Here is a 120,564-nt window from a genome sequence, read left to right on the forward strand (position 1 = left end):
ACGGCTCTGGTGTCTAGAATATCTTGGGGTTTCCAAGGCAACTTCAATGTTACAGCTTCTTGTTTTAATGTCTGGGATTCACACATGATCTTTTGGGATCCTCCAAAGGGCTTGAGTCACTTCTCCCTCTGCCCTCTGTAGCACTCTAAGCTCAGATTGATCCACTCCACAGCTTCTGCTGTTCTTGGTGATCATCCCATGGTACTGGCATTTTCAATACACTGTGGTATTCCTCTGCAACTAGGCTTCACCAATAGCCTCTCATAGGCTCTCTTCATGGTGCCAAGCCTCAAATTCTTTGCATGACCCCTTCAGTCCTGGGTCATCAACTGCAACTGAGGTTGCACCTTCACCAATGGCCTTCCATGGCCTCTCAAAACACCAAGCCTCAGCTGCTCTTTATGACCCCTTCATGTCTTCAAAATCAGTACCACCTGGGTGACTCTTACACATTACCAAGTATAGCTGATGCCAGAGGTACAACCTTGGGTATCTCTAGAACACGGCTTCTTTGTACTCAGAAAACACTTTCCAGAAGATTTTACCTCAGTGATCCTGGTCTTTTCTTAGTCACTACTAATTTCTTAGGTCAAGTTAACCAGCATCAATTGTCCCAGTAATCCCGTCTACTCTTGAATCTAAAGCCACATGGCCGAAGCTGCTGAGTTCTGCTGCTTACTGGGGCTAGAACATGGCCCCCTTGTTCAATTACATAATCACCAGCTTTCTGTTTTCCAACTCCTTCACTGCCTGGCTGTCCTGGAACTTGCTCTGTAGATTGACCTTGAACTCAGAGATCTGGATGACTCTATCTCCTGAATGCTGGGATTAAAGGTGTGATCCACCAAGTCTGAATTTAAGTTTTCCTTCACCTAGAATTTGCTCTGTTCTAGGCTGGCCTTGAACTCAGAGATCTGTTTGCCTTTGCCTCCTGGGATTAAAGGATTGTACTACAATGCCTGGGCCTAAATTTAGCTGGGTGGGATCTTGCCCCAAGGTCACTACTCCCTTGATTCTTTTTTTGTTTTTGTTTTTTTGTTTGTTTCTTTTTGTTTTTTGTTTTTGTTTTTCGAGACAGGGTTTCTCTGTGTAGCCCTGGCTGTCCTGGAACTCACTCTGTAGACCAGGCTGGCCTGTGTACGGCTCCTTTACCTGTACGCTGGGGATTTAACCTCTATCTCCACTCTCATTAATATGGGTGGCCTATTGCTCTTATTAAAAGGAAAGGGGGATATGTAGGGAGCCGCCCTCACATTCGCCGTTGCAAGATGGCGCTGACATCCTGTGTTCTAAGTGGTAAACAAATAATCTGCGCATGTGCCAAGGGTAGTTCTCCACCCCATGTGCTCTGCCTTCCCCGTGACGACAACTCGGCCGATGGGCTGCAGCCAATCAGGGAGTGACACGTCCTAGGCGGAGGATAATTCTCCTTAAAAGGGACGGGGTTTCGCCATTCTCTTTCTTGCTCATACTTTCTCTTGAGCTTGATTTAAAGACTCATCAAAACTCAACACGTTAGAAATCCACCTGCCTCTGCCTCCCAAGTGCTGGGATTACAGGCATGCGCCACCACGCCCGGCTGCCCTTAATTCTATTTAATATCCTGGAACACAGGATTCAGCTCCATTTCACTTCCTGGTGCCCCTTTAATATTTGAACCATACATTTTATATTTTTCTTTTCTCAGCTTGCTATGCTTGTTTAAAATGCTCTTCATGAGACTTAACCAGAGAACAAAGTTTATGGAGGGGTGTTTCTGAGACTTCCTCTGTCAATGCAATTAATCTGAGTTCTTCACCTTAGCTTCAAGCAGACTTTTCAGAAAAGGGCAAAAAGTAGCCACATTCCTCACCAAAATACAAAACAGTCTCTAGGCCACATAGTGCTTTACAAATCCAAAGTCCCACTCTTCCAAGCAAAAGCAGGGTCAGGCCTATCACAGCAACTTCTGTCTTAGTTAGGGTTTTACTGCTGTGAACAGACACCATGACCGAGGCAACTCTTATAAGGACAACATTTAACTGGCTTACAGGTTCAGAGGTTCAGTCCATTATCATCAATCAAGGCAAGAAGATGGCAGTGTCCAGGAAGAGCTGAGAGTTTTACATCTTTATCTGAAGACTGTTAGCAGAATACTGGCTTCCAGGCAGCTTGGATGAGGGTCTTAAAGCCTGCACCCACAGTGACACACCTACTCTACTCTAACAAGGCCACACCTTCTAATTGTCACACTCCCTAGGCCAAGCATATATCAACCATCACAGGGGGCTAAGAGAGATGGCTCAGCAGTTAAGACCACTTCCAGAGCATCTGGGTTCAGATGGTGGAGTTTATATGGTAGTTATCAACCATGTTTAACTCTAGTCCCAGGAGATCTAATATACTCTTCTGGCTTCTGTGGGCATCAAACATGCATATGGTGGACATATATACATGGAGGCAAAATACATACATATAAAATAAATCAGCCGGGTAGTGGTGGCACACGTCTTTAATCCCACCCAGCACTTGGGAGGCAGAGGCAGGTGGATTTCTGAGTTCGAGGCCAGCCTGGTCTACAGAGTGAGTGCCAGGACAGCCAGGGCTATACAGAGAAACCCTGTCTCAAAAAACCAAAAAAAAAAAAAAAAAAAAAAAAAAAAAAAAAAAAATCAATCTAAAATAAGAATAACATTTGGGCTAGGGATGTTCTTGTATACCATGTGTAGGCCCTAAGTACCATTTCTAGTAATAAACACACACACACACACACACACACACACACACACACACACACACACGGAAGAGACAGAGATACACAGTGACAGACTGAGACTACGATGATTTAATCTTATTTTTTGGATGGGGTTAACCTCAAACTCTATATAGGCCATATAGGCCAATATGATGATGGGGTGTGTGTGTGTGTGTGTGCGTGTGTGTGTGTGTGTGTGTGTGTGTGTGTGTGTGTGTGATAACTTGAGGGTGGAGAACTGGAACATGGTTTAGCAGGTAAAGGCCCCTGCCACCAAGCCTGTTGATCTGAGCTTGATCCAGGGACCATACAATTCTCACAGCTTGTCCTCTGAGTTCCACACGTGAACAGTGCTTTGAGAACCCTTGGGCACACACATAACTAAACAACTAAATGCAGTTAACAATATCAAAAAATAATTTGGAGGTAGGGCTAGTTGTGGCACATGCCCTTCATTACAGCGTATAGAGAGGTGGATCTCTGTGAGATCAAGGTCACATTTGTGCTTCTAAGCTACATCACAGTCACCAAAACACAGCGAGAAAGCAGTCAGTTCTGGTGTTCTGCAGCAGTGACCATAGCTTACAATAATCTATTTTTCCTCTGTTTTGTCTTTTTCAGATGTTTTAAAATTTATTTATTCATTTGGACTGTGTGTGTGTATGTGTGTGTGTGTGTGTGTGTGTGTGTGTGTGTGTGTGTGTATTTGGCAGTCAGAGGACAATTTTTAGGAGTCAGTACTCACCTTCAACCATGTGGCAACTCAGGTTGTCAGACTTGGTGGCAAGTCCCTTTACCTGCTGAGCCATTTTTGTTTTGTTTTGTTTTGTTTTGTTTTGTTTTGTTTTGTTTTGAGAGAGGGTTTCTCTGTGTAGTCCTGGCTGTCCTCGAACTGGCTTTGTAGACCAGGCTGGCCTTGACTCACAGATATCCCCCTGCCTCTGCCTCTTCAGTTCTGGGATTAAAGGTATGTGCTAGCACTGCTCAGTTCTGCTAAGCCATTTTACAGGCTCTTGTGTTTATAAAAAGATAAAGAGAGGGAATATGTTTTGATGGATGTGTGATAAGGTGTGGAGAAAGGGGGCACCTCTGTGGGCCCATTCTGAGGCATCCCTTCCCCCTGAGGGACCAGCCACATGACGGTATTGTTTAGAATAGAGTTTATTCAGGATATGGAGAGGGGAGTTAAGAGGGTTGTAGTGGCAGAGAAAGGGAGGGGGTTGGAGTAGAGGCCATGGAGAGAGAGGGGGAGGGGAATAGGGAGAGGGGGGTAAGGGGAGAGAGGACAGAGTAAGAAGACAGAGAGCAGAGGGGGCAAGCAGCCCCTTTTATAGTGAGTCAGACACATCTGGCTGTTTCCAGGTAGCTGGGGGGGGGGGGGGCGGAGCTTAGACAAGATGCTAACACCTAGTTTACTTGTTTTTGGGACAAGGTCTTATACAGTCCAGGCTATCCTTGAATTCACTCTGTAGCTGAGGATAACTTGAACTCCTGATTCTCCTGCTTTCACTTCCCTAGTGCTGGGATTACAAATTATACCACCATGCCCTGCTTATCTAACACATATTTTATGAAAATTTAGAAGAGCTTTAAGACCCTAAACATAAGGAAATGATAAGAGTAACTTGCTAACTACTATGATATCATCACTCTACACTATATGCATGTATTGAAATATTACACTGAACCCCATTAGTATTCATCATTCATATGGTTTTTTAAAAACTGTTTTACATTTTGTGTGTCTGTGTGTACATGGGTGTGGCACAGTGCATGTGTACATGTATGGAGTTCAGAGAACAACTCACTGAAGTCCTACATTAGACTTCTAACTAAGTGCTGAGAGGCCCCTGGACATTTAATATGTGAATACATGTTAATATGGTTTGTTTAAGATTTATATTATGTCTACTAGTGCTCTATCTGCATGTATATCTGCATGCCAAAAGAAGACATCAGATCCCAGTTCAGCTGGTTGTGAGCCAATGTATAGTTGCTAGGAATTGAACTTGGGATCTCTAGGAGTCAGTGCTCTTAACTGCTGAGCCATCCCTCCAGTCCTGTTAATAAGATTTTTTTTTCAGAGTCTTTGAGCAATTTGTTGGGGAGATGAGGGGTGGCTTAGGACTTGCTCAGTTAATCACATGTATCTTGGCTACATTCCTCAGGGATCTGACTGCCAGCTCAACTACTGCATATTAGCTCTCTTGTGCCTCCTCTCTATACAGCCTGGAAGAAACACCCCTTCTAGGTAGGCCTCAAGGTTTAGAGAGACTACCCAAAGTATTGAGAATATAATCCATAGATGAAATTGGATCTGGCTTCCACAGGTCAGTGAGTCACATACTTTGTGTATGGGCAGGGGATGGTGCTCATAGATTGTCTGCAAGGAAACTGTATTTTCACAATGCATCTTTATGTTTTTTAAAGATTTATTTAGTTTATGTACATGAGTACACTGTAGCTGTCTTCAGACACACCAGAAGAGGGCATCGACTCCCATTACAGATGGTAGTGAGCCACCATGTGGTTGCTGGGAATTGAACTCAGGACCTCTGGAAGAGCAGTCAGTGCTCTAAACCACTGAGCCATCTCTCCAGCCCCTTCTTTATGTTTTAATTCATAACACCTTGATGGCCAACAGGGAGGGAGAAATTGTGGAACATATACCTGTGCACACAGTTTGTATTTCTTTCTTTCCACGTAACTTAGCCTGGTCTCAAACTTTTGATTTCCTAGCCTCAGGCTCCTGGCCTGCTGAGATCCAGGCACGGGACCTGATGCCCAGCTAAGTCCTGTATTTCTTAAGTGAGATTAATGATTTAGAGAAGCTGTCAAAGACTTGAAAGTTAAAACATGGGATACATTTTTTAAAAAAAATTAAAAATGATTGCACCCCATTAGCCATCAAGGTTTGTAGACCAGCAATCTTCGCTAAGGGGGAAAGTGTAGTAGTTTTTATCAAAGGACAGACTATGTAATTCCAACCTAAGACTGGTAGTCTAGGCACAGCCAGTTTTCAAGTTCTACAATACCCATGAAGAGCTGCTAAACAAAGGCCCCATGAGTTAATGAGCACCGTGGTGTCCTAAGGCAGGTGAATCCCTGGGCTACACCTCCCAGGCTCACAGGCTACCCTTTGCTTCCAGTTCAGAGCTGCCTGCTGCCCACGGCTTCTCTACTGTAAGGGAAGGGAGAAGTCACTGGGTTAGTCTGTCTGAAAATATTTTTAGCAGTTTAAATGGCAGAGAAGATACCCTTTAATCTAATTTTGTTTTGGCCTTCCCAAGTTTGCAGAAGGAAGGCAGCTTTCAGGTCAGTATTTCAGGAACTGCGTACAACAATCCTGGTTCTATATTTACCATCCCTTACCCTTGAATAAGAAGGAAGAAGGGCTAGCCTATACTGCAGTTTAGCTTCTTCCCCCTAAATAATAATAATAGTAATAACAATAATAGTAATATAATATAGAAAATACTTATATAATATTTATTATTATCACTATTATTATTAATTGTGTATGATAGGATGGGGCAAGAGTGCCATGGACTGCATATGGAGGTCAGAGGGCAGTTTTGTGGAGGTGATTTGCTTCTGTTCCTTCTATCTTGGGTTCCATGGATTAAACTGAGGCTGACAGGTTTCAGTAGCAAGAGCTTTACTGGTTGAGACCTTCCCACCACATCAGTTTCATTATGTATGCCAGACTGTCCCCAAACTCAGGATCCTTTTTCTTTAGCCTTCCCAGGGCCAGGATTAGAAGACTGGACCATAATTGCTGGCCCTACCATCTACTTTCCTCTTTAGAACTGTTACCAGCCTCTGAAGTCACATTCTCCTAAGTATTCTAACTCAGCATTGGAAACAAATCTGTTTTTCTTGAAGCTCAAACAAAAACCCAAAAGGTGATTACAATTTTAAAATACAAGAAGAGGGTTGGGCGTGTTGGTGCATGCCTTTAATCCCAGCATTTGAAAGGCAGAGGTAAGTAGATCTCTGTGAATTCGAGGCCAGCAAGGTCTACATGAGATCCTGTCTTTTTTCTGCTTGTTGTTTTTGTTTGTTTATGGACTGGAGAGATGGCTTACCCATTAAAGTCTAGGCTCATAATAAAAAATGAAATATGAAATAAAATCCCCAAACAACTGAACAATAACAAAAACCAAGAAGAGACTCAGCAGGTGGGTGTGGTGGTGTGTACGGGAATCCTAGCACTTGGAAGGCAGAGGCAGGTCCATTGGAGTTCAAGACAAGCCTCGGCTACAGAAGACCTTGTTACAAAAACTACATAAAAGGATACTGACGTGGGCAACTACTTTTACCTTCATACTTCTAATTATCTTTCTGAGCCAGGAGTGCTAGCCCAGGCCTATAATCTGCACTTGAGAGACTAAGAGAGCTGCCTCAAGTTTGAGGCTACATAATGAGAGCCTATCTCCAAACAAACAAGCAAAAAAAAAAAAAAAACCAACCCAACCCAACCCAAAAAAAAGGGGGGAGGGGGAGGCTAGGGAAGTAACTCAGTAGCATGTACAAGACTCTGGGGCTGATTTCCCCCAGCCACACACATGCTTACTCTTTCAATAGTAGGGATGTAGCACTCTCCCTGAACTTTGTCCCAATCCAAGATAAAGCGCAGTGTGACCACTCCAGAAAGACCCTGAGGTATCTGGGTCTGGAAATCCCTTGATTACTGCTTAACTTCAGCTGTGCAAAGTCCAGTTAGTTCTGTCCTTGGTTTTAGGTCACGTGGCCTCAGAGAATGGCAAGAAAGTTTGTTTAAGGCCACCCGTGGAAGCAAAACAATGGATGTGTATCCCTCTCACGCCCTGTATTATGCCTGGCCCAGGTCCACCTAGGATTTAACATCTGTTGCGCATCTGTGTGTTGCACCTTTCACAGGGAAATGTAACAAATTCCAACCTCTGTGTCTGTGTGTGTTAGTTTGTTTCTTGAGTGTGGCCATTCACAAAGAATGGTCATGCCATGCAGTTTTATTACGGTGGAGGTTTTAGCAGTGAGGTCGTGTGTGCTGCCCACATCAACCCATCCTGCTGCAGAAGTCGAGGTGATGGGAAGCCAGTCACAGAGATGTTTTCATAGAGCAACCCTGGACCAAGATGTGACTCCTTTTCTAGACCCAACGCTTATGAGAACAGCGGAAAGGGAAGCTACTTGAGGGACAGTGCAGAGAGAGAAGGAGGCAGTTTTACCAGGACAGCTATAGAGAAACAGGCTGCAGAGAGAGAACAAACTAGACACAGCTGAATCCAGAGACTGAGAAGGAGCCAGAAGATCAGAACAGATTGCCAAAGTTGGTATGAGGCCAAGCAGAGCAATCAGGAGAAGCTGAGAGAAGCCAGACAGAATTGGTCAGCTTAGAGAGGCATTTAGAGGCAGAATAGCTGAATTGAACCAGCCAGATAGAGTTCAAAAAGAACAAGAAAGGGCACGTTTATTCAGCAGCAAGTCTCAGAGGCTGAAAACATTCTAGGCCTAGATTAGATTGTACTGAGGCTAGAAGCTTTCAGGAGTAGGTTGAAGTTAGCAGACTGAGGCAGTAAGCCCTGGAGATGACAATTACATCAGGCAAATAAAAGATATTGTAGTAACTGCTTTTCAAAAAATATTTATTTCTAGCTGGGCAGTGGTGATGCTCGCCTTTAATCCCAGTACTTGGGAGGCAGAGGCAGGCAGATTTCTGAGTTTGAGGTCAGCCTGGTCTACAAAGTGAGTTCCAGGACAGCCAGGGCTATACAGAGAAATTCTGTCTTGAAAAACAAAACAAAAAAAAAATTTTTTTTTCTATTTCTGTGTATGTATTTCTGTGTGATTGTATGCTGTGTGTGCCCATGCCTGCAGAGTACATTTGATCCCCTGTAGCAAGAGTTACATACAGGTGACGGTATGAATCTAGCTGAGTGCTGGGAACCGAACTTGGCTCCTTGGGAAGAATAGTTAGTACCCTTGACTGCTGAGCTATCATTTTAGCTGCTATCAACTGCTTTTATTCCAACTCTGTAGGTATTTCCAAAGCCCTGAGAGGTCAAATGAGTTGCCTCCACTCACATAGCTTAGAAGTCCTAGAGCAGGGAGCTAATTGCTAGTTTTAGGAACTGCAGCTCCCAGGCTTTCTCCTCATCCATCTCAGGACACCTTTAGGTCCAGGTTTCTGGGCCTTGATGCAGATAGTATATTTGCTTTAATACAGGCTGTTAACTTAAAATGCCTGTGAAGGTAGGAACGTGAGTAGGAAAAAAGTCTGGTTTCAGTAATTTCTGACCATTTTTAGCCTATTACTCTTATTTGAATGACCCCATATATTTCATTATATTCAAATATAAGCATATATTTGAATGCTTAGCCATCAGGGAGTAGAAGTCTTTGATAGGATTAGAAGGATAAGGAGGTGTGGCCTTGTTGAAGGAAGTGTGTAACTCTGTGTCCATTTGAGGTTTCAAAAGTCAAGCCCAGGGCTGGAGAGATGGCTCAGTGGTTAAGAGCAGTGACTATTCTTCCAAAGGTCCTGAGTTCAAATCCCAGCAACCACATGGTAGCTCACAATCTTCCATAACAAGATCTGACTCCCTCTTCTGAAGTGTCTGAAGACAGCTACAGTGTATTTAAATATAATAAATAAAGAAATAATAAAAAAAGTCAACCCCAGTTCTTTCCCTGCTGCCTTCAGATCATAACATCATAACGCAGAGCTCTCAGCTTCTCCAGCACCATGCCTGCCTCTGCGCCGCCATGCTGCCTACCATGATGATAATGGATTAAGCCTCTGAAACTTTAAGCCAGCCCCAATTAAATGCATTCTTTTATAAAAGTTGCCGTGGTCATAGTGTTTCTTCACAGCAATAGAACACTAAGAAAGCTACTTACAGTAAAAGATGTAAATTGCTCCTTAATAGACCAGTCATTGGGGGGGGGGGGAGGTTTAGCTGCTCTAAGCCTGCACACTATTCCTTTTCAGAGTGAATACGTTGGAAGACGAATCTTTTTTGTTTTTCCATTTTTTTGTACATTTAAAAAAGATTTTTTAAAATTTATTTATGTGTGTACGTATGTTTATGTCTACAGGTGCCTATGGAGGCCAAAACGGTATCAGATCCCCTGGCGCCAGTTACAGGAGGTTGTAAACAGCCTGAGGTGGGTGCTGGAAATGTAACTTGGGTCCTTTGAAAGAACAGTGCATGGCTTTTAACCACTAAGCCATTTTTCCAACACTGAATTTCCTGTACGTTTGGTATTTCAACAATAACTTATTAACAAAACACCCTAGTCATTTGAATTAAGTATACGAAGCAGGGCTAATTGAAAATAGGAACCTGCTGCATATTTGATGGGGGCAGGGATTCCCCCTGACAGTGCCCTGTGGATATAGTCTACATAAGTAAAACAGCCCAGAAGCAGGTTGTCAGTTAACCTCCCCGTGGCAAGCAATTGGAGTGATGCTCAGAATCTCCAGCTCTTGAACAACAGACTCCTATTTGTCTAGATTTATGTGAAAAGGAATCTAAAACAAAACTAAAAACATATCTCACTACTGTGCTTTGTGAATCCTCAAATCTCATAGCAGAAAGGAACCCATCTTAGTTTCTTTGGATTTGCTGCGACAAAACACCATGGTCAAAGCAACGTATAAAATAAAGCATTCAGTTGGGTTTATGCTTTCAGAGGCTTAGAATATATGATGGCAGGACAGCTGAGAGCTCACATCTTGAACCACTAGCAGAAGGTGGGGACACACACACACACACACACAAAGAGGACTGGGATCCAGGAGTCTTTTGAGACTTCAAAACTCACTTCCAGTGACACACCTCCTTCAACAAGGCCATACGTCCTAATTCTCCCTAGACAGTTCTAGCAACTCAGGACCAAGTATTCAAACCTGAATGGGGGAGTGGGAGGGTGTGTGTCTGTGTGCGCGCGCTCGCGCGGGCGCACGCGCCTGCTTGTGCGCAAGCGCGCATGCATACGTGCGCTGGCTCATTCTTCAAACCACCACAGGACGATAGGAATCCTTGGGTCTAATGGTTTTCAAAGGGGCACTATGGAAATATGTGCATCTGAGGGTGCTAATACTGCTGAGGACTACTGGTATGTGGTCAACAGAGCCAGGCGTGCTAGATCAATTCCATATATGAGAGAATTGGTCCACTGGATACCCATGTAGACACAAAACCACATCATCATCTAGGTTGGCTTCAAATGTAGCTGCCATCATTAACTGAAAAGCAACATTCAATTGTTACACAAAATGAATAGTAAAAACAACAGGGGTTTGAAGTCTAGTGGTCTCTTTTATAGAGGAGGAAAATTGAGAACAAAAGCCGAAAAGCAACTTGCCTAGGGATTGTTTTATTGTTTCCGTATCTCTTTAAAAGTTCAGTTTCAATTTTACAAACTGGAAAAGTAGAAGAGTTTGTACAGTAAACTATGTGATGAGAAGTAATTGTTTGAATTCTGGCAGCAGAAGGCCCCTGGTGGGGGGGTTGGGTTTGGGGTTGAGGTGGGGGGGGTGCTGAGTCCTGTGTTTTATTTGTGAAACTGAGGGTCAGAAAGGAGTATCTTTTAGGTAACTTGTGTGCTGCCATTGCCTAAAAGCTGAGGGCTCAATATATTCTTTTGGTTTTGTTGTTTAAGGGTATGTGTTTTTGAAGCTGAGTCTTGGGGGGTGGTCCGCCTAGAAGCGGGGTCCACCAGAATCGGCCCGTTTGATGACAGACCCCTTTTTCCTCCATATTCTGTCTAGTGGAGAGAGAGGCCTGAGGCAAGTTATCTCGGTCAGGGAGACACAGGTTGTGTCCAGTCACACATTCTCGCCTCCCTGGGGTCCCTTACTGTGCCAACAGCCACAGGCTGGTGCCAGGAATGCCACGCGGAAGGACACAGGGGCCTACAATAAGTGACTCTTTCACAAACGAGAGAGGCTCCGGGTCCCGGGAGGGTCCTGGATTGCCGGCTCTAGATTCGCGTGAGATAGTTTTATTGTTCCTTCAGAGTGGGGCTGTGGGAGTGATGCTATCTATAGGCAACGGCGATCTGAAGCCTACAGCAACCCGCACATCCCCTACAGTCCCTGCTCAGATGGACTCGGGTCACCATGCAGCCTTCCACCTTTCTGCTTCTCATTTCTAGTTCCCTTCCCCCTTTCTCCTCCCCGCCCTCCCGCAGTTTTCCCGTCCCTCCCTCCCATTCCCAGCACTAGTCAAGCGAGTTTCCCTTCTTCACAAGATGGCCACCTTGCTGGACACCCACGGTCACGTGATCCCACTGCCCTCCACGCAGAGCCAGGGCTCATTAGTTAGGCCAGACAAAGCCCACTGCATCATCTCCACGCCCGGGGACGGAGAGGAAGGGACGAGTGCTAGAAAGAAGGACGAAAACTGGGTACACAGGGGAGGAGCAGCCAATCAACCTAGTTTAAAGCTTAGGGCCTTAAGGCTAGAGGACGGTCAGCAATCATTTCTCGCGAGATCTCGAGAAAACAGTAAGATTAGGGGACCGGTGGAGACCAGGGGATAGCAAACCCAGGAGAACCAGAACCACATATACCCAAGGCTTCTTTATGAGCCGACGAGGACGCGGGTAACTGGACTGATTAGGAAATCTCACGGGACTCAGCCGAGCAACGCACCGTAAGCAGGCAGAGCTCCTAACGGCAGTGGCCGGCCGCCCGGGAGAGGAGGGCACACGTCTTACGTGCTGACGTAGCAGTCCTCCGAGTCGGTATATAAGGTCGGTGGCCGCGCGGTGCGCTTCAAAGCCGCAGTTCTCCCGTGAGAGGGCCTTTGCGGTAGAGGCAGCCTTTGCTCAGCAGCGGAAGACTCCGATTTCTCGGTACTCTTCAGGGATGAGTCATGTGGCAGTGGAAAATGCGCTCGGGCTGGACCAGCAGGTGAGCCTGAGCCGCGGGGGTCGCTGCATCACTTTGCCCCCTGCCCTAGCCTGCCTTGTGGCGCAGCTCTTTAAGTTCTGCTTTTTGCCTTCCCGTCTCCCTGGACGGCTCGGGCCGGCGGGTGGCCAGTGGCTAGGGGCTCTGGAGGGACTGGATGCTTGCGGGGGGAGTGCTAGAGCCGGTGATTCCTCCGGCTCGGCTCGGTGCGCGGTATTGTCCCTGGCCCGAGCACAATGGCGGCTTTTGTGTCTGTGCGCAGGCGAGCGGAGGGGGAGGGGGCGCGCGCATTCGGGCGCACGCGCGTCCCCTGGTTGATTAGTGACCCGCAGGTGGGGATCGGGGCGGTCGGGGGGGGGAGATTGCCCCGCGTGGCGTGGCGGGGCCCGGGTGGATGGTTTTGGCCCCGGATTTCCGGGGCTTTGGGCTTCCATGGCCCCAGTGGCTGTGGTTTGGAAATTAGGGAGCTGGCGGCGGCGCGCGGGCTGGCCGAGTGGCCCCGCGGCGCTGGAATGTGGGAGGGGGCGCCGCGGGAGGGGGGCTGGCCTCTGCGCGGGCTAATGGCGGCGGCCTCCTTTGTGTGGCGCAGGCCGGCGGTGCTGCGCGGTCGCCCCCCCACCCCCATCCCCATCCCCCCGGGTCTGCCCGCCAGCGGGTTCGCCTGCAAGCCAGCTGGGTTGCTTCGGCCCCGCCGGCCCGGTGCGTCGCGGCAGGGGAGGCCGCGGTTCCCGAGTGGAAAGTTTTGTGACGCAGAAATTTCAGGGCGGATTGGGCGGGGGGAGGAGGGGGAGGGAGGCCAGGGCCGCTGCGTGCGCACTTGCGCCGGGCTTGGCGGTGACGCGAGCCACCCGGCGCGGCCCTTGCTCAGCCTTAGGCTCCAGGAAACGACCGCGCGGCCCGAGCCGGGCACGCCCGCCCTTTACCTGGGCGCAAGGGAGGACCACGCGCCTTGCGAGTGATGGCCCACTCTGGGATCCTCTAGAGGCAAAATGCCCAGAATATGGCAACAGATAACTTGTTGCTGCCATCGAAGTAAAATTGGGAGATTGGTCAGGCCTGGTTTCTGATTACTTAATCGAGACTCCATTTCTAGATTTAGAGGCCAAGGAGATGAGGGTCTGGTGCCTTCTGCCTGACCTATGACCTGCTACAGTAAATCTTCCATGTTGTGACACATTGTAACTTAAGGGACACTGGTAACATTTTCCATTCTAAATGATACTTATACTAAAATGATACTATTGTTGAACTATATTGGAAATTATATTTCCAAGAGCCTTTCATAAGTTGGTAGTGGATTTAACTTCGAAAGCTTAGGAATTCGGAGTGGTTCAAGTTTGTAATGAGTACCAACAGTGCATTTGGCAACTTTGTTGCTTCGATTAATGTCAAATGATTAAAAAAAAAAACCTACGTAGACTAGAGAGATGGCTCATCCGTTAAGAGGACTGGGTTCAATTCCCAGCACCCACGTGGCAGGTCATGCCTGTGTAACTCCAGTTCCAGGAGATCAGACACCCTCACACTGCAGGCAAACCAGAGCACATTTAAAAAACTCGTAAAAAAAAACCAAAACTCAGATTTTAATAAACGCGGCTTTAAACGGTAGTTACAGTATCAAGGCATGGCAACATTTTTTCTAATGACAAAGAGGTTACATCTGCTTTCTGTTTTCAGGGAGCTTAGCGATACTAGTAGTTTGCAAGTATCGGCACAGATTTATCGAGTAACATTTCCTTAAAACGTAACAGTTCCAACTTTCCTGTTTTTTTTTTTTTCTTCCTGTTTTTCAATTGTGGTTTATACTCCTAAATAGATAGTAGTTATATATCGACAATATGTCTCAGTGGGTAAAGGCATCTGCCACCAAGCGTGATGACCACAGCGACCTGAATTTAATCAGCCTGGTCTTTAGTGAGTTTGAGGCTAGCTAGCCAAGGCTACATAGTGAGGGACCCCCCCTCCCACAACACACACACACACCCTCGAGCAGTGTGTAGCATTTTTGTAAAATCTTGTTAACCAGTATAAGGAGATGGGCAGACTTTGGAGGCTAAAGCCAGTAAAATGCCCTTTAGTAAGAACATCAAAGGATATTCATGACTAGTTCTGTGAGTTTACAGTAAATGTGGGAGAACAGGAATTATTCCAGTTTTATTCTGTAGTGCTAAGTGGTGAGTGTATTGATAAAATTGTCTTAGGCAGTATTATCCCAATTTAATACATTTGTGCTGTATTTGAGAGTAAAGGAACTAAATAATACCAAGTATAAAGTTGGTGCTGTTTAGAAAATTTTTAAAAATGGTTAAAATGAATCCTACACTCATAACGTGTGGCTTTTATTTTCAGACAGGGTCTGATTTAGTGCAGGCTACCTATATTGCTGAGAATCTGATCCACCTGCCTCCATTTCTCCAATCCTGGGACTACAGCCATGAATCGTTACACTTTGTACTATACTGGGGATCAAAAATCAGGGCTTGATCCTTCACTATGGGCTAGCACTCTACTAACTGAACTAAGCCTGAGCACCTAGTTAGTGTTTTAAAACCATTTGTTTGGCTGCCCTGACTTCAAACCTCTTAGAAGTTTTTATTTAAAGTATGTGTCTGCCTGTCTGTACCATCTAATGCTTTGCCAGAAGAAAGCAGTGGATCTCTCTCACACACACACATACACACACACCATGCCTGGCTAAAATTCTAAGATTCATCAAAACAAAGTTTTAGTTTCTCAAATAAGGAGCTTTACTATGGAAAATGTTTACAGAACAAATATTGTGAAAGATGGAATTGAATTTGGATCCAGTTTCTGATTTTGTAACTTGCTTTCTGTGGTATTTATAGTGGCACTATTTTGTGTTAGACTCTATACTTTAGTGTGTTCTTGGTCACATTCTAAATTTTATTAATAACTGTGTGGGCTCCAAGAGGCAACTATTTGAACGTGGGGCCAGGAAACAGGAGTATTTTTCTTTGATTTCATTCAACGTTGAAACTAAAAACAGTTTGATTTCCTTATAGTTTGCTGGCCTAGACCTGAACTCTTCAGATAATCAGAGTGGAGGAAGTACAGCAAGCAGTAAGTAAAGCATTTTATGGATGTATCGACAATCAGAACTAGATAGCTTTTCCTTGAATGTTAAGAATTTTTTAACGAATACTGGTAGAATGCACTTTCACTGGCTAGAAGTTAGAAGTGCTGGGCATATATAGGTCCGTGATCATGTCCTTGAATGGCATATTCAAAGCCGTACCATCCCTATCACTGCTAAAAAAGAATAGTTGGTTCAGGATGTTGTATGCATCTGTACAGAGGTGTCCTGTGATTGACACACACACACACACACACAATCTTTTTAACCTATCATCCTAACAAACCTTTCAAATATTTAATTCAGAAGTGCAAAGAGAATTAGAATTAGGATAAATACCCACTAGTAGCCAGTTAACTGGTGTGCAGGTATTACTAACTGGCTGACAAAGCTAGCTTCATACTCAATCTCACCTGCCTCTGCTGGGATTAAAGGCAAGTACCACCACACCCAGCCTTAACTTACTAGGCTTAAAGTTGCCTTTTTTTTTTTTTCTCTTTTAAATGTAGCCTAGGGAATACAGGCATAATACCTATCTTAAACTTCTATCTTGCTCACCAACCCTTTGAAGTTGTTGGGACTATTTGATTTTTTAATAGGTAATTTGATGAAAAGCTTTACTATGAAGGTATTTGGCATTTTTTGATTAATTTTGTGTTCTTTTAGAAGGGCGTTATATCCCACCTCATTTAAGGAACAGAGAAGCTACTAAAGGTGAGTCCTTAATACCAGTTTGGTAAATGTAATTCTTGATTCATTTAGAAATTAGTCAAAGCCTAGGGAAGGTGAGACAGTTTGGGAAGCCTAAACATTTCTACCATAATTGATTTTAAAGTACTGGAACTTAGTAACTTTGAAAACCTTAACTGATGTCACACCATGGAAAGTTGCCTTCAGTGTCACAGTTTTTGTATGATTTATTAGTCTCTTATTACATCTTGCTTTTAATGTGAGAAAATAGGTGTGTGCCATCGTGTGTAGTACAAACTACATGAAAATAGGTTGTTGTCTTAACATGACAAGAAGATGGACTTAGCACAGATAAGTTAAACTATCAGGCACATTCTAGTGAATCGTTAGTGATTCACCAGAATTCTTTGTCAAGAGATTAGAAGAGGCAGGACCTTAAACTTTACATACAGCTGGAAGAAATACCTGGAGAAGGAATTAAGTTCTTGATTGCTAGGGAAAACCCATGGCTGGGTAATAGTAGAGACAAAGGCAAAAGGAAAGGAGCTTATAAATGTCCCTGACTAATCAGAGGTCTTTGAAGCTACTTCAACCTTAATTGTCTTAAATGTAACTGTCATTGCTGATCCCTACTTAGGCAAATATTTTTATTTGACTTTGTATTGGGAGCATATAGGGGAGAGAGTTTTTTTTTTAATATTTTTGATATTGTTAAGCTTGTAAATAAAGTACTAAAGTGATACCATTTGGACTATGATTCATGTGTACAAGGCATTATAGTTTTGCTATTGGAACTGAAAAAATACTAAACCAAATAATCTGAGATGCTAATTGACTGTTTCCTTGTAAATTCATTCACATCAATAAAGTGAATGGCAGAACGCAGCTATGTGATAGTACCATAGTCATCTTGCTAAAGGCAAAGTTCCAAATATTCATACGCTGTCAGATTGCATGTCTTAGTTATCTTTTGCTGCCACCTTTAGAATATTTACATTGGCATTTGATACCAGAGGGATAAAAGAGCCAGTAGGCTTAAAGTTCAGAAAGATTAAGACCATGTGTTAATAGGATTTTACTGTTTTTTATTTTTAGGATTCTATGACAAAGACAGTTCAGGGTGGAGTTCTAGTAAAGATAAGGATGCATACAGCAGTTTTGGATCACGGGGTGATTCAAGAGGGAAGTCTAGCTTCTTTGGAGATCGTGGAAGTGGATCAAGGGGAAGGTAAGTGAAACCGTTACATATATTCAATGGTACTTTTATTATATATATTGAATAGTACTTTAAATGTTTTTACCCTATCAGGATAAAGGCATTCTAGGCATTCTATCTACCTAAGTCACTGCAGTTTCTTAGCTGCAGGCTTGAACCTATTACATAGAAATCAGATGAAATTACAGTGTTGCTACACTTTAATCCCAGCGCTTGGGAGACAGGCAGATGATCTCTGAGTTCTAGGACAGCCAACACTTGTTTTAAAAAACAAAAGGCTGGCGAGATGGCTCAGCGGTTAAGTGCACTCACTGACTGCTCTTCCAAAGGTCCTGAGTTCAAATCCCAGCAACCACATGGTGGCTCACAACCATCTGTAATGGGCTCTGATACCTTCTTCTGGTGTTTGAAGATAGCTACAGTGTACTCACATACATAGAATAAATAAATCTTTTAAAAAATGCAAATATGAAGTCAGTTTCTGTATTTCTCTAATTCTAATATTAATCTGTTTTAGAAGTAATTTCATATAGTGAATAGCCTAATTTGCTTGAGCTCTTTGTAGACTCTTATGGAAAAATAAACACTTATACAAGTGTGACAAACTGACCTCATGTGCCTAATAGCTATGGTTAGTCTCCCATCTCCAGATTTTTGGCAAACAGACATAAAACAAACATCTTTATTCAGGTAAGGATTTTTTTTAAAAAAAAACTTTCTTATTTAAAAAGTTATCATGTGAATTTTTTTCCTCAAATGTCTATAATCTGAACAATTGATGTTTGGGGGTGCTATTTTTTTTAAATTTTTACTGCTAAATATATTTTAACAAACACTTTGAAGGCCTGGGCTACATGCCCATTTAAATTTTTTTTTAAAGCTTTAATTTTAAATGATAGAATGTATGTGACAAGATTGTTATATGACTTTAGAAATTATATTGATTTTTAGATGATATAATCTGGTGGTTTGAACTGTTCACAATTTGTAGTTGATCAATTCCTCTGAGGTAGTTCTTAGAGTGATCTGATGATGGTTAAGATTCTAATTTTAGTCCTTGTGATACTCAGGTTTGATGATCGTGGACGGGGAGACTATGATGGCATTGGTGGCCGTGGAGATAGAAGTGGCTTTGGCAAATTTGAAAGAGGTGGAAATAGTCGCTGGTGTGACAAATCAGATGAAGATGACTGGTCAAAGCCACTCCCACCAAGTGAACGATTGGAACAGTAAGTTTAAGTTTTTAAAGTATGTGATGAAATCTTTCTCATTGGTATTATATGTGAATTTACCAATCTATTTATTCCAGGGAACTCTTTTCTGGAGGCAATACTGGGATTAACTTTGAGAAATATGATGACATTCCAGTCGAAGCAACAGGCAACAACTGTCCTCCACACATTGAAAGTGTAAGTACTTGCTCTCTTCTTAAATTCTGTATAATCATACATTAGAGTTTGTGGAAAGGGAGACATTGGTTGTGTTATAAGTAATTTGCTTTTTGAAATAGGTCCAATGTAAAAACCCAACTTAGTAATCATATGCTAAAATTTTGCTGTTTGTTGTCATTCACAAATTAATATAAAACAGCTTCAGATAACATTTCTACTTATGCCATTGAATTTGATAGTTCAGTGATGTCGAGATGGGAGAAATTATTATGGGAAACATTGAGCTTACTCGTTATACTCGCCCAACTCCAGTGCAGAAGCATGCTATTCCTATTATCAAAGAGAAAAGAGACTTGATGGCTTGTGCTCAAACAGGTAAGCTCATTGATTAAATGTCACTCTTTTCTAGTAAAAAATCACATACTAGATATTTATGGGTTTATGTACAATGAATACTAGATATTTAGGGGTTTATGTACAGTGAACATTTGGCAATACTGAATTTCATTGTTTGTAGTCAAAGAAGCCATAGATGATACATAAATAATGGCTGTATTCTATTAACCCTTATTTAAAAATAGTACCTTGTTCCTAAATTTGCTGACTCTTGTTTTAGTCAGCTAAAGAGAAATTTCTAGGAAGTTTGGCCATAAAGTAAAAGTACTAAATATGTTGATTTAGAAGTAATGAGGGTTTTATTGTGGTCTACTGATGAACATATTTCTCTTAACAGGCTCTGGAAAAACTGCAGCATTTCTCTTGCCCATCTTGAGTCAGATCTATGCTGATGGTCCAGGAGAAGCTCTGAGGGCTATGAAGGTAATATTCCTTGGTGTTGGGAATGAGGCCTGGGGGGCTTTTGCAAGTTAAGCAAGTGCTCTGTCATTGAGCTGTATGACCACTGTAGTCTTTATAAAAGAAGAGTTATTGTGAAGATTAAGACTATTTTTTAATATGGTATAATATATAAATTGCAAAGGGAAATGAAATTCTTATAATAAGTGATAATTAACAAATTTCTATTTAGGAAAATGGAAGATATGGCCGTCGTAAACAGTATCCAATCTCTTTGGTACTGGCACCAACGAGAGAATTGGCAGTGCAGATCTATGAGGAAGCCAGAAAAGTAAGTGCATTTCAGTGATGCATAGCTTGCCCATTGATTCTAATAAAATATTTAATATCCATGTAAAGAATCTTGACATTGAATTTGATGGAGGTTCTTTGTTTATAGTTCTCATACCGATCTAGAGTCCGTCCTTGCGTGGTTTATGGTGGTGCTGAAATTGGCCAGCAGATTCGAGACTTAGAACGTGGATGCCACTTGTTAGTAGCCACTCCAGGACGTCTAGTGGATATGATGGAGAGAGGGAAGATCGGGTTAGACTTCTGCAAGTATGTGTTTGTTACCTTGTAAATACTGAGAATATGCAAATAATCATAGTTCAATCAATGTTGAAAAGTCAGCTAATGCTTTAGTAAAGGGTAGTAACTAGATCCGAGGACAAAGGGAGTGCTCCGCAAGATGGCTAAGTAATGGTGCTTGCTGCCAAGCCTGGTGGCATGACACATTCTATTGCCCCAGCCATCATCATGGTGGAAAACATACTCTTGCAGATTGTATTGTGCCTTGTACTTGTGCATATACACAAAGATTGAAAACAGTTTAAAAAGTAAGCTAGTTGGCTCTGATCTTGGATGATTTTATCTTGGCAAGAGTCCTTTTTTCCCCAATGTAACTAACTGTATTAAATATTGTTAAGTACATTGATCATATTTAAATTAGCAGATAAAACTAAATTGCCTTGATTTCTTCTCAAAATCTTAACTAAATGTTTTTTCATGGCAGATACCTGGTGTTAGATGAAGCTGACCGGATGTTAGATATGGGGTTTGAACCTCAGATACGAAGAATAGTTGAACAAGACACTATGCCTCCAAAAGGTGTCCGCCACACTATGATGTTTAGTGCTACTTTTCCTAAGGAAATACAGGTACTATTCTGTAATTTTCACTAATTTAAAGATTTCAGTAGATGTTTTCAGAGTTTTGTTATGTAGGTCAGGCTGCCCTCTGACCCTCCTGCTGCTATGCTTAAAGGAATGTGCTACCACACTTGACCAGAAATAGTGGGGCTGGCAAAATGGTCCAGTGAGTAAAATTGCTTGCTACCTGAACCTACATGATGATGAGAAAGAACCAACTTCAAGTTGTATTCCTTTTGATATCTACACTTAAACATATACACAAGTAATAAAACTGTAAAATTAAAGAATGGCTTTCTTCTTCAGATGCTGGCCCGTGATTTCTTAGATGAGTACATATTTCTGGCTGTAGGAAGAGTTGGGTCTACTTCAGAGAACATCACACAAAAAGTGGTTTGGGTGGAGGAGATAGACAAAAGGTCATTTCTGCTTGACCTTCTAAATGCAACAGGTAAAACTAGCTCTCTGACTACTTATGTAATGAGTATTTATGTAATGAATAGTCATTAGCTCTCTGTAGTGAGAAATGTTTGTATCACCATCATTTTCCATCCTATTTAAAATGCCATTATGTCCATTTTATTTGTCTATATACATACTTGAAAAGTATTGTTTACTAATAGTGATAAACTTTATTTTCAAATTCAGGCAAGGATTCCCTGACTCTAGTGTTTGTGGAGACCAAAAAGGGGGCAGATTCGCTGGAGGATTTCTTATACCATGAAGGATATGCTTGTACCAGTATCCATGGAGACCGTTCTCAGAGAGATAGGGAAGAGGCCCTTCACCAGTTCCGCTCAGGAAAAAGCCCAATTCTAGTGGCTACAGCAGTATGTATATTTTTTTACTTTCAAAGTTGATTATGTCCAAATACTTGAATTTAGTGGGCCATCTCTAACAAAAGTTACATTTCAGGTAGCAGCAAGAGGACTGGATATTTCAAATGTGAAGCATGTTATTAATTTTGACCTGCCTAGTGATATCGAAGAATATGTGCATCGCATAGGCCGTACAGGCCGTGTGGGAAACCTTGGTAAGTGTTTAGTTACCGGATATCCTGATTGTTTTATTGTGATAGCACAGGAAAGAACTTTATAGCTTTTTGCTTAAGACCATGTTGGCCTTGACCTCAAAAGAATCTAGCTATCTCTGCCTCTAGACTTCTGGATTGAAGCTGTTTAATCCATGCACACCCGCCTACGATTTATAGTATCTTGAATATTAGGATTCCTACAATGCAGACAGGATTTATTAGTTGAATAGCTAATAGTAATATTTTTTATTACCTAGTAAGGAAAGAATGCTAAGCTACTTTTCTGTAGTACTTTTTATTTATGTGTGGTTTTGTGTATGTGTGTGAACTGTTTCAGGTCTTGCCACCTCATTCTTTAATGAAAGGAATATAAATATCACAAAGGATTTACTGGATCTTCTTGTTGAAGCAAAACAAGAAGTGCCTTCTTGGTTAGAGAACATGGCTTTTGAACACCACTACAAGGGTAGCAGTCGTGGACGTTCTAAGAGGTAAGGTATACACGTGATGCATAGTTAGGGGCATGAGAACGTATTTCTCAGTATTGTTTAAGGTAACTATCAGTGCTTATACCAACATGACTTTTCCACCCCTTGCAGCAGTCGATTTAGTGGAGGGTTTGGTGCCAGAGACTACCGACAGAGTAGCGGTGCCAGCAGTTCCAGCTTCAGCAGCAGCCGTGCAAGCAGCAGTCGAAGTGGTGGAGGTGGCCATGGCGGCAGTCGAGGATTTGGTGGAGGTAGTTTGTTTTAAACATAAGACCATTTGTGGAAGTTCAATACATAACTTTTGAAAGAAAAAGCAGCAATCTTGATGACTTAATAATTTGTTTTTTTAATCTTTCCCTAGGTGGCTACGGAGGCTTTTACAACAGTGATGGATATGGAGGGAATTATAACTCCCAGGGGGTTGACTGGTGGGGTAACTGAGCCTGCTCTGTAGTAGGTCACCCTGCCAAACAAGCTAATATGGAAACCACATGTAACTTAGCCAGACTATACCTTGTGTAGCTTCAAGAACTCGCAGTACATTACCAGCTGTGATTCTCCACTGAAATTTTTTTTTTAAGGGAGCTCAAGGTCACAAGTAAAGATGAAAGGAACAATCAGCAGCCCTGTCTGAAGGTGGTTTGAAGACTTCATTGCTGTAGTTTGGATTAACGCCCCTCCCGCCTACCCCTATCCCAAACTGCATTTATAATTTTGTGACTGAGGATCATTTGTTTGTTAATGTACTGTGCCTTTAACTTTAGACAACTTTTTATTTTGATGTCCTGTTGGCTCAGTAATGCTCAAGATTCCAATTGTTTTTGACAAAATAAATTTACTGAACTTGGGCTAAAATCAAACCTTGGCACACAGGTGTGATACAACTTAACAGGAATCATCGATTCATCCATAAATAATATAAGGAAAAACTCAAGTGGTAGCCTGTCTTAAGGCTTTTGATACTTGCAGATTGGGGAAAAACAAACAACAAACGTCTTGAAGCATATTAATGGAATTAGTTTCTAATGTGGCAAACTGTATTAAGTTAAAAGTTCTGATTTGCTCACTCTATCCTGGATAGGTATTTAGAACCTGATAATAGTCTTTAAACAAGCCATTCCAGTCATGATGAGGTGATGTATGGATACATGCATACATTCAAAGCACTGTTCTCAAAGTTAATGCAAGTAAATACAGCAATTCCTCTTTCAATGTTTAGGCAGATCGTTAACTATGAGCTAGCCAAATGTGGGCATGTTATTACAGGGAAAGTTTAAAGGTCTGATAACTTGAAATAGGTTTAGGAGAATTCATCTACTTAGACTTTTTAAATGCCTGCCATAAAAAATTGAAATGGTAGAATGGCTGACCACAGCAATGACCAGCCCTCACCTAGGGCTCTGGATGATTTTTGGTCTAATAACGCATGCTAGTGTTGATGTTTTTTGGTCAAGATGGGAATGAACAGGAAGAATTATGCAGCAGGCTTTATTTTAAATGCCGATTCACATTACTCTGTTCAAGCTGCGTTGAGATGTTAAACTGGCTTACTATAGACTTTGTAAAAAAAAAAAAAACAAAACAAATGGCTCCAGAAGAGTAACAAACTGAAATCTGAGATCACACAGGTTGGAAATATGTACATAACTGCACAAGGTGTCAATTCTGCTCTACAGTGCAGTTTAGTCAGTTTTAGTTGCATAGGTTTCCATTGTATTTATAGTCTGTTTATGCTAAATCTGGCCAAAGATGAGCATTGTCCACCACTAAAATGCCTATGCCACTGGGAATTCTGGGTTAATTTTGTGACCAGAATGCAGTGATCAAAATGTTCAATCTTTTTACAGTGGCATAGGAAGATGGCAAAAATTTCCTAAAGTGCAATAGATTTTCAAGTGTATTGTGCCTTGTTCTAAAACTTTTATTAAGTAGGTGCACTTGACAGTATTGAGGTCATTTGTTATGGTGCTATTTCAATTAGTCTAGGTTTAGGCCCTTGTACATTTTGCCCATAACTTTTTACAAAGTACTTCTTTTATTGCACATTCAGAGAATTTTATATATATGTCTTGTGTGCGTGTCCTTAAACTTCCAATCTTATTTTGTCTCTTGGAGATTGTTGAACGCAGCTTGTCTAGGAAAGGGATGGGACTAGATTCTAAAATTTATTTGGGACCATGGGAATGATAGTTGGGAAGAAAACTTTGCACACGACAGATTTCTAGATACTTTTTGCTGCTAGTTTTATGTAATATTTATTGAACATTTTGACAAATATTTATTTTTGTAAGCCTAAAAGTGATTCTTTGAAAGTTTAAAGAAACTTGACCAAAAGACAGTACAAAAACACTGGCACTTGAATGTTGAATGTCACCGTATGCGTGAAATTATATATTTCGGGGTAGTGTGAGCTTTTAATGTTAAGTCATAATAAACTCTTAAGTCAAATTAAGCAGACCCGGCATTGGCGGTGTAGCCATAACTTTCTGATGTTAGTAAAAACAAAATTGGCGACTTGAAACTAAATCATGCCAAGGTTTTGATACACTTGTCTTGAGATATTAACGAAACACTTCAAAACACTGATACAAAGTGTCCAGATTCTCAGATGTTTGTTGTGTGAGTTTTGTTTAGTTGTATTTTTTTTTCAGTGAATGTCTGGCACATTGCAATCCTCAAACATGTGGTTATCTTTGTTGTATTGGCATATTCAGTGACTTGTACATTCAGCAATAGCATTTGAGCAAGTTTTATCAGCAAGCAATATTTTCAGTTATGTTTCAAAATTAAGAATGGGTTTAAACTTGCTGAATGTAAAGATTGACCCTCAAGTCACTGTAGCTTTAGTAGTTGCTTATTGTATTAGTTTAGATGCTAGCACTGCATGTGCTGTGCATATTCTGGTTTTATTAAAATAAAAAGTTGAACTGCACAGTCTCCTTTGTTGTTGTCAATTGTGGTTTACTTTTAGAGGTGAAAATAAAGTTGTGCTCTTGCCTGAGTTGTCGTTTGATTGTCCATTTTTTAAAATGCCTCTTGTAGGCAGAATGAGTGCCCCGTGTAAAGCAGTGTTGGGATACAGTGCAATTACATTTTTCTGCTAGATGGGTGTTGAAAGATACACATTAGTATATAACGTGTATTTGTAGTTTTTCTTTTGAAAAGGTTTCTGTAGTCCTGGGATTTGCTGTCTCAAACTTGCAGAGAACCCCTTGCATCTGCCTCCCCAAGTGTTGGGATTAAAGGTACGCTCCAGTGGAGCTAGAGAAAGTACCCAAGGAGCTAAAGGGATCTGCAACCCTATAGGTGGAACAACATTATGAACTAACCAGTACCCCGGAGCTCTTGACTCTAGCTGCATATGTATCAAAAGATGGCCTAGTTGGCCATCACTGGAAAGAGAGGCCCATTGGACACGCAAACTTTATATGCCCCAGTACAGGGGAATGCCAGGGCCAAAAAGGGGGAGTGGGTGGGTAGGGGAGTGGGGGTGGGTGGATATGGGGGACTTTTGGTATAGCATTGGAAATGTAAATGAGCTAAATACCTAATAAAAAATGGAAAAAAAAAAGAATCTTAATGAGGGGCTGGTGAGATGACTTCATGGTTAAGACTGCTCCATGAGTTCAAATCCCAGCAACCACATGGGCCTGGACGAGCAGGGCAGAACAAGAGGGAGAAAGGGAAGGGGGCAAGAAAAAAAAAAATGTGGAATATTTGGTAAGGAAGGTAGTTGAACAATGCAAGAAGTTTGGTAAAAGGTGTATTAGTAATCCAAAAGGCAATGGTAAGTATCTACTTGGGGAGTGGTGGTTAACAGTCTCTGTATAGCCCTGGCTGTCTTGGAACTCACTTTGTAGACCAGGCTAGCCTCTAACTTAGAAATCGCCTGCCTCCCAGAGTGCTGGGATTAAAGGCGTGCATGGGCTTCAGTCCAATTCTTACAAATCCAGTACTTAGTGATTTCAAAGCTAGTTTCTGATTTGTACAAAAAGGGGATGTGAAATTGTAGTTTGAAATGTTGCATGAGGTGAGGAGAGTTAAGCTGTTCACGTGACTCTGAGGATTAGGTACAAAGCTTTGGTATAGCAGGCTCCTTGAGAAAATAGTATGTGTTCTATTGCTATGGTTTGTAAGTGTCCTAGAACTCTAGGCCGAGTAGTCTGGGCGGGAAAAGCTGAGCTGCCACCATCTTTACATTTTAGCCTCAAGTTTTCTGAGTTGTAGGTGTACAACACCATGTTCCTGTTTGTTTAAGCTGTAGCAAATTAACTTTTCTGGTTTACTTTATACCAGTCTATTCTGGCATGTTTCTAATATCAAGATCACCTGGGTCAAGGATGGCCAGACTAGTTTTTTTTTTTTTTTTTTTTTGTATACTGTGCTCAATTCAACTCAAGAGACTCATCTTTTCAGCCACTATTTTTCTCTGCCATAGCATAGCCTCCCAAGATTGTCAGGCAGAGAGGCTCAAAGGTGTATTAAAAGCTGTGTCCTTATGTGTTGAAAATAGCTGCACAAACGGTAATGATTTCGTGTTTCCATTTGCCTTGAAACTACCTTGCAAGCCACTTCACCTGTGAAGTGCTGGCCACATGGGTTGGATTTGTTCCATTTCTGACAACACTCATTGGTTAAGTACATTTGTTTCATGCCCATATTTCAGTTTGTCATTGGCATATTGCGTATTGTACAAAAGGGTATTTGTGACCTGGAAAGATGTTTACTATAGAAAAAAAGGATCAAAATGTGAGCCCAAAATGTTACCTGCCATGTAACAATAACTCCCAGTGCCGCAGACCCTCTGGGTCCTTTTGTCTGCGTGGAACGAGTCTCTGGGGCAGGTGGGCAAGGCGTCCCGGGTTACAGACAGACCAACACGCGAGATTGTGTAGAATCTGAATGTATTTTGTCAGGTTGAGCATCAAACTTTATAACAAGAAACCAGGCAAAATACAATCCACCAAGTTACAGTGACGGAATACAAAAGGAATGTATACATCAAAAGAAGGTGGGGACCCGGGCTGCTGCCACAAGGAAGGGATCCAGGTGTAAACTAGTCTATTGTTAAACCCACCACCAGGGTTTCTGCACTAGCAGACCTTTTCATAAATACTGCAATACCCCAACCCCCCTATTTCCTGGGTCTACAGAAGAATTTATCAACTTGCTTCTAATATGAAGCTTGCTATACCTAGCTGTAGAGAAGATCTCTGTCTCAGTGGGATTCCCTAGCTCTATTATGGTATTCCCTTATTTGGGTGCGATTTGCTACTGTCCTTAGTAAATACTTTGCAGACCTGCTCTGAGCTACTGGCTCCGTCTTTTGTAATGCTTAATTAGTTACTGAATAGGTAACTTCCTTACTGCATTTCTGCCAGATTCCAATCTCAAAGGCTTCTGGAACCTTGGAACAATGGGGAAGGCTCTGGCTATGTCAGAATTCAGTCTTAAAAGGCACTTATAATAATATAATACTAAAAGAGAGCACGTGGATCCATACACCAGACTAATTCTGGGATAGGGTATGAGTATATGGGTTAATGAGAAGGCCAAAGCTCCAGCAGGTGAGTTTCCGTGAAACTCTTCCTCGTGAGCACTTCCAGGCTTCTCAGCCTGTCAAGCAGACTTGACTGGAGTGTGTGGCATCCCAGTTCTGAGATTCTCTCCAGGTGAGGAAAATGCATAGAAAGTTTGTGTGATAGCACTATTGATTGAATGTCCCAGGGCTGAAACAAGTAGATGAGTACTGTCCTGAGGGACCAAGCCATGTCCCCAATCCCTTTCGCTGGACTTTATGTGGACATGTGACATGACTACTGACACCTACCCTGCTTAGTGTTCTGTGGATCAACTTCACTCTCATCCCAAGTACCTAAGGGCCATTTAGGGCAGTGCTTCTCAACCTACCTAATGTTTCCACCCTTTAAATACAGTTCCTCATGCTGTGCTGACCCTCAGCCTTAGATTACTTTTGTTGCTACTTCATAACTAATTTTTGCTACTGCTATGAATTGTAAATATATGCAGGATAGTTGACATGAGTCACCTGTGAAAGGGTCGTTTAACCCTCAAAGTGGTCAAGACCCATAGTTTGAAAACCTCTAGTTTAAGGGATCTAGTCTATTGATTTCATCTGACTTCTTGTCTGGCCCATTGGAGAACGTGTGAATTCAGATTAGTCCATCAGTTCCAAGAGCTTCATTTTGCTTTTCTGGTTATCAACTTCATGGTGTAAAATATTCCAGGGCAGCCTGTCCTAACAACCCATTGGCTTCATTTTTGTGTATGTTACCTGTGCCCTTCCCCCAGCCTTGAGCAGGCTGCTCAGACCTGGCTTGCCACTGTTTTTAGCCCACCTAGGGTGGGAGTCTTCCGACCTAGGTAAAGTCTATTGTCCTGCCACATCTGCAGCTTTCCCCCAAGACACCACTACCTGCTGAGAGGCTGAACCTGTTCTCCTGACACTATCCTGACAAAGCAAGGAGATCCTGGGGGATGGGTTCCCCCCCTTTATAAGCTCAACTCATAAGTAAACATTGGCCTTGATCAGAGAACCGTCTTGGCTCCTTATTTCTGTCACAGCCTTTCTCATCCAAAACCCCATCTTGTGGCACCCGACAGGTGGCCTGAAAGCAGAAAGAAGGACTGGGGTTACACTGTCTTGGTGGGGCCCCACAGAAAACAGAAGATGTATCTCTGCATGGTAAGCAACATACAGCATTAATGTTAGCACTACAAATGTCATCTTTTGAAGGCTGTTTGATTGCAAGGGTGCAAAAAGGATACAGGCTCTCCCAGGGACAGAGGGAAATCAGGAGACATCCTGCTTTCTCTCTGGCCCCTACAGGAGACATCCTTAGTTCTGGAAACATCAAGTTCTCTACCATCTCTGTATTGTCTGTGTTTGGTGCACCAATCTGTCCACGTGTCAATTTGTGTCTGGTTTTGTTTCGTTGTCTGAATGACTGTTGTTCTATGTTTCATGTTGAGAAGAAAAAAATGGTTAAAACTTTATCTGCTGGCTATCCATCTCTTGATTCAGTCTCAGTTTGCACAGTGGAGGCTGATTAAAGTTGCCCCTCACCTTAGCTAGGAGTCAAGCACAGCAGGATAGGTCCTGCCGAAAATCCTGAAAATCGGTTTTTAAAAAGGAGCCTGCAGCTTCTTAGTTCTAAGGCAAATAAGGTGATAGTTGTTTTTTCCTAGAAAATTCTCTCCAATTGTGATTATTGGGTTCAGCAAATGATAAAGTGTTTTTCCTCTTGAAATTATAGCTAGAAAAAGTAAAAATTCTTTGATTGGTCTAAATTTATAAGATTTGTGTAGCCACTTCATTTGGTTTCTGACTGTTTTGTTTGTTTGTTTTTTGAGACAGGGTTTCTCTGTGTAGCTCTGGCTATCCTGGAACTCACTCTGTAGACCAGGCTGGCCTCGAACTCAGAAATCCACCCACCTCTGCCTCCCAAGTGCTGGGATTAAAGGCATGTGCCACCACCGCCTGGTGGTTTCTGACTGGACTTAAAGGTATAAATATGCTCTGCATGTCTTGGTCATAGAATATTGGCTTATAAGTTATGGGTATGATTAAAAAGGTGTAACATCTGTAAACAGAAAGTTAGCTTAAAATTGGTAACTCAGGGCTGGAGTCATTTTAAACAACAGCACGTGGCATGAATCATCCCAGAATACTAGGCCTCTAAGGATACTTCTAAATTGGGATAATATTTTATGTAATTCTTATCCTAGAAATTAGACTTATAAGAGATAAGATTTAAAACAATGTCTCTTTAGTGAAGCATTAAAAGTTGCACTGTTATGTATTCATATGTCCGAATTGGCAGCCAAACTTTGTAACATGAGAGTGATGTTTCTGGTATTGATTTTAAAGAGAATAAATTGTTTAAAATTGGGTTTTGCTTTCTAAAAGATATGGATATATTCTAATATTGCAAAAGAAACTTAAAAGTTATGATTAAAATTGCCAGTATTTCATTGACTGCAGTTTGCAGTTTGATCTTAAGATTTTTTTTTCTTTCTTTTTTTTCCCCCCTTTGGTTTTTCGAGACAGGGTTTCTCTGTATAGCCCTGGCTATCCTGGAACTCACTTTGTAGACCAGGCTGGCCTCGAACTCAGAAATCTGCCTGCCTCTGCCTCCCAAGTTCTGGGATTAAAGGCATGTGCCACCACACCCAGCTAAGCTTAAGATTTTTAACTCACCCATATATTGTTAATTAGGATGATTACAAGAGTAATCATCTTATGAGGGTGCTAATGCAGCTCACTGTGGCCAACTGGCCATAGAAAACAAAGACAGACTTATCTGGATATATTCATCTTTGTGTAGAGATTGGACCCTCATACAATCAGTTTGGCTATGGTTGTTGCCTTGCAGGGGACCATAGTACAAGCAATGCTTTCACAGCACTAAGGTTATAAGGAATGTTTTAAGTATAAATCATCTTAGGAAGTACTGTCCAAAAATTAGAGGCATAAGACAGACAGTCGAATTGTTCCCCTGGAATTGGTCCTCACTGCAGGAGGGATAATCTTTGGATCAGGACTCAGGCAGTAGGCTCAGATTTAGAAATATTTACATTTGAGTTAATACAAAGCTCAGAGCAGCCTCAGCAAGGCTTGTGTGGCTTTTCTTTTGTTTTGCAAACCCTGCCTATGGAAGTTTTTGGGACCTCACCTCTCCTTGCCTTCAGGAAATTATTTTTTAAGCCAAAACAACATTATTACAGATCTACCCAGGTGTTGTTCAAAATAAGGTTTAAACTTAATATTTATAGAGGTTCAATGAGGCTGTAGAACTTCTAAAGACATTACAATCTGGCTTGCCTACTCCATATAGAATTATTATAGATTTGGAAGGTTTTTACCTTTGCATCCTGATAATTGTAAAGGGTTTGCTTCTAGTGAGCTTGTGATCGTTGGAAAGTTTTGCCTCTAGGTATGGCTAATAGCCTTACATTATGTAAGAAAAAAAATTTTTGTCTCTGTTTCAATACAAGAAGCTAGGATTTTGAATCTTTCAATGTATATTGTTTCTTATATGGAAAATATTTTATTAGCTAATGCCTCTGAAGGGAAGTTTGCTTCAAATCTTTGCTGTTATACAATGAACTTTACAGTTTTGGGGAATAGCTGTTGCTCCTGAAAAGATTCAGAGGCAATATCTTTTTAATATTTAGGGTCATAGTTCTATCCTAGAAAATTTGTGGTACAGAAAATTTAAGAAAGAAAAGATGGTTTGCTTACTTCAAATTATTTTCAAAAGCTTCCAGGAGATGTACATTGGCTAAGACCTCAGCTTAAGCTCACCACAGGAGGACTTAAGCCTTTGTTGGATGTTATCAAGGGAGATGCAAATTAACTGGTGAAAAACAGAAAGCTTTTCAGAAAGTAGAGGAAGCTTCTATAATCAATTGTTATCAATTGTAATCAATGGTAATCAAAACATTAGCTGCTTATTTTAGTTATTGTTACTCAATGTGCCCAAAGCAATTCTTTGGCAAAAGAGAACATTAATGTAGAATCATCGTTCTTCATCTCCAAGTAAAGTTTTAACATCCTATTATGAAGCTGTTTTGGTGTTAATAAAGGATTGTAATATAAAAGGTGTTTTTTTTTTTTTTAAAGGTCTTAAAAACCTGACGAGGCATCTGTTCCTTGTTTCGAACAGCAATTAAATTGGTTATTGCAGAACACTGATATTTGGCTTATTGCATAGCAAACTTTTTAGGTAAAATTGATAATCATTATCCAAAAATAAGTTGTTAAAAATTGCTTCTATGCATGCTTTTGTATTTCCTGTAAATTTATGCATGCATGCTACCCATAAAGAATACATCTACTGTATTTAAAAACAGTGCTTCTATAGGAGAAAAGTATATGTGATTGAATCACATGTTTATTCTTTTGAGTTTCTTCCTGCTGCAGCACAGATAATTGAATTGTGTGCTGTAGCCAGTGTTTTGAAATGTTGAAAAATCAAGCTTTAATTTGTATACTAATAGCCTATGTGTGTGTGTGTGTGTGTGTATATACACTGTATATATATATACTCCATATATATATACTCAAATTTGCAATTGTTTATGCATATACAACTCAAGTTAAGAAAAAAATATCACCGAGCGTTAGTGGTGCATGCCTTTAATCCCAGCACTTGGGAGGCAGAGGCAAGCAGATTTCTGAGTTCGAGGCCAGCCTGGTCTACAAAGTGAGTCCAGGACAGCCAGGGCTATACAGAGAAACCCTGTCTCGAAAAACAAACAAACAAACAAACAAACAAAACAAAAGAAAGAAAAGAAAAAATATCGTAGTTGGGAGTGGTGGTGCACGCCTTTAATCCCAGCATTTGGGAGGCAGAGGCAGGCGAATTTCTGAGTTCAAGGCCAGCCTGGTCTACAGAGTGAGTTCCAGGACAGCCAGGGCTATACAGAGAAACCCTGTCTCAAAAAATGAAAAAAAAGGAAAAAAAGAAAAGAAAAGAAAAGAAAAAAAAAGAAAGGAAAGGAAAGGAAAGGAAAGAAAGAAAGAAAGAAAAAAGAAAAGAAAAAATATTGTTCCTTTAAAGGACTCTCTTTGGACATTTAAGAACTCATCCTAGATTGCCTGGACAAGACCTCTTAAGGCCCCAGATTTATATCCCAGGCAGATTATAGGTGTTACACAAGAACCATTGGCCATATAATCTCATTCTTTACATCATCAAAATAGTAATGGCGTAAGATAATGATTTGGTGTTTTTAGAGAATGTGCAGGTCAAGTTGTAAAGACTTGTTCTCAATGTCCTCAATTTCTACCTGTTCCACATAATGGTGTTAATTCTCGAGGACTTATAATTAATCAATTATTGCAAATGGATACTCTTATTTCTGACTTTAGAAAAATAAAACGTGCACATGTGACTATTGATACCTTTTCAGGCTTTCTAGTTGCAACTGCTCTAACAAGAGAAGCAACTAAAAGTGTAATTAGTCATTACCCATGTTAATTTTTTTTTATGCTTGGTGTTCCAAATCATTAAAACAGATAATGGAACTGGCTATTACAGTCAAACATTTGAGATGTTTTGTCAACAATTATTATCCATGTTACTGGGATTTTTTTTTTTTATAATTCTCAAGGACAAGGTATTGTGGAACTTTAAAACTATATCTTCTTAAAAAACAAAGAAAGGGGATAACTGACGAGTTGCGGGTACCTGAAGCTGCTTCCAAGATGATGCCCACACCAGTTATCCTGTTGAAAGAGGGTACTGATAGCTTCCAGGGCATCCCTCAGCTCGTGAGTAACATCAGTGCCTGCCAAGTGGTTGCTGAGGCTGTAAGAACCACCCTGGGTCACTGTGGCATGGACAAACTTATTATGGATGGCCGAGGCAAAGCAACAATTTCTAATGATGGGGCCACAATTCTGAAACTCCTCGAGATTGGTGATCTGAGTCTGAAATCCTCTTTTAGTTTGAAGTAATTGCTGAACGGATGAAGAAGCCAGCGATATGGGATGAGTGGTAGGGGGGATGGGGGGCAAGTAAGGAGGGGGGTGGTGTTTAAAGGGCTCGATGGTAAGATAGGCACCGGGCCCGGGATCATAGTGGTCTTGTTCATATTTAAAGGCTTCCTCATCCAATTCTCCCTCCGAGGCAGGATCGAGGGGTTCATCTGACAACTCCTTATACAAAATGGGGTAAATCCTTTTTGGTCTAACGGGGGTCGAGCAGTAGCCCCTTTTCTAGAATCTAATGTAATTTGGGGAGAAAGAGGGGAAGGCAGGGAGTCCTTAGGGACCGGGGCATCGATAATCGATGATGGCCGAGACTGATGATTCGCCGGTGGCTTAGTTTCGCTTTTGCGAGACGGGGATCGGGAGTTTTCTAAAAAATCTTCAGTAAGGGCTAGGAGGCGAGCGCCTTCTCTGCCCTCTTCTGCCTGTTTAAGGAGATCTCTGACGATTCCCCAATAGCTTAAAAAGGACTCAGGGACATCTTCTCCTTGTTTTATTAAAGCATTGATATCTTTGCCTACTTTATTCCAAGTTAAAGGGTGTATTTCAGGACCATTCAATACCAGACATGGACATCTCTCATCCACAAAACAAAAAAAAATTTATTAAATCTTTTTTCTTAACTCTTATTCCGCTCTCCTAAAGAGACCCCTTCATCTCTTGACTAAAAACTGTCTCTTTGGACAGAACATTCCCCATGGTGAACGGGACAACAATTTTATGCCCAGGCTTACCTCTCGACGTCTGCGACACTCGAGCAAAGTGGCAGGGAACTGTGTCACTGTCTGCGCGGTACCTCTTGAATCAGTTGTCCGGAGGGTGGTTGTACCTCGTGCCCCACGTCTGGTGCCACTTGACCCGTCCAGCAGGTCTAGTTATTCGAGGGTCTCGAGGGGACCTTCTCCTAAGAACCAAATGGGGGGGGGGGAGGGAGAGACGGACACCAAGTGGGAGGAACAACACAGAGACCAGTCTGATTAGCATCAAGGTGTCACTGTATTAGCAAGGTTCAAGGCTTAAATGCACAAGCAAAGGAGGAAGCACTTCTCAGCAGGAGGGATGGGGCAGCGGAAATTTTTCTTTTGGCGACTACACGGGGAAGCAGGAACTTGGTGGTGTCAGGGTGTGGTCAGGACATCTGGCGCTGACTTAGGGCTGGAACAATCTGTGGTTGTTCTTGGAGTGGTGTGTTGGTGGCCCGCTTTTGACCCCCTTTTCTTCTGGGGGGAGGGGAGGCCCAATTCGGAGATCAAGACAATAGAGTTGTCTTAATAGCTCCCAACAAGAGGTACAATTTCTTCACTGGGTGACCTAGGGCCAAGACATGTACCATCATTCTCTGTAGTGACACTGAGCAGTTTATGGAGGAGACAGAGAGGTCCCTACACGATGCCATCATGATTGTGAGGAGGGCCATCAAGAATGACTCTGTGGTGGCTGGTGGTGGAGCCATTGAGATGGAGCTTTCCAAATACCTGTGGGATTACTCGAGGACCATTCCTGGGAAACAGCAGCTGTTGAATGGGGCATATGCCAAGGCCCTGGAGATTATTCCACGACAGCTATGTGACAATGCTGTTTGATGCCACAAACATCCTCAACAAGCTGTGGGCTCAACTCACACAGGGAGGTATGTGGTATGGGGTGGACATCAACAATGAGCACATTGCCGGCAACTTCCAGGCATTTGTATGGGAGCCAGCCATGGTGCGCATCAATGCTCTGACAGCAGCTTCTGAGGCTGCGTGCCTTATTGTGTCCATGGATAAGTCTATCAAGAACTCCCACTCCACTGTGGATCCTTCAGCTCCAACAGCTGGCTGTGGCAGAGGCCAAGCCCACTTCCACTGAGAGGTGGTTTACACACCTCCTTGTGAGGTGAGGGGTTAGATGAGAAGATGTTTGGTGGTCTGCTGGGTTTTCAACTGAGGTTATTTAAATAAAACTTAAGGTTAAAAAAAAACAAAAATAGGGGGGAATTATATCCCCACAAACATTATTTAAATCATGCTTTTTATTTAAAAAATTTTAAAATTTGGATGCCAAAGAACTCCTTTCTGAGTGCCTTATAGTATCCTACAACTAGGCATACTCATGCCTAGGTGAGATGGAAGGATCACTTATTGGCATATGGCATGATCCTCATCAGATATTTAATATGGGGAAGAGGACTTGTTTGTGTTTTTTTCCACAGAATGCTGCAGGAGCTTGCTAGCCATCAGAGTGATTGGTGTGACAAGCTGACATAAAAGGATAATACTGATCTGTGAGCTTGTTGAGTGCCCTAACAATGGTAACAGGAAAGCTATATTGGGTATATATTCTTGACCTACCTTCACTTGCAAATGTCCCAGATTAGATAAACTAAGCTGCCTTGCTTCAAGCTTTTTTTTTTAAAAGATTTATTTATTTATTATATGTAAGTACACTGTAGCTGTCTTCAGACATTCCAGAAGAGGGAGTCAGATATCCTTATGGATGGTTGTGAGCCACCATGTGGTTGCTGGGATTTGAACTCAGAACCTTCAGAAGAGCAGTCGGGTGCTCTTACCTGCTGAGCCATCTCACCAGCCCCCGCTTCAAGCTTTTAAACTTTGTGAGACAGAGAACATAGAGACTGTGGAAATTGATTTAGAAAAATTAATCAAAAGGAGGATTTATAATGACTCTTCTCTTTCCTTTAATGTGACCAGTTTATTCTGACTCAATCATGGACTGGTCTAGAAATAAATCCATTATTGGAGATTCCTATTATGAAGATAGTTAAAAATCTTTATTAGACTTGGGCCTGATTGTTACTAATTTGCCACTGAATTGGGTGCCTGGGACATCCCCACAGACAACCTTAATCCTGTTGATTTCAACTTTGACTTTGTGTTCAAACAGGTTGGTTACCTCCATACAGGCTCGCATTCAGCAAAGTGCAGATGGCAGTGATTCATCCCTATGAAGAAATGCATTGAGTACATATTGTGGCTTTGTACTGATTGGGAAAAAGGTGTGCAATGAGGGCTGGCAGCCAAGGATGGGCCACTGGACTATGGCTTATTTCAACCTAAGACAGAGGCATGTGCCAATAGGCTATGCTTGTTCATAATAAACACTAAAATGCTGTGTTTGTGCAAATAAACACAAACAAGCTGCATGTGTGCTCTGAAACGGGTCAGAAAAAGTCCAATTAGATTCAGTCCTAAGACAGGTGCTGCCACCAGCCACCATAATTCCCAGGCAGGACCATGGAGCATAAGTAAATTTTATGCCCCAGTCCAGCTAATTTTTAATAAATAAAAAGTGAGGAACTATACCCTTTTCCCATCCTTGAGAAGGCTGCTTAGACCTTGTTTGCCACAGTTGCTACCTCACCTAGGGTGGAGTCTTCCGACCTAGGAAAAGTCTATTGTCCTGCCACAACTGCAGCTTTCCTCCAAGACACCACTACCTGCTGAGAGGCTGAACCTGTTCTCCTGACACTATTCTGACAAAGCAAGGAGATCCTGGAGTGGTGGGGGATGGGTTCCCCCCTTCATAAGCTCAACTCATAAGTAAACATTGGCCTTGATCAGACAACTGTTTTGGCTCATTATTTCTCTCATAGCCTTTCTCATCCAAAACCCCATATTTACTTTCAGGAGCTCAGTAACTCGTGGCCGCAGGCAGCTACAGTTACCTGTGCTTGTGTGTGGAGCTCTGCACACATGTACATTTGTGTGACCCACAGAATGGCGAAATGGCACAGTCTTACAATCTTGTTTTGTGCTATATCTCTTGTATTTATAGCCACAACTGCCTACTTCCCCCTGCTTGCCTTCCTTGTCCCCTAACCTCTGACATCCTCTCATTTGCTTATTTAAACATTTTAAAAATGCCATTTCACAATTGTTACATAATGAAGTATGTGGCCTTTTGAGTTTGGCTGTTTTCCACTCAGCATAATATCCTTGATCAGATTGTTACAAATTGTTCCTTTTTCACACTCACTACTGAGTGATGCAGGTCTTTAAAGTTTCAGGTCTTTGGTTTTGTTTTGTTTTGTTTTGTTTTGTTTGTTTTGCTTTTTTCAAGACAGGGTTTCTCTGTGTAGCCCTGGCTGTCCTGGAACTCACTTTTTAGACTAGGCTGGCCTTGAACTCAGAAATACGCCTGCCTCTGCCTCCCAAGTGCTGGGATTAAAGGCACGCACCACCACAAAGTTTCAGGTCTTTAAAGTATTAAAGACCTAGCCTGTAAAAGAGAGACACTCGGCTTCTTTCCAATTTTTACCTGACAAGTAAAAGCTCTCTTCATTGAGCTTTATATGACTTCACGAATAGTTTTCAGGAGTATGCGTGGTACCTTAAAGAGTGAGAAAAGGCAGAGCTATTTCCTAGATTGGACATCCAGCTTTTTCTCAGCATATATGGGGGGAAGTCCAATCTTTTCTGCAATCTAATTTGTCAACATTTCATCAGTGTCACATCTAAGAACTCTAGGTCATAAAGATTGTCTATTTTTGTCTCTAATTTTGTAGTTTTACATTGAAATCTATGATGCGAAGCTCCTAGGTCCTTTCCCTTCTACATTTACTCTGTATATGTGTGCTTTGTATATGTATGTGTACGCTGGCATTTGGAGATTAGGTGTCTTTTTCAATTGCTCTTCACCTTTAAAAATATTAATATTAAAATAGTTGTGTAAGCCAGGCATAGTGCCTTTAATGACATGCACTTGGGATTAATGGCAGAGGATGGTGGCTCTTGAGTTTGAAGCCAACTACACAGCAAGTTCCAGAACAGCCAGGGCTACATAGAGAAACCCTGTCTCAAGACAAGAACAAGAACAAAAACAAAAACCAAAAATTAAATTTGTTACATTTATTCTAGTGTATGTGTGTGTGTGCACTTGTCAGCCACTGCATGTGTGAAGGTCAGAGAACTTCACGTTTTCTCCTTCCACCATATGGGGCCCCAGGAATCAAACTCAGTTTGTCTGCCATGTGGGCAAGTGCCTTTACCTCTGAACTATCTTAGGGACAGGGTCTCAGTGAACCTGGAGCTTGCCAATTCATCTAGACTGGCTGGCTAGCACATCCTCCTGTCTGTTCCCACAACACCCACAGCACATGCCCTGCCACACTGTGCTTTTTTACATAGGTTCTGGGGTACCAAACTCAGGCCCTCATGATTGCATAGCATGCACTTGACTAATCATTTGCCCAGCCCTGTGTGTTTAAGACAAGTCTCACTATGCAGTTCATTCTTCCTGTCCCAGCCTCCTGAGTCTTGGGATCAGCCGTGTTTGTCACAACACCTAGTTTACTTTGGAATCTGTTACAATGATAGAAGGCTTAGACTGAGTTTTTTTTTTTTTTTAATTCTTCTTCTTCTTCTTCTTCTTCTTCTTCTTCTTCTTCTTCTTCTTCTTCTTCTTCTTCTTCTTCTTCTTCTTCTTCTTTTGGGGTTTTTGTTGTTTCTTTTTCTTTTCTTTTTTTTTCCAATTTTTTATTAGGTATTTTCTTCATTTACATTTCAAATGCTATCCCAAAAGACCCCCATACCCCCCACCCCCGCTCTCCTACCCACCCACTCCCACTTCTTGGCCCTGGTGTTTCCCTGTACTGGGGCATATAAAGTTTGCAATACCAAGGGGCCTCTCTTCCCAATGATGGCTGACTAGGCCATTTTCTGATACATATGCAGCTAGAGACACGAGCTCTGGGGGTACTGGTTAGTTCATATTGTTCCTCCTCCTATAGGGTTGCAGACCCCTTCAGCTCCTTGGGTACTTTCTCTAGCTCCTCCATTGGGGGCCCTGTGTTCCATCCAATAGCTGACTGTGAGCATCCACTTCTGTGTTTGCCAGGCACCGGCATAGCCTCACAAGAGACAGCTATATCAGGGTCCTTTGAGCAAAATCTTGCTGGCAATGCAATGGTGTCTACGTTTGGAGGCTGGTTATGGGATGGATCCCCAGGTGTGGCAGTCTCTAGATGGTCCATCCTTTCGTCTCAGCTCCAAACTTTGTCTCTGTAACTCCTTCCATGGATGTTTTGTTCCCAATTCTAAGAAGGGGCGAAGTGTCCACACTTTGGTCTTCCTTCTTCTTGAGTTTCATGTGATTTGCAAATTGTATCTTGGGCATTCTTTTTCTTAAGACAGGGTTTTATTATGTAGTCCTGGCTGGCCTTCTCATTATGTAAACCAGGCTGGATTCCATCTTTCCCTCCCGAGTACTGGGATTAAAGATGAATGCTGGGACCTCCAGCTTTAAGGTTTGCTTCAAGCCCATAGATACCCAATTGCCTCTAGCATGTGCAAAAACTACCCTTCCTCCATTGGAGTGCTTTTGCCTGTTTGTCAAATAGTGGTTGGCCATGCTCGTCTAGCTCTTTTCATGCATCTATGTGTCTATCCCTCCTCCAATTGTCTCTAGCTATGTGTGTTTAAAGCTGATGAGGTAATCTCTGCCTCTTTATTAGTTTTTCTGAATTGTTCTTTTCACTCTTCTCATTCTTTTGCCTTTCCTTATACATTTTAGAATAGGTTTCTCTCTATGTAGGATCTTGTTGGGTTGTAGCTCACTCTGTGCTTGCCTAGTGTTTTCCTTATGTAGAACCTGTGTACATGGCACTGCTATGGAAATACCCCCAACTTCCCTAAAGAACTAGACAAAATCTAGCAGCAGCACATTAGTTCTGAAGCAGGAAATGAATAGGAATTCCTGTGTCCGCTGAGCTGTCCAAGTAAAGATAAGAATTACCTTCCTCCCTATTAACTCAACCCCACCCCAAGCCCCAGTTATAGTCTTGGCAGGGCATAGTGGCAAATGCCTGTAATCCCAGTAAATTGTAGAATGGAGGCAGGATGACCAGGAGTTAAAGTTCATTCACCGCTTCATAGATCCTCCAAGTGTGAGACTAACCTGGGATATATGAGTCCCTGTTTGAAAACACAAGACCCTAAGCTTCTTATGCTTTTCGCCCATTTTTGCTTTCCATGGTCTCAGGTGGAGAAAGGTATGGAGAGTGCTCCCAGGTATGGACAAATCTATTTCTGTTTTTCTGGCTAACTTACAGTCATCTCGCTTCAATTACTGAATTGTCTGTGTTCTACACACACACACACACACACACACACACACACACACAGCATATAAGAACAGAGAACAACTTGTGGATGGTTTTTTTTGTCACCCTTCTGTGAGTGGGTTCTGAGGATTAAACTCAGGTCAAGCACCTCTACCCACTGAGCCATCTAGCTTCACTCCATCATCATATTTTTAACTGTGACTATATGTGGGTCTGTGTTCCTCCTGCCTCAAGGGCATAGCCATTCGGGAGGTGGACAAGGGGAGTTTGACTGCACTTATCCCATGCAGCTATGGGCTGGCTCTGGGCTTCAGGGAAGCCAAGACACTGATCTGGGGGTAGGAAAGCACAGTCTGAAATGTTGGAAAGCTGGGGCTGCTTTGGGGATCCCTGGGCCTGTGACAAGGCCAGGGCTGTGGGGTTCTCTGATTCTTGGACAACCTGGTACTGGGAGAAGGGGATCTCTGGCTTGTCTCAGCAGTGATTGTCCTTAGCTTGGTGGAAGCAGCTGGAAGTGCAGAGAGGCCTTCTTTACAGGAGATTTAGATGCAGCTCTACAGGCAAAGACCTTCTGCACATTCCCCCATGGCAGTGGTAGATGAAAGAGACAGTCCATGTTTACCCATATTGTTTATTGGCTGTTCATGGTGGAAAATGGATGCATACCGTATAGTACCCCATTCTCAGGGTAGACAGAGATTAAATATCGTTTGCAGGGAGCAATGTCTGGGAAGGGAAGCTTATTGGCTAAGCCCTCAGGGCCTCTAGGTACCCCGTTAGCACGGAGATCTCTGGGCCTAGATCTCTAAGGCCCCTTTTTCTTATGTGGGGACTGTGGCATGTGTTCCAGGCCCACAGGAATCTGGCAAGGAGTGGGGAATCACCTAAGTCTCAGGTGAGTCTCTGGGTCTCAACCTGCTCTACCTTCCTGGCATGGTTTTACCATCACACAACTATATATATATATATATGAAGGCTATAGATTTCTATATATTTTATTTTTAGCTACTGAATTATCACTTCATACTAGTTTCTCAGTTACTTCTCTGAATTCTCATGGTCACAATTATATCATCTGCCAGGAATGACAGTTTTATTTCCTATAATTATTAGATCTCTAATTTATTTGCTTTTAACTTATTTTTCTAGTTGTATTTGTTAGTATATCTAATTTATTTTCTCTGTTTTCCATTTTTATTACTATAACCAGTACGATGTTAAATAATAGTGAATTCTTCCAGTATTTCTACAATAGACATGATGCCAGAATAATTAGTCAATTGTGTTAAGGTTATTAATGTGTTGATATTTTGAATTTTTAAAAAAGATTTAGTTAAAAAATGTATGTGTGGGTATGTGTACCTAAGGTATCCAGAAAAGAGGGTGTCAGATCCCCTGAAAGTGGAGTATTACAGGCTGTTGTGAGCCAGCCCACTAATAGGTTCTGGAAACTGAACTCAGCTCCTTAGTATGAGCAGTTCACATTCCTAACTACTGAGCTATATCTCTAGCCCTTTAATTTCATTTTTTTATTATTGAATCAAGGCTGAATTTGACTTACCTGTCTATATGGAGATGACTATATGGTTTTTGTCCCAAAATTTATTTATTTACTTTTGAGACAGGGTGTTTCTACATAGCTCTGGCTCTCCTGGAACTCTCACAGTATAGACCAGACTGTTCCTGAACTCACAGAGATCTGCCTGCATCTGCCTCCCAAGTGTTGGGACTAAAGGAGTATGCCACAGTACCTGGCTGTATCAAAATTTATTAATATGTTTAAGCATCTTAATAGTATAATATTCAAGTGCTACTCTGCCCTTCCCCGTCCTCCTCAGGCTTCTCCCTCATCTCGTCTAATGGCTCCATCATTTACCTAGTCACTCGGGTGAGGTTTAAAAGTCAGTGGGCTGAATTTACTTCCTCTTTCATGTGAACCACTGTAACAGCCTCATTCGCTTGACCTTGTTTCCACCATGGCTTGAAGACCCTCCCACATCCTCTGTGTGCCTGTTGCACTAAACTTCCTGCTAGATTCTTTCTTCACTTAACTATTGCTTCACCCAGAACTCAATTCTAGTACAGAGGCCTCCCTGACTTTTCTAGCTAGCTACCCTAGTCATAAAGGATCTAGGATGTGCTGAAGAAAAGACATTTGCTAGGTAGGGGAGAGTGGTATGGTAAGTTGAGGCAGGAGGATTGCCATGAACTAGATGCCAGCCTGGCCTACAATGAGACCCTGTCTCAAAAAAATGAAGAAGAAAGTAAGGAAATACTACTTAACCTCTGAGCAGTTAAGAGTTAAGGAGTTGGGGATGGAGAGATGGCTCATTGGTTTGGAGAGCTGATTGTCCTTCCAAAGGCCTTGAGTTCAATTCCCAGCAACCACACTGTGGCTCACAACCATCTGTAATGGGATCCGATGCCTTCTAACGTGTCTGAGGACAGTGATGGTGTACTTACATACATAAAATCTTTTTTAAAAAAAAGTTAGAGTTATAACTAAGTAATCTATTTAGTGCCATTTGGTGATTCCATGGTTTTTAAGGATATATAACAGTAGATTGTCACAAAAACTAACTCTCCCCTTCCCTCACTCCTTCCATCCTACCAGGGTATGAGCAGAGAGCCCCTCTGACAATTTCCCATTACCTCACTTTGTCCGCTAGCTGGTTTCCTTATTTTTCTGAATATTGCTCACATCTACTGTTTCTTCTCTCCCCTGCAGCCTCAATGTGGACCATGGGAACAGCTGCTGCATCTCTGCCTCCGTTTCTGCCTCTGTCTTCCCAGAAGAACCCTGATTTAGTTATGGATGGTATTGTGCTGCCTGGACAATACTCTGCTCCTTAGTTGGTACCCCTGTTTCCAAGTTGAAGTAAATGAGAAGCAGCTGGGACCCTCTAAGAAGGCTGTGCCTTCTCAAGGAGAGCTTAGAATATCAAGCGTGATGCCAGAGAGTGAAGGAACCTGTTTGTGAGCACAAGAACACACTCTCTGCACATGCGCAGACTGAAGAAATGAGAATGGAGTGTGTCAGTACCCAACTGAAGCTGGGCGTGGTGGTGCACGCCTTTAATCCCAGCACTTGGAGGCAGAGGCAGGCGGATTTCTGAGTTTGAGGCCAGCCTGGTCTATAGAGTGAGTTCCAGGACAGCCAGGGCTATACAGAGAAACTCTGTCTTGAAAACCCAAAAAAAAAAAAAAAAAAAAAAAAGTACCCAACAGAGCTATTTTCCCCTAAATGTCATGGTAAAGGGAAAAATAAACACCTGTGCATCATGGCCACATTCCCCTGGCATATCCTTGAAGCCCCTGAGATGTATACAAAGGCATAGCTATTTCTCCCCTAAATTAAAAATGAGTGCATAAAGAACCAAATGAACTCGAGGAAGAAGGTAAACCTAAGCAGATATCTGTCTTAATAGTTTCATGGTTGTTTCCCACTGGATGATAAATGGCTTTGCAAATAAGGAAGTTATTCTTTTAAAACTCTAACTTGGAGCTCAGGAGATAGCTAAGTGGGTAAAATGCTTGCCACATAAGCATGAAGAACTGAGTTCAGTCCCTAGAACCCATGTAAAAAGCCAGGCATGATAGCATGTGCTTATAATCCCATCCCTAGGGAGGTAGAGACTAGAGGATCTCTGGCCAGCCAGTCTAACCACAACAGCGAGTTCCCAGTTCAGGGAGAGATCTGATCTCATAAAAACAAGGTAGACAGTTCCTGAGGAACAACACCTGAGGTTGACCTCTGACCTTCATATATGTGTGCACTTGTACACACACTCACCCAAAATCAATTCTGACTTTATGTTTTAATTTTCCCTGCGAAAGAAGAGAAAACATCTATGACATGTACACAAAGTCCTCTCAGGGATATGGACAACATCTTGCAGCAGGGACAATTTATTTCAAGTAAAGGTCGAAAGCAGCCAATCAAGATTCAAAGATGCCATAGTGACTCACATTTGGTTTGTTTGGGGGAGGGGGTTTGTGTAGGCTTACATTTTCCAAAAGCTACTTTCAATAACGGTTCTCAAATGGTTCAACCTCCTTCTAGCCCACCCACCATCCCAGGATAGGAGAGAAAAGATGGTAAATAGGACAAGGGATATGATATGGACCTGTTTAGAAGTAGTTCCTTAGGGCAATTCCAATCTCCATTTGTCAGGATACCAGCAGTTCAGTAGAGTCAGGTTACCAAACGCAAATCATCAGCAGTGCACAAACTAGTAGAAATTGCCAGGCCTCCACTAGCACAAGACAGCAGGAACAATGCCAGGAGAAATTCTCTGCCATGCCTCTCTCAATATGGTGCAGATCATCAAAGACTTTAAGACCAATGAAGTGTTGCAAGGCTACCAAACCAAGCACCCCCATCACTGTCTGTTGAGTCCTATTTATACTCTCTCCAAAGATCACGTGTCCTCCCTTGCCTCAGAAAAACACATAAATGTACATCACATGACACAACCAGAAACTTCCACTTCAGCTTTGAGACAGGGTTTCTCCATGTAGCCCTGGATGTCCCAGAACTTTATTTGTAGATCAGATTTGCCTTGAACTATGCACCTGCCTCTGGCTCCCAAGTGCTGGGATTAAATATGTGTGCCACCACCACCCAGCTTAGTGTTTTTGTTTGTTTGTTTGTTTGTTTGTTTGTTTTGAGACAGGGTTTCTCTGTGTAGCCCTGGCTGTCCTGGAACTCACTTTGTAGACCAGGCTGGCCTCAAATTCAGAAATCCACCTGCCTCTGCTTCCCAAGTGCTGGGATTAAAGGAGTGCGCCACCACGCCCCTCTTCTGGCTCAATTACTTTAAGGGAGTTCCTTATTTGCTTTTTTTTTCCTCTTCTCCAAACTTTGTAACTACTTTCATGGGTATTTTGTTCCCTATTCTAAGGAGGAATGAAGTATCCACATGTTGGTCTTCCTTCTTCTTGATTTTCTTGTGTTTTGCAAATTGTATCTTGGGTATTCTAAGTTCCTGGGCTAATATCCACTTATCAGTGACTGCATACCTAATGACTTTTTTTGTGATTGGGTTACCTCACTCAGGATGATACCCTCCAGGTCCAACCATTTGCCTAGGAATTTCATAAATTCATTCTTTTTAATAGCTGAGTAGTACTCCATTGTGTAAATGTACTACATTTTCTGTATCCATTCCTCTGTTGAGGGACATCTGGGTTCTTTCCAGCTTCTGGCTATTATAAATAAGGCTGCTATGAACATAGTGGAGCATGTGTCCTTCTTACCGGTTGGAACATCTTCTGGATATATGCCAAGGAGAGTTATTGCAGGATCCTCCATAGTACTATGTCCAATTTTCTGAGGAACCGCCAGACTGATTTCCAGAGTGTTTGTACAAGCTTGCAATTCCACCAACAATGGAGGAGTGTTCCTCTTTCTCCACATCCTCACCAGCATCTGCTGTCACCTGAATTTTTGATCTTAGCCAATCTGACTGGTGTGAGGTAGAATCTCAGGGTTTCAATTTATATTACCCTGATGATTAAGGATGTTGAAAATTTTTTTCAGATACTTCTCAGCCCTTCAGTATTCCTCAGGTGAGAATTCTTTGTTTAGCTCTGTACCCCATTTTTTAATGGGGTTATTTGAATTTTTGGAGTCCAGCTTCTTGAGTTCTTTGTATATATTGGATATTAGTCCCTTATGTGATTTAGAATTGGTAAAAATCCTTTCCCAACCTGTTGGTGGCCTTTTTGTCTTATTGACGGTGTCTTTTGCCTTGCAGAAGCTTTGCAACTTTATGAGGTCCCATTTATCGATTCTCGATCTTACAGCACAAGCCATTGCTGTTCTATTCAGGAATTTTTCCCCTGTACCCATATCTTCGAGGCTTTTCCCTACTTTCTCCTCTATAAATTTCAGTGTCTCTGGTTTTATGTGGAGTCCCTTGATCCACTTAGACTTGAGCTTTGTACAAGGAGAAAGGAATGGATCAATTCGCATTCTTCTACATGATAACTGCCAGTTGTGCCAACACCATTTGTTGAAAATGCTGCCTTTTCCCCCACTGGATGGTTTTAGTTCTCTTATCAAAGATCAAGTGACCATAGCTGGGTGGATTCATTTCCGGGTCTTCAATTCTATTCCATTCATCTACCTGTCTGTTGCTGTACCAGTACTATGCTGTTTTTTATCACAATTGCTCTGTAGTACAGCTTGAGGTCAGGCATGGTGATTCCACCAGAGGTTCTTTTATTGTTGAGAATAGTTTTTGCTATCCTAGGTTTTTTTGTTTTTTGTTTTTTATTCCAGATGAATTTGCAATTGCCCTTTCTAACTCAGTGAAGAATTGAGTTGGAATTTTGATGGAGATTGCATTGAATCTGTAGATTGCTTTTGGCAGTATAACCATTTTGACTATATTAATCCTGACAATCCATGAGCATGGGAGATTTTTCCATCTTCTGAGATCTTCTTCAATTTCTTTCTTTAGAGACTTGAGGTTCTTATCATACAGATCTTTCACTTCCTTAGTTAGAGTCACACCAAGGTATTTTATGTTATTTGTGACTATTGTGAAGGGTTTTGTTTCCCTAATTTCTTTATCAGCCCGTTTATCCTTTTGTAGAGAAAGGCTATTGATTTGTTTGAGTTAATTTTGTATCCAGCTACTGCACTGAAGCGGTTTATCCGTTTAGGACTTCTCTGGTGGAATTTTTAGGGTCACTTATATATACTATCATATCATCTGCAAATAGTGATATTTTGACTTCTTCTTTCCAATTTGTATCCCCTTGATCTCCTTTTGTTGTCGAATTGCTCTGGCTAGGACTTCAAGTACTATATTGAATAGGTAGGGAGAAAGTGGGCAGCCTTGTCTAGTTCCTGATTTTAGTGGGATTGCTTTGAGTTTCTCTCCATTTACTTTGATGTTGGCTACTGGTTTGCTGTAAATTGCTTTCATTATGTTTAGGTATGGGCCTTGAGTTCATGATCTTTCCAAGACTTTTATCATGAAGGGGTGTTGAATTTTGTCAAATGCTTTCTCAGCATCTAATGAGATGATCTTGTGGTTCTTGTCTTTGAGTTTGTTTATATAGTGGATTATGTTGATGGATTTCTGTATATTAAACTATCCCTACATCCCTGGGATGAAGCCTACTTGGTCATGATGGATGATCATCTTGATGTGTTCTTGGATTCGGTTTTCGAGGATTTTATTGAGTATTTTTGCATCTATGTTCATAAGGGAAATTGGTGTGAAGTTCTCTTTCTTTGTTGGGTCTTCGTGTGGTTTAGGTAACAGAGTAATTGTGGCTTCATAGAATGAATTGGGTAGAGTACCTTCTGTTTTTATTTTGTGGAGTAGTTTGAGGAGAGTTGGAATTAGGTCTTCTTTGAAGGTCTGATAGAACTCTGCACTAAACCTATCTAGTCCTGGGCTTTTTATGGGTGGGAGACTATTGATGACTGCTTCTATTTCTTTAGGGGAAATGGGACTGTTTAGGTCCTTAATCTGATCCTGATTTAACTTTGGTACCTGGTCTCTGTCTAGGGAGTTGTCCATTTCATCCAGGTTGTCCAGTTTTGTTGAGTATAGCCTTTTGTAGTAGGATCTGATGATGTTTTGGATTTCCTCAGGTTCTGTTGTTATGTCTCCTTTTTCATTTCTGATTTTGATAATTAGGATACTGTCCCTGTGCCCTCTAGTGAGTCTGGCTAAGGGTTTATCTATCTTGTAGATTTTCTCAAAGAACCAGCCCCCAGTTTGGTTGATTCTTTGAATAGTTCTTTTTGTTTCCACTTGGTTGATTTCTACCCTGTGTTTGATTATTTCCTGCTGTATACTCCTCTTGGATGAATTTGCTTCCTTCAGATCTTGAACTTCTAGGTGTGCTGTCAGGCTGCTAGTGTATGCTCTCTCTAGTTTCTTTTTGGAGGTACTCAGGGCTATGAGTTTTCCTATTAGGACTGTCTTCATTGTGTCCCATAAGTTTGGGTATTGTATTAGTCAGGGTTCTCTAGAGTCACAGAACTTATGAATAGTCTCTAGATAGTAAAGGAATTTATTGATGACTTACAGTCGGCAGCCCAATTCCCAACAATTGTTCAGTCGCAGCTGTGAATGGAAGTCCAAGGATCTAGCAGTTACTCAGTCTCACGCAGCAAGCAGGCGAAGGAGCAAGAGCAAGAGCTAGACTCCCTTCTTCCAATGTCCTTATATTGTCTCCAGCAGAAGGTGTAGCCCAGATTAAAGGTGTGTTCCGCCACACCTTTAATCCCAGATGAAAGGCGTAGCCCAGATTAAAGTTGTGTTCCTTAAACTCGGAGATTCAATCTTCTGGAATCCATAGCCACTATGGCTCAAGATCTTCAAACCAAGATCCAGATAAGGATCTCCAAGCCTCCAGATAAGGGTCACTGGTGAGCCTTCCAATTCCGGATTGTAGTTCATTCCAAATATTGTCAAGTTGACAACCAGAAATAGCCACTACAATCCACCCCTTGTCAACTTGACACAAATAATATCTCATGTTCACATGAAACAATAACAAGTTTGTAAATACGCCTAACATGATATAACTATTCCTCATACAATCGCAAACACATTAGTAAATTGACAATGGCATTCATATTACTTTATAATCCTCGTTTCTGCAACTGGTTACGTGGCCTTAATTGGTATTTATAACTACCTTCCTCTACTACCCATTCTGTATTTCCTTCACCTTCAGCCAGAACCTCAGCAGGTCTCGGCTCTTTTCCTGGAGGATTGACCCATACCTTCATTCCTGATGGGTCTGCGTCTTTTGTCATCCTGCTTGGATTAGGCTGTTGTAGTTTCCCATTGACTTTAATCACAGGACATGGTAGTACTAAGAGACGCCCTAAGGGATCTTCTACACTCCAGACATAATCTTGCTTACCACCATTGTGAAGAGGTAATCCAATTTCCCCATGGTAATCTGGATCTATCACCCCTCCTAACACTGTTATTCCTTTTTTAGCCTGTTGGTTTAAGGGCATTAGAAGCCCAAAATGACCAGGGGGAAGTCTGAGCTTCCAGTTCAATGGAATGTTTGTTGTAGCTCCTGGTAGGAGCACTCCCCTCTCTGGAGCCAAAACTTCTAAGCCAGCAGAACCTAGAGATATGGGGACAGGAAGCAAAAATTTTCCAAGAGGGTCACTAGGAGTGATAGTAAGTGGAACTATTCCCTTTTCCACCCCTTGATTCCTGGACCCATGAATCCTGGCTATGGGTGAAACTGTACCATATATCGAGCGCTGATTCAAAGCATATACTGCCTTCTGAAGAACTCTGCCCCAGCCTTCCAAGCTGTTACCACCTAATTGGCGCTGTAACTGCGTCTTCAAAAGGCCATTCCATCTTTCTATCAGCCCAGCTGCTTCAGGATGATGGGGAACGTGGTAAGACCAGTGAATTCCATGATCGTGGGCCCACTGTCGTACTTCTCTGGCTGTGAAATGAGTTCCTTGGTCAGAAGCAATACTGTGTGGAATACCATGACGATAGATAAGGCATTCTGTCAGTCCGTGAATGGTGGTTTTAGCAGAGGCATTACGTGCAGGAAAGGCAAATCCATAACCAGAATAAGTATCTACTCCAGTAAGAACAAAACGCTGTCCTTTCCACGAAGGAAGTGGTCCAATGTAGTCAACCTGCCACCAGGTTGCTGGCTGGTCACCCCGAGGAATGGTGCCATATCTGGGGCTCAGTGTTGGTTTCTGCTGTTGGCAAATCTGGCAATCAGCAGCAGCTGTAGCCAGGTCAGCTTTGGTGAGTGGAAGCCCATGTTGCTGAGCCCAAGCATAACCTCCATCTCGACCACCATGGCCACTTTGTTCATGTGCCCATTGAGCAATGACAGGGATGGCTGGGGAGAGAGGCTGATTGTCCACAGAACGAGTCATCTTATCCACTTGATTATTGAACTCCTCCTCGGCTGAAGTCACCTTTTGGTGAGCATTTACATGGGACACAAATATCTTCACATCCTTTGCCCATTTGGAGAGGTCTATCCACATACTTCTTCCCCAGATGTCTTTCTCACCAATTTTCCAATTGTGATCTTTCCAAGTGCCTGACCATCCAGCCAATCCATTGGCTACAGCCCATGAGTCAGTGAATAATCGTACATCTGGCCATTTCTTCTTGCAAACAAACTGTAATACCATGTGTACTGCCCGAAGTTCTGCCCACTGTGAAGATTTCCCTTCACCTGTGTCTTTCAAGGTTGTCCCAGAAAGGGGTTGTAATGCTGCAGCTGTCCACTTCTGGGTGGTGCCTGCATAACGTGCAGAGCCATCAGTAAACCAGGCTCTAGTCTTCTCCTCTTCGGTCAGTTGATCATAGGGAACACCCCATGAGGCTATAGGCGCATGCTTGGCAGCAGATGGCATTGTAACAGGAGTAGAAACCATAGGCATTTGAGCAACTTCTTCATGTAACTTGCTTGTGCCTTCAGGACCTGCTCTGGCCCGATCACGTATATACCACTTCCATTTGATAATAGACTGCTGCTGTGCGCGTCCCACTTTATGACTTGCAGGGTCTGATAGTACCCAGCTCATGATGGGTAGTTCAGGTTGCATAGTGACTTGGTGTCCTATTGTCAAACGTTCAGTTTCCACTAAGGCCCAATAGCAGGTCAAGAGCTGTTTTTCAAAGGGAGAATAGTTGTCTGCCGATGATGGTAGAGCTTTGCTCCAAAATCCCAAAGGTCTCTTCTGTGATTCACCTACAGGGGCCTGCCAGAGGCTCCAAACAGCATCTCTATCAGCCACAGACACCTCAAGTACCATCGGGTCTGCTGGGTCATATGGTCCAAGTGGTAGAGCAGCCTGCACAGCAGCCTGGACCTGTTGAAGGGCCTTCTCCTGTTCCAGGCCCCACACAAAGCTAGCAGCTTTCCGAGTCACTTGGTAAATTGGCCTAAGTAACACACCCAAGTGAGGGATGTGTTGTCTCCAGAATCCAAATAGACCCACTAAACGTTGTGCTTCTTTCTTGGTTGTAGGAGGGGCCAGGTGCAATAACTTATCTTTCACCTTAGAAGGAATATCTCTGCATGCCCCACACCACTGGACTCCTAAGAATTTCACTGAGGTAGATGGTCCTTGAATTTTGGTTGGATTTATTTCCCATCCTCTGATACGCATATGTGTTACCAATGAGTCCAAAGTGGTTGCTACTTCTTGCTCACTTGGTCCAATCAGCATAATGTCATCAATATAGTGCACCAATGTGATATTTTGTGGAAGATCCAAACGATCAAGATCCCTTCTAACTAAATTATGACACAGGGCAGGAGAGTTAATATATCCTTGAGGCAAAACTGTGAAGGTATACTGTTGGCCTTGCCAACTGAAAGCAAATTGCTTCTGGTGGTCCTTATGGACAGGTACTGAGAAGAAGGCATTTGCCAGATCAATAGCCGCATACCAGGTGCCCGGAGATGTGTTAATTTGCTCAAGTAACGAAACTACATCTGGTACAGCAGCTGCAATCGGAGTTACCACCTGATTTAGTTTTCGATAATCAACTGTCATTCTCCATGATCCATCTGTTTTCTGCACTGGCCAGATAGGAGAGTTAAACGGAGATGTGGTGGGAACCACCACCCCTGCGTCTTTCAAGTCCTTGATAGTGGCAGTAATTTCTGCAATGCCTCCAGGAATACGATACTGTTTTTGATTCACTATTTTCTTTGGCAAAGGCAACTCTAAAGGCTTCCATTTGGCCTTTCCAACCATAATAGCCCTCACTCTACAGTTCAGGGAACCAATATGAGAATTCTGCCAATTTCTGAGTATATCTATCTCAATTATACATTCTGGAACTGGGGAAATCACCACAGGATGTGTCCGGGGACCTACTGGACCTACTGTGAGTCGGACATCAGTCAAAACTCCATTAATCACCTGCCCTCCATAAGCCCCTACTTTAACTGGAGGGCCACAATGTTTCTTGGGATCCCCTGGGATCAGTGTCAACTCAGAACCAGTATCCAGCAGACCCCGAAAAGTCTGATTATTTCCTTTTCCCCAGTGTACAGTTACCCTTGTAAAAGGCCGTAGGTCCCTCTGGGGAAGAACTGGAGAAAGGGTAACAGCAAAACCTTTGAGTGTCTTATCAAGATCCTTCCTCAGCGGAACCTGGCCACCCCTTCATTCAAGGGGTTCTGGATCTGCAAACTGTCTCAAGTCTGGAAATTGATTCACTGGCCGAGATTGCTGTTTACCAAGATCTAATGTAGCCTTTCTTTCATTTGTTTGAGAATTTTTCTGCTTATACAGATCAAACAAATATGCAGTAGGCTTCCTATGTATTTCATTCCTGGAAACACCATGATTGGTTAGCCAGTACCAAAGGTCCAACCGAGTCATGCCACTATAAATTTCACCTCTCCTGTGCTGACCATTACTGGGTATGTTATTATAAACATTCTTTTGTCTACGCTGTCCATTATAATAACTAGGATCACCTTGTCTCCGGCGATTCAATGCTGCCACCTGGCCCTTGTTACCTCGGAATCCAACTAAACCCAGTGAATTTAATTCATCTAATTGAGCAGAAGCATCTCCAATGCTAAGATCTGGCACAAGGAAAAGGGAAAGAACAAAACCCTTCAAATGTGCTGGTGCCCCTCTCACCAATTTGCGTCTTATAGAGCTGGTGAAAGGCATATCTTCTGGACCCTCCCATTGTGGACAATTATGCTTTACACAATATATCCACTCTAGCATTGCAATTTCCCTAAGTCTTAAAATCCCTTCATCAACACTAAGCCACGGAATATCAGGCATCTCCAAGTCATTTCCAGTAGGCCATCTTTTGATAAACACCTCAGCCAACCATTCAAACAAACTTTTGACACCTTTTTTAACTATGCGAGCTTCCGTATTAAACCTAGAATCTCTACTCAGAGGACCCATGTCAATAAACTCAGCCTGCTCTAGTTTTATGTTCCTTCCACCCTTATCCCACACCCTTAAAATCCATTCCCACACATATTCACCAGGTTTCTGCTTGAATGAATTAGCAAACTCATTAAGCTCCTTAGTAGTGTAGCGAATTTCCTCATGGACTACACTTTCTACCTCCCCTCTAGGAGCCTGTTTTGCTTTGAGTCTGGTTACAGGTCTAGAAGAAACTATTGGTGGGCCTTGAGAAACATCAGTAGTGAAAGTCATTGCTGGTTTATCAGACTCGGCAAAATTAATTTCCTCATGTGGGGAAGGCATTATTTCAAGGGGTGGGGCTGAGGGTACTACTTCCTCAGGTGGGGCAAACCCTTGAGAATCTGAAGATTCAAAATTCTCAGCTTCAACATGGTCTTCCCACACATCCCCATCCCATGTTGTAGGATCCCATTCTTTGCCAATTAGAGCCCTTACTTTAACTGTCGACACACTCTGAGGCTGAGACTTGAATTTTCGCTGTAGTTCAGCCAACCTTACAATGAGAGTTTCTGTTTGATTTTCTGCAACTTGAGCTCTATTGCTACAAGAGAGAAGATTCTCCTCAAGGACACACTTAGCAACTTTTAGATCGTTTACTTGTGTCTGGAGACTTTCGATTTTATCACACAACTCCTTCCTTTCATTCATCATTCTTTCCACAGATACTAAGAGCAGCCAGCCAGTAAAATCATTTTCCGATTTTTTCCCCATCTTGTAGAAAGCTTTGTGCACTGAATCACCTAATTCATTAAGAAAATCAAGGTCATTAGCTTCTTTAAGTTCGGAATATAGTTTCAACCATGGGTCTTCAAAATTCTCTGAGCTCCCAGGAGGGAGAGAATCTGGAGAGGTTTCAATAGTTGAAAGTGCTGGTGGATCAACAAGCCAATTCCAGTATTTTAAAAGATTCATCCTTTGTACTTCTGTTACTCTAGAACCACTCCTGGTACCAACTTCTGTATTAGTCAGGGTTCTCTAGAGTCACAGAACTTATGAATAGTCTCTAGATAGTAAAGGAATTTATTGATGACTTACAGTCGGCAGCCCAATTCCCAACAATTGTTCAGTCGCAGCTGTGAATGGAAGTCCAAGGATCTAGCAGTTACTCAGTCTCACGCAGCAAGCAGGCGAAGGAGCAAGAGCAAGAGCTAGACTCCCTTCTTCCAATGTCCTTATATTGTCTCCAGCAGAAGGTGTAGCCCAGATTAAAGGTGTGTTCCGCCACACCTTTAATCCCAGATGAAAGGCGTAGCCCAGATTAAAGTTGTGTTCCTTAAACTCGGAGATTCAATCTTCTGGAATCCATAGCCACTATGGCTCAAGATCTTCAAACCAAGATCCAGATAAGGATCTCCAAGCCTCCAGATAAGGGTCACTGGTGAGCCTTCCAATTCCGGATTGTAGTTCATTCCAAATATTGTCAAGTTGACAACCAGAAATAGCCACTACAGGTATGTTGTGGCTTCATTTTCATTAAAGTCTAAAAAGTCTTTAATTTCTTTCTTTATTTCATCTTTGACCAAAGAGTAGTGTGTTGTTCAGTTTCCACGTGAATGTTGGCTTTCTATTATTTATGCTGTTATTGAAGATCAGCCTTAGTCCGTGATAGGATGCATCGGATAATTTCAATATTTTTGTATCTTTTGAGGCCTGTTTTGTGACCAACTATATGGTCAATTTTGGAGGAGGTACCTTGTGGTACTGAGAAGAAGGAATATCCTTTTGTTTTAGGATAAAATGTTCTGTAGATATCAATTAAATCCATTTGTTTCAAAACTTCTGTTAGTGTCCGTGTGTCTCTGTTTAGTTTCTGTTTCTAGGATCTGTCCATTGGTGAGAGTGGGGTGTTGAAGTCTCCCACTATTATTGTGTGAGGTGCAATGTGTGCTTTGAGCTTTACTAAAGTTTCTTTAATGAATGTGGCTGCCCTTGCATTTGGAGCATAGATATTTATAATTGAGAGTTCATCTTGGTAGATTTTACCTTTGATGAGTACGAAGTGCCCCTCCTTGTCTTTTTTGATAACTTTGGGCTGGAAGTTGATTTTATTTGATATTAGAATGGCTACTCCATCTTGTTTCTTCTGACCATTTGCTTGGTAAATTGTTTTCCAGCCTTTCACTCTGAGGTAGTGTCTGTCTTTTTCCCTGAGGTGGGTTTCCTGTAAGCAGCAAACTGGGTCCTGTTTGTGTAGCCAGTCTATTAGTCTATGTCTTTTTATTGGGGAATTGAGTCCATTGATGTTAAGAGAAATTAAAGAAAAGTAATTGTTGCTTCCTGTTATTTTTGTTGTTAAAGTTGGGATCCTGTTCTTGTGGCTGCCTTCTTTTAGGTTTGTTGAAGGATTACTTTCTTGCTTTTTCTAGGGTGTAGTTTCTGTCTTGTGTTGGTGTTTTCCATTTATTATCCTTTGAAGGGCTGGATTCGTGGAAAGATATTGTGTGAATTTAGTTCTATCATGGAATACTTTGGTTTCTCCATCTATGGTAATTGAGAGTTTTACTGGGTATAGTAGCCTGGGTTGGCATTTGTGTCCTCTTAGGGTCTGCAGAACATCTGTCCAGGATCTACTGGCTTTCATAGTCTCTGGTGAGAAGTCTGGTGTAATTCTAATAGGCCTGCCTTTATATGTTACTTGACCTTTTTCCCTTACTGCTTTTAATATTCTGTCTTTATTTAGAGCATTTGTTGTTATTATGTGTCGGGAGGAACTTCTTTTCTGGTCCAGTCTACTTGGATTTCTGTATGCTTCTTGTATGTTCATGGTCATCTCTTTCTTTAGGTTTGGGAAGTTTTCTTCTATAATTCTGTTGAAGATATTTGCTGGCCCTTTAATTGAAAATCTTCATTCTCATCTACTCCTATTATCTGTAGGTTTGGTCTTCTCATGTGTCCTGGATTTCCTGGAGGTTTTGAGTTAGGATCTTTTTGCATTTTGCATTTTCTTTGATTGTTGTGCCCATGTTCTCTATGGAATCTTCTGCACCTGAGATTGTCTCTTCTATCTCTTGTATTCTGTTGCTGATGCTCGCATCTATGAGTCCTGATTTCTTTCCTAGGGTTTCTATCTTGAGAGTTGTCTCACTTTGTATTTTCTTTATTGTTTCTACTTCCCTTCTTAGGTCTTGGATGGTTTTGTTCAATTCTATCACCTGTTTGGTTGTGTTTTCCTGTAATTCTTTAAGGACTTCTACCTTTTTAGTAGTGTTCTCCTGTATTTTTTTTTTTTTTTGTGGGTGCAGCGAACTTTATTGATGGTATTCAAGAGAGTAGGTAGGGCTCCCTAGGCTCCTCCTGTTATGGGGGTCTGGGGTGGAAATTGTGAGGGAGATTCTCAGTGTTGGGGGCCGAGTTGGGATAGAGACTCCTCAGCAACTGAGGGCCTCTCTCTTGCTCTCAGTGTCCTTGCTGGAGTGGGTGGTCCAGGGTTTCTTACTCCTTGGAGGCCATGTAGGCCATGAGGTTCACCCTGTTGCTGTAGCCTTATTCATTGTCATACCAGGAAATGAGCTTGACAAAGTTGTCATTGAGAGCAATGCCAGCCCCAGCATCAAAGGTGGAAGAGTGGGAGTTGCTGTTGAAGTCACAGGAGACAACCTGGTCCTCAGTGTAGCCCAAGATGCCCTTCAGTGGGCCCTCAGATGCCTGCTTCACCACCTTCTTGATGTCATCATACTTGGCAGGTTTCTCCAGGCAGCACGTCAGGTCCACGACGGACACATTGGGGATAGGAACACGGAAGGCCATGCCAGTGAGCTTCCCGTTCAGCTCTGGAAAGACCTTGCCCACAGCCTTGGCAGCACCAGTGGATGCACGGATGATGTTCTGGGCAGCCCCATGGCCATCATGCCACAGCTTTCCAGAGGGGCCATCCACAGTCTTCTGGGTGGCAGTGATGGCATGGACTGTGGTCATGAGCCCTTTCATGATGCCAAAGTTGTCATGGATGACCTTGGCCAAGGGGGTTAAACAGTTGGTGATGCAGGATGCATTGCTGACAATCTTGAGTGAGATTTTTCGTGGTTCACACCCATCACAAACATGGGGGCATCGACAGAAGGGGAGGAGATGATGACCCTTTTGGCTCCACCCTTCAAGTGGGCCCCAGCCTTCTCCATGGTGGTGAAGACACCAGTAGACTTCACGACATACTCAGCACTGGCCTCACCCCATTTGATGTTAGCAGGATCTCGCTCCTGGAAGATGGTGATGGGCTTCCCATTGATGACAAGCTTCCCATTCTCGGCCTTGACTGTGCCGTTGAATTTGCTGTGGGTGGAGTCATACTGGAACATGTAGACCATGTAGTTGAGGTCAATGAAGGGGTCGTTGATGGCAACAACCTCAACTTTGCCATGTGGAGAGCAGAAGGCAGCCCTGGTGACCAGCATCTAATACGGCCAAATCTGTTCACACCGACCTTCACCATTTTGTCTACGGGACGAGGCTGGCACTGCACAAGAAGATGCAGCTGTCTCTGGAACAGGGAGGAGCAGAGAGCCTCTCCTGTATTTCTTTGAGTTATTAATGCCCTTCTTAAAGTTCTCTACCAGCATCATGAGATATGATTTTAAATCCGAGTCTTGATTTTTGGGTGTGTTGGGGTATCCAGGACTGCCTGAGGTGGGAGTGCTGGGTTCTGATGATGGTGAGTGGTCTTGGTTTCTGTTATTAAGATTCTTAGGAGCCGGGCATGGTGGCACACGCCTTTAATCCCAGCACCTGGGAGGCAGAGGCAGACGGATTTCTGAGTTCGAGGCCAGCCTGGTCTACAAAGTGAGTTCCAGGACAGCCAGGGCTATACAGAGAAACCCTGTCTCGAAAAATCAAATCAAAACAAAACAAAAAACAAGATTCTTATGTTTGCCTTTTGCCATCTGGTAATCTCTGGAGTTAGTTGTTATAGTTGTCTCTGGTTGGAGCTTGTTCCTCCTGTGATTCTGTTAGCCTGTCAGCAGTCCTGGCAATCCAGCTCTCTCCTGAGTCTCAGTGGTCAGAGTACTCTCGGCAGGCAAGCTCTCCTCTTGTAGGGAAGTTGCACAGAGGTCTGGGGTTCAGACCAGCCTCCTGGGTGAAGATGGAGGCCCAAAACAGGGCTTTCCCAGAAGATGTGTTGCCTCTGCAGTCTGCATGCTCACCTGCACAGACTGGTCTCCGAGGGTCGCAGGACACAAGATGGCTCTCTCACCTGCTCTGGTGGTCAGAGCCCTCCCAGGTGGACACCTCCCCTCTGGCGGGAAAGGTGCCCCATGTTTGAAGCCTAAAACCGGGTCTGTCCCAGAAGCGGTGTTGCTTCTGCAGTCTGCACTCTCACCTGTGCAGATTGGTTTCTGAGGGACTCGGGACCCAAGATGGCTCCCTCACCTGCTCCTGCATGTCCAAATTTTAAAGGTCTTGTCCACAGTAGGTTTTTGACTTATCAATAAAAGATGCCAGTGGCCAATGGTTGGGCAAAGGGAGATGGGGCGGGACCCTTAGAGTTGCTCAGGCTACGATGCAGGGGGGAAGAGGGAGAAAAATCTCCATAAAGTGGTGGGATGCGGATGGACGGAGCAGCTGCAGGAGATAATGCCAACCAATCATGTGAGATTTTGGGTGAGTGGCCACTGGCCACTTCCCCTGATTGGGCCTAGGGTAGCAGGCAGAGGATTAGAAGTGCCCAGCCATTGAGCTAGACAGCATATTAAATTAACTAATGTATGTGTGTCTTTCATTCGTGGATCCAAAGATTCCCTGGGTGGGTGGCTGGAAGCCTGACCTGCCAGGAGCATAAAGTGGAGTGGCTAAAAACTCATGCTACAACCACCCTTTCTTCTTATTCCATTGATGCAGCCTTGGCTGAGGCCCCCACCATCTGTTTCCCTCACCTGAAATGCTCCAGCAGCTTTGTGATCCAGCTACTTGGATGTTCTCAACCTTGAATATTTTGTCTGGACAGAAGTCAGAGTGATCTGTGTCAAGGGGCAAGTTAGGCATGTTCCAATTAAACTCTACAGTACCAGTTAAAGAAACAATTACAGCAAGCCAAATGTGGTGATGAGCATCTGTAATTCTACCATTAGGGAGGTAGAACCAGGAGACTCACTACAGGATGGAGGCCAGTTTGTCTACATAGTGAGTTCCAGGCCAGTCTGAACTACATAGTGAGACTCTGTCTCAAAAGATCAAAAAAGAAAAACAAGGGGCTGGAGAGATGGCTCAGCGGTTAAGAGCACTTGCTGCTCAAACAGAGAATGCCACTTCAGTTCCCAGAACCCATGTTGGGCAGGTCATAGCCTGCCTCTAGGGATCTGAAACCCTTTGCTGGCCTCCATGGTACCTGCACTCACATGGTATGCTCATGCAAGCACATACGTGTGTACATGTGCACGTATACTCACAAAATTTCAATGTCTATTTGTATATTGACTTGCTATCTATATTATCTTGTTTGGTAGAGCATTTTCTGTCCATTTGCATACGTGGCTTGTAGGGCTGGGACCATCATTCATTGAGCGGCTGGTTGCCTAGTAAGTAGAGGCCTTAGGTTCATCCCCAGTACAAAAAGGAAAAAAAAAATTGTAAGCTGGTTGCAGTGGTACATGTCTAGAGTCCTAGCATGTGAGAGGCTGAGGAAAGAGGATTGATTGCCAAGAGTTTTAAGCCAGTCTGGATTACAGAGTGAGTTCCAGGCAAGTTTAGGCTTACAGAGTAAGACCCTGTTTAACAACATAACACCCCTCTCAACTCTTTCCAGATACATGCCCCACACCACCACCTCAGTTTTTTGAGAAAGGGTTTGCTATGGAGCCCAGGCTGGCCTAGAATGTTTAGCAGTCTTCCTGCCTTAGTGTCTGTCTTGAGGGCTGGGATTACAGGCATGTGATAACATGCCTAGTACGCTCCTCTCCTTACTGGTAATTGAACCTAGGATCTCATGCACGTTGGTCAAGCGCTCTACCACTGAACTAAGGATGCCTACCGGTTTTCAATCTTGAAACAGTCTTTTTTGTTGTGGGTGATGTTTTTTTTTTTTTAAATTTACGTATATATGATTCATTCATTCGTGCACCCATTCATTCAGAGCAGGGTCCCACATATCCCAGGCTGGCCTTGAACTTGATATGTAGCAAGAATGACCTTCACCTTCTGATCCTCTTGCCTTTCCTCCCAGTTGTGGCGAGTGTAAGTGTGCCCTCCAAAACGGGGAACAGTTTGTCTTTTGTTTTCTTAATGGGAAGTTTTCAAGTAGTTCAATGTGGCTGTTCAACCTACCTGTGATGTCTTGGGTGGTCTGTGGCTTTCGCAGTAGGATACATTCATTCTCTGCAGGAGCTCTACGGAGGCTCGGCCTTCTGATTTTGGTTGGTTTCTTTGTCAATGTGGTTAGAAGCTCTTCAGTTTTATTGATCCTTGCAGAGAGCTAGCTTCTATTTTTGTGTCATTGATTTCTGTCTTTATTATTTCCTTCTCCTCTCTTTGGGTTGATTAATTTCTTAGTACAGTAGCTGTCTTAGTTTGCCTTCTATTACTGTGATAAACACCATGACTGAAAGAAACTTAAAGAGGAAACAGTTTATTTCATCGTACAACTTGTAGTCCATCACCGAAGGAAGCCAGGCCAGGAACTTAAATGGCAGCAACCTGGAGGCAGGAGCTGTTACAGAGGCCATGGAGGGTACTGCTTACTGGCTTGCTCAGCCTGGTTTCTTATAGAACCCAGAATCACCCACATGGGCTGGACTCTGCCCCAACGACACTAATTGAGAAAATGTCTTACAGCTGGCTCTCATGGCAGCATTTCCTCAGCTGAGGCTTCTTCTTCTCTGATGACTCTAGCTTGTATCAAGTTGGCAGAGAACCAGCCAGTACAGAAGCTGAGGTCATGGAATTGAGACCTTTCTTCTTCCCTAATGTAAGCATTTAATGCTATGCAAGTCCCTAAAGGCACTACACTTCTACTGCATCCTACAAATTAGGTAGACTATATTTTTGTTTTCATTTAATTCAAAACGTTTCCAAAGATTGAGGCGGTGGCTCTGTAGTAAATCGCTCACTTGCTACCACATTGTGAGGCCTTGAGTGCTAGCTCTAGTAAGAAAAAGACAAAAGATAACCCAAATATTCTCTGTCTTTTCGAGAGTATCTCAACTATAGCCCAGGCTGGCCTGGAGTTCACTGTGTAGCTTAGGCTGGCTTCAAAACTCACAGTGATTCTACTGCCTCATTCTCCAAAAAGTACTAGGATGGCCAGTGTGGGCCACCTTATTCAATCTAACGTCTTTTAACCTATGAATTATTTTAACATGCATAGTTTAATTTATAAATATTTGAGAGTTTTCTAGATGTCATTGATTTTTAGTTTAGTTAGGTTGTAGATAAAAGATACATTTGGGGCTGATATGGGTAGAGCATTTGCCTGCAACACACAAAGCCAGCCCTGGGTACAGTCCCCAGCACAGCATAAACCAAATGTGATGTCTCTCATCTGTAAAACCAGCACTCAGAAGGCTGACTCAGGAGGAGCAGGAGTTCAGTGTTACCCTCTGCTCTGCATGTGAGTTTGAGAACAGTTTGGGATACACAAGACTGTCTTTAAAACTAATTTGATTTCAGTTTTCTTAGATTTCCTAGTTTGTTTCACAACACAGAATGAGTTCTGTTTTAGGAGCTGCAGATATAACTCTGTGATGCTATAACAGAGTAGATGGATGCTGGCTGGTGGTGGTGAAGGCCTTTAATTCCAGCACTCAGGAGCCAGAGGCATGTAGATCTCTGTGAGTTCGAGGCCAGCCAGAGTGAGCTCCAGTAAAGCCAGGGCTACACAGAGAAACTCTATCTCAAACAAGAGAGAGACAGAGCACACACAGACAAGAATGAATAGAGTTGTCTCTTTTTTCTTCTTTCCAACCCTTTCCATTCCTTTTGCCAACTATTCTAAATTTGAACAAACAGCCTCTGTACAGCCTCCTTCCTTCCTCAGCTCATATGGACTGACTTGCAGAAAGGTACTACATTAAGCTGGAAAGAAATGCAGATGCTGGCTCTGGAAGCCAAGGTTCCAGGTTAATATTGACTTTGGAAAAGAGTAAGACCCAAGGTAGAGGCTTCTGCCCTTTGTAACACTTGAATTTCTTAGGGTCCTACAAAAACCCTTTACATCACACACACACACACACACACACACACACACACACACACACACAGTGGAGACAGAAAAAAAATACCCTTTACATCTTACACACACACAGTGGAGACAGAGAAATCTATTTTTCTTAGGGTTGATCTTGAAAAAAATCTTCTTTTTCTAATTTCTGTCTTTCTGGTTTAGAGGCAAGGCAGTACAGACCTTAAATTCCAACAAAAATAGAGACCTCGGATTCAATCCCCAAAACTAAAAAAGTGAAGGAAAAAGTTTTGTTTTGGTGACTTACATACTCTTGAAAAGCATGTACAAGCTGGTGTGCTGATGTACAAGCTGTGTGCTGATGAACACTTGTTTTCCTAAGCACCTGAGAAATGGAAGCAGGAAGAACAGATGTTTGAGTCTTTCTTGGCTAAAAAGTTGTTGTAGGTCAGTCTACAACAACAAGAGACCCTGCTTCAAAAATCAAGCAAACACAAAACAAAAACAAAACAGCACACACACACATTCTGTTGGATAATGTCCTGCAATAGTTACCTAGAGTCTGTTGCTTGATGGTGTTCCTTAGTTCTCTCATATTGCTGCTGATTTTCTATTTGCTTATTCTGTCAATTATAGCTGTCTCTCAGTATCTCAGGGATGGAAGCCCTATCAGAACCCACAGATGCCCAAAACCATTATATAACATGGCACCATATTAGCATAGAACCCACAGGCATCTCCCTCATTTCTAGGTGACATCACACCTCATTCAATGCAACTGCTGTGCAAATAGTCCCTGGATTGTATTGTTTAGAGGCAAATAGCAAGGCCCTACATGTTCACACAGACCCACCTATCATAGTTTTGTCAGTTTTAAAAAATATTTTGCAGGCGGCTGGAAAGAGGTCTCAGCAGTTAAGAGCACTGGATCCTCTTCCAGAGGACCTGGGTTCAATTCCCAGCACCCACATGGCAGCTCACAACTGCCTATAACTCCTGTTACGGGGGATCTGACATCTTCATGTAGAAATATATATAGTAAAAACACCAATGCACATAAAAATGACAAAGTATAAAAAAATGTTTTGCAGTGGTGGGGCTGGGACCCAGGGCCCTGTGCATATTAGACCAACATTCAAACAAACTGTTGGGTTCTTTTGTTGTTTCTGTGAAAGAGGGAAGTATACTCCTCTGTGCTATAGCCACTGCTAAGTTGCCTTTGCCCCACTCGTGTTTATGTAGGCAGCCCTAATTACATGCAGTGGCCACAAAAATACAGGAAGGAGAGAGGAGGACTTGTTGGGACAAAGAGGTTTGGTGGGAGGGGAATGCGGATGAGAGAGGGCAATGGGGAATTGGATCAAAGTACATTGTGTATGTATAAAATTGTGAGAGAATAAATCAAGGACAAAATCCCTCAGAGTAGACACGTGGTATGTACATCTTGTTTCTTCCCAAATTATGGCTTGCCAATTTGAGCTCACATAAGAAAATTTCTTGATTGTTTTGTTTAATTTTAGAGGCAGTCTCCCATTGTAGCTCAACCTGGCCTTGGACTCACCAATCCTCTCCTCTCAGTCACTGCTGGGATTATACGTGGAAACCATCACACCCTGTTACACAAGGAGGTCTTTATTGTTTGTATGTCCCTCACTCTTTTTCTCATCCCAGTACTTAACTAGGCCCAACCATGCTTAGCTTCTGAGATCAGACAAGATTAGACATGTTCAGGGCGGTATGGCTGTAAATGCTCTGAAGTAGAAATTTCTGGTTTCTTTGGAAACTCAGTTATGTCACGTGATGTTTTCCTGAAAGTTGTCTTGTGAGAGGATGTCTTGCTGAAGCAGACACCTGAGAGCGTATGTGATGATTTGCTGGACAAACTGCTTGAGAGGATGCTTGATGTTTAGAAAGAGTATAAATAGAACCCCACAAACAGTGAAAGGAAATTCTTGCATTGTGATGCTGTGCAGCACTTCACTGGTCTTCACTGGCCTTTACTGGCCATGCAATGCTTTTATTTGCTGGTCTTTGCTGGCCTTCACTTTGTAGAAAGAAATACACCCAAGAACTTCTTGTGGTATTCCGGCTGATTCTTGCCACTTCCACTGACTCGGATGATTCTGCAGAGTCTTATGGTTTCTGCTAGATGGAGCAGCTGCTACTGGTTCTTATTTGGTGTTTGCTATTGGACTGGACTGCTGGTATCCGGACAATGAAGAGTGCAATTGCCCCAAAGAACTCCTTCTAAACAGGTCCACAACTCCCTTTTTCTTATAAATCTTCCTTTCCCCTACCTCTTGTTGGTGGACTAGAAGGGAGGTTGAAATGTTCAGGAACCATAAATAAAGTAGGTCTAGAGAAAAATCTAAGCCTACAGATGACACCAAACATGACTTAGGCCTAATGGGTAACTTCACTCACTTCATTTTCTAAAGGAAAAAGCCAGTCTTGAAAGGTTGGCAATGTTGTTTAAGGAGGTTGGCAAAATAGCAGCAACTGCCACTGGGTAGTCTCCTGCCTTGCCTCTGGAGGGGGGTTTCTGGTTTTGCTTCATAGTCTTGATGTATACCATTCTGGGAAAGATTGGAGGGAAAGCTGAAAACTCAGAATGTTTACTCAATTCTCTTGTGTTAGAATGAATTGCAGAGTTGGCTTTGCACTTAGAGAGTTTGAAGATAGAGGTAGAAGTGCTTGAAAAGCAAAAAGATTCAGTGGGAGGAGAACAACAGGGTTCAGGCTTGGTGTCTGAGACCAGGAATTTACTGCATGATGCAAGAGGGGGAAAAAAAAAACTATGACAGAAAGCAAATTGCTGTCCCACCCTGTTCCACACACCTTCACTGCCAGGTGCCCAGAGCAACTACATGAGACAAGGGGCTACGAAGAGCAGAAGGTGGTACAGGGACAGTGGAGTGTGTTCAGCCAAGTGCATCACCAGAGGATTTACCTGGGGCTACACAGGCAACTGCAGCCTTCCCAGTCTCTGCAGCATATGCCTGCTAATGATGATGGTCATGCTTATAATGAGCTGTACTGGCATCCAATAGAAATGCTAGGTCTAAAGCATGTTAAAGAGGCTATTATTTCTTATATTATATAGCTTGCCTTCTCCATTTGTTAAGCAAATGTTAAGTACTTGGGCTATGCAGAATAGGGTTATTCCTCAAGATTGGAAGGGATTGGTGTCAGCTGTGCTAGAAGCTGGTCAACAATTACAATGGTTGTTGTGGTGGAAGCAGGAAGCCACAAAAATACAACATAATATAGCAAGGAGGATAAATATTAAAGACTGGCTGCTTGGTGAAGGGTGCTATGCTGATCTTCAAGACCAAATTCAGTCTGATGATGTCATAATTGAACAATGTCATATTGCAGCTTTGAGAGTTTGGGATATGATTGAGGAGCCAGGGAAGAAATCTACCTCATTTATTAAGGCAATACAGGGTCCTACAGAAGCCTTTACTGATTTCTTACAGAGATTGGGTTCAGCTGTAAATAGAGCCATAGCAGACCCTGAAACCAGACAGTCATTGACAGAGATCTTAGCATTTGAAAATGGGAATACTGAATGTAAGAACAATCAGACCATTGAAAGCACAAGGAACACTGATAGACAACTGGATAAGAGAGACAACTGCAATTGGCTTTCAGGAACATCATGCTAACATCAGAGCTAGAAGTCTTAGGAGTCAAAATACTTGATGCTTTAAGTGTGGTGAATTTGGCCATTTCCAAAGAAATTGTAAGGTAGAAGAGCTCAAAATAACAGGTACAGGGCTGGAGAGATGGCTCAGAGGTTAAGAGCACTGACTGTTCTTCCAGAGGTCCTGAGTTCAATTCCCAGAAACCATATGGTGGCTCACGACCATCTGTAATGAGATCTGGTTCCCTCTTCTGGCCTGCAGGCATACATTTAGGCAGGACATTGTATACATAATAACTCTTTAAAAGAAATTAATAAATCTTTGAAAAAATTAACAGACACATTGACTCTAGAGAATATGGTAATAGTAGACAAGAAAGAGCAGGTTCTGGTTGGTATGAGCTATAAAGGCTTCCAGGGTATTGGAGCTGCTGTGTAAAGGGCAAACATTGGTCTAAGGATTATAGGTCTAAGAGAGACATACAAGGTAACCTCTTATCATTGGGAAATGAACAATGGGGCCTGTCAGCTTGAGGCCCTGCAGCAAGCAATGTGAGCTTTCTTCCTTTGGTCAGCCAGGAGGTATCAAGTGGGCAAGAAAATCAAAACTAAATACCTTATACATGCTACAGAAAGAAGTGCAGCTTTGGATCTGGCCACAGATATGCCTCTTACAGTATCCCCAAAAGTTGAACGTTACAAGTTAATGACCAATATTTATGGTCCTTTACCTTCAGGGACAGTGGGAATAATCTTGAGAAGAAGTAGACTAACTTTTCAACAATTTATTGCATATCCAGGTATAGTAGATGGGGATAGCAAGGAAGAAATTAAAATTATGGTGTATGTAAAAAAAAGAGATGCAAATTAATGCAGGGGATGGAATTACTCAGTTGTTATTTCCTTACATCAAGGACAAGGCTGCTCCAGTAGAAAGGATAGGGGCTTTTGGCAGTACTGGAAACTGTGTGTTCTGGCATATAGTGGATAATGATCAGAGATCCAAATTATCGGTCAAATGAACAGTGTTGAAATTGAAGGTTTGGTGGATATAGGATCTGACTTTAGTATAACTTCCCAGAAGTCTTTAAATCCAGATTGACCACTTCAGAAGGTATACACATAGTTTATAGGAATTGGTAAATTATCAGGAATAAGACAATGTGTCTGATAGATTAACTATGTGGGACCAGAAGGGCAAGAAGGGAAGTTGAGAACTTATGTGGCTGATATACCCATAAATTTATGGGGAATGGATCATTTACAATAATGGTGTACTCAAATTTATATTTCTGTAATTCTAAGGACAGTGAATGAAGAAATTAGAGGTGATACGGTAGATGCTCCTTGGGGAAGCTATTGATATGGGTGATCAAAAACAATCACAAGCTGTGCCCATTATCCAAACACAAGACATCACAGGGATTGAGTTTGCAAATTAAAAAGGGCCACTGCTGACATACCAACAGCCTTGCCCTAAAATGGTTATCAAATAGACCTGCATGGAAAGAGTAGTGGCCCAAAACAAAAGAAAAATTGCAGGCACTTGAACAACTGGTACAAGACCAGTTGGAGGCTCAACATATTGAAGAGTCTACCAGCCCATGGAATTCCCCTGTGTTTATTGTAAAAGTGAAATCAGGAAAATGGAGGATGATAACTGATTTAAGGGCAGTTAACAAAGTTATTCAATCAATGGATCCTTACAGCCTGGACTTCCTTTACCTTCTTTTGTTACTGAGATCATGGCCTATTGTGGGACCTTGAAAGGCAGCCTGTTTTCTGGTTGAGCTAGGTTTATACTCTGGAGACCCAGTAGATAACTCTGTAAGGGACAGAAGGAAGTTTGCCATACCCCCAGACACCAGGCTCCTGACACAAGGCCCCAGCTCCACAATTCTGTGGTCATCAGTCACGTAGGGCAATGCCCTAGGCTCCTGGTACTCTGTCTGGATTCCACCCCCACAGTTACCTGGCAGCAGCCAGGTGTGCTCCACCCCACAGTTATCTGGCAACAGCCAGGTAGGCCTGGCCCACTATTAAAGGGGCTGTTTGCCCCCCCTTCCCTCTTTTATTCTCTTATTCTTGCCTCTCTCTCTTTCCTTCTTGGTTTCCCCTCTCTCCATATCCCCTTTCCCCCACTCTCCATGTGGTCATGGCTGGCCCCTACTTCTCTCCTCTCTCTGCCTTCCTCTGCCTCTACTCCATGATAATAAATGCCTTAAAACTGCCTCTTCTCATCAGGATCTGCTGTGCTGGAGCAATGGAGCAGGCCTTCCTCTAAAGAGCCATGTCTAATCTCCTTTGGGAGGCCTCTCTGAATTCTCAGACACAGCTACCACCAAACCAAGCTGCCCACTGAGCAAGCCTATGACACTCTTGTCCTGCAAGAACCAGCTGGTGTGCTCTCCTCCTGCCCCCTTTCCCTTTGGCCCTGGGTCAGAGCCAGCCTGTAGGCCCCCACTCAGCTCTTCTGAGACATTAAGCAGTGACTGCGGTGTCCAAGAGCCTGACAAACTATTGTTCTTGGACTCTATGCAGGCCCAGGGACCCCAGAGCAAACTCCAGCAGTTTCCCAGGGACCTCAGACTGTACTCTCCTATCCCTGGAGAGGGGTCCTTTGGCTCCTCACATCCCGATAGCAATGTAGGGTGTGTGCAGACCAACTTCCCGTGTCTGCCTCCACAAGCAGCCCTAGCCCTATGGCAGGCCAGACATGGGACACCAATTTAGCCCACAGCCTATAATAGTAATTGACTTTGACAGATTGCTATTTCACAATACCCTTGCATGAGCAAGATATGGAAAGGTTTGCTTTCTCAGTACCTACTCTGAACAACAGTGGTTCAATGAAAAGATACCATTGGAAAGTACTTCCATAGGAAATATTAAATAGTCCAACTTTATGTCAATATTGTGTGCAACAACCATTAGAAATAATTTGTAGGCAATTTCCTCAATCTATCTTTATCATTATATGGGTGACATTTTGTTGGCTGATTTTGATTAATCAGCTTTAGAGAAAATGTTTAAGGAAACACAAAGAATTCTGCCATGCTGGGGGTGACAGATTGTTTCAAGAAAAATAAAAATAGGAGATTCAGCTGGGAAGTGGTGGTACACCCCTTTAAGCCCAGCTTGGGAGGCAGAGGCAGGTGGATTTCTGAGTTTGAGGCCAGCCTGGTCTACAGAGTTCCAGGACATCCAGGCCTATCCAGAGAAACCCTGTCTTGAACACCCCCCCCCCAAAAAAAAACAAATAGGAGATTCACTTAATTATTTGGGTTATAAAATCTGTTAACAAAATATTTAAACATGAAAGGTACAGATCTGTAGGAACCAATTGTAAGTCCTTTTTGTTGTTGTTGTTGTTATTTTCTTTATTTACATTTCAAATGTTGTCCCCTTTCCTGATTTCCCCTCTGCAAACCCCCATCGCATCCCCTCCTTTGCCTCTATAAGGGTGCTCCTCTACCCAAGCCCCATTCCCACCTCACCACTCCAGCATCCCCTTACGCTGGGGTATCAAGTCTCCACAGGACCAAGGGCCTCACTTCTCACTGATGCCAGATAAGGCAGTCCTCTGCTACATATCTAGCTGGAGCCATGGGTCCTTCCATGTGTACTCTTTGGTTGGTAGTTTATTTGGTTGTTATTTTATTTATTTCCTGGGAGCTCTGGGGTGTCTGGTTAGTAGATATTGTTGTTCTTCCTATAGAGTTGCAATCCCCTTCAGCTCCTTTAGTCCTTCCCCTAACTGTTCCATTGGGGTCTCCAGGCTCAGTCCAATGGTTGGCCAGGGCACAGCCATACCAGCCTCCTGTCAGCAAGTACTGCTGGGCATTAGCAATAGTGTCGGGGTTTGGTATCTGCGGGTGGGATGGACCCCCAGGTAGGGTGGTCTCTAGGTGGCCTTTCCTTCAGTCTCTGCCCCATTTTTTGTCTTTGCATTTCCTTTAGATAGAAACATTCTGGGTTAAAAATTTTGAGATGGTTGGGTGGCCCCATCCCTCAACTGGGGGCCATGCCTATCCATTGGATATGGTCTCTACAGGTTCTATCTCCCCTTTGTTGGGTATTTTAGCTAATGCCATCCCTGTTGGGTCCTGAGAACCTCTTGCTTCCCTGGCATCTGGGACTTTCTAGTGGCTATCCCTATTTCTTCATCTCCTACTGCTACATATTCCTGACCCTTTTTACCTCTCTCCTGTCTCTTCCCATACCTGATCAGGAATTCAAGGCCCATACCTAAACATAGTAAAAGCAATATACAGCAAACCAGTAACCAACATTGACCCGTCCAGCAGGTCCAGTTATTCGAGGGTCTCAAGGGGACCTGCTCCTAAGAACCAAATGCGGGGGGGGGGGGGGGGGGAGAGACAGACACCAAGTTCGAGGAATGACACGGAAGTAGTCTGAGTAGCATCAAGGTCTCTCTGTATTCAGCAAGGCTCAAGGCTTAAATGCACAAGCAAAAGGGGAAGTACTTCTCAGCAGGAGGAATTGGGCAGCAGAAATGCACAAGCAAAGGAGGAAGTACTTCTCAGCAGGAGGGATGGGGCAGCGGGAAATTTTTCTTTTGGCGACTACACAGGGAAGCAGGAACTTGGTGGTATCAGGGTACATCTTGTAGTCAGGACATCCGGCGCTGACTTAGGGCTGGAACATTCTGTGGTTGTTCTCAGAGCGGTGCGTCAGTGGCCCGCTTTTGACCCCCTTTTCTTCTCAGGGGGAAAGGCCCAATTCAGAGATCAGGACAATAGTGTTGTCTTAATAGCTCCCAACACAACATCAAACTAAATGGAGAGAAACTTGAAGTAATCTCACAAAATCAAAGACTTGACAAGACTGCCCACTCTTTCCCTACCTATTCAACATAGTACTCTAAGTCCTAGCCAGAGCAATTAGACAACAAAAAGAGTTCAAAGGGATACAAATCAGAAAGGAAGAAGTCAAACTATCACTATTTGCAGAAGATATGATAATATACTTAAGTTACCCCAAAAATTCCACCAGAGAACTCCTAAACCTGATAAACAACTTCAGCAAAGTGGCTGGATATAAAATTAACTCAAACAAATCAGTAGCCTTTCTCTACTCAAAGGATAAACAGGCTGAGAAAGAAATTAGAGAAACAACACCCTTCACAATAGTCACAAACAATATAATATACCTTGGTGTGACTCTAACCAAACAAGTGAAAGATCTGTATGACAAGAACTTCAAGTCTCTGAAGAAAGAAATTAAAGAAGATCTCAGAAGATGGAAAGATCTCCCATGCTCATGGATTGGCAGGATTAATATAGTAAAAATGGCCATCTTGTCAAAAGCAATCAACAGATTCAATGCAATCTCCATCAAAATTCCAACTCAATTCTTTACAGAGATAGAAAGAACAATTCTCAAATTTATCTGGAATAACAAAAATCCCAAGATAGCGAAAACTATTTTCAACAATAAGAGAACTTTTGGGAGAACCAATTGTAAACTCTTAATGCTTTTTAAAAATTAATGTGAAAATGCTCACTTCCATTTGTGGTAACTATCCAGTCTCCATTATTCACTTATTCTTTCAGGTCCCCCCCCTTTCCATATAGAATCTTACCTTGCCCTATGTTGGACTCAAATTTGTAATCTTTCTGCCTTAGCCTCCCAATGTGGTATTAGAGATGTAGAATTATGTTTATACTACGCAGTTATTTATTCAATTATTTGTGAGTGTGTGTGTGAATGTGTGTGTGAATGTATATGTGTGTACATGTATATGTATATGCATGGTTGAATGTATGTGTTGAGGGCATCTTCAGGTAATGTTCCACAGGAGTAGTCCACTTGGATTTTGGGAATAGGGCTTTTCACTATGACCTGAAGCTCACTGCTGAGGCTAGTTTGGCTGGCTAGTAAGCCCCAGGAATTCTCCTGTTTCTACCTGCCCAGCACCAGGATTAAAAGCCTTGCTAATTCTGTGAACACCAGAAAAATTGAATTTTATATTATGATTTATAACAGTAGCAAAATTACAGTTATGGAGTAGCTACAAAATAATGTTATGGCTGGGGTCACCACAACATGAGGAACTGTATAAAGAGTTGTAGCATTAGGAAGGTTGAGAACCATTGACATAGACCATGCTAACTCAAACTCATTGAGATCCATTGGCCTCTGTCTCCCAAGTGCTGGAATTAAAGCTGTGCATCCTTATGTCCAGCTTTATTCTTTTAAAAATATCAACATCAGTATGAGTGCATTGTTATTTATTTCATTCTATGGATTATGATCTTTTTTTTTTTTTTTTTTTTTTTTTTGTTCTGAGACAGGGTTTCTTTGGGTAGCTCTGACTATCCTGAAACTTACTCTATAGACCAAGCTAGCCTTTAACATAGAGCTTTTTTTTTTTTTTTTTTTTTTTTTTTTGCCTTGGCCTCCTGAGTGCTGGGATTAAAGGGATGTACCACCACTGCCCACTTTAATATATTTTTTTTAAATTTAGTTGTTCACATTATTTTAATTTGGTGACTGAGAGTTCTTTCATGTTGGCTCCAGTGTTCTTTCAGTATGCGCCTTCCTTTTTTTGTTTTTTGTTTTTCGAGACAGGGTTTTTCTGTGTATCCCTGCCTGTTCTGCAACCCACTCTGTAGACCATGCTGGCCTCAAACTCAGAAATTCACTTGCCTCTGCCTCCCACGTGCTGGGATTAAAGGTGTGCACCACCACCACCCCCGCCCATTTTTTGCTAACTTCATTTTTTAATGCAAAAACTGTGAAGACTTTTTCTCTTTTTTTATTAGATATTCCCCTTATTTACATTTCAAATGCTATCCCAAAAGTTCCCTATACCCTCCCCACCACCCTGCTCCCCTACCCACCCACTCCCACTTGTTGGCCCTGGCATTCCCCTGTACTGGGACATATAAAGTTTGCAATACCAAGGAGCCTCTCTTCCCAGTGATGGCTGACTAGGCCATCTTCTGCTACATCTGCAGCTAGAGACACAAGCTCTGGGGTACAGCTTAGTTCATGTTGTTGTTCCACCTATAGGGTTGCAGACCCCTTCAGCTCCTTGAATACTTTCTCTAGCTCCTCCATTGGGGGCCCTGTGTTCCATCCTATAGATGACTGTGAGCATCCACTTCTGTATTTGCCAGGCACTGGCATAGCCTCACATGAGACAGCTATATCAGGGTCCTTTGAGCAAAATCTTGCTGGCATATGCAATAGTGTCTGGGTTTGGTGGCTGATTATGGGATGGATCCCTGGGTGGGGTAGTCTCTGGATGGTCCATCCTTTCGTCTTAGCTCCAAACTTTGTCTCTGTAACTCCTTCCATGGGTATTTTGTTCCCTATTCTAAGGAGGAATGAAGTATCCACATGTTGATCTTCTTTCTTCTTAATTTTCTTGTGTTTTACAAATTGTATCTTGGGTAATCTAAGTTTCTGGGCTAATATTCACTTATCAGTGAGTGCATATCATGTGTGTTCTTTTGTGATTGGGTTACCTCACTAAGTATGATATCCTCCAGATCCATCCATTTGCCCAAGAATTTCATAAATTCATTGTTTTTAATAGCTGAGTAGTACTCCATTGTGTAAATGTATCACATTTTCTGTATCCATTCCTCTGTTGAGGGACATCAGGCTTCTTTCCAGCTTCTGGATATTATAAATAAGGCTGCTATGAACATAGTGGAGCATGTGTCCTTCTTACCGGTTGGGACATCTTCTGGATATATGCCCAAGAGAGAGGTATTGCTGGATCTTCCGGTAATACTATGTCCAATTTTCTGAGGAATGGCCAGACTGACTTCCAGAGTGGTTGTACAAGCTTGCAATCCCACCAGCAATGGAAGAGTGTTCCTCTTTCTCCACATCCACGCCAGCATCTGCTGTCACCTGAGTTTTTGATCTTAGCCATTCTGACTGGTGTGAGGTGGAATCTCAGGGTTGTTTTGATTTGCATTTCCCTGATGATTAAGGATGCTGAACAATTTTTCACGTGCTTCTCAGCTATTCAGTATTCCTCAGTTGAGAATTCTTTGTTTAGCTCTGTACCCCATTTTTAAAAGGGGTTATTTAAATTTTTGGAGTCCAGCTTTTTGAGCTCTTGTATATTTGGATATTAGTCCCCTATCAGATTTAGGATTGGTAAAAATCCTTTCCCAATCTGTTGGTGGCCTTTTTGTCTTAGTGACAGTGTATTTGGCCTTACAGAAGCTTTGCAATTTTATGAGGTCCATTTGACAATTCTTGATCTTACAGCACAAGCCATTGCTGTTCTGTGAGCTAGGGGTGGGGTTTTCCAACAGATGGGGTACCTGGGTGGCAAAGGCTATTCTGCTGGGAAGGAAGGAGCATAGTTAGGCCTGAGCTTCAGGAAGGTTTGTGATGTTACACTTTTTGAGGTCAATTTTTGAGGCTCCCAATGGAGGCCGGAGGCCTGGATGGCTCCTAAGCAAGCCCAGAGCAAATTCACAACATACCTTGAACTTTACTGGAGTTTTCCCTCTGGTTCAAATTCTTTCCTCAAACAAGCTCCATCTTCAGGGAATGGACTGGGGGTGGGGGGTGACGTGTGGCTGGACCCAGTGAATCCACAGAGGTTATAACAATCCTGATCTGCATAAAGATATTCTAAAAAGCAGAGTCAGAGTTAAAGGTGGTAGCTCAAGCCTTTAATCTTAGCAGCTGGGAGGCAGAGGTGGGAGTTCTGTGAGTTTGAGGTCAGCCTGGTCTACAAAGAGAGTTACAGGCCAGCCAGGTCTATACAGTGAACCCCTGCCTCAAAAGAAACAACACCTGCTTTCTTCCCTTTGCCAATTAGACTGTTGAGACAATGGAGCCCAAGACATGGAAACTTCCCCAGGAGTCTCATGCTGGGTGAAGGAAAAAGCTGGGACTTTGGTGCCAGGTAGAGTGGCAGCTTGTCTTCTGGAGATGCTGGAGTGTGCGCCTGCACACACACACACACACACACACACACACACACACACACTCAGGTGGGCGACTCTAATTAAATGCAGTGGCCTGAAACAAACAAACAAAAGTCATGAAAATAGGAGGCGGAGTTCTGGAAAAGAAATGGGTTTAGTGGAGGAAGTGGGAGGTGTGTTTGTGTGAGATATCAAAGTGCATCATATATGTATATGGAATTGGGAATAAAAGACTCTAACCCTCAAGTTAGGACCCTGAAAATGGGCTTGGGAGTTGTTACTGGATCACTGTTCTTAGCAATGTGGTCCCACTAACTAAATCCTTTTGTGTGTTTCACTACTACTTGTTGGTTAAGTTGGCTTATAGAGGACAGGTGCTGAACCTGGCTAGCTCAGGGCTGTAAAGAGCTCAGGCTCTCTCTCAATCTAAAAGTAACGAGAAGCTGAAGTCTTTTTTCACAGTTCCTCAGAACACAGGCAATTTTAGCCCCCCTCAGGAAGTTCTTTGGTTTCTTCCTGCTGAGAACAAAGCTCCCCTCTCCCCACTGGCTCTGGAATTTCTTTGTTCTGGGAAGCCGAGGGGCTGGCTGGAGCTTTCCTGGAGCAGAGCCCCTCCAGCCACTCTCACTGGCTTCTGAGAGAGGGAAGTGGAGAAGCCCGGTGATTCATCTGGCTCTGGGGAAAGCAAAGGGCAGAGGTGAACCTTATTTATTCACAACTGAGAGAGCTGCCCGAGAGACACTCAAGAAAAAGACAGAAAGGCCGAGCAAAATTTAGCAAGGATTTGGGTGGAAGCCCATGAGGAAGCCATTAAGCCATTAGCTTAAAAAAAAAAAAAAAAAGCTTCAATTCCAGAACCACAGATGAAGAAACACCATCTGCCCACCTACCACAATTCCAGGAAGCTAGGGAGGGAGGCCTTTGACCCAGGAGCCTGTAGTGGCTGTCCGGCGGGAACAGTGAATCTGCTGTTCTTCACAGAAAAAAACCAAATGCATACTCCGGTGCGTGAAGTTAGTGCTCACCCTTCTGCTGTTTGTCTGACAAGGAGGCAGGCACACTAGGCAGCTTTACTCAATCTGGTGATGAGCCCAGGGACAAAGAAAAGACCACAGTGGCATTCTGATTTATTCCCAAAGGAACGGGGTTGGGGGGTGGGGGGCAGGGCACAGAAATAAACTGCAGTTTTACAGGTCAAAGACAGTGGAGCTCAAAACAGTGAAGTTTCATTCTGTTTAAAACCAAAATCCAAAAAACTCGGGGCCAGCTGAATCTAGCCGGTAAAAGTGCTCTCCAGATGCTAAGCTTAGGGAACTGAGTTCCATCTTAGGACCCGTCCACATGGTGGAGGGAAAGAACCATCTCCCTGCCATTTATTTTTTGACCTCCACAGGCATGAACACGCGCGCACGTATACGCGTGCGCAGGACACCGAATCAATGAATAAATACAATAAAAATTAAAATAGAACACACTGAAAACGAAAATTGGGGTGTAGCTTAGTAGTGGAGAGCTTGACATCATACCCACCAAAAATATTCGGATGTGGGGCTCAAAGTGATACAGAGACAGGCTGCTGCGAGTAAGGGATGTATTTATTAGAAGAGTTATTAACGCCACGGACAGAAAACAGGAACGGCAAGGATTTGGAGGAGAAGAATCAGGGGCCTATGTGGCAGAAGTGGACCTGTGTGCCTCTTAGGTGGAGAGGCAGGCCAGGCTCTCATTCCCAGGGAGAAGGCAGTGAGGGGGCGGGCGCGCGGGGGGGGGGGCGTAACAGCATGTATAGCCACCAACCGGGCCTTTGATGTAAGCTCACTTGCCCAGGTTAGAAACGCTGGCACCTGGAAGTCTGTGAGCTAGAGGTTTGCAGACACTATCTCAGTGGAGTGCTTGTCTGTGATTGCATGGGGGAGGGCTGCTGCAGGCAATGTGAGCAGCTGCTCAATTCCACTATTCCGTTCTTACACCCAAGACCCTCGGTCCAGTCCCCATCACATCACCGCTATAAAACAAATCCCTCGTCGCAGAAGTGTCTGTAGCATTTTATCTAGGTTCCGCCCGACAGTTACCCGACAATAGCCAGGTGTGCCAGACTCACTATAAAAGGGGATGCTTGTCCCCCTTCTCTCTCTCTCCCTCCCTCTCTCTCACCCCCTCCCTCTCGCCTTCTTGCTCTTACTCCATACCCCCGTCCACGTGCTCATGGCCGACCTCTACTCTACTCCTCTACTCTCTCTGCCCTTCTCTGTCTCTACTACCCTCTCAACTCGCCTCCCCATGCCCTGAATATACTCTATTCTATACTATACTGTCGTTAGTGTGGCTGGTCCCTTAGGGGGAAGGGATGCCTCAGCATGGGCCCGCAGAGGCACCCCCTCCCCCCATACCTGACTGCACATTCACCAGACATATTCCTTTTCTCTTTATTTGTATAAAACACAACAAGGAGAATTACTGATAGTTATCACTGCAGCAGGATGAGACCTTGTCTTGAACAAGACAATGTTACACAAAACAAAACAAAGAAGTAAGACCAACGGAACAAAGAGATGCCCCTCCCCCCCAACTCTGGCTACCGGTGCCTGTGCTTGTTTAACAACTTCCAATCACACCGAAGGCTTAATGTTAGTTTGCAACCAGGATGCCGGGCTTCAACCTAAATTCTAACTCTCAACACAAATCCCCGAGGCATAGTAAAGTAATCACCCTTAATAGAAAGCTACTGGGGGAGAGAGGAGGAGGGGAGAAGGCAATGGGAGAAGGAAAGAGAGATAGGGAGGGGGGAGGGGAAGAGATGGGAGGGGGAACGAGAGAGAGCAAGCGCGCAAGAGCGCCAAGCAGTGACTGCGCAGAGCCACGCCCCAATCTGAATGGTTCCCAGCTCAGATAAGAAACCCCCACAGCTGAAGTCCCATACAGCCCCCTTGGAGAAACGGCCACTTCCTGTTTACTTTACTGCCTTCCAGCTGGGGGCGGGGGGAGCAGTGATGGAAGCCATTGCTTGTAGCTGTAGGGAAGAATCAAAACTGCTGGATCAGGGCTGCAATTGCAGCATTGCATCTCATTACTCTGCCCGCCCCCGGATAAGGCAGAGCTAATACCATAATAATACCAAGGAGGTGCGGGGCCTCGCGGCAGGTGCTGTCATCTAGCTTTGAGTAACCACGCAGTATCCTTCCGGGGGCAGAGATGGGGAACAGATGCCAGCCTTAGTTCGCCCCCACCTCTCAACTCCCCGCCGCATCAGGGCAGTGCTGCGGAGGCTCCATGATGCAATCGCAGCCATAGATTCGCAGCTCAAAGACTGAGTCAGGATTGGGCTTGGTTTTGGGCCCTCCCCCTCCCCTAGCTACTTCCTCCGAAGTATATCTCTCATCACTTGGGCTTTTAGGTTTTAGCACTGGACTGTCTGGTGCGGAGTAGTTAATCCCTTTGCATTGCTAATGCCTCTAAACACACCATTCTTTCCATCCCCACCCTGGGGCTCTTGGGAGAAAAAAACGATCCAATCCGAGGCCACGCAGCACTTCTGAGCAGTCTCAGTCGTTGAATGATCAGGCTAATAGAGCTTCTGACCTCAGCATAGGGATGCCTAAACTTAGTTGTGGCTCATGGGAAAAAACCATTTGCCAAGGACCCGACTCTGATCGATGGAGAGAGTGTCAATGGCTGTAGGTGCTTTGCAATGCAGTTTGGAGATTCTTTTAAGAAGTCAAGCACGAGGGGTTGTGTTGGCACAAGCCCCATTAATCCCAGCACTCCGGAAGCAGAGGCAGGCGGATCTCTGAGTGTGAAGTCAGCCTGGTCAAAAGAGAGATTTCCAGGACATACAGGGCTGTTTCACAGAGAAATCTTGTCGAAAGAAAGAAAGAAAGAAAGAAAGAAAGAAAGAAAGAAAGAAAGAAAGAAAGAAAGAAAGGAGGAAGGAAGGAAAGAAGGGAAGGAAGAAAGAAAGAAAGAGTCAAGCATGGCCACCAGTCCCCTAGGAAGTCCATTTCTAAGTATTTAGCCAAGAGAAATAAGGACATAACGCCCACCTGAACACTAGTACATGACTATTCCCAACAGTCTTGTGGATACTGGCGCCAACGTGGAAAGGTCACACTGATAAACTAACAAATGAATAAACAAAATTTGGTGTATGTGTATAACAGAAGGTACCAGGCATGGTGGCATGCACTTTTAATCTCAGCACTCAGGAGGTAGACAGGGTGATCTCTGTGAGGCCAGCCTGGTCTACAGAGTAAATTCCAGGACAGACAGGGCCACACAGAGAAACCCTGTCTCAAAACAAAAACAATGGCGACAAAAAAAAAAAAAAAAAAAAAAAAAAAGAAGTGCAAAATGTGGTAACCTATGCTTGTAATGGTGGCACTTGGGAGGCAGAGGAAGAAGGAATTGCCACAAGTTTGAGGCCAGCCTGGGCTATATGGTAAGACTTGTGTCAACAAATGGGGGGAAAAAGCTAGCAAGATGCCTTAAAGGGGTCCTGGCTTTGAGCTCCACCAACCACAAACAAATCAAAGGCAGTGTGGGTTAAGGTGGTTTGGAAGGCTGGACAAGATTATGCCAACTGATTGGATAATGAACAGGCACAGAGACAGTGAGAGTCACTACGTGCTGTCTGTGCTCTGGACGCTACTTACTCATGTTGACTTGGAATGTGAAATTGGAGTAGTTAGGGTACGGAGGGCTGAGCCAAGGTCATTTTTAAGAGCTGGGATCCACTCTAATGGGAATGTGGTTCCAGGATCCCATGACAATGACATAAAGAAAACAAGAAAAAAGAACCTGGTTACAACGTCATTGGTCAGGCAAGACAAAGTTGATTCTGGGGAGCTAGTGAAAAGGTCAGCTTAGGAACTTTGGGAAGGTCATGAAACACTTGCCCCTCTGGAAGGGCTAATATTTCTCAGACAACAGGGCAGAACCGACTTGTGGGTGGGGACACATTCTGCAGGACAGACAGACCGTTGCCCACTTTCAGTCAAGGGAAGTCCTTGTCATCTCATTCCCTAAAGACCAATCAGTTTAAAGGGTGCACTGTTCCGCCAATCATTGTGCCTAGTTGCTGATGCTCTATTCTGCCCCTGGAAACCATATAAAAACTTGCCGAATGGGTGCTGGGGGGTCACTGCCTCTCCTTCGGGTCTGGGACGACCCCAGTGCACTGCATTTTGCATTGATCGTGGCTCCACATGGTTCACTCTGGGGGTCCCTGGTAAGCTAAGGCTCCCTGGGAAGATGGCTCAGATGGTAAAGAGTCTGCCACTAGGGTAGCAGGACCTGCATTAGGGTTCCTAGAATCCCATCTGCCACCCTACCACTGTTGGAATGGAGACAGGTGAATTTTCAAAGCTTCCTTGCTAACCAGTCCAGCAAACTGAGGAGCTTAGAGCTGAATGGCAGGATTTGTTTAAAAAAGAAAGGTAGAAGGGATCTGGAAAGATGGCTCAGTGGCTAACAGCACTTACTGCTCTTGCTGAGAACCTCATTTTGGTTCTCAGAATCCATATGGCAGCTCACAACCATCTATAACTCCAGTTCTAGAGATCTGATGCCCTATTCTGAACTCTGCATAAGTGTGGTGATGCCCAGCCTGTACCAAATCCTTAGCTCCACATAAAATCTAGCATGGTAACATACACCTACCACTTGGGAGATGGAGGCAAGAGGATCAGGAATTCATCTCATCCCCAGCTACATAGTGAGTTCAAGGCCGGCTTGGATTACATGATACTCCATTTAATATATGTATGAAGCTATAGCTGTCAGTTCCACCTTGCATTGTATATACATGACCCTACTCTCAGTGCTCAAGAGGGAAGCTGAGGCAGGAGGATTGCTTTGAGTTCTAGGCCAGCCTTGGCTACAGCCTGTCTCAAAACAAACCAATAGGGCTGGAGAGATGGCTCAGAGGTTGAGAGCCCTGATTGTTCCAACAGAGGCCCAGAGTTCAATTCCCAGCAATCAATGTTGGCTCACAACCATCTATAATGAGATCTGGCACGCTCTTCTGGTGTGCAGGTGTACAAGCAAACAGAACACTACATAAGTAAATCTTCGAACACCAACAAAAAAGAAACAAAACAACAAGCAACCTTCTCCCTGGATAGCCTGAAACCATCTGCTTGATAACAGGGAAAACTTTTGGTTTTTTTTCCCCAAATTTCTTGAGCAAATAAAAGTCAGTCCTATAGAACTCAAATCACAATGTCTCTCCCCAAATAGAGAACAGACATCTATCTGGCCACTGGGTCTTGTTGTATTCTAGTAGGAAGAGGTGACGTAGAAGAAGTGGAAGGCTAAAGGTTGTCCCTTCTGGTTCCCAGGAATTGTCAACAGAAATCTGAAGGTGGGGCCAGGAAAGGAATGGCACCAGGTTCCAAGGCTACTTTTCTGGGCGTCTGGCCAGGGAAATAGGTGGAAAATTGAGTAAAGCGAAAGAGAAACCACATGCTGGATGTCTTTGGCCAAATTTTCACACTTGAGATTATGAGAGGACATTTGTCACTCACTGTGTCCCATTCCCACATGCATCTCAGAGCCATGTGGACTGTCTAGGAAGTACATGGTGAGCTACAGGAGGACAAGGCATCTTATCTTGAGTTGTCCTATGGTACTGTGTAGCCTGGATAGAGTTCTGCTCTGTCTAGATTTAGACAAATGAGAGAAAATCAAGCTACAGGCAGAGACTGAGGAGCACAGGAGACAAGTGCTAGAGTGTGGAAGCTCAGTGGGAAACCAGGCAAAGTCACAGGGATCTCAAAGAGCTTATAGAACACTCTGTTTCCTGTGCCTTAGGCTGATCCCTGTTAGAAGGGCTCCATTCACAGTGTGACTCTGAGCACTAAGCTCCCATGGACAGATTCAATTTTATTCCTGCAGGCCACTGATGTAGTCTTTGTAGGTCCCAGGCTGATAGAAGACAAGGTTCTTGCTCTCTGGAGCCACCCAATCCCTTATGCTAGGGTCCCTGCTGTAGCCACACCTACGTTAGGTAGAACAGATGAGTCAGGGCCATTGGTGGCTCAGAGGAGTTGCTGGCTCTAGACCAGAGGGCATGGGAGCAGTTCCTTTCCACTTCCACTCCACCAGGGTGGAATAGCCTAATCCAAGTACCAGCATGGCAGAGGCCTTGGGAGTGCTTGCACAGACACACCTTTAGGCCCAAGGGTGATGGGCAGGTCACTTTCATGGCTATGAACTGGACCAGGAGGGCGTGTTGGGTAATTAGATGAGGACACTTGATTTCCACACAACTTGTTCTTCCTGTCTGGGTAAGTTTAGTTTTGCCCTTGTTGTTACTTTTAATAGCACTTAGGCTTGAAAAGGAACGGGAAGAGAAGCAGTCCCTCTTCTTGGATGCAGACTGATGTTTGGGGATGGACACAGAAGGAGCTACTGATGCTATTCTTTCTGAGTTCCCGAAGACTACCAGCATTAGAAAAATCACCCTTGCTTTTCCTGTGATCTTATTTTCCCAATTGTCTAGAGATTTTTATGACTTGAAACTCTTGCCTTTTTTGCCTCTGCTCCCCCCACCCCTTCAGAGCTCTGCCACCAAGTTATGCCTCAGCCCTGTGTTTTGATTTTGAGACAGAGTCTCTTTAAGTTGCCCAAGCAGAACTTACATTCAATATGTAGCTCAGACAAGCCTTGAACTTGGAATCCTGAATGGCTCCCAAGTTTTGCCTGTGGAAGTTGTTCCTTCTAGTTATTAAGGGCAACAACTCATGGGAGCATTGCAAGTGTCTGTAATTTCATCCTAGCATCCCTGCCTCAAGTCTATCTTCTGTCTCAACATCTTACTCTGAACTCCATGCATGTCCATCCATCCATCCATCTATCCATCCATCCATCCATCCATCCATCCATCCATCAATTCACTTACTCATTAAGAAGACAGTTTTTGAGTACTAAGTACTACTGTCCTTTCTGACGCTGGAAGTGCGTCTATATATACAGAAGAAAACTGAGAAGAAATAATATGGGCATTTTGGCACAGAAATATAAGGGCAAATGCTGTGGACGCTGTTGCTGGCCAGCTCTACAACCCTTATGACCACCTGAGATCACTAGTTGTTGACATGTCACTACCTCCTGCCTCTCCCAGCTTTCCAGCTTGGGTGTCAATAGAGGACCAATGCTGAATGGTGTGTGTGGGGGAGGCAAGTTGATAGAGAGAGGCCTCGGTGGATAATTATTCCAAGCATTTTGTTCTCTATTAAGACAGTGTTTTTAATGAATGAATAAATTGTGTGTGTGTGTAGGGTAGGTATACATGAATGAGTGGGTACATTCATCAGAGGTCAGAGGTGGACATTAATGCCCACCTTATTATGTTTAAATTTTATTATTATTGTGGAGGTGGGTGGAGGTGTGGGCACACATGGCACAGCTGGCATTCAGAGATCAGAGGACAGCTTTGTGGATTTGAACTCAGGTCACCAGACTTATGGGGGCAAGTGCCTTCACCCACTGACCTTCATTCCAACACTACTTTATGTTTTAAGACAGGATCTCACTGAACCTGAAGCTCACTGATTGGGCTCAGTTGGCTGGCCAGTGAACTCCGAAGACTTCTGGTATTTACTTCCTGGGCACTGGGATTACAAGTATGTGAACACTTAGAGTTCTACTGACTGAGCTGTCTCTCCAGACTCCTTTTTATCTTCTTTTTATATTTTTGAGACAGTGTCACATAATGTCCAGGCTGGCTTTGAACTCTCTATGCAGCTCAAACTGGCCTTGAATGATGCTCCCTCCCCCACCCCCATGTCCTGGTGCTGTGGTCATAAATGTGCACTGCTATACCTGGCTGAGACAGTATTTATTGTTATTGCAATTACTGTTGCCTGCCATAAAAACCACCTTAACTTCTTTGTTCTTAACGTAACACTAACGATCTTAATTTCTTTTGGAGGGTATTAGGTTGGAACCCAGGACCTCACCTTTGCTAAGCCTATACTCTACTTCTGAGCTCCATGCATCCTAACAGTGGGACAATTCTGAGGTGTGTTCTATGCAGTCTCTACACTGCTCCCTAATAGGACTCAGCTCCGTGGAGGTAACCAGCTCATAAATACACCCTCCATTGTCTTTCCTCCCTACCCTGTCTCTCTTTTGTGTTTCCTGGAGTCATGTCCAGAATGAACCATCTGCTCTTCAAGCCTTTGAGTCAGCACCAGGGATGGGAGTGGAGGCTCTGTGAGCACAAAGGAGGTGTCTCCACCCAGATCTGCTGGATAGCAGGGTGTCACCAAGCAAAGGGCCACAGCCAAATTGGATTCGAAATCTTAGTATGGAACTGGAGAGATGGCTGAGCAGTTGTGAACCCTTGTTACCCCTGCAGAGGATCTGGGTTTGGTTCCCAGTATAAATGATGGCTCACAATCATCCATAACTCCAGTTCCAGGAAATCCAATATCCTCTTCTAACCTCCATGGGCACCAGGAACACACATTATGTACATACATCCATGCATGGACATATGTAAAGCAAAACAAAACAAAGCCCTAGTGTGTTAGCCATAAAGGAAAGAAAAAGAATTGGGGTCCAGGTCGAGTCACTAGCAAGGGGAGCAATGTGTGGATGTGAGAATCTAGAGGAAGACATGCTCCTTCACCTACTTAGCATAGAAAGAGATGGCTCAGTGGTTAAGAGCCCTTGCAGAGCTCCTACCTTTAGTTCCCAGGACCTATGTCAGAGGATTGCAACTGTCCCTAACCCCACTCCAGGGGATCTTTAGACAATATCCCAAATTGAATGTGTGGTTGTTTACCTCACCTGCTGGTCATCCTAGAGGACCCCCACCCTCCCGAGAGTGGCTCATAGAGCTGACAGTTATCTGCAGTTGGGCAAGCCCCTTGAACACAAGGCTTATTTTGTAAGAAAATGGGAGAATCCCTCATATAATTTGTTGACTACTATTCTTGTGACAAATTGAATGGCTGTGTAAGTTTACTTTTGTTCAAGACACAGAAGACAAACTGAAGCATCAGGGTTCTGGGCCAACCTGCAGTTCAGGACTGCAGAGTGTAGTTTACATATGTGTGCAAAGCGTAACTGGTGCTGTATGCTCCTTTGGTTTTGCTTTGTTTTATATAATGAAAATATGATTGTATTTTTAGGTGTATATATGTGTGTCTGCATGGGTTTATGTGTACCATATACATGCAGATGCCAGAGTGTTGAGTTTGGGGGTGTCCCGAGTCCACTCTGTCACAGTGCTCAGGCCATTCGGGGAGGCAGGATGCGGAATACAGGAGTTTTGACTGTGCTTATCACATGCCAGTGCCAGGCAGGTGTTGGGCTATGTGAAGCCACTGGACACTGCTCCAGGGATGGGGGTGTGTAGTCTGAGGTCCCTGGGGACTGCTGGAGCTGGCTCTGGAGTCTCTAGGCCTGCAGGGAGGCTGGGGCTGACAGGTTCTCAGACTCTTGAGGTGCTGCTGGAAGCCACCAAAGAGCTGAGAGTGGAGTGGGGGCCCACAGGCTGGATCTAGCCTAGGGCCAAAGGAGAAAAGAAGGGAGAGCTCAGGCTGGGTCCTGCGGGGAGGAGAGAGAGTCCTTGGCTTGTTCAGTGGGTGGCTTGGCTTGGTGGAGGCCATGGCTGGGAGCACTGAGAGGCCTCCTGCTGGAGATTAGGTGGCCGGCTCTTTAGGAGAAGGCCTGATCCATTGCTCCCCATGGCTGATCCCGATAAAAAGACACAGTCCATGGTTTTAAGGCATTTATTGTCATGGCGGAGAGTGGAGATGAATAAAAGTGTATCCCACTTTCTCAGGGCGGGCCTGAGGTTAAATACCTTTTACAGGGAGGAGTGTCTGGGAAGGGGAGTTTATTGGCTAAGCCTCTGGGCCTTTAGGTGCCTCATTAAAATGGAGATCTGTCTTGAGGCTATGTGACCACAGGTCACATCCTCTATCTGTAGAGGGGTTTGGGGTATTGCCATTACATGACTGATGGCCACAAACCTATGAAGAGCTGTGGCCTCCTGTCAGGAGCCTGGTGTCCAGGAGCGTGGCAAAACACCTACTGTTCCTTGCAGGGTGGTCTCCTGCAGAGTCACCGGAGTTTCAAGCCTGTGCTGGACCAGGGACCAGGCTGCCTATCACGGCCCTATACCAGAGGATGTAGAAACTGTAATTACTGTTTCCCTGAAGCTGTAATTACAGGTGGTTGTGAGGCACCTGATGTGGGCACTGGGGATCAAACCCTGGGCCTCTGCTGTAAGAGCAGTAAGCTAAATCTTCTCTCCAGCCCCCTACCCCCTTTCTGAGACAGGGTTTGGTTATATCTTGGCTCTCCTGGAACTTCCGATGATCCTCCTTCCTCTGCCTCCTAAATGCTGAGATTACAAGGATTTGGATTGAGTTTGCTTTTCTGTGTTTCTAGCCTCCTCTTCCCCCACTAAGATTACAGGCACATACCTCTGTGACAGGGTTTTGTGCTTGGGCTGGGGTTTGAACTCAGGTCCTCACGCTTGTATGCACACACTTCACCAGTTGAGCCATTTCACTAGTTCCTGAATTGTGTCTGTGATCAAACGTTTTCAACTTTAAAATCAGGTCACTTTCTACCTTGACACCCATTGAAAGGAAATAACATCTAATCATGAAATGCTGGCCTTTTAAGAAAAAGTTTAGATTTTTTTTTAAATTAAAAAGTATTTTACATTTGCCCAGTGGTGGTGGCTGACACCTTTAATGCCAACTCTTGGGAGGTAGAGGCAAGTGAGTTTGAAGCCAGAATGAGTTTCAGGACAGCCAGGGCTGTTGAGACAGGGAACCACTGCTTCAAAAGCCCCACCAAACCAAACCAAACCAACCAACCAACCAACCAAACATTTTACATTTATTTACTTACTATGTGTGTGTGCATTATTAGCACACGTGTTAGTGTGGAGGTCAGAGCACAACTTGTGTGAGTAGGTCTCACCACATGGATTCTGGGCCTGGAACTCAGGTCCTCAGGCTTGGAAGCAAGCACCACGAACCTGTTGTGCCCTATCTCCTAGATGTTTCTCAAATAAACGTAAAATATTTCCAAGCCAGAGACATGGCTCAGTTGGTAGAGTGGTTGCCTAGTATGCATGAAGCGCTGGGTTTGATGGCTAAACCAGTCATGATGGCATAAGCCTGTCATTATAAAATTTGGGAAGTTCAAGGTCATCTTTGGCTGCATGGTGAGTTCTAGGGTAGCCTGGTATATATGACACCTGTCTTAAACAAACAAAACAAAAGTATTTTCACTCCAAGTGGGGAGGGAACATGGATAAGGTAATTAACTGGTGGTGCGTGCCTACAGTTCTAGCCCTTGGGTGGCTGAAGTAGGAGAAATGTTATGAGTTTGAGAGAGAGGCCAGCATGGGTTACATATTGGGTACTAGGCCAACCATGTCTACATGGCAGAGACCATGCCTCCATCCCCAAATAAAATGTCTCTTGGTTCATTGTTTGGTCTCATAAATTTGGGGCACTAGGGATTGGGTTCTTGAAAAAAGGACTAATAGCATGAGGTGCTACCAGGTTGGTTGCACACTCAACCCCAAGCAATGATTCTTGTAGGGGACATCTTTGTTTCCAAGTAACAAGTGGACATTTTCTTCTGAAAAAAAAAAAAGTCAGTGCACTACTATTGAGTGCAAGAGACAACTACATCTGATAATACTTTCCTTGGCATGGACAGCAGATATGATACAAGGGAGCACCCGCATGGTTATATTGCTAAGTGTCATGCCAATGACCAAGATCTCATTGTCATCTTTGTTTAACAGCACAATGACAAAATCACCTAATGATGCATTTCTCAGGAGTCCCTTTGTTTCATGGCTAGGCTCAGATGAGCAGAGGAAAAGTGGCCTGTTTGCTTGCCCTGCCTCTTCTCCCCTCCTCCCTCTTCCTCCTTCCTCCTTTCCCTCTTCTTCCTTCCCTCCAATTTACTATGGGAACAAAGCTAATCATAATCTTTTATTGCTGTTTGTTTTTCTTGCTGGGTAATAGAAACACGTCTTTGTTCTTGAAAGAGAACAAAGGTCGTTGGGAAACAGTCTCTTTCCTTCCTTGTCCCCTCCCGCATAAAAAACTGTGGGACTAGTTTATCCTCTTCCCAGATCCTTGTCAACACATCTGATTATGTCTTCCTTTTAGCCTCTACCTAAATAGTAGCATTTTATATACCACCCTAAACTTTATGGTGAGTGTGTGTGTGTGTGTGTGTGTGTGTGTGTGTGTGTGTGTGAGTATGCACTTGAGTACTTGTATGCCTGTGGTGAGCAAAGGCCTGTGCCAGATGCCTTTCTCAGTTAGTTGCCTTCCACCCTAGTCTTGGGACAGAGTCTCTCACCAAACCTGCAGCTCACCGATTGGGTCAGGTTAGCTAGTCAGCAAGTGCCTGTGTCTGCCTCCCCAGTGTTGGGATTGAAGGCTTGTGGCAGCATGCCCAGCTTTAAGACTGGATTGGAACTTCAGCCCTCACATGTGTGTCGCAAGTACTTTATTGACTGAGCCATCTCCTCAGCCCTCCTAAACCTTATGTTTTTAGCTAAAGGTAATCCCTGGATCTATTTTTGTTTTACTGTATTTGAGGTGGTTTCATGATAAAGATGCATACCATCGTGTGTTTCCCTGGCCTAGATATTGGCATATATGTAGGCCACACATAGTTTTTTTGTTATTTTAGACAAGGCTGTGATGTGTATCTCAAGTGTGTGGATATATTTGTGGGAGGATTTCCTAAAGGCAGAGCTGTGGAGTCAAAGGTACCTTCAATTTTTAGATATTGCCAATTTGCCCTCCATGGATGTTACACTTATTACACTCCAACCAACAATCAGTGAACGTGCCAACTCTCTCATACCCTTTAAACACAGCCTACTGGATTTCCGGTGCTGTGCAATAAATTACCTCATACTTAGTGGCTTATGACAACACTCAGTTATTAGCTCACTGTTTTGTAGATCAGAAGTCGGCTGTGGTCCTGCTAGGAGCCTTATTCAGGAATCTACAGGCTAAGACAGAGGTATTGTCAGGGTTGAAATCTTTCTGGAGGCCATAAGAAAGTCTTTAGTGATGGTTGGCAAAATTCAGGTCTGTTCAGTTGTAGGATGGAGACCTGCCTATTCTTTCTGAAGTCCAGTCAGGGGCCTGCTCTGCATTCTGGACCAGATGACCTCAATACTGCTCGAAACCTTTGTAGTGTTTTGGAATGCTGATCATCTGCTTCCCTTCCTCTCTGGTCTATGTAAAGCACTAAGAGACTTGTATGAAGCTGGGCTTGGTGGTGAAGGCCCACATTCCTGCTACTTTTAAATTTTAAAAACACTTTCTTAAAGATTTATTTTCTTTTGTGTATATATAAGTGTTTTGCCTGCATGTATGTATGTATACTACAATGATGTCTGATGTCTTTGGAGTTCAGAAGAGGGCGTCAGCTTCCTTAGAACTGGAGTTATAGGTGGTTGTGAGCCATCATGTGGGTGCTGGGAAATGAACACAGGTCCTCTCTAAGAGAAGCCCAGGCACTTACTGCTGAGCCATCTCTCTAGCCCCAGTTTCAAACTTTTAGACAATTGCCTGGGAGGCAGATGTAAGGGAATCTAAGATTCAAGGCTCACCTTGGTCACAGAGTGAGCTCAAGATTTTTATATGTTAAGGAGTGTCGCTTTCTTTTAAAATGTTTTCTTTGTGTGTGTGTGCGGTATATGTTTGTGTGCACACATGTGTGCGGGTATGCCTGTGTGGAGGCCAGAGGCTGACATTTAAGTGTTTATTGCATCTTCATACATATGTGTGTGTGTGTGTGTGTGTGTGTGTATAAAAGATAAGCTGTCCTGGAATTCTCTATGTAGACCAGGCTGGCCTAGTATTCACAGAGATCCACCTGTCTCTGTATCCCCATGTGCTGGGAATAAAGCCTTGAGCTATCACACCCAGCTTTTTGTTTTAGAGACAGGGTTTCTCTATGTAGCCCTGGCTGTCCTGGAACTCACTCTGTAGACCAGGTTGCTGCAAACTCAGCGATCCGCCTGCCTCTGCCTACAGAGTGCTGGGATTAAAGGTACGTGCGTGCCACTACTGCCAGGTTTTGAGGATGTTCTTGATGTAGTGAGGATGATCTTGAATTCTTGAGCCTCTCAAGTGCTGATGTAAGAGGCATGTGTCAGCACATCTGGTCTGCCAAGTTCTTTTTTACTGCAGAGATGCAAAGAAATTGCTGTATAAAAGTGAACATACGATATACACAAAACAAAATAAAAATTGAGCCATGTATTATAGCAAGCACCTGTAATGCACATGTGGGATGCTGGGGCAGGAGGATTGAGAATTTGTAGCTAAATGCTCTGCCGTGGAGCTATATCCCTAGGATTGAGAGTTTGAGGCCAGCCTGGTCACAAAAAACAAAGCAACCAAAGAAACAATAACAATAAAAAACAAAACAACAAAACCCCAGTTATCTAGTATAATTGAGATATAGATACCTTGAATTGAAAACTGAACTCTCCGTCTCAGTGGCTACACCTTCTATGTATACCACAAGTCGCCACCATCACACTTCTTTACCATTTCCCCCTTTGAGACAAAGTCTTGTGTAGCTCAGATTGACCTGGAAGTCACTGTGTAGCAGAGAATGGTCTTGAACACATGATCCTCCCGCCTCTACCTCCAGAGGAGTAGCAATAGAGATGCAAACCACCATGTCTGGGTTTACTATTATTATTATTATTATTATTGATTTTTTTGTTTGTTTTTTGTTTTTGTTTTTCGAAACAGGGTTTCTCTGTGTATTCCAGCTGTCCTGGAACTCACTTTATAGACCAGGCTGGCCTCAAACTCAGAAATCCGCCTGCCTCTGTCTCCCGAGTGCTGGGATTAAAGGTGTGTGCCACCACCGCCTGGCTTATTATTGATTTTTATTTCATATGCATTGAAGTTTTGCCTGCTTGTATGTCAGTGTGAGGGTGTTTGAGCCTCTGGAACTGAAGTTACAGACAGTTCTGAGCTGCCATGTGGGTGCTGGGATTTGAAGATCAGTCAGTGCTCTTCACCACTGAGCTACCTCTCCAGCCCCCCACCAGGTCTGCTTTATATCGTGTTGAGATATGAACTTAGGATCTCATGCACACATTCTACCAACCTTGCTACATTTGCAGTCCCCCCCCTTTTTTTTGAGACAGGGTCTTACAGTGTAGCCCAGATAAACTTCTTGTAACCATCTTTCTGCCCTAGCTGTTGAGGCCTGCTCCCCTAGCATAGCTGTAGTCATTTTGTTCCATGCCTGCCAGCTATTTCATATTGTTGCTGCAATATTCCTGGCAGTCACTGACACAGAAGAACAACTTGATTCAGAGCAAGGTCATGCTGATTGCGTATCTTGTTATGTTCTGTTTGAGGTCTGTTAATCGTAAGAAATTCCACAAAGCTTTATCTAGGACCCATCAAATTAAAGGTCAGTATGAACTGTTATGTCTAAAAGGACTTGAGTCAGAGCCGACCACCGGGCAGCACTTCTTGCACCTGCATATGAGCTCGGTGTGGTTTTGGCAGTTTTAGCCTTCATAAGCTAACAGAGAAAGATGTTTGCCTTCATAGCCTTCGCCCAGCATTCTGAGCTATGGCTCTGATCTATCAGTCTTAGGGTGTGCGTTCAGTAAATCATCCCTGTCCGACTGAAATTAGTGTTGGTGTGCTTTGTGGGTGACTCTTTGACCCCAACACTAGCCTCTCAAGCCCTGTCACCTTTTGAGGGGTATCCACCAGAGAAGACTGCTCGGACATGGGTTTAAGCCAATAGAAAGTCTTATTAGCAGGCAGCCACCTACATTGGGTGTTCAGAATCCCAGTGTAGCCCTGAGCTTTTTAACACAAAAGCCTTGTCCTGAGTTGACATACTTCAGTTAACATGCGGAGGCACAACTACAGGAGTAAAAAAGCAAGGTTAGTACATTTTGAGGCTTTCCCAAAATTATGGGCTTTAATGGATCAGGGCTTTGCTTTTGTTTTGGCACGGGGTTGAGTTTTACAGCCTAAATTGTACTCTCATCATGGCGTCAGCTGTGCTAAGGTCTTGGTGCTTACTAAGGTCTAGGTCCTGTACAGTTACATCCAGTTGTACTTCTCATTTTTGTATTATCTCATCTTTGGAAGATGTCTTTGACTTTGATTTTTTTCAGCATTCTGTGGAATTTTGACGAATTTGTATAATTCTGGTAACCAATTTTAAGTGTCTAAGAGAATATACTCGGCACCCAGCGGTTGTGTTATCTATTGATTCTAAACTAAGATTGTCTGGTGTTTTACTTCACAGCGACTCAAGTTGGCCTAAGGTAAAGAACTTAGCCAGGGCAGAATTCCGCCAGGCTTTGGAACGGGAAGAGAGCAGTTTGGCAGCAGCTGGCCAAGGAGCTCTGGGGAGGCAGAGCTGCTGTTTCTGGGAGAGTTGTTGGCAAGGAGAGCCACTCAGTCTCTGTCTCAGGCTATGTAGCAGGCTGGGAACAGACTGAGACCGCCTGTGTCTAGCCAGCAATAGCGTACATTGTTCTTTAACAACTACACGCTACATTTTTCTCCAAGCATATTAAATGTAACAGTTTAGTTTGTGTTTTGAGAAAGGATCTTATGTAGCCCAGGCTGGTTTCAAGATCTCTGTGTAGCTCAGGCTGGTTTCAAGCTCTCAATGTAGCCCAGGCTGGTTTCAAGCTCTCTATGTAGCCCAGGCTGGTTTCAAGCTCTCTATGTAGCCCAGGCTGGTTTCAAGCTCTCTGTGTAGCTCAGGCTGTTTTTGAACTTCTGGTCCCCTGTTTCCACTTCTCATGTTTTGAGATAACAGATATGCGCCAATATACCTAATTTTTAATATCACTTTTATAATTCTTGTACTTGGTTGGGTATGGTGGCACATGTCTTTAATCCCAGCACTCAGGAAGTAGAGGTAGGTGGATCTCTGACTTCCAGGCCAGCCTGGTCTACAGAGTGAGTTTCAGGATAGCCAGGGCTACACAGAGAAACCCTGTCTAGAAAAACAAAACAAATTTTTGTACTTGTATTTTCATTGTTTTCTCTGATTTCTTATTCTGTTTATGAAGGTATCTCTGCCCCTACACATTATCTTAGTTAGGGTTTCTATCACTGTGAAGAAACACCATATTTATGGCAACTCTTATAAAGGCAAACATTTAATTGGTGCTGGCTTACAGTTTCAGAGGTTCAGTTTATTATCATGATGGGAAATATGCCAGAGTGGAGGCAGACATGATGCTTGAGGACCGGGAGTTCTGGATCTGCAGGCATCAGTAAAAAGAACTGTCACACTGGGCGTGGCTTGAACATAGGAGACCTCAAAGCCAGGACCCCCCCACCCCCCCATGATGTACCTCCTCAAGCAAAGGCACACCCACTCCATCAAGGCCATTGTTGGGGTCTGGGAGTTGCCACACACACCATCTGTATATCAGTCTCAGTTAGGCAAGAATAGTTTATTGAGCACACACCATAAATACTGGATGCCCAGGACCACAGGAAGGAAAAACCTAATGTGGCATCAGTCTGTCCTCAGGGCAGGTTTTTTATAGGAAAAAACAGGTCCAAAAGTTTGAAGGCAAGCAGCAAAGTGGTACAACCTTTTTGGCTAACTAGACAAAAGTATTACCAGCTAACCTTTAAGCTGATTGGTCCTGAGTGAGGGAAGAAGGGTGGTGGACAGGTGGTGAACAGAATATTCAGACAACGGGGTATGAGTGATTCAATTATAACTTTTTGGCTTATTAGTAATATTCTTTTGTTTGTTTGTTTGTTTATTTGAGACAAGATTGCTCTGTGTATCACTGGCTGTCCTGGAACTCACTTTGTAGACCAGGCTGTCCTCAAATTCAGAAATCCTCCTGCCTCTGCCTCCCAAGTGCTGGGATTAAAGGCGTGCGCCACCATTGCCCGGCTATTAGTGACATTCTTTAGTGTCAACTATGAATAATTTCTTGTGGGAAGCAGAGTCTGAGAACCTGAACTTAATTTCACCTTTTGAGAAAAATGGAGACTGAATACAAAATGGCTACAGTTGTATTAAAAGGAGCAGGCCTCAACATTCCTCCCGTTGAGTTGTTCCTGTGAGTCAAATCATTGACTCTTAATTTTTCTGAGGCCAGAGGGACCAGTTAAACTTTTAGACCAGCCTTTGTTGGCATTTTGCAATTTTGACAGGTCTTGATCAGTTTGTTGACTTAAATATTTGAAATTTGAGATCCCTTAATAAGTGCCCCTGCTTCCATGTTGGCAGACCCTGCTATGCCCATGCCTAGTAGGAGAGGCACAAGTATTGGAGCTGCCCTGGCCATCTGGGATTAGTGTCGAAGTCCCAGGTGTTCCAGTCTTCCTCCCTAGAATAATAGTATATCTGAGGCAATAGATTATAAGTAAGCAAAATCAGAAGTTTTAGTGAGGATAAAAGGACTGAGACAAGGAGTTACTTCTGAGGCACAAGCAAACCAAGTGCCTTTTGGAAGTACTAAATTGTAAGGGGAAACTCCTGCAGTTAACATCCGTAGGTGGATTGTTACATTACAGTGGTAAAGGTACCGGGACTCTGATATTTTATATTAGTCTAAGAATAAGCATAGGCCTTGTTCTTTAATCCCTCCCAGAGTCAAGGTGCGCTCATATCCTAAAGGGTATAGTTGGTCTCAGGGAGAGGGTTTAATACTTTGTTGGGACCAACGATGTCTAAGACCCTGTTATTGGTGGCCTGAAATCTCTGGATGGTGAACATCATTCAATAATACTATATCTGAGGTAATAGATTACAAGTAAGCAAAAGTCAGATGTTTCAGTGAGGATAATTCAGAACTTTAACATTGATCAATGAAGTTCTGATAAGTTGATGGAACACTGGCAGTTTACAATTAATCACAAGCTCAAGATTTTAAATTCCCTTTGGTTTCTTCTGAATATAGACTTCAAGGTGCTTCTCTTAGCATAACAATTTCTGTTCCATCTGTATATCTACCCCTCTGGACTGAGAAAAGTGTTCATGCTTTGTAACCCAAACTTATAGCTTTTACTAGGTTTCAAAGGCATTATTCTGGGGTCCTTACCTGATGCATAAAGACAGAGTCTCTAAGTCTTCCTGTATCCTGTACATTGGAAACAAGCTGAGTGTAGCATTGATATGCCCGCCAACTAGAGTCTGACTGGCAGTGTTGGTCTCTAGCAAAGCTTGTACTGGGGCAGGAGTGTCAGAGGCAGAGGTGACAGTACCCAGAGCAGGCTATGGTGGTCAATGAGGTTACCAAGTCCATGTCTAGGCAGATGAGGGCTGGCTGTCCTTTTCTGTGCCAGTGAGGGCCCCTTTCTGGAATTCTCAGACCAAAAGTATTTATTGTGTCATTTGTCCTTTGTCTAGATGGGGACAATACTCTTTTTTTTCCTCTTTCAGGTGGTTGTAATGGCCGTTCCCATAAGGTCTATAATTGCTCTCAATATGTAGCCTTATCCAAAATACATCCTGTTTTCCTATACTATTTCCTACATTATTTATATCATTTTTAAAATCTTGATTTGAATGAGGTTGATTTTTCAGAGTGGCCCTCAACCCTCTGTGACTGAATATAATTATCCTTATTAGTTACCCAGGGAGCTAACATTCATAGCCCCATATAGCAGAAAAATACATATCTTGTCCCCCACAATCTGGGTCTCCATTTGAGGGACAGGCATATATCTAAAGGGTGGCCAAATTATTTTCCATATTCTGGATCCTATATCTAAAAGACCTAGAGAATGAGGGAACATATATTTTTGCAGTCTTTGGACACATATTCCATTTTGGCCTAAATCACGTAAGTAAAAGCTGATGGTGGGGGAGCCACAAACAATGATATTAGTAATTAGACTGCTGTGTGTAGTTCTAATCAAAGTTCATATGTGTTGTACTGGACCATGTGCCTCAGTAGCCTGAGGTAACATCAAGTAGAAAACTAGTCTCCGGAGTCTTTTATCAGTCTGATTTTTTTGTTTGTTTGTTTGTTTGTTTGTTTTTTGTTTTTCGAGACAGGGTTTCTCTGTATAGCCCTGGCTGTCCTGGAACTCACATTGTAGACCAGGCTGGCCTCGAACTCAGAAATCCACCTGCCTCTGCCTCCCAAGTGCTAGGATTAAAGATGTGTGCCACCACCGCCCAGCATCAGTCTGATTTTTAACAGGTCCCGTGGGAGTTGTCATGGCATGGTTTTATGTCAGCCAGGTGAAAAGTCTCTGAGCGGGAGGACGCAGGGGACTGCCGCACACTCTCCACGCGGCCCCTGTGGGTGTCTGGCTGTGGGAAGCCACGGAACATGGAACCCCAGTCCTCGGGGGAAGGCGTGGAGGGGGAGAAGTCCAAGATCTCTGGGCCTCATGGAGGCCAGAGATGACAGGTTCTCATCCCAGATTCTGGATGCCACAGAAGAGCTGGGCATGAAGTGGGGGCTCCGGTGGGGGGCAGCTCGGTAAGCCCTGGGGCTGAAGGGAGAAGAGGGCAGGGAGAGAGGGGGTGCTGGGTGGTTCCCACACGGGCGAGAGCCCTTGGTCCGGTCATGTGACTGGGAGCATGTCTTTCTGGGAGCATGGCTCACTGTTCCGTCCCTTGCAGAGTTTCTACTGGGTCTCCGGAGTAAGTCTCGCTCGGCCAGAAACCCAGAAAACAGGTTGTCTTTTATGGTCCCACACCATAAAAGGTGGATCCAAATCTTACGACTTTTTGATTCCCTGAAACTTATATGAACTTTAGTCTACAAAAGGATATGCATTAGCTTTACTATTGTATTGAAATATATATTTTAAGCTGGGCGTGGTGGCACACGCCTTTAATCCCAGCACTTGGGAGGCAGAGGCAGGTGAATTTCTGAGTTCGAGGCCAGCCTGGTCTCCAGAGTGAGTTCCAGGACAGCCAGAGCTACACGGAGAAACCCTGTCTCGAAAAAAAGCTAAGAAAAAAAAAAAAAAGAAATATATATTTTAGAAAAAGTAGTTAACAGGTGTCTATAAGATAATAGGAGTAGACTCATGCCTTTGAAACCTAGTAAAAGCTATAAGTTTGGGTTACAAAGCATGAACACTTTTCTCAGTCCAGAGGGGTAGATATACAGGTTGAACAGAGATTGTTATGCTAAGAGAAGCACCTTGAAGTCTATATTCAGAAGAAACCAAAGGGAATTTAGAATCTTGAGCTTGTGACTAATTGTAAACTGCCAGTGTTCCATCAACTTATCAGAACTCCATTGATCAATATTAAAGTTCTGAATTTTGAAATCTTGGCATAACAATAGCATGGAAGAAATATAAAATATTTCCCCTTTTTGTACATATCTTAAATTATTTTTATACCCATATAACTTGCATTTATATATCTTAAAACACCATCTTAGATTCTTAAACATCTTTTTAGATCATCAGAACTTAAATAAACTTTTTCTATTTAATTCTTTGCCGTAAGACATAGGCAGCTCATTATGGAGAGCAGTCATTTAATATGAAGCTTGTGGGCAAGGCAAACCTGTTTGCCCTTTTTAGTAAGAAACGTAGTACTTTTAACTAACTAATGAATTGACTAATGAACTATCACAGTAGTGGATTACCTTGAGGTGAGGAGCTAGTTGCCTGTTGTTTTCTAGCTGTCAATTAACTTACAATTAACTTAGCTATCAATGTGATCAAGGATCTGAAGAAGGATAAATTAAAGTAACAGAGACTAGTCCATATTTTATTACCCAGACAGTTATCACAGGCTCCTGTGTCTCTATGGCACTAAGAGCCGAGGCAATCTTTGGACATCAGGCCCAGAAGATGAAGAGGTTCTTTTGGGCGGAGAAGGAACATGGGAGAGACTGTCCTCACCTTGTCTTGGCAACATGTGGCAATAAATGCTCCAGTGTTCTCTGTTTGTCCAGTTCAGGCTGGGCCCTGGCAGCAGGCAAGGCATTGGAGCAGTTATGCCCAGTGGTTATCATACCACAATCCAGGTAGTGTCCTTTGTCAGTGTGGAGACCTCGGGTGTGTGTATGTGTGTATGTGTGTGTTTGTGTGTGCCTATCTGCCTGTCTGTCACTGTTTGGTAGTCTCTGTCATGGTAAGTTTAAACATATTAAATACCATTTTTAGCAGCTCTCTAACTGGTTTGAGGGCTAGTACCTGCCTAACATATTTGAGTTAAACAATTTTCATTTGTTCTTAGTTATCTGCTCTAAACTCCACATTTCAAACATAAGACAAGAGACTAAATAAAGCTTTAATCTTGAAATTAACTGCATCAGTACTTAGCATGATTTTAAATATATTTCTGAACATATTAAAGAATTTGAACATCTTCAAGGCTATCAATCCTTGTTAGGCTTGAACTTTAAAACTACAGTTTTGAATTGAAGCTCTTCTAGTAGAATAAATATAAATAAACATATAATAAAAAATAACAGTTTCTTATATGATTCAGTTTAAGCTGAAAGCAGCATCAGGATAGGAAGAGGTTAACTAGTTAGGAAAACTAGGTTAACTAGTTAGGAAAACCTGCAAGGATCTCGGCTGAGAGAGCACTTATTTGCTCCTTGGGCTTGCTGGAGCCTTGCCAGAGCTCAGGCAAACTCAAGAGCCAGTGACTCTTAGCCTTTTTAAGGCTGTAAACCTCTTAAAATTTTAAATTAACAAATTTCTTAATTTTCATTCCTGATATTATTACCATAATTTACAGAGCAATATATACCAGATGTAATGAAAAGAAAAAGAAAAGGCTACAGCATAAAAAAAAATCTCAGGAATGTACATCTAATTGACATCATATTGCATCAATCAATAGCTGCACTTTTTGCAAACTGTGGCTATGACAGTCCTGAACAGGGAGGGTTTCCTGTTTAAGCTGCAGTAACTTTTCTGATTATGGACCATCGTTCCTTCTGTGGCAGATTTTTACTGTCCTTCTAATGCATTTGGAATGACTGTCTCAAAGTAACCTGCATCTTTCCTGACAACTCCTCATTCTCTCCCTTCCTAAGAACTGTAGCCCGTTTGTTTCTGTTTTATTTTAAAACCTGCTACCATCTCCGCCATTTCCATCACCAGATTCACAGCCACCACCATAGGGATACCTGAGCTTCTTCCACCAAATTTGTCTCCCTTTATGGGTCCATACTTTGATTGTTATTGTCCATTACAACTTTCTAAAGTCACTATAGTTTCAATCATCATTACAGTTACTTTATTAAAACCATCAAACATTAATAAAAACACTCCAATAAAACATTTAACAACTTTTAAAATGCCCCATAGCTTTATATATTTAACTATAATCTTTTAAAGTTCCTTTTGTAATATCAAAATAAAGCATCATTTTTTTAAGAATGAAGAAGTCATAGGGCCTAACCATAATTTTAGAAGACAAAACTAATTTAAAAAAATTTAAAAACAGTTGAAACAATCAAGTGTTTCAAAAATCAAGTTCCTTATTTTCATGTTACAAAGTCTGGCCATCAGCAAGAAAAGTATTCGCACACAAGAACTTTTCTTGTTGGCATCCAAACCCTACAACACAAAGGTACAGTTTTTTTTTAAAAATTTATTTATTTATATATGTGAGTACACAGTAGCTGTACAGATGGTTGTGAGCCTTCATGTGGTTGTTGGGAATTGAATTATTTAGGTTGGCTCTGGTTGGCTTCATTTGCTCAGTCCCTGCTTGCTCAGGCCCAAAGATTTATTTATTATTATACATAAGTACACTGTAGCTGACTTCAGACACACCAAAAGAGGGCATGAGGTTTCATTACAGGTAGTTGTGAGCCACCATGCGGTTGCAGGGATTTGAACTCAGGACCTTTGGAAGAGCAGTCAGTGCTCTTACCCGCTGAGGAATCTCTCCAGCCCCCAAAGGTGCAGTTTTAATACCTTATTAAAGACACATTTAAAAAATTCTATCTTTTTAAGTCTGGTTTCTAGGACAGGAATTATGTAAAATATTATTCCAATTTAAAAGTATCTTTAGAGACCTGTTTCCCTGAGGATAATGAATGAAGGTGAGCTAGGACACCATGTGACCCTGTCTCAAAAGCAAGAAGGACAAAACCTAAATCAGAAACCAATCAACCAACCAAAACAAGCAAGAATCAGTCAGGATGTTCTTGCCTCCTACCATGGCTGTCAGGATTACGTAAAACAAAATACTTCTTTCAATATGGCATTCACTGTGTGCTGATCTATGTTGATAAGAAATGTCTTAAGCATTAAAGTAAGTAAAATTGAATTGTACACTTATTGTACAACCTACATTGAAATGAAAGCTTCTTATTGAAATGCACGTTAATATTCAGCTGCGAAAAATGATAGTCAATAGGACATGGTTCCTGTTGGGGTCTGGGAATTGCCACACAAAGCACTTAGACACAGATCTCAGTCAAACAAGGCTGGTTTACTGAACACCCCCCCTGCCCCCCACTGATCGATCAGGGATGCAGTCCCGACTCTAGAGCTGAACTGATACATACACCCAGTTGAATCTTATAGAGCTCTTAAAAAAAAGATGTTATTTATTTATTTATTTATTTATTTATTTTACATATGATGAGCACACTGTAGCTGTCTTCAGACACACCAGAAGAGGGCATCAGATCCCATTACAGATGGTTGTGAGCCACCATGTGGTTGCTGGGAATTGAACTCAGGACGTCTGGAAGAGCAGTCAGTGCTCTTAACCACTGAGCCATCTCTCCAGCTCCCTATAGAGCTTTTAAACCTGAAATTCACAATATCTATGCCAAGGTATTCCATCAATTAGGAGTTAGGGTTGGGGATTTCCTTAGGAACAAGTCTTTGTTGTACACTTATCTTGCTCCCATTGGTTGGGGTATTCAGCTGTGGTGGGGGATTTGCCTTGTCTAACGTTCATGTCCTATCTTGCCTACCAGGATGGGATTGCCTAACATTCATGTCTTAACTTGTCAACCAGGTTGGTAGTTACCCATGTACATGACTCTTTCAGCTAAGTAGGATGTTAATTCTCAGGGAGGTCTTGGAAACTTAAACTTTATTCAACATCTACTCAAAGTGGAAGTTTTACTCCAAATGACTTCTTATATTGGTGCAGGTGTCCCTCTTATGTTGGGGTCCATCCCAGGGATAACTTATAAAAGCAAAGACCGTAAAAGCTCATACACAGGTGCAGGAAGTGCTGTCAGGTGGTTGGTTCAGTTCCAAGCTTATTGTGGCGAACTATATAAAGCAGCTCTAACTGAACTCTATTGTGATTGGTTTCCAAGAACACCAAAGCACAGAACACAGCAGAATATGCAGGCAACTTGGGCACGAGAAAGTTTCCTAGTAACAGTACATGAGAAAGTTTCTTTATAACATTAGCAACAGCACAAAATGGGTGGCTAGACAGGCAACAGTTACCTAGGCCTTAACATTTCACATAGCGTTCAGTAGTAGAAAGGACATTATTTGCAGTGTTATCTACTTTTCTGCCCCTATGGGATGATGGGAGGGGGTAAAATCATACATGGGAGCTGGCAGTATTCAGCCTGTTCAACAATTATGAGTGTGTGTGTGTGTGTGTGTGTATGTTCGCACACACACAGAGGTCAAAGGACAACTTGGTGGGAGTCAGTTCTCTCTTTCCATTATTGGGACTGAACTGAAGTCGTCAGCTTTGGTGGCAAGTAGCATTACTCATGGAACCATCTCTCTGGCCTGTCGATTTGAGTTCTTGGGAGAGGTTTTACAGTCAATGGTCAGCACTTTTCTCCTCTTCCAAATTGGATAATCAACCAAATAATCTCAGTTTTCCAGATCTGAAAAGATCAATATCTTCATATTGTATTTGGCTTGTTTTCGTTTTTAGGTTTGAGGCAAAGCCTCATTATGTAGCCCCAAGCTGGCCTAATATTATTTGTTATGTTGCCCAGTTTAGCCTCAAATTCAAAGCAAATCTCTTGCCTCAGCCTCCTGAGATCTGAGATTACAGTGTGTGCTGCCAAGCCCATCTTGCACGTTCCTCCTCCTCACTATTGTTATTTTTTCTGTATGTGTGTTTTGCCTGTGTGTATATCTGCATTCCATATACATGCCTGGTGCCGGTAAAGTCTGGAAGAGGGCATTGGATCCTCTGAAACTGGAGTTATTACAGATGATCGTGAACTGCCACATGGGTGCTGGGGATCAAACCTGTGTCCACACGAGAACAGCAAGTGCTCCTCATTGCTGAACCATCTCTCCAGCTCCTAAAACCTAATTAAAAAATGATTACAAAATAATGCTTTCCTTTTCTTTCTGTTGGGGGAGGGTGAGGAAGGGTCTTATGTAGTGCAGGCTGGCCCCAAGCTTGCTTCATACCCAAGGCTAGCCTTGAACTCCTGACCCACCTGACTTCCATCCTTCGAGTGCTGGGATTACCTTATGCTTATGCTACCATGTTCAACTGAACCTTTTAATTTAAACCAAATAACTCTAGGAAAATTTTCTTCATGAGCACAGTAGAGGGCTGGGGTGGTGACTGAGCAGGCAAAGGCACTTGCTTCAGACTGACAGAACCAGCTCCTGCAATTTGTCCTTTGACCTCCACACAATACATGTTAATCAAATAATTTAAAAATCTCTCTCTCTCTCTCTCTCTCTCTCTCTCACACACACACACACACACACACACACACGTAGACACTGATGGCTCTTCGACTATGTTCATGAGGTCTGGTTCCCCCATAGGAAATGGTGTAAAGTCCACTTGTAAGTCCCCATGTTCTTGTTTTTTTGACACTAAAGTAAAATTTACACCTAAATGTTTTTGAAGAATATCTCTAGCAGGTCTGAGCATGGCAAACATGGTTCTGGAAGGCCTTGCTCTTCTTCCCCATTCCCTCTGCCTTGCTACATCTGCTAGATGACATTCCTAAAGCTAGTCACAAGGTCTATCCCCTTATTTGGCTACTTCCTCTTCCTGAGGCTTACTACTAAGGTCCAGCACTCAAACTATTAAAGTCCTGCAGCCAAAAGCCCCCTTTTTACTACCCTAACTAACATAATCCAAATTAAACACCTCATCCTAACATGGGGGCTTCTCCTTTTTTCCTTATAAACTGCCATTTACCTATGGGCCACATCTGTTTCTTCTCTATCGGGAGGCAGTCCTTTGTCCCTTCAGGGTAAATATCCCTTCCCCCTCTCCCTTGCCACCTCTCTCCTCCTCCCTTGTTCCCTCCTCTTCTCCCTCTGTCCTATGTCTTCTGTCTTTGTCCCCCTTTTCCTGTTCTTTCTCCCTCCAGGGCAAATAAATCTCCTTTGTGCTCAGAACTTAGTCTTGGGGGTGTCTAGTGACAACTTCAAGGTCCTTTCAGTTTTCCCAAACTCTTCAAAAAGCCCAAATGGTTCATGCACACCCTAACACGCAAAGCCACATGAAATACTCATGGATACCCAAGTTCAAGGTTGGAGGAAGTTGCCCATCCTTCCCTAGCTCTTGTGGGACTCAGCCCTGCATGCTGCCCTTGGTTTGGTGTGGCTTTGTGTTGGTGTTCTTGTTTGTGTTTGTTTGGGTTCTGTTGACGAGACTGGAGCCTGTCACGTGCTATGTGCTCTACTTCTGAACTATTCTCCCCACTCCAGCCCAGCTGCGCCCTTTGGTCTCCTTAAATGGCTCCTTAGTCATACCTCCTTCTGCTCCAGTTGTGTACTACGGATACTCTGTTCTGGCCTGCCTCTAGGATGAAAGTGGACTGGCTAACTGCTGTAATCAGGGCAAAGTCCAGGGGCTTTTGATAGTGTTACAGAGACAAAGCTGTGGTGGCTTCTATCCAAGGCTTATCCTTGTTGGAGGATAAGCATCCTCATCCCCCTGACCCTATGTACTCCAGCTGAGCATAGGCTCAGGCATCTCTTAGAGCCTGGCCATCAGTTCCTGTTCCCAGCGTCTGTCAGGAGCCATGTGCTGGGTTTTCTGAGAGACCTGTCTACTCGGTGCCTTAGTGCCATACATCACTTTGGTATGTGCATTCAACAGACCTCCACCCAACCTGTTTACAAAGAACCTCTCCACCTCTGCAGGCCACCCTGCCAGATTTGCAGCCGAGCTGCACTTTTCTGTAATTATAGCCTTCGCTGAATACTTTCTGTATGCTAGGCGCTGCACTAAGCATTTTGCTAGGATTATCTCCATTGGGCTAATTACAGCCCTGAGCTGTAGGTACTGGTTTAGCCCATTTCACAGATGAAGGAACAGAAGTGTCCAGAGTTTCTATCAGAAGACAGGCTGCCACCACAGCTTTGCAACTCATGCCTCACAGCCAGACAGAGTGACTCACTTGGCTCCATGCTAACTCATCATCCAGGTAACATGTCACCTGTGAATGTACCTCCCTCTATCCAGAACTTTCTATTCCTTGGTGCCCCGAGTGTCCATTCCAACTGCCTCAGAGCTGTGTCCTGATGTCCACTGTCAGCTACTATCTAGCCAGGCTTCTCCTGCCCCAGTAGGGTGTGACCCTCTATTTGTTTACTTTTTGTTTCTTTCTTTGTTTTTGAGATAGAGTCTTGCTATCCCTGATCCCTAGGTATCCTCATATCCCTGGCTGTCCTGGAATTCTCTATGTAGAGCAGGCTACCTGCTTCTGCCTCCCCAGTGCTAGGATTAGATGTATGCATCAACATGCTTGGCCTTATTTATTTATTTATGTCTTTATTGTCTTATTTGTTGTCTGAACATGAAGAGCAGGGGACAAACTCGCAGGAGTTGATTCTTTCTTTTCACCCTTTAGGCCTTGAGATTAAACTCGGGTCATCAGGCTTGTGAGGCAAGCCCTTTTATTCACTGGTCTCAACAGCCCCTATGTCAGATTTTAAGTAGCCTGTGGGTTATCATATACTATGGGCCGGCCAACAGACGCTGGGCTCCAAGAAAGACAACCAGAGGAAAGAGCACAAATCAATAGTCTACTTTGCTTGGTGAAAATGAAACAAAACAACAAAACAAAGTCTGTTTTTGAGGGTCTTGCCAGGTCTGTGGGCTCAATCCACTTCATGGTCAGTTGACTGTGAGTGACCCTGCCCAGAATCCAACCCAATCTCTGTCTCAATGTCCGTTTCCTCTTAGACAAGTTTCCTGTTGCTACTGTAACACAGGACCACAAGCAAGTGACTGAGAACAACACTTAGGGCTGCCTTTGAGTTTGGTTGGCTTAGAGTCCTAGTAAGGGGCTGACCATGGTCTTTCTGCAGACTCTGGGGAGCATCTCTTCTCAGCCACTGCTTGTGGTCTTATGTTACAGAAGCATTCTTTGGTTCATGTCTCTCTCATCTTCAAAGCCAGAAGCATAACATCTTCAAATTTCTTCCTAGCTCTCTCTCTTGTTGCTTTCTTCAGTGTTACCTCACCTTCCCTAACTATGAACATAGTCTAAGGTGAGTTCACCTTCATGAGATTCTTGACTTAATCATCTATAAATTCCCTTTTGTCATATAATTAATACGTGTACTCCAGGTTCTGGGATCACCACACACACCTCCTGTGTTGTTTTTTTTATTTTTTGTATTTGTTTTATTTTATGTATATTAATGTTTTGGCTGTATGTATGTATACCATGTGTATGCCTTGTGCTTGCAGGGATCCAGAAAAGGGCACTGAGTCCCTTAGATATTGTAGTTAGAGTGTTGGGAAATAAATCCAGATTCTCTATAAAAGCAACAATTGCTCTTAACTGCTGAGCCAACTCTCCAGCCCTGATGGTCAGTTTTAAATATCAACCTGTGGCAATTTGGAATCAACTGGGAAGAGAGTTCTCAACTGAGTAATTGTCTTTATCAGGTTGGCCTGTGAACATGTCTGTGGATTATCTTCATTGCTAATTGATGTAAGAAGGCCAGCCTACTATGGGCAGCATCATTCCCTGGACGATGGTCATGGGCTGTATTGTAGTCTCCCCTCCCCAAGCCTGAAACCTGCTTGCTCAGGGGTGGAGCTTCCTGCTCATTCGTTCTGTCACGCCCACTGCTGGAACCTGCCGCTTTGTTGTTCGGAGCCACACACGTGCTCACCTTTCTACTGGATCAGAGATTATTCGGCGGGAATCGGGTCCCCTCCCCCTTCCTTCATAACTAGTGTCGCAACAATAAAATTTGAGCTTTGATCAGAATGAATTTGTCTTAGCTCCGTTTCTTCTTTCGCCCCGTCTAGATTCCTCTCTTACAGCTCGAGTAGCCATATCAGTCGAACCGTTCACGTTGCGAGCTACTGGCGGCCGCAACACTGTATAAGAAAGCTACCTAAGCATGGGTCTGTACTCCAGAAGGAGACTCCTTCATCATTCTTTCCATTCTTCCTTGATTGACAGATCATCAGTACTGCTGTGTGGAAGTGTGAACAGACCTGGGTTTGACTTCTCATGAAGAAGGGCAACTTGTTTTTGGGGAGAGAGGGGTTGAGACAGGGTTTCTCTGTATAACAGCCCTAGCTGTCTTGGAACTCACTTTGTGGACCAAGCTGGCTTCAAACTCACAGAGATCTGCCTGTCTCTGCCTCCTGAGTGTTGGGATTAAAGGCATGTGCCACCACTGCCTGGCTTTTGAACTGTAATTTGTAAGCTGAAAAAAAAACTTCAACTCCCATGTTGCTTTTGGTCACAGTGTTTGCTAGAGCAATAGAATGCAACTAGAATAGTTTCCTACTACCATAGCCCAACCTCTGGAGATAGGAAGGAGGGCATGGGAAAGCAGGCACTTGGTTGTGGCAGAGTCCCTAGCCAGCTCTATATGCCAGTGATCCATACTGTGGGACAGTGAAATGGATCAGAAGAACCTTGAGGAAACATGCCTCCTTTTCAGGAAAAGATGAATGTGGAAAAGCCTTGATTCTGTCTTGAGTAGTAGGGGTAAGCATAAGTGACCCTTATTACAGGCATCCCTGTCTTAGTTAGGGGTTCATTGCTGTAAAGAGACACAAAGACCAAGGGAAATCCTATAACAGACAACATTTAATTGGGGCTGGATTACAGTTAGTGCTGTTCAATCCATCATCATCATGGTGGGAAGCATGGTAGTATGTAGGCAGGCATAGTGCTGGAGGAGCTAAGATGTTAGGTGGTGTTTTGCTAAAGCAGACAGGTGAAGGAACGTTTTGCTGAAGCAGACACAAGTGAAAGGATGTTTTGCTAAAGCAAGCATGTGGAAGACACATGATGAGGGATTCTTCACTAACGACACACATGTATTGGTTTGCCTTGCATCATGTAGCTGAGCTCCATTTGTTAGGACTCCATCACACTAAAAACCTTCTGGTGGCTTCCTGCTGCTTTTCCAGACTTGGGACGATTGGCAGAGTGATGTCAGCTGATACATACTCACGTGCTGAGGGAAGACCAGAGTGAGGGCAAGTGATGCTTGGAGGGAATATAAATAGGAGTCAATGGACTGTGAGAGGGGCTTGCATAGCTAGCTTTGCAATGCATTGTTGGCCTTGCATCTTCACTGATCTTCACTTTGTTGAGTGAGGCAAAGTAAAAACTTCTCCTGCTGTCCGTGTTGGTCCTGGTCACTCCCCCTGATTCGTGCCAATTCAGCTGAGGCCTGGCTGTTTCTGGTAGGTCGTGCCACTGTAGCTTATTTGTGTTTGCTCTCCCAACACTACTGAACTGGACTGCTGGTATATTCACAAAATGTTTGTGAGTGGACAACTTTTATATTTATAATAAATCTTAAATAGTATAAAAGCTGGGCAGTTGCCTACCCTCTATGTTGTTAAAATCTATTTTCATATCGGTAGTCCTGTTATTATTTGATATGTTTTATTTGCGCTGTTCTTTTTTTTAATGATCTCAGAGACTTGTCATTTTATTATATATACCGTATTATATATACCAGAATCTTATTTTAGTATAAAAACATCTGTTTTTTTTTTTCCCAGACAGGGTTTCTCTGTACTCCTAGAACTCGCTTTGTAGACAAAGTTGACCCCAAACTCAGATCTGCCTACCTACCTCTGCCTCCTGAGTGCTGGATTAAAGGCATGTGCCACCATTGCCCAGCTCAAATTCAACTGGATTCAAATGTTTCATTCTTACACTGAAAGTGTACCTAAATTAAAAAAATACATTTTTAAAAAATTGAAAAGAATTAAATACAAACAAGACCAAGTTTATTTACACAAATTACACTATTTACCACATATACATATTGAGTTGTCACTGTAATAACAGGTGACTTCACTTTCAAGTGAGCACTTCTGAAATATCACACACAGAGCTCCACTGCCTGTTCTTATCTCTGTTATCCTGGTGGCTCAGCTTATTCTATAGCTCAAGGCAGCCGGACACTCACAGCAGTCCCTCAGCCTCCCAGGTGCTGGGACTACAGGTGTGAGCCACCACGTCTGGCTCAGTGCTCTTTCTAAGTACGCTCCATGAGTTGTGTGAGTTCCTCTTCAGTCTCATTCCAAAGCTGCTATGTACAACCAAACACTACAGTAATTCTGACTAATCCTCAAACATTGTGTAACGGATAGAAAACCAGGGGCTCAGGCTCCTTAGGGGTCTGTGCTTTTCATTTCCCCCTCAACAGAACTCTGCAACACTGGAGTCTGTGCATGCCACACCTTTCTCAGTCAGAATCGCTACTGCTGCTCGAAGAATCTATTGACATAACCTCAACATCATCTTCATTTTCTTTGTTGTGCCCAGGAGGCTCCAACAGAAAGTCACTGCTGTGATTTGGTGGTAGCATGTTCACAGACATGTCATTTGACTGCCATGGGTACTGTGGAGCAAGGACATCTGGCAGTCTAACTGCTGCAAGGGCATCGCCCGGGAGGTGACCATTCACACCACTGGTGGAAGGATTGTTCATCTGACCCAACAATCCACTTCTCATCTCTAAATCTGTTGGGTATGGCCTCCGAGGGTCTCCTGGAACCCAAGTCAGTGGAGCACAGACAGCATTACTTGCACTAATCCTGTGTGCATATTTAATGATTTCTTCAGAGGAGATAGCACCTTTTCTTGCTTTCTCTATTGACTTGAGTTTCTCCTTTGCCTGGTAAACAGCTGTTGCCAGGATTTGCTCTGCCTCTTTCAGCTGTTTCTGAAGCTGCTGAATATCACTGTCTCTCTTCTCTACTTCTTTCTCTAAAGCCTGCATTTCATGGTGGACTTTTCCCTGATTAAGTGCTAATTTCATTAGTTCTTGGAAGTCCCCATCTCGGTGAATTAGCAACTCCAAGACCTGGTTTTCCTCTTCCAGCTGTAACAGCTTCTGATTTCTTGAAATTGCAAGCATTTCTATAAGTTCCCTGGAGAAGACCCCCAGATCTTCCAGCACAGATAGAAGCCGCTCTCATGTACTGCCAAGGCTGGCCATTCCCGAAACGCCTCCCATCCGCTCTTTTTCCTTCTCACCACTTGAAGAAGTCACCATCACCCCGCTGACCACCAGCCATCCTATTTGGGCTGTTCTTAACTCTAATTGGCCAGTCTTCAGGGCCATGTTTTCTTGACTCTGAACCCATTGTGGCTTCTCCTTCCTCCTCCTGCTCTTCTTTTCCTCATGGTCCCCTCCAACCCCCAACCCCAAACTATTTGACATCTTATTAACAATCAAAAATAACTTAAGGCCAATACTCTTTCCTCTCTAAGACAACCAAGTCTTAGGGGCCCACACTTAATATTACAATAGATAATGAAGACCTAACTAACCCTTGTGTGTCAGCCACTATACCTCAAGAAGTTGATAATGCTCTGGGCAAAGGATCTAAAAATATTCACTGCTATTCTTGCTGTGTTCTCCCTGGCTTTTGGCCCACGGGCACTCTGACCTGAATGTGATGTTATGTATAGATTTTTTTTTTCTGCTGACAAGAAGCTTGGCTTCATGAATAATTGAGGTTTTTTTTCTTCTAGACATACAATCTCAAAAGTACGTAATGGTTTGGTTCATTCAAATGTAGTCATCAGCCAGGCATGGTGTTGAGGTTTTTGATCACAGCACTCAGGAGGCAGGAGGAATGCTGAACGTTCAAGGCCAGCCTATGTTACATAGAGAGTCCAAGCTGGCCAGAGCTACATAGGGAGATACTGTATCAAAACCCCAAACTAAAGCTGGAGAGAAGGATCAGTGGTTTAAGAGCACTGGATGTTCTTCCAGAGGACGGGGACTCACTTAGCCAGCATTTACATGGCAGTTCACAGCCATGTAAAACTCCAGTTCCTGGGGAATTTAACACCCTTTTCTGGCCTTCTCAAGCACCAGGCATACACATGGTGCACAGACCAACACATAGGCATACACTTAAAATAAAATAAATAAACCTTAAAGAAACCAACGAAACAAAATAACAACAAATATGGTTCATCAAATTTCTGCACAACTATGGAAACAATCAATATAGTGAAGGAAAAACCTCAGAAGGGCAGAGACTCTTTGCCAGCTACACATCTGACAGACGATTAGTATCCAGAATATACAAAGAACTCAAACAAACAAAACCAGAGTCAAGGAAACAAATGACCCAACTTTAAAAATGGGCTAGGGAATCTAAACAGAGAAAAAAAAAGTGTCTAAGAAATGGCTTTTTATTTTATTTTATTATTTATTTATTTATTTATTTATTTATAGAAATGTCTTAAAAATGTTCATCATTCCTAGCAATCAGGAAATACAAGTCAAATGTTAAGATTTCATCTTGCCCCAGTCAGAATGGCAACGTTCAATAAAACAACTGACAACAGATGCAGGAGCAGCTGTGGGGAAATGGGAGCCCCTGTTCAAACCAAAACCCCTGAAAATAAGTCTGCCATATGACAGCCATGCTATGGTGGTGGTGCACACCTTTAATTCCAGCACTCCAGAGGCAGAGGCAGACAGATCTGAGTTCAAGGTCAGCCTGCTCGATGGAGTAAGTTCCAGGACAGCCGAGGCTACACAGAGAAACCACATCTCAGAGGAAAAATATGATCCAGCCATTCCACTCTTTTGTATGTGCCCAAAGAATCCAATATCCTACTCCACAGATACTTGCTCAGTCATGTTCATGGCTGCTCTAAATCACAATAACTGTGAAATGGAGACAACCAAGATATCCTTCAACTGATAAATGGGAAACAAAAACATGGTACATATACACTATGGAATAATATTCAGCTATAAGGGAAAATGAAACAAAGACATTTCCAGGTAAATAGAAGAAATTTGGCCAGGGATTTATAGCCAGTGGGGTAACCCAGAGCCAGAAAGACAAATGCTTCATGCTCTTTTTCAGCTGCGGTTCATAGCTCCACAGTTTTAGACAGGAATATATAACTTGGAGTGTGTGATGGTTTGTATATGCTTGGCTTATGGAGTGGCACTGTTACAGGGTTTGGCCATGTAGGAATAGGTGAGGCTTTGTTGGAGAAGTATGTCACTGTGGGCATGGGCTTTAAGGCCCTCATTCTAGCTGCCTGGAAGCCAGTCTCCTCCAGTTTGCCTTCAGAACAAGATGTTGAACTCTCAGCTTCTCCTGTCCCGTGCCTGCCTGGATGCTGCCATGCTACTGCCTTGATGGTAATGGACTGAACTTCTGAACCTGTAAGCTAGCCCCAATTAAATATATGAGTTGCCATGGACATGGTGTCTGTTCACAGCAGTAAAATCTTAACTAAGATAGAGTGTAACCACAAAAATCAGGAAAGACTAAAGGGACCATAGAGGAAGGGCTCGAGAAAGGAATAGCAGAGGATATAAAGTGGGAAATGGAAAACTGGGAGGGGGCTCTACCTGAAGATGAGGGAGGAAAGTCAATATAGGAGAAAGAGGGATGGGAGAAATGACAGCAAGTCTGTTTGATATACCTCAAGGAGTCTTATCTTGTATTTACCTAAAATCATACACAATACATACAAGTGTATGGACATACATGTTAAAGGAAGTAATCGCTAATAATTCTTCCCATGAGAACAGTAGACTAACAAGAACCCTTGTTATGAGAAATCTTTAGAATGGTTGGTTATGGTAGTCTAAGTGACTCCCAAAACAATATAGACTGTTGCACTTGTTTGCCTCTCAAGAGTTTGAAGTTTAGTCCCTATTGCTGAAGATATCACATATATACTCAGGACACTGGACTTAGATTATTCAAGCTGGATCTAATCTGAAAGCCTTCTTTCTGTGGTCTCGCTTCCATAGTACAAGAAAATATTATGCATGTTGCCAAGGGGTGAAAGCAATTAATAGTCCTACCTAGCAGTGACACCTATGAACTACAATTACCAGTATGGGAGGATGTTTGTAAAGATGCAGTAAGTGACAGTCACATATTAGTGGTAACTAAGAGCTGTCTAATTGGAGCCCACTGACAGGAGGGAAATGATGCATGGTTCTAGAAACTTAGCCAGCTTTCTGGGGCTAGTGAGGTTATAGGTCTTTTTGTTCTCAATAACTTATTTATTTATTTATGGCCTGATTTCAGCCACCTCCCTCCTTTCCTCCCAGTTCCACCCTCACATCCCCTCCCCTACTCCCCCACTCCCCCTTTTTTTCAGAAAAGGGGAGACCTCCTATGGGTATCAACCCACTTTGTTATATCAAGTTGAAGTAGGATAAGTGCATTCTCTTCCACTGAGGCCAGACAAGGCAGCCCAACTATGCGGAAGGGACCCAAAAGCAGGAAACAGAATTAGAGACAGCCCCCACATTAATTGTATTTAAATTTATTTACACAAACATAATAATATAACAAATATAAATATATATAATTTAAATATAATTATTAAGTAATTATATTTAATTTAATTAGGGAACTCACATGAAGAACAAGCTGCACATATGCTACATTTGTGTAGGTGGCCTAGGTCCAGCCCACACATGCTCTTTGGTGGGTGGTTCAGCCTCTGTGAGCCTACATGGGCCCAGGTTAGTTGACTCTGTAAGTCTTCTTGTGATGTCCTTCAAACCCCTCTGGCTTGCTCACTTCTATCCTCCACTCTTCCACCAGACTCCCTGAGATCAGCCTGATGTTGTGGGTCTCAGCATCTGCCTCTATTCTCTTCTGGATGAAACCTCTCAGAAGACAGTTATGCTAGACTTCTGTCTGCAAGCATAGCAGGGTATATCATTAATAGTGTCTGGGGTTGGCTCTCTCACATGAGATGGGTCTCAAGTTGGAGCAGTCATTGGTTGGCTGTTCTCTCAATCTCCGCTCCATCTTTATTCCTGCACATCTGTAGGCAAGACAGATTTTTGGTTGAAGGTTTTGTGGGTAGATTGATGTCCCCCTCTGTTCTCTGGAAGTCCTGCCTGGCTACAGGAGGTGGTCACTTCAGTCCCCATATACACTCTAGTAGGAATCTCAGCTAGGTTACCCCATAGACTCACAGGATCCTCCCCTGTCTTAGGCCTCCAGCTAGTCCTAGAGATGCCCCCCCCCATTTTTCTTCTCACTCCCAGCCCTTTCCTACTCCCCCTACCCACACATGATAGTCACCCTCCTCTCACTCCTCATCCCATCTCCTATCCAGTTTCCTCCAACCATCTACCTCCAATGACTGTTTCCCCTTCTGATTGAGCTTCACACATCCTCCCTTGGGTCCTCCTTATTATCCAGTTTTTTTGGGTCTGTGGATTACAGCATGGCTATCCTTCACTTTATGGCTAATGTCCACTTATAAGTTAATACCATACATGTTTTTCTGGGTCTGGGCTACCTCACTCAGGATGATATTCTCAAGTTCCATTCATTTGCCTGTAAATTTCATGATGCCATTGAATAGTATAGCTGAATAACATTTCATTGTGTATCATATTTTCTTTATTCATTCTTCAGTTTAAGGATATCTAGGTTGTTTCCAGCTTCTGGCTATTATGAATAAAGCTGCTATGAACATAGTTGAGCAAGTGTCCCTGTGGGGTGGTGGTGCATCTTTAGGGTATACGCCCAGGAATGGTATATCTAGGTCCTGGGGTAGAATTATTCCCATTTTCTTTTTTTGAGAAATCGTAAACTGATTTCTAAAGCGGTTGTACAAGTTTGCAGTACCACCAGCAATGGAAGCATGTTCCCCTTGCTGCACATCCTTGCATAGAAAATCCTTTTGCAGCCCTTTACTCTGAGGTAATATCTATCTTTGTTGCTGAGGTGTGTTTCTTGTATGCAACAGAATGATGGATCCTATTTTTACATCCATTCTGTTAGCTTGCATCTTTTTATTGGGGAATTGAGTCTATTGATGTTGAGAAATATCGATGAGTAATGATTGTTAATTCCTGTTATTTTGATGGTGGTGGTGGTGGTGGTGGTGGTGGTGGTGGTGTGTGTATTTGTGTGTGCTTCTCTTCTTTTCTTTTTGCTTTTACCAGATTACTTATTTCCTGTGTTTTCTTGGATGTAATTATCCTTCTTGGGTTGGAATTATCCTTCTAGTTTTTTCTGTTGGGCTGGATGTGTGGATATATATTGTTTGAATTTGGGTTTGTCTTGAAATATCTTGTTTTCTCCATCTATGGTGACTGAGAGTTTTGCTGGGTATAGAAATCTAGGTTGGCATCTGTGGTTTTTTTTTTTAGAGGCTATAAGGCATCTGTCCAGGGCCTTCCAGATTTTAGAGTCTCTGTTAAGAAGTTGGGTGTAATCCTGATAGGTCTGCCTTTTTACCTTGCAGCTTTTAATATTCTTTTCTTTTTCTGCAGATTTATCATTTTACTTACTTTGTGGCAGGAGGATTTTCTTTTCTTGTCCAATCTAATTGGTATTCTGTAAGCTTCTTGAATATTTATAGGCATCACTTTCTTTAGGTTGGGGAAATTTTCTTGGGCCTCGGAGCTCAGACTCTTCACCTTCTATTCCTATTATTCTTAGGTTAGGTCTCTTCATAATGTCCCATATTTCTTCGATGGTTTTTGTTAGGAATTGTTTAGATTTAACATTTCCTTTGGTTTTGCAGTTTCTTCTATTGTATCTCCTACACCTGAGATTCTCTCTTCTATCTCCTGTATTCTGTTGGTGATGCTTAAGTCTGTAGGTCCCATTCTCTTTCCTTGGTTTTCCATCTCCAGGATTTCCTCAATTTGTGTTTTATTGCTTCTATTTCCCTTTTCAGATCTTGAGCATTTTAGTAATTTCCTTCACCTGTTTAATTGTATTTTCCTGTGTTTCTTTAAGGTATTAATTCATTTCCTCTTTAACAACCTCTATCATCTTTATAAGATTGGATTTAAGATGATTTTCCTGTGCTTCCATTGTGTTAGGATATCCAGGGCTTGCTGTAGTAGGCAAGTTTTGCCATAGACATGCCATAGTGCTATAGCTTTTGTTGACTGTGTTCTTACGCTGGCCTTTAGCCATCTGGTTGTCCCTGGATGGTCCTGGTGTAGCAGGTCTCAGTAAGGGGGTCTAACCTGGATGTTTCCAGGGTAGTAGTCCTTGGGTGGGCATCCTTGAGCTTGACAATGGTACTCAGGTGACAGTGCATGTCTCAGGGCAGCTGAGTATGCCACAGGGAATTGGGGTAGGAAGGGATCTAACCTGGCTATTCCTGGTGTATCAGGCCTGGCAGATCTGTGGCTGGACAATGGAGTTGGGCGGACAGGGGATTGGGTCAGGGTCAGGGGTGGTGTGAAGTGAAGATCTAACCTGAATGTTCCTGGTGCAGCAGGCCTGGTGAACATGGGCAGGGTCATGGCCAGACTATGGAGCTGGGGGTTGGGGGTCACAGCACTGAATCTTTCAGTTTTGTTGTTGTTGTTGTTGTTGTTTTTGTTTTTGTATTTCAAGATAAGGTTTCTCTGTGTAGTCCTGGCTGTCCTGGAACTCACTCTGTAAACCAGGCTGGCAGGCAGATTCACCTGCGTCTGCCCCCCGCCCCAAGTGCTAGAATTAAAGGTGTGCACCACTACCCAGTGAAGTTATGAATCTTAGAGGCACATCTAACACTGCTGCTTTGCTAGACCAGCATAATTCCTAACTACATTTTAAATCTTATCCTTATATGAACAGAGAACCATAGCTACCACCCCTCATCAAAGAAGCTTCTTTTTACAGCAAATGAAGTCCATCACAGGAAACTTCAGCTGGACACAATGGGTAAATCAATGAGGTCATGGGGAGCCCAGCCTCAATGGATACATTTACATGATGGTTCCTGCATCTGTGGCTCAGGGAACTTCAGGAGGAAAGGGTCTAAGGGCCAGGATGAAAAAAAAAAAAAAAAGAAAAGAAAAGGAAGAAAGAAAAGAAGAAAGAAGAGCAAAGCAAAGAAAAGCTGTGCTGTGAAATGACTTCTCCTAGAAATGGTTGCATAAACAAGATCTGAACAAAGGCAGTATCAGTAGACATGGTAACATAGAAGTGGGAAAATGCCATGGGATCATAACTCTGAACAAGGAATTATAGGTAACTGATGACTACTGAGAGAGAGGGAGAGTTAGTCTCTCCCAGGGATGCACCTCTTAATTGACTGTCCGATACAAAGTGGCCAGATCTGAAACCATATACATATACAACAAAAATAGACTCAGCACACTGTACTTACATATTTGTGCATGCACACACACACACACACACACATGCACACACACACACACTATTTTAGTTGGGGAAGAAAAGACTATCAAACTGTAAGTGGAGAGACATGGAAGGAGTTGGAGGAATGGTCTAGAGGAAGGAACGGGAAGGGAGAAAGTAATTTAATTATATTTTAACTAAAATGTATACATAAATAATTTATGTATTTATATATTTGTGTCCTTTTGTATTTATGTGTGTATGTATTTATTTAAGACATGGTCTCATGTATCCCAGGCTAGCCTCAAACAGGCTATATAGCCAAGACTGGCTTTGAACTTTGATCCTTGTGCCTTCACCTTTCAACTGCTAGGATTACAGGTGTGTGGCATGGCATCCTTCTGGTGATTGAACCCAGGACTGTCCCAGTCTCCATGGAGACAGGAACGACATAGACACCAAGTCGGGTTCACGCAGCAACTTTACTTCGGGCTTTTTCTTTTACAGCTCTCTTCCCCAGCAGCTTCTCCTTAGGGCAAGGGCTAAACCACTCCTATTACAACAGCTTCTCTTACTTCTACTCATGGCAAGGGCTAAAACTACTCCTATTACAACAGCTTCTCTTTTACTACTTCTACTCAAGGCAAGGGCTAAAACTACTCCTATTCTACTACTGGCTCCTACCTAGGGCAAGGGCTAAACCAGTCCTATTACAACAGCTTCTCTTCTACTACTTCTACTCATGGCAAGGACTAAAACTACTCCTATTACAACACTCACGCTGACTCATCTCCTTCTAGCTCCACCCCACCTCATCCAATCAGAATTCATACTCGCTCCAGGCATGAGCTCAGATCTTTCACAGATAGACTGACAGGTCCCGTTCACGAGGAACAGTACAGCCTGGCAGGCAGCCCATGCATGCAGCCTCACTGCGCATGCTCGGGCAAGGTGGGTTTCACGGGGCCTGCAGCCACACCTGCTTCCCGCACAGGACCATGTGTTTGCTAGACGAGCATCAACTACTGAGCTACAACCCTCACCCCGGATCTTGGATTTTAGGTGGACAGAGTGGTGTGTGCACCTACAATCTCAGCACTTGAGAGTTGAAACAGGACAAATGCCAAGAATTTTAGGCTAGCTTGGGCTGCATAGTGAGTTCCAGGTGAGCCAAGGCTGCACAGTATGATTCACAGTCTCTATACCCCTGTATTAGTCAGGATCCTCTAGAGACACAGAATTTATGGGTAGTCTCTATATAGTAAAGGAATTTATTGATGACTTACAGTCTGCAGTCCAACTCCCAACAATGGTCAGCTGCAGCTGAATGGAAGTTAAAGGATCTAGCAGTTGCTCAGTCCCACACAGCAAGCAGGGGAAGGAGAGGGAGAGAAAGCCTTCCTTCTTCCAATGTCCTTATATGGTCTCCAGCAGAAGGTGTAGCCCAGATTAAAGGTGTGTGCCACCACACCTTTAATCCCAGATGACCTTGAATTTGGAGATCTCCCTGTCTTAATCTTCTGGAATCCATAGCCACTATGCCTCAAGATCTCCATACCAAGATCCAGGTCAGAAACTTATATCTCCCAGCCTCCAGATTAGGGTCACTGGTGAGCCTTCCAATTCTGGATTGTAGTTCTTTCCAGATATAGTCAAGTTGACAACTAGGAATAGCCACTACAATTCCTTACCCGGAAAAGATTCAGACCAACCCCACCAACAAACTCCAAAAGATCTTGGCATCTATGGGGGAAAGAATGATTTGCAGTGAGCAAACCAGCCTATGAAATCAGAACTGATCAGATAGCCAAAACAAATGACAGGTATCTGGACATCTGGAAAACATCTGCATGAACTGTGTAGCTGCAACAGAAGCAAGATAGCTGGACATTTGAAGAACCCTATCTGCTAGTTGGTGGTGGTGCATGGCTTTAATCCCAGTACTCTGGAGGCAGAGGCAGAGGCAGAGAGGCAGAGGCAGAGGCAGAGGCAGAGGCAGAGGCAGAGGCAGAGGCAGAGGCAGAGGCAGAGGCAGAGGCAGAGGCAGAGGCAGAGGCAGAGGCAGAGGCAGAGGCAGAGGCAGAGGCAGAGGCAGAGGCAGTGGCAGAGGCAGAGGCAGAGGCAGAGAGAGGCAGAGAGAGGCAGAGAGGCAGAGAGAGGCAGAGAGAGGCAGAGAGAGGCAGAGAGAGGCAGAGAGAGGCAGAGAGGCAGAGAGGCAGAGAGGCAGAGAGGCAGAGGCAGAGGCAGAGAGGCAGAGGCAGAGAGGCAGAGGCAGAGAGGCAGAGGCAGAGAGGCAGAGGCAGAGAGGCAGAGGCAGAGGCAGAGGCAGAGGCAGAGGCAGAGGCAGAGGCAGAGGCAGAGGCAGAGGCAGAGGCAGAGGCAGAGGCAGAGGCAGGTGGATCTCTGAGTTTGAGGCCAGATTGCTCTACAGAGAGAGTTGTAGGACAGCAATGGATACACAGAGAACCCTGCCTAGAAAAACAAACAGACCCGAATAGAACCATATCAAGGTTTTCTGAGTGCTAAAAACATCAAGAGAAAGTCCTTGTGGGTTGTGAGGGAAGGTTTGATGAAACTAAAAGCCAAAACTCAAATTAAACAGACACAGCAAAACAAAACAAAGCATGACTACATGAATCATTATAAGTTGAATAACTTCATATCCACAGGGAATGTCAACAATGAATCTCAGGCCAGCAAGATGACTCAGTGGGCATTTGCCACCAAGCCCAATTACCTGGGTTCAATTCCTGTGGTCCATATGGTGGAGGGAGAGGACAGATTTCCACAGATTTTCCTCTGATTTTCTTCTGTGTGGGTCCTGTGGTACCCATTCATGCCCACAGAAGAAATAAAACGTAACTTTTTTTTTTTAAAGATAAGCACCTCAGGGGGCTGAAGGAATGGCTCACCAGTTAAGGCCACCTGCTTTTGCAGAAGACCCTGGTTTGGTTCCCAGCACATACATTGCTGCTCACAGCCAGCTCCTAGCTCTGGTTCCAAGGGAACGCCCCTCCCCCAATAAGAAAGAAAGAAAGAAAACAAAAGAAAAGCTCTGTTTGCATCTTCTCCACTTATATTCCCATCAGATTCACTCATGGGGTGTACTGGCTAGTTTTGTGTTTACACTTGACACAGGCTGGAGTTATCACAGAGAAAGGAGCTTCAGTTGGGGAAATTCCTCCACGAGATCCAGCTGTGGGGCATTTTCTCAATTAGTGATCAAAGGGGAGGGTCTCTTGTGGGTGGTACCATCTCTGGGCTGGTAGTCTTGTGTTCTATAAGAAAGCAAGCTGCGCAAGCCAGTGGAAGCAAGCCAGTAAAGAACATCCCTCCATGGCCTCT

The 120,564-nt window shown here is 43.3% G+C and overlaps 1 protein-coding gene, 1 long non-coding RNA gene and 3 pseudogenes across 7 annotated transcripts; 2 read left to right on the plus strand and 3 right to left on the minus strand.

The window, feature by feature from the left end:
• The first annotated feature begins 11,979 nt into the window (after positions 1-11,979).
• Ddx3x (DEAD box helicase 3, X-linked) lies at positions 11,980-25,472 on the plus strand. Of its 2 annotated transcripts, none has more exons than XM_006527566.3 (17): positions 11,980-12,641; positions 15,662-15,719; positions 16,402-16,446; positions 17,518-17,650; positions 18,709-18,867; positions 18,948-19,047; positions 19,269-19,404; positions 19,763-19,848; positions 20,057-20,155; positions 20,264-20,424; positions 20,879-21,023; positions 21,321-21,465; positions 21,663-21,844; positions 21,930-22,047; positions 22,385-22,538; positions 22,647-22,786; positions 22,897-25,472. In XM_006527566.3, the coding sequence occupies exons 1-17, from the start codon at positions 12,597-12,599 to the stop codon at positions 22,974-22,976; spliced, it is 1,986 nt and encodes a 661-aa protein (XP_006527629.1). In that variant the 5' UTR covers positions 11,980-12,596; the 3' UTR covers positions 22,977-25,472. The 2 variants fall into 2 exon arrangements, with proteins under 2 accessions (XP_006527629.1, NP_034158.1); NM_010028.3 differs by having other exon boundaries at positions 12,506-12,641; positions 16,399-16,446; positions 22,897-25,467.
• Gm5380 (predicted gene 5380) lies at positions 33,769-35,901 on the plus strand (annotated as a pseudogene).
• Positions 57,292-58,521, minus strand: Gm7129 (predicted gene 7129; annotated as a pseudogene).
• Positions 75,030-79,188, minus strand: Gm34661. Of its 5 annotated transcripts, none has more exons than XR_386903.3 (3): positions 78,869-79,188; positions 75,304-75,454; positions 75,030-75,157 (listed from the first exon to the last, which is right to left on the minus strand). It is a non-coding gene; the product is annotated as a predicted gene, 34661 (long non-coding RNA). The 5 variants fall into 5 exon arrangements; XR_001782871.2 differs by having other exon boundaries at positions 78,858-79,188; XR_003953048.1 differs by lacking the exon at positions 78,869-79,188 and adding an exon at positions 76,779-78,022.
• Positions 109,353-110,180, minus strand: Gm9434 (predicted gene 9434; annotated as a pseudogene).

The sequence above is a fragment of the Mus musculus genome, chromosome X (assembly GCF_000001635.26).
Source record: "Mus musculus strain C57BL/6J chromosome X, GRCm38.p6 C57BL/6J".
Taxonomy (NCBI): domain Eukaryota; kingdom Metazoa; phylum Chordata; class Mammalia; order Rodentia; family Muridae; genus Mus; species Mus musculus.

What these genes read in the sequence shown, in the direction of transcription:
- Ddx3x (NM_010028.3), top strand. Translation starts at nt 12,597, where the DNA reads ATGAGTCATGTGGCAGTGGAAAATGCGCTCGGGCTGGACCAGCAG. An exon ending in GGAAGTGGATCAAGGGGAAG is followed by an intron (nt 17,651 to 18,708) that starts GTAAGTGAAACC and finishes TGTGATACTCAG; the next exon opens with GTTTGATGATCGTGGACGGG. An exon ending in AGTCGTGGACGTTCTAAGAG is followed by an intron (nt 22,539 to 22,646) that starts GTAAGGTATACA and finishes CACCCCTTGCAG; the next exon opens with CAGTCGATTTAGTGGAGGGT.